Consider the following 142,935-nt stretch of genomic DNA (forward strand, 5'->3'; position numbering starts at 1 on the left):
GGTTTACAGGTGTTCATGCTTCTTACAACGATCCCCTGGAGAGCTGAATGACAGTGGAACAACGCTGCTGGCAGTTAGTCTGCTCAAGAGTATGCTTTACTGAAAACAATTACTTTAAGATAACACATTTTTCTACCACTTTCTGATTTATGTGTACCCCCAGCTAATAGCTACCCAAGGGTGTTGCATATGGGAACTGAGTGAATTGACGTGCCGTCACATGTTTTCTTATCTAGCACAGGGTCCCAAATTAGACATTTTTACCCTTCAGGGGAAAACAAATCAAGTTAATACATATTTTGAAATATGTTACTGTTGAAAGCTGTCAATTGTGGACAATTTTGTCTGGGGTAAAATTCTTGTCCAGCTGAAAATTGTCTATATTAGTTATATCCATTATTTATTATTTCATTTTATTAAAATTTGAAGAGCTAATTTAAGGGATAGTAAGGGATGATGCAATGGCATCATTTTGGGACAATTTATGGGAAATGTTTTGTCCAGGTCTCAAGAATCACCGTTTTGACTTGGCTTTTTATTCAGGATCATTATACAGATTTACCATGTTTTCTTTTCTTTTTTGATTAATCAGGATTTTTCAAGTCTTTACCTTCAGTTTCAGACCTATCTAAGGGAATGAACAAAACAAACAGTACCTTCTGTTAGAAATAGAAACTTTAACTAGGCCTACTTAGATTTGTATAAGCAAATGTAAGATTCCCAGCAGCCCAGTGAGAAAAATATAGTTCAAATCCCATCTTAGGTCTATTGTTTAATTTTGTAAAAGAAATTGCAGCTGAAATTGGCCGCCGATAAATGTTTCTGTCCTATGGGAAAAATGGACCAAGATTTACAGTGGACCCACAAATATTGGCACCCTTGGTAAATATTAGCAAAACTGACTGATTTTTGTTGTTGCTATTTCTCCTCTTCGTTGTTCATTCAAAATATTCACAAAAATGTAACCTTTTATTAAAGTCTTAAAATAAAACAAATATTTTTTTTCCACTGAAATATTCCACAATTATTGGAACCCTTAAATTCTAATGAGTAAAATTAGCCTATAACTTAAAGGGGGGGTGAAATGCTATTTCATGCATACTGAGTTTTTTACACTGTTAAAGAGTTGGATTCCCATGCTAAACATGGACAAAGTTTCAAAAATTAAAATGTATGTTTGAAGGAGTATTTCTGTGCCAAAAATGCTCCTTCCGGTTTGTCACAAGTTTCGGAAAGTTTTTTTCGAGTATGGGTCTGTGTGACGTCAGCTGGGGCGTAATTTCCTTATATGGGTCCTAAGGGCACTTCTCCCGGAACAGCGCGGGCGCGCGCGCAACCGTAGATCAGAGAGAGAAGAGAGCGAAAGCAGTGTCACCAAAGAAGTGTGTTTTTGGTTGCCAGGGCAAGACAACCCTGCACAGATTCCCAAAGAACCCAGCATTAAGGGACCAGTGGATGTAGTTGGTTTTTTCAGAGCATCAACGGAGTTGTGCAAGACTGTTTGTTCCCTGCATTTCGACGATGATTGTTTTATAAACAAAGCCCAGATCGACGGATTTGCAGATTGTCTAATGCTTAAGGATCGAGCAGTCACAATGATAAAGGTTCGCGGTCGTGCGTTGGAACCGGGCGGTGAGTAAAACTGCTTCAAATGTCTCTGTGTGTTGTTAGCTCGGCGCGTCAGCACAGCTTTAGCTCCGCCCACACGGCCCGCCTCCAGCCGCTCGTTTTTTTCCGGAAAGACTCGGTACAGCCTATCTTTCTTTTATAAATATAATAAAACTAAAGACTTTTTGGAGATTTGAAGGATGCAATACTACTATATAGGTACTCAAGATTAACATGAGATTGACTGAAAATGAGTGTTTCACCCCCCCTTTAAAGGTATACTTCACCGATTAGCATTAAGCTTTGTATCAGTAGAAACCCGGTAGTATTTTCGAATGACCGTGCTTCCCTCCCTCATGTCCCCCTGAGACGAGAGATTTCTGTATTGTGTGTCTGGAAAAAACCCCTCAGATGACTAATTTTTTTTAATTTTGTGTCATCTGAGGCTTTTTTGGCCAGAGACTACAGCCAGTAGTAGGAGCTAGTTCCACATGTTTTCAAACGGCCCATAGGGGGTGGGATCTCACGATAAAACAGCGTCTTTTCAGTTTCGAGTCAACTAGTAGTCTAGTTGGATCATTTCTTCCGATACTGGCCTCTGTAACTGGTAGGCGTGGCTTGGGAGTGGCCAGAGGGCCATTCTGGGAGTTGTTGTCTTTCATCCACATGAGCCAAAAATACATTTTCTGGCTTTTCTCAGTCTAGAAGGCACCAACTTCTAAAAAAAAATTCACATTTCTACTACATAAATGAGCAAATTTAAATACACATTCATCTTTCCAGCGCTGAAATATCCCTTTAAGTATATTCCCATTCATGTGGTATGTTTTTAAGTTCACCTTAGTATTTGGTTTGAGTCGTCAAACAAACTAAAGCTCAAAGTTGGAGAATTGCAGTTGCTAGTATTGGGGTGAGAGACTCTTCAAAACTATGATCAGACCTTATAACCACAACTTGTTTGGGAAGGTTGCAATAAAAAAAGCATTTGGTGATAAACAGCAAGCTCATGCACCTACAGTACAGGTTGCCAGGTGTTACTGTTTTTTTTTTAATTTTTTTTTTTAAAGATCAGATCAGACCAAAATAAAGCTTTTTGGAAAAACACCAGAGCATCGTCAGGGCATAAATTGTTTGCAGTGAAATAATGTATGTTTTTCCCATATATGTCTGTGTCAAATGTTTACTGTGTATGAAAATATGTATGTCTATATGTGCCATATATATGTCTATATGTGCCGTGAATATGTACGATGAAAAGCGTTTCTGGAAATGTGAAAAAGAATTTCCCTAAAGGGACAATAAATACTACATACTACTATCGTCATCATTCTGACGTTGGCATCGTCAGAAACATAGCCATGTAGAAAAGTACCTTGTCCACATTGTGCAGTATTGTGGTGGATCTTTAATGCTGTGGGGATCATTTTCTTCCAAAGACCCTGGACAGCTTGTTAGGAGAGACAGTATCATAAACTCCAAGTACCAGGAGATTTTAAAACAACAACTGACTGACCCTGTCAGGAAGCTTAAACTGGGTTGAATCTTGCATGACAATGATCCAAAGCACATCTCAAAATTAACAGAATGAAGATTTTGCCATGGACATAGCAGTCCCTGATGCAAACCCCATTAAAAAACCTGTGGGATGAGTTGAAGATCATCTTCATCAACCTTATATGCATTATAGGAGAAGATCCAGAACTGTCATCTTGGCAAAGAAAGGTTGCACCAAAAAAATCAAAAAAAGTATATTACTAGGATATTGGCTGTTTATTAGTACTTCTAGAGCACATATTAATGCCTTATTCTGCATAACCATATTCTACATCCCTTAATCCTACCCAATACCTAAGGTTAACAACTACCTTACTAACTATTTATAAGCAGTAATTAGGAGTTTATTGAGGCAAAAGTCGTAGTTAGTGAGAATTAGACCCTAGTGTGACCAAAGTTTCATTTTAAATCCACTTGACTGAAATGTAAGGGATCACATTAGGGGCATGACGCATCTATGGTTGAGCAATTTTAAAAGCATGCTAACAGCATCTCTTTATACACTGTTCTGTCCCTTCCACAAAGACTAGAAGACATTTTTAAAAATAGATTCTCATTTTGTTTTCTGCATTTTTCTATTAGTCAGCATTGCTCATTTCACTTGAACTCACAGCCTGTGCTTCTTCCCATGTCCTCTCATTTTGCTGCCCTTATTTGACCTCAGACATCCAGAACATCACGTAGGTAGGAGCACTGCGTTAACCTGAGAACATCTCAATGAAAGCATTATCAGTGGGGTAATGCTTCTGTCTACCACTGGAAGGCAGTTTTGAACAATTATTTCAACCCTTTTTTTCTCAGTTGCATTTAAAAGCACAAAAATCAGGACATCTGCTCTGTTTAGTCATCTTATCATCTCCCCTTGGCTGCCCTTATGTAATTCATAAGCAAATGTCAAGTATCCTTTAAAATATGTGGAAATGCTTTAATATCGTCTTTCCTGTGGACATCTGCAAATGTTTTGAACAGGTCGGTGACATCTGGCTAGTGTATATATTTGGTTAAATAATGTGTGAAGTGTAGTGTGACTCACCTTGACTCACATGTGCTTGTTCTTCCAAGAATGCATAAACATTTAACTGTTAACATAATGGATACCTTCGATTACAGAGATGCAACAACAATTGTGCCCTAACCAGGCGTGACGCAAGTAATTTGTGAATCTAAATGAAAATGAAAATGCAGCACTGCATGACACAAACATGGGCAATCAGAAAATGTCTGATGTTTAAGCTGCTTTCACGGCATGTAAAAGAACCCGCGACTACGTGCAGGTGCACGAGGCTCGAGCTGTCACAAAAGTAGAAAGATAAATAAAAGTCTTTTTTTTAAAAACTTAGGCACTATTAAAACATCAACATCTACTACAATACTTTGTAATTATATATTTAATGTTTAGATCTTTCTTACAAAGGATTCAATGTTGTGAAGAAAAAATACGTTATATGGAGTGGGATTTTGGACCAATGAGATTTCACTATGGGCGGGGCCATACAGCAGGTCTGCACAGGGATTGGCTGTATGCTGTGAAGGTACGATGGTTGGTGGAAAGGGAGGAGAGGAGAGTGGTTGTTCATCTGAGAGGAGAGTGGTTGTTTTTATGAACATAGTTAAATCAGAGAATGTCTAATAGGAAGAGAATTGGCACTCTCTGCTTACTTCCGGTTTCTGGACTGGCTGCAGTAACACGTCTCTGTCCATGCGGGGGCGCTCGCAGGCGAGTGCAGAATGAATGGAGGTCTATGGCGAAATACCCCTCAAAATCCACTTTTCTCAGGATATAATTTTTTGTCTAGTAATTTGAATGTTGTATTCGAAAGGAGATGCAAAGAAATTACACATTGTTGGGTGTTAGATTTTTTAGAGTCACTTTGCTTTAAAAAGTTTTTTAAAATGTCAATGACGTCATACACATAGTACGACCAGAGATACTGCTTTACGGCAATCCTTCAATCACTCTGGTGCGTTCGCACTCTGCACTTTCTATTCTCTTGAGGCATCGACAACACAGCTGACACAGGTAAATACACGTGCTAGAAGAGGTTTTGTTTTGTTTGTTTCTGGTCCCGCTTCGGATGCCACGATCAAGCGGTATCTCTGGTCGTAATCAGTCCTTCACTGACCAATCAGCGTTCATTAGCAGAATGCTAGCATGTTATGAGCAACAACAACTCAACCTGTAAGAAATCGAAAGGACATAAGTACTCGTTCATTCAGCTTTCGACCTATAACCCATGTTGAACTTGCAAAACCTATAATAAAATCTGAGATTTTTCAACGGCAATCGGGTGAAAGATGTACATTTAGCCGTCTAGCCCCATAGACTCCCATTCAGTCTGCACTCGCTCGCGATCACCTCCAGTGGAATTCTAATGGAACCGCAACCAAGATCGATACAACGGGGCTAATAGGGAGTGCCAAGGCTCTCCGTAGACGGGCTCTGGTTAAATCAATAATTGAATTATAACAATAATACAGAGCAGCTACCTTCTTTATTAAACGCAGCCATAGAAACCAAGTGGCCTATACAATATCCTCTTGTTCATCGCTCTGATTTATTAAGTTCAAGCATTTAAATAGCAGAATTAATTAACTTATCGTGTCACACCCAGTTAGGAGACAGTGTGAGGATTTAATGTTCCCCTGTAGTCAATAATTGTATCCCTTAAAACTCATCTTTGATCACCAAAATGACATATTTAAAAAAAAATTCCTTGAAAAAAAGGCTTCAAACGGGGGGGGTAAGACTTTCCCTCTCTGCCGTGCGTGCGCGCGCTATCGGTTGGTTTGGAGCACAGTCTCTGTCTCGCATGCGTGCTCGCTCTAGATTGTGGGAGATTTTTAAATCATTTGCGCCATAACTAGTGGTCCATCCAGTAGTTAAGAGCCTGAATTGTTTATAGTAATTCTGAAATTTAGTGCACATGAGTGAAAAAAAATACAGCACAGAAGAATGTCGATTTTTGCGTGAGATTTCTTTGTTGAGCGTGAGAGCGTGAGATTGAGGCTGAATGCGTGACTGTCACGCGAGATGCGTGAGAGTTGGCAACCCTGGGTTTGTCTTAAAGCATATTAAAAACACCACATAGACATATAAACATAAACAAACTTTAAAAGCTTGATTTTCACCACATGGAGACTTCCAAACAGATTATGCATGATAAATAATATAGTGAGAAAGATTTTTTTCTAAATGATCAAATTACTAGAAACATCCATCAAGGGCAAAAGTCACAGTTTGAATCACTCTGTTTTATTCCAAACATGTGTCTATATATTTAACGAAAGAGGGTAACACAGCCCTCCTACATAACCCCACAGTTTTATTGGAATATTAATAACAATATAATCTGAATCATTTGCCTCATTTTCTTAATTGTGGGTGTGATTCTTCAAGCACTGGTATAGAAATCTTTGAAAATGAATGAGAAATAAAAAAAGAATCAGCTTTGAATAAAAAAAAATTACGATTACATTTCCATCTCTCTTTGACACACACACACACGCACGCACGCACATTCATGAAGCACCAACATACGAATGCTATAGCGCTGCAGATTCTAAACAGGGCTGCTATGTTTACACTTTGGATTTAAATGGATATTGGCATCTCACAAGCACCCAGACAGGAACTTCTAGTGCACTTCAACAAACCATTCATGACAGAGGCTCATTTAGTTCTATAATGAAAAACATCATTAATTATCCTCTCACATAATCAGATAAATGCCCCTTCAGGTTCACAAAGGGGTTTTTGTCTCGTCTTGATGTTGTTGTCCTTGTTCCGGGGGTGAGAAGTATTTCTCTGTGTACTTACGAGTTGCAAATATTGATGGACAGCTTGTTAAAATCAACATGAAATCAAAACTGATCCTATTTAGTTTCCTAACACACATTCTTGGTCTTATTGTGAACGATTCACCAGTGCACGTTACTCGAAAGAAGAAAATGCTTGAATATTATAATGTTTCACAAAAATGTAACTTTCTCACTTCTGAAAAGACTTTTCTGTTTGGCTGACAGCATCTGTGCATGCTATTAGTTAATGTTAACTAATAGACAAACTGGCATTATTGTAGACTACTGTATTAGGTACAATAATGCAGCCTTTCTAAAATCTTGCCAATAGGTAACACAGTAATTTAATCCCGGTTTATGTTAATACAATAAAAGTTATGGCAAAAATATTAAATAACAATAGATTTGAAAAGGCAATGTTACCACCGGGATTTGCTGAGATGGTCTCAAGGCTGAACGCGATCTTCACATTCCACTGACATTCATGTCTGGAACGCTCACTTTGCGCGATCCGATCAATTCCTAATGAACAAAGTCCCACTCTACATTTTCATTCTTGAATATCCTGTTTTATCTGGAAATGTATTACATTTTTTAAGCAAACTGGGTTTTTTAAAATTCCGTTTCATGTTGATTTGAACCTTTAACAGCTGGTGTTTTCATTAAATAAGACAGAAGATGAGAGATTGAAACCAGGAGAGTAATCTTAGAGGTTAAAGAACCATAAAACTTCCCCTCAAAACTTACAAAAATCTATATACTTTGTCCTCAGAGTAATTAACAAGAGGAAAAAAAAAGTATTTAAAAAAAAAAGGGATTAAAAGAATGAAACCAAAGAAAAAGCTAGAAAGGAAAACAACCAAGTGACATTCAGGAATAAAAAATGAATTGTAACCCTTCCCCCTTGTTTAAAGAAAGAAAGAAAAAGAAAAGAATTTGCACCAAAGTCCTTTCAGTTCAACGTGCACACATTTTAGGTACAGACTCTCACAGGAGTGTATACAGTCCCCCAACACAAATCATGGAGAAGATTCGTACTTCTATGCAAAACTGATAGTTGTCCTTATAGTTTCCTTCCGTGTTTCCCTTCATGACATGTTGCATAGCATACTTCCACGGGATATGCATTACATAGTCTCAACAGCGTGCCAAACCTCCCTGGCTCTCCGAGTGCCACTGAATGACGTGGTGTTAAACCAGACACCTGGACAGGAAGCGGTTGGCTGAATCATCTTTCTCTCACTCAGTGTCCATTCATGTAATTTTGCATCCAAAAATGGCCTTTATTTGCAGTATCCCAGAGGTCACTTTGACTGGAGGTGTGGACAGAGTTGTTCAATCTGTCCTCCAGCACTCATTTACATTAATTCATTGTCCAGATGAAAGGTCCTCAGTCCTGCTTGCAGAGGAGATCAGTGGAGGTGGTTTTAGTGGGCGGGATTGGTCTCGGGGGGGGTGTGGGTTTGGCCCTGCGTGGGCTGCCTGACCCCCCACCCTCACTGTCGGTGTTTGTATTGGAGGTGGAGGAGGGCGGTGGTGGTGGCAAACGCGGGAGAGATGATGTGGCGGAGGCCAGTGGCGAGATGCGCGAACAAGAGGACGTGGAGCGAAGGCTCTGGATCCGCCGGCACTCCTGGCACACCCGTACGTGTGTGCAGCCGCGGGGCGCCGCTGCGGGGAGCAGAGCCGGTGTGCTGCTCGGGACACTGGCACTGAGAGGGTCCTCCAGCAGTCGCTGAGGGCCCGGGCCCATTTCCGCAGCGCCCACGCCGGGTCCTGGTCCTGCTGCAGCACCGGTTAACGGCCCCGTCCCACTGTAGAGTTTGCCGTTGCTAAGACGCATCTCCCGCACAAGGCGTACGGGCCGGGGAACTCCTAAAGGGAGACGGGCTGGGTGCCGAAGAACGCCCTGGGACGAGAGGGGACGGCGGCGCCGTGAACGAGAGTTCTTTTTACAGGAGATAACGTTCCTGAATTCAGTCATCATTTCCTGACATACTGACACCTTAGTGAGGAGGAAGAGTGAAAAGAGAGTCAGGAAGGAAATATACAAAAACGTAAAAAAAGAAAAAAGAAAAGACTAAATGAAATGACGGGAGACAATTTTCAAAAAAGAACAATTTTCTCATTTACCTAAAGTGGGCATCACTATTATTACATATCGTATTGAGAGTTAGGGCAGTGGTTCTCAACCTCAAAGCAATTCCTCCCATTGTCCACAAAATTATTTGAAGGCCCCATTTTTTTCTAATGGAGATTTTTCTCATTTTAATAATTTTAAGTCATCTTGAAGCCCCTTTGGAAATTTGCTGAGGCCTCATAGTGGGCCCCGCCCCCCTGGTTGAGAACCACTGAGTTACTGTGCGTTCACACCGCCGGCGGCGAGAGCGTCAAAGTGGCCGGAAGCCATTCATTTTCAATGAGAGCCGGCGGCGACCTCCGGCGAGGGCGGCGCGGCGCGTCTTGGACGGCGAGAAGAGTTGAAATCAAGTCAACTTTATGGTAATAAGCTATGACGCGGTTCGGCAGCAACCAGCGGCAACCAATCGGAATGTAGAAGTCCTCCGCCTGAGAGGATACAAGAGAACACAATCCTGTAAACTTTGGTTCCGACCGCATTAGTTCCTAAGCAAAATGGAGGAAAAATTCATAATTAATGTTGCGGGTTTCCCGTCATTGTACGACTTGTCATCCATAGTGTTGTCAGTTTGATTAGAAAAAGCCGCACAACACTATTTATAGGCAACATTTTCGCGCTAGAACTTCTTTGAACTAAAAACGCTTGTTTTTTCAGCGGGAATGCAATTCATTTGCTCAAAATAATAATGATTTTGACCAATTGCAGCTACGGTTTTTGCGGCCCCTTTAAATAAAGTTTTTTTTTTAAAATCACGTATTCTAATCTAATCTACGTCAGAGCGTCCCCGAATCTTTCTACGGCGTCGGTGGCAGGGCGGCGAGAGCGAATTTTGCCGCTCTCGCCGGCGGCGGTGTGAACGTACAGTTAGGGGTTTCTCTCACAGGTGGACTAATAAATAAGTGTAAAAAAAAAAAAAAAAATCCCATAAATTGAAATATATGCATTCGGAAGATGATTTTATTGAAAGCGATGGAAATGCATTTTATATATATATATATATATATATGATATCAGTAAATGTGCTCATAGGGAAACATAACCCATGACCTTGGCGTTACTAGTGACATGCTTTGCCACTTGACCAACAGAAATATCCTGCATTGAATAAAAGTAAGTTTTTACTTTTTCATTTGTCTAAAATAAAAATAATATAATATGTTTTCAAATATTGTGAAACTCAAAGACTGTGATTCACTATTATGCTGGTAAGTGTTGCATGGGCAAGCATTTTCTTCAAAAAAAAAAAACTTCTAAAAATATTACATTTTCCATTAAATTAAATGAACATGCTAAAATGGTCTACGGTAGCATTCATTCAAACTCAAGCAACCTGTCCCTAAATTTACATACATGAATCTGCCAGATATTTATCCAAAGCAAATTGCACACACTGCATCCAAGGTAGATATTTTTTAAGATGCTTTTCCTGGGAATCGAACCAATGACCTTGTTTTTTGCTAGCACTATGCTCACCGTTTGAGCTACGATAAATAGAAATCTATAAAACAGTTACATTACGAACACAGACGGCGTGACTGGTTGGCGTTGTGACCTACTCGTGCATGCCTGTGGTTTCGGGCAGGGCAGTACCCAGTACGGGAGTGAGGGCGTACCTCATCTGTCTCGGCAGACCGGCGCGTGGACCACACAAACTCCATAATGGCTACAAAAACAGCTATTATGAGCCCACATATCAGCACCACGAATATCCCGCCGATATTCTCCATACCAAGACCTGGAGGAAAAACATGGCAATGTGAGCAACACACAGAACTGTCCTTCTACAAACACACTGTGGATCTGATTAGAGATCTGCATTCCCGTAGGATTCCAGAGGGATCCTATTAAACTATATTTCTGAGATGTAGGTGGGTGTGGGCGTATTCCTAAGAGTTATCAGCGGAAAGAATGAAGACTGGGACTGAACTGATTTGTTTTAATGAATTGGTTAAAAAAAATGCAGTGGTCCTTTTCTCAAGTTTAATTTGAGCAATGGAAGTAACATCTGTATTCTGTGGTTTGAGATTTATGTTTTTTTTAATGATATTAGGAAGAATAAACTGCATTATGACACCTACAGAAAAAAATAATAATAATCTGGTAATGGAGCCTAAATTGAGTCAGGAGCCATTGGGAGTATAACAAAACAGGAGAAATATCTTCTTAATTATATACATTTCATTGTTTAATTTTTGTATGATAATCAATTTTTGTTCTGTGTTGGGTGACCATTAAATTTTAATGGTCACCCAACACAGAACAAAAATGTATAATCTTGAAGCAAAAACAGTTTAGAACAAACAGGAACTGACCAGGAAGATCACAAAAACACTCAGATTATTTTGAAGCTCATATTATTTGACATTTTCTTGTAGACCTGTAAATAACCATGAGAGACTGTAAATGTCACTATCTGGTAAAAATACAAGCTTTGCAATCCACACTAGAAAAATTACACTCATAGGCACACGTGTGTACATGCCTCCGCAACAAATTACATGCCTCAGCTACCATTTTCCCTCCGTTCCCCCTGGGCCAGTGTGAGTCTACAACACATAGAATGCAAATATCACCAGACCACATAAATAAACAGTCACAGTGTTGGCAGAACTGTGAAGCTGTCATTTGAAACTGACGGATGAAGTACATCCTATATAGCCTGGTCCTACCAGACTCTCGTACATTTCATTTGTACTGAGAGTCTGACCACTCCCCATTGACAAGCGTTAACTTCCTTAAAGGCGGGTACTCTGTTGAAGTTTAAAACTATTGGATCTGCCCAGAGCCACTCTGGATCTGCCATAACCAATCGCTAACGTTTTGTCGTGACGTAACCCTACAACTCAAACTAGCGCACGACCTCAACGTCATCGTTCTCAGCCACTCCCTCTGTTCGCTGATTGGACCGGTAAAAATTTGGCCGGAGAAAACCCACGAATATACCACAAACCCAGACGGAGTACTGAAGGAAAATGAAAATTGAGCGGAAGTACGTAGGAGGGCGGAGGCAGGCTACATCCTATTTGCAATATTACAACAATATAAAGAACGACAGGAAATCAAATATCCACACTGCCAATGTTTGTGTGATTTGAGTAAAAAAATATATTTTTCAAATTTAACACAAACAGGTGTTTGTTGAAGAGCAAAACAAAGTAAGGCCTACCATCTACATTCAGGATTCCCACCCTTTTATGACCAATAAATTTCCATGATTTATATCAATGTTTATGTTTATAAAACTAATTTTTACACTCATTTGACACCACACTCACAAAAAGTAATTTATAGACAAATAAATACTTTAGAAATTAGAAAACAAATTATATATTGACTTTATATATAGAAATTTGGATTCGTGCATTCATATATATCTATCCCTGATCCAAAAATACATCTAGTGGTATTCTTAGACATAACATATGATATAATTGAATCTCTTTTTGTAGGTTAAAAGGATAAGACAAATACATACATTTTTTGTCCCTGTGAGAATATCTCAATAAATACACACACACATACTTGAGATTATAAACATCCAGGGTTGTACCAGACCCTATATATTAAAGTGCCAGTACTGTCGGCATCAAGTCGTACAGTAACAGAACAGTACATTATGGTGAAGTGCTAATGAGTATAATCTTCACTCACCTTTGGCTCGATGGTCTTCTTCTTTAAGACACTTTCCCCCCTCCCACCAACGACGCTTTAGGATTTCTAATCTGTTGTTTTCTTGGAGCTGCAGCACACCTAACGTGATCTCATCTCTGAATGGTGAACCTGCAAGAGAGAGAGTGAAATTAGCTAGTTTAGCTAATTGGCCAACTAGACTCCCAGGGATACCAGCTGACAAGTGTTCAAAACAATCTACTGTAAAACCTTGGCAATGCTGGGAAACTAGATAACTACTGTACCTTAAGATAACAGTTACAGAAGTGAACACAGGCTATGGCTAGCAATGCTACAGGCATGTTAAGACCAGCAATGCTACACAGTAAACAATTTTTGGCCTTTTAGACAGTTCTACTGACAGGGACAGTGATAGGAAATGACCCAAACTAGTGTTGCCCTCATTAGCACTATGGTTCAATGTGCCAAAACACATACGCTAACTGCTAAGACATCACTCTGAAAGTCTTAAGTCAACTGATGTTGTGCAAATGAGTTACATTAGCTAATGTGTCAGAATGAAAATGAATGTTATGATAGGTTAATTCCAAATTATTTGACTTGTTAGAATAACATCATCCTTCATTAGACATTACTGTATCACAGCTAATCATGTCCCGCTAATAACAATGTGACGTGAAAGGATGTGTTCATCAAATTAATAGATGTTAATTTGAATTAGACACTGCAGATCTGCACTGGAATGGATCAGCTGTCACCGAATGTTATTTTATTATTAATTCAAAGGCTGTGAAAGCGAAGTATCATACAGGAGCATGTTTTTGCACCTCAGTATAAGCACAAATATTTTGTATGTATATAGTGTGTCAATATCACTTATATCAAGCCCTGGATTTAGAGTACATTTATTTTCTGTCATGTAGACTAAGAAATATGCAACCTTTTAAAAACCTGGATTTCTAACCAACCTAGAAAAAAAGTGCCTGTGGCCATATTTCTACAAATTGATAGTACGTTGCTTCTTGCATGTTTCATTCACGGTTTTATTAGCAAAATGACCTGATTGAACATCACTATTGAACCTGACTATTTACCACAAACATACAAATACATTAAAGATGAAAAGATATTCAAAAACATTTTACTACTGTAACGTGATGTACTTTTTGACTGAAATAGAATATTTATAGAATTACATATTCTGATGAATCATGCACACAAGAAAAGAACTGTGTGTGAACTTTACGAGGTTTTATTTGTTAACAATGCATTAGTTATCTTGAACTAAGAATGAACTAACGTTATTTATATTTTTCAACTTTATTTAATATAAACTAATATGAATTAAATGTGCAGTAACTAAGGGATTTCTGAGAAACGCTGTTGAATGTGGATTGGACCGAGCACCAAAACACACTTGTAGCCAATCAGCAGTAAGGGGCGTGTCCACTCACGTGGGGGGAGGTGCCTGTGTTGCATAGCGTGTTCTTAAATATGGGGGTGGAGCAATCAAGATAGGGGTGTGTTTGTTTGGGTGATTTCAAATACCAATAGCGTTTCTCAGAAATCGCTTACTGCACCTTTAAGTGAACAATATTTTCGAAAATGATTTTATGCTAGATCAATAAATGCTTATTGATGTTACAGAAAGAAGAAAAGTAATTAACTTATAGTTGCTCAAATCAAAGGTCATTCCATGTTTTACAGTCTAAGGGCCGGGAGTCTGGACACACCAAGCCGATGGGTGGCTGTCGGCCAACGTCGGGCAGTCGGTAAGCATCGGTCAGGCTAGTTTTTGAAGCGTGTGCAATTCTACACAAAGTAGGCACTTATAAATGTACCTACACCTTTATCTTTTTTGGAGCATTCCAAAACGCAAAAAACAACATGACCGTATGTAGCTTAATCAATATAAGTGAAGATAAACTCATCAGCATGATTCATATTCAGAATGGAAAGCAAATGCTGCTTTGTTTATTTACATTGCTAGTTAACGTTCCCTTTTTTGAATGACGAATATAGACTATTGTCATCTGCTGTTGTAGACAGTTATTATCTCTCATACATGCGCAGAACATTCATGTTTAGCCATAGGCTGTAGTTTTTGTGATGTTCAAATGCAACTTTTTTGTCCAGTCAAAGTCGACGTGAGCCTACTAGTTCTTTGATGTTGGTTTGGTGTGTACCGGCCTTAACCCAGTCTAAGGACGCTGTGATGACATCATCTGCACTCCAGGTAGCTATGGAAGCAGATGGAGGGTGTCCATGGTGACCAACCTCTTCATGAATGAGTGGATGAGAGGATTTTATCACTTGGCACCAGAACTTTGGAAGGCGACCTGAAGAGATGTGTTAGAACTGGGAGGAGGGAATGAATGTTTGAACTCCTGGAAGACATTCTATGACCTGGAGATAGACTTTGAAGACGGATGCTGCTCCTGCAGGTTCTAATTTCAAATCTAGTTACGGGTTCATGCGATTATGATTAATGGTGATCCTTTGGAGGACAGTTTAGCCTAGTGGTCATGAGGTTGTGGGACTGATCTTCCTGGAGGACAAAAGATCAAAAACAGCAAGCAGCACTGGTAATTTCCTCACCGCATCGAAGTTACCCACCTATGTTTGTGAGTATTCATAAGCATCCCGCCTTCATATGTCCTCTCTCTTATTTTCATAATCGTATCAGCTAAAACAAGACTATACTCATTCCTTCTTAAATTTTTGGAGCCATCATATCTTTTTCAGGGACCAAAAATGAAAGGCTTTAATTATTCTTCATGCATCATGGGAGTCTACAGCAGCCCATAATGGCACACAGATTGGGCATGTTCTTAATATCCAATCTGCCCCTCAAACCCTCTAGCGCCACCAACCGCTTTCAGTAGGAATTTTTTTACTGATTTTTTCAGTAGGAATTTTTTTACTGATTTTTTTCAGTAAAAAAAAATCGATGAGAAACTAATCAATATTACAAAAATAAAACCTGCAAATATTACAAAATGTGACAGTAAAAAGTGTATAAATCACTTGTTTTTCTAAAGTAACACTGTCCAACAGTCTCTCTTGCCTCCTGTGTCCATTGAGTTTTAACAGACCCCCTAAAGCATGCAGTGGTTTTGATGGGGGTTAACTGAGAATGAATGGGGAAAAGTCACGTGAGAGGAGGCAATGTCTCCATCACACTATTATTGGATATGATTGGTTCGTGTGATAAATCCCACCTCTTGTTTCCGTGCATGTTCGCGAATAGGTCTGAATGAACAAAATGTTAAATAGAACAGCTGAATATTTTTTTGATGTAATGTTTATTTAACTAGAAATGTGTGATAACATTAAGTGTAACTGGGACATGAATTTATTCATTTTATATATATATATAAAAAACGGAGAGGACTTTGCCTCCACATTTCAGAACACCACTGTACGCTGATTTTGAGCTAGTTTTGGACCAAATGATTTGGACAGTGTTGTTGTTAACTTAAACTATTAAAAAATTGTATTCTTTAATTGAAATAAAACTGAAACAAAAAATTAAATATAAATATTAGAATATAAATATACTGAATAAAAAAATAATAAATTAAAGCTAAATTTAATAAATATATATGAGAGGATATATATATATAAAGACAAAAGCACATGACAAAATTACTAAGAACTCACTGAATTTAAAGTCAAATTGCTATAATATAAATAATACTAAAATAACAGGACATGTCATTCCCATGTATTTTATTGCTTCCAATGGTTTCAATTCCTGTCCCATTAGATTTACACATTTTTTAATCCTCCTTCAGGTTTCACCAAATCCTTCCCAAATTTCATCAGAAATCTCACAGACCATGTCAGTAAAGAGCTATTAAAAGGTTTCTGATATACTACACTGTTCAAGAGTAACACATCAAAGACACTAAACAGGAAGTAAGGTCATATCTTTGCAATTCTTTGAGATATTGACATGAAACTTGCTACATATTGTTGCCAAGAGCATTTGGTGACCGTTTAACTTAGTCAAGACTTCATAAAATAGAACTTTTTAGATTTTTTATTTAATAATGTTTATTTTTTAGATTTGCTACTTAGACAAAGTTTAGACAGCTTCAAAAGAATGTTGAAAAATATAAAAGAACTATTAGCTTGCTTAGAAGTCTTTGGGAATTGGAGTAGTAGGCATACTGTGTGAAATCACCACATGACGCCAATAACACTTTTACGACCTATTTCACTTTCACAGCTGGATGTAAGCTTCTTAAATCTTGACTTGACAAGCCCCTTTACACTCAAGTCCAGAAAACCCTGCTACAATATTCCAGTGAATACAGTGGCTCAGTGGTGGTCATTATCTCACCCAGCCCAATCCTTTAGCTATGATTAAGATCCCATGTTTTCTTTTTTCCTTCCTTCCTCATTGTAACACCCATTAGTGAGTATTAAAGCCCTCAAAGCAAAACACATATGCCATAAATTGTTTCTTTTCCCTCCCTCATATCTCTGTCTGTCAATGAATAATTGCTGGAAATGCCAAATGTCAAAGACAAAGTCAGAAATGCTATTTATCAAGCTTTGCGGAAAGTGCCAAGCCATCTATCCAGGAGAAAAATTAGATAGAAATGTGCAATATCAGAGCGTGAAGAGATGCTATCATTGTGACATCTTGTCTGTCTGATGTTCTGTGAGCAATCATCATGTTTATTTCTGACAGAACTAAAATGTTTTTTATTTTACTTTTGGATTTTTTTTTTTATTCATATATGGATAATGGAGAGAACAAAAAAAAAGAAGTATACTTTCTGCTATTTTACGCCACTCACTTGAGCAACATGTCAGAGTTTGGGTGCTAAAAGTCACATCTCACACAGAACTAAAACAGAAATTTTGCATAATAAATAAACAAATAAATGCTAATGTATATTATTTGTATATTTACTAGGCATATTTATTGCCAAAGAAATAAATAAATACTGTTTGTTATAAAGCGCGTAATTTCTGTGCCACAAGTGTGTTTCTACAGAGCCACATTGATTATACTCTTGTGAAGAAACAAAAAAAACTATTTTAATTGTCTTTGCACATTAAACTGGGATGCTGTCACTAACGATTATTTTGGTAATCAAGTAATCAGTCGATTATTTTGACAATTGATCGAGTAATCTTTTTTGATTCAAATGTTTGATTATGGTTGGAGCTAAACTCTACTGGACAGCGGCCCTCCAGGACCGACGTTCCCCATCCCTGAAATGAAGTATCAAAAGCAAGTAATCATTTGGTTTTATTGAACAACACTGTTAAAATACAATGTAATATACATAATATAAACTTAAGCAACTTATGTACATTATACTGTATGTATTGGTTTCAAAAGCAGCCAATCAATTGAGACTACCCTACTCTCGGTTATTGAAGCTGGCAAGAGCAGCTTCCAAATCATCAGTACTCATCTTGCTGGATCTGTTTGCTGCTTTTGACACAGTTAACCACCAGTTCCTCCATTTAACCTTCATGACGAAGGGCATCTCAAAAACCACACTCCAATGGTTCAAATCTTACCTCTCAGGTATGTCCTTCAGGGTGTCTTGGAGGGGTGAGGTGTCTAAGTTGCAACATCTAGCTAGCTACTGGGGTGCCTCAGGGCTCAGCGCTTGGACCACTTCTCTTCTCCATATACATATCATCACTAGGATCATGTGCCATTCAGAAACATGGTTTTTCCTATCACAGCTATGTTGATGACACACAACACTACCTCTCAGCCAGATGTTCCGACAGTAGCTGCTTGCATCTCAGCCTGCCTGACAGACAGACATTTCTTGCTGGATGAAGGACCACCACCGTCAACTAAACATTGCAAAGACTGAACTGCTTATGGTCTTAGCCAAACCAACACTTTGCCACAACTTCTCTATTCAGCTAGGTTTGTCAACCATAATTCCATCCAGGACAGCCAGGAACCTTTGAGTTGTGACTGATGATCAGTTAAACTTCCCAGAACACATTGCTAGAAGTGCCCAGTCCTGCAGATTTGGCTTATACAACATTACAAGATCAGGCCCTTCCTATTGGAGCATGCTAAACAACTCCTTGTCCAAGCTCTTGTTCTAACCAGACTGGACTATTATAATGCTGTCTTGGCAGGTGTTCCAGCATGCACTGTCAAACCTCTGCAACTGATTCAGAATGCTGCATCAAGAGTGGTCTTTAACAAGCCGAAGAGAGCGCACGTCACATCTCTCAACTTGCACTGGTTGCCAAATGCTACTCGCATCAAATTCAACGCACTGATGTTTGCCAACAGAGCAACCACTGGCTCTGCAGCCCTATACCCTATACTACTTCAGACTTGCTGTAGCATGAAACGCTAAGCGTTTCAGACTTTGTGCGTTCCCAATTGCACATTATTGGAAAACCAAGACAAACAGCACATGCAGAGACTGAGTTCGTGTGGAGCAGCATTTACTGTGAACGGAGACGCACTGAGACGGAAGAAACTTATAACCTGCATGCATGTAAAAAATTAAAGTGATACGCTTCCCCCTGAAATAACTGAATCGCATCACATGTGGAAGCCTGTTGCCACCTCAGAGTAAAAATTAAAGCAAGCAATTGTTTGTGAGATGAAGTTCAAAATAAGAAATAAAGTCACAGTGTGAAAAAGGCAAAAATTATTAAACTTTTCCCTAGTTTGCTGCTTGTACCACTTAAAGCTAACGTCTGGCTTTCTTCAGATATTGTATTATAGACCTCCTAGACACTCAAAAGTATTTCTAGTCTACTTACAGTGAGGACAATAAGTATTTGAACACCCTGCTATTTTGCAAGTTCTCCCACTTAGAAATCATGGAGGGGTCTGAAATTGTCATCGTAGGTGCATGTCCACTGTGAGAGACATAATCTAAAAAAAAAATCCAGAAATCACAATGTATGATTTTTTAACTATTTATTTGTATGATACAGCTGCAAATAAGTATTTGAACACCTGAGAAAATCAATGTTAATATTTGGTACAGTAGCCTTTGTTTGCAATTACAGAGGTCAAACGTTTCCTGTAGTTTTTCACCAGGTTTGCACACACTGCAGGAGGGATTTTGGCCCACTCCTCCACACAGATCTTCTCTAGATCAGTCAGGTTTCTGGGCTGTCGCTGAGAAACACGGAGTTTGAGCTCCCTCCAAAGATTCTCTATTGGGTTTAGGTCTGGAGACTGGCTAGGCCACGCCAGAACCTTGATATGCTTCTTACAGAGCCACTCCTTGGTTATCCTGGCTGTGTGCTTAGGGTCATTGTCATGTTGGAAGACCCAGCCTCGACCCATCTTCAATGCTCTAACTGAGGGAAGGAGGTTGTTCCCCAAAATCTCGCAATACATGGCCCCGGTCATCCTCTCCTTAATACAGTGCAGTCGCTCTGTCCCATGTGCAGAAAAACACCCCCAAAGCATGATGATACCACCCCCATGCTTCACAGTAGGGATGGTGTTCTTGGGATGGTACTCATCATTCTTCTTCCTCCAAACACGTTTAGTGGAATTATGACCAAAAAGTTCTATTTTGGTCTCATCTGACCACATGACTTTCTCCCATGACTCCTCTGGATCATCCAAATGGTCATTGGCAAACTTAAGACGGGCCTTGACATGTGCTGGTTTAAGCAGGGGAACCTTCCGTGCCATGCATGATTTCAAACCATGACGTCTTAGTGTATTACCAACAGTAACCTTGGAAACGGTGGTCCCAGCTCTTTTCAGGTCATTGACCAGCTCCTCCCGTGTAGTTCTGGGCTGATTTCTCACCTTTCTTAGGATCATTGAGACCCCACGAGGTGAGATCTTGCATGGAGCCCCAGTCCGAGGGAGATTGACAGTCATGTTTAGCTTCTTCCATTTTCTAATGATTGCTCCAACAGTGGACCTTTTTTCACCAAGCTGCTTGGCAATTTCCCCGTAGCCCTTTCCAGCCTTGTAGAGGTGTACAATTTTGTCTCTAGTGTCTTTGGACAGCTCTTTGGTCTTGGCCATGTTAGTAGTTGGATTCTTACTGATTGTATGGGGTGGACAGGTGTCTTTATGCAGCTAACGACCTCAAACAAGTGCATCTAATTTAGGATAATAAATGGAGTGGAGGTGGACATTTTAAAGGCAGACTAACAGGTCTTTGAGGGTCAGAATTCTAGCTGATAGACAGGTGTTCAAATACTTATTTGCAGCTGTATCATACAAATAAATAGTTAAAAAATCATATATTGTGATTTCTGGATTTTTTTTTTTAGATTATGTCTCTCACAGTGGACATGCACCTACGATGACAATTTCAGACCCCTCCATGATTTCCAAGTGGGAGAACTTGCAAAATAGCAGGGTGTTCAAATACTTATTTTCCTCACTGTATATAACAAGATTAAAATCAGACTTTGGTTTCTCATAAACCTTTATATCCCATCTGAAGCCTTTCTCTCTCTTTCTCTTTATTTCTCTGACACTTCCACTTCCGCCCTACTCACCCAGAGGCATGCCGATGCCGTAGCCCTTGGTGTCCAACAGGCCTCCTATCTGTGTGAGGTTGCAGTTGAGGCGTCGGTAGTACTCGTTCATAGTGCTCTCCAGAAGAAAGGCGTATTTGGAGTTTAAAACCCGTGCTATGCCCTCCTCCGTGCTCTTCACGAACACACTGGGCTGCTTGGAGTACATGTAATTCCACATGCGCTGGTACGTCTGATAGCGCGAGTTCTGAGAGCGAGAGTGCAGAGTGGGTTTGTCATCACAGATGAAAGTCATTGGAAAAGAGAGAGAGAGAGAAAAGAGAGGTGAAACAGACATAGTATTGAAAGGCGGAGAAAAATCAAAGACGAAATTATAATTTGCGGTGACATGAGGACAGGTGAATGAATAAAGAGACATTTTATTGGCAGACACTGAGAGTGAACTAGATTAAGGTAACATATTGAAAGAAAGTGAAAATGTAAGGGAAAGAAAGATGGATAATACATTATTAATGTAATAGGGGAAGTGAACTTGGCCTCCAGTGTGAATATAAATGTAGCTGTGAATCACTAAGCCAACTGCTTGCTTCCATAAACAGGACATGATGCATTATAACATCACTAAACCACATGCACAAACTAGTCGATTAGCTCTACTGCTACTTAAAGCATTGGATCCATTTCGACTAATTGTGTATCACATGATTTCGGCTCCACTTGTTTTGTTTTTTCATCCTGTATTTTAAATTAGGTGTAAGGTGTAAACACCACACTAGTTGACTACATTTCTGAGCAAATAGCCATAATGAGTAGTCAAGAAAGTTCCATATTGTGAACGGATCTATCTACAAGCAAATCCAGAAGGCATGATTTAAATAGAGCTACATTGAAAGTATTATACAATTAGTAAAAATTATATAATTATAAAAATATAAATATATATACACTCACTGGCCACTTTATTGGGTACACCTTGCAAGTACCAGGTTGGACCTCCTTTTGCCTTCAGAACGGACTTAATTCTTCATGGCATAGATTCAACAAGGTGCTAGAAACATTCCTCAGATGTTTTGGTTTATATTGACATGACAGCACTTCTGCCTAAATGCATTTGTTTCTGTCATGTAATTGGATAAGATAACAAGCAGTTAACAAGCAGATGAACAGGTGTACCTAATAAAGTGGCCATTGAGAGTAACTACTGCTCAAAAGTTTTGGGTCAGTGAGACTTCTTTTTTAAAGAAGTTAATACTGGAGGCATTAAATTGATTAAAAGTGTCAGTAAAGGCATTTACAATGTTACAAAATATTTATATATCAAATAAATGCTGTTCTTCTGAATTTTCGAATAATTAATGAATCCTGAGAAATATCGATCACGGTTTCCAAAAAAAAAAAAAAAAAAAAAAAAAAAGCAGCAGCACAATTGTTTTTTTAACATTGATAATAAGAAATGTTACTTGATCATTAAATCAGCATATTAGAATGATTTCTGAAGGACCGTGTGACTATGAAGATTGGAGTAATAATGCTGAACATTCAGCTTTGCCATCACAGGAATAAATTACATTTGAAAAGTTATTTTAAGCATAAGAGACTTCTTTCAAAACCATTAAAACACCTTGCTGACCCAAAACTTTTGAACAGTGCTGTATAAATATTGTCAGTATTATTAAAAAATATATATTAATACTAATTAATACCTACACTGTACATGCAAAAGGTGGGTCTTGTATAAAACTTTGTGAATGAAGGGCATTTCAATTTATGGAATCTGAAGCTTTCTGTGAAGTTCTGCCAGCACAGATAACGCGTGGGCCTGGATATGAGTCAATAGTCCAGTCACCGCCATAAACAGGAAGTGATGCATTATGACATCACATGTACACACATGGAAGGCCAGTGAAACAAATCCAACACACAAATTTCACACAAACACGTTTGCACAAACAAGGACCCACGTACCATGAAGAAGGTCATAGTACTTCCTCCTTGAATAGTCCCGTACTGGATGTTCGTCTGATCTGCCAAGTCATCAGCAGATTCGATTGGCACCTCCATCCTCTGGACCGTCAGAAAAGCTGCAAGGTTTGCCGTGTAGGAGGAAATGATGATCAGCGTAAATGCCCACCTGTCCCGTACACACAGGAACACACCGTTTTTTCCACCAGAAATATAAATGCACGTATATTAGAGACAGATTTTTACATTAGACACAGGTGTTTGCACATACGCTTACATACAAACATCACTCAATGAAATATTGAAAGACACCCACAGCTGCAATGTCAACCAGATGAACCTGGTTTAATCAAATGCAAAATAGCAAGCTAAAAAAAAGACCAATGAATAGTGTTTGCAAACTCTGTGGAATTATCTGCAATGTGAATGAATTAAGACATGATGACAGATTCGCAACTCAATGTTAACACATTAACCATTTAACTAACACTCTTATTCATGCCAGATGTTCTTCTAACCAACGTGATCACTGTAGAAAAAACGAGTTGGTAAACTGGTTCAAACAATGTTCAGGAATGCTGTTAACCAGCTCAACCAGTTCCCCACCAGAGCCAATGTGGTCTACTAGCTCTGGGGCCTCATTTATAACCGTTGCGTACGCATAAAACAGGCCCTGAAAGAGGCGTACGCCACTTCCGACGCATAAGTTGTGATTTATAAAAACAAACTTGACGGGAAAATTTGCGCACCTGCACGCAAACTCTGACCCATGCGTACGAACATTTTGGAGATGGAGCAGTTTGGCGACACCGATGGTGAGCTGGAGTTAAATGTCTTTTTGGTCACTTTTAGACAGAAAATCTAAACAAAATTAAACATCTACAGAAAGATAATACAAATATAATTTCACTCACCAAGCCTGTCACTTGAAGCAAATATCCATGCCTTCTTAAATGTCCGCGCCAGCGAGCGCGTTGGCCATTTAGTGAAACTGACGCAGTTAAATAAATAAAATAATGATTTAAACTATGTTTTACTTCTGATATAAACATTTAGATTAAATATGCCATTCAAATTAATGGAGTTAAACACTTAAACATGAAATCATTACTGAAAAGTTACATTTTTTTATATTCAATCAATAGAAATATTTGTTGTGGATGCGATGCTTTTGAACACTTTTCCTGTGGCGTGCTGTGTTTTAATGTTTTAACCACAGAGATAATTGCTTATCATGATAATACAAGATTGTCTGAGAAAATAGTTTCGTGCAAATAATGCCCAAGGTCTATCCGTTTCCATTAAAAATAGAAATCAATTAAAAATACAATTTGGCCAGTGGGAAAGAGTGAGAAAAACTTTCTCTGAAATGTATTTTACACTATTTGATTTATGTATTAAAAAACAAGGCAAGAATAGGCAACTACTTGATTTTTATTAATGTAATGTGTCTTGTACCGTTAAACATTATCACGTGGATGAAAAAATATATGCAAATGATATGCAGATGAGGATCTGCATAGTAAAACTAGGCGTTGTAAGCTCCATATATGGTTATTTCGGGGAGGAGACACATGTGCGCACAATCTTCCGCTGACTGGGATTTATAAAGTGAATTCTGCGCAAGTTCTGGCGTACGAACGGTTTTATAAGTCTGAATATTTTTTTGCGTACGCCATTTTTGGCTTTCGGGCGCACGTACACTTTTAGTAAGGATCCTACGCACAGTTTTATAAATGAGACCCCTGGTCAGGATGGTCTGCCAGGTTGACCTCAGCACTACTAATTGGTAGTCCAGTTGGTCAAACACCTAACTAGCTTCAACCAGGTAAAAAACAAGCCATGTTCTTGTACACAAATAATCAACATAATATTCCAAAGAAAAAAAAAGAAGTAGTATTTATGCTCTGTTGAATCTGAAATCAGAAATCCATCACATTATGAAAGAACACTACTGTTCAAAAGTTTGGGGTGGGTAAGTTTCATTTTTATTTTATTTTATTGATTTATTTAAATATGCGCAACAAGGCTGCATTATGAGATAATATTACTGTTTTCTATTTTAAAATATTTTAGAATGTCCTTTATTCCTGTGATGGCAAAGCTGAATTTTCAGCAACATTACTCCAGTCTTCAGGGTCACATTACCCTTCAGAAATCATTCTAGTATACTGATTTATTATTATCAATGCTGAAAAAAGTTGTTTCGTTTAATATTTTTGTGGAAACCACAATATTTTTTTTTAGGATACTTTTATAATTCAAAAGAACAGCATTTATTTGAAATAGAAATCTTCTGTAACATTATAAATGTCTTTACTGTCATTTTTGATCAATTTAATGTGTCTCTAGCTGAATAAAAGTATTGATTAAAAAAAATAAAAAACTCTTACTGACCCCAACCTTTTGAACAGTAGTTTGCATGTTTGTATGATATGCATTTTTAGTAGGAAGTTTGAGAGCCCTTCCAAAACACATGGATTGTGCTCTTCGTCGCAGTAAATTAATGCTCAGATGAAAGGAAACTTCTCAATTCCTCAGAGAAAGAGCTTTCATGAGACTGGTGAAGCATTTAAAACTTTTCTAAAGAGACTGGCCTCCAAAAATGCACAAACAGGCAGATTAGTTACTTGTTATTTAGTAAAAGCTCTTTATCAAAAATTAAAGTGCACCAATTGCAGACACGCGTCCCCCAGAGCATCACAGAGTTTAGCGTTGTGCTGAGGGACGCAGTGGAGATAGACGGGAGCTCTCTGATTTCTGGGTCACCCCTGTGTGGGATTAAAGTTGCATCTATTGTGTTTATTCACACCACAGATGTTTAAACATTTGGCTTCCACTGCATGCACATATCAAATCATTTCAACTCCGTTGTTTGTCTTCCTGAAAGTGGTTGTTCAACTTAAATGACCTCAACAGCAAGGCGCAAGACTGAAATTGAAGAGATGGAACACAAGACAGCTTGACTTGATATAGCAAAATGAACAGAGGTGGGAGACTAATCTGGAAATACACTACAAAAGAGCGAAGCGCACAATACATGTCTGCACACAAAACAAACACCCCCATACAAACTTCAATACACTTTACGCTTTCAATAAGTGAGAAAAGACACACTCTTAATGGTCTCTTCACACAGAGAACAGATTTTCAGTGCATGTTAAATTGAAATAACGCTTCCCCTTGTGTGAAAATCTGCCCAACAGAAAATGTTTACACCAAAGTAGGTCATTTTTTTGGCTTACTTGGCCACAAAAAACAAGACCTACCAACAAATGACTCTCTCGAGTGATTATTCACTTCACATGAAATCTTGAAAAATTTAAATTCTTTCAACCATTTCAGTTATGTTTAAACATGCCCTGGAATAAAAAGATGATCTTGATGTTGATTGACCTTCAAGTAGATTTTGGTAATATGCTAGTGTGGATTTTTGTACTTGCTCACACCACCAAGTTAGGCAACAGTCAATGAAAATACGAATATTTATATAAATGAAACGAAATGAAAATTTAAATATGAATAGATATGAAAATAAAAAGAACTGGTTTATTTGTCCCTCTTCTCATTTTCATCATGAAATTTAGGCTTTTTGGGGGGGGAAATGTTTCTCAAAAACGTTTGGTGCAATGGTAATATTGGTGACAGTGATTCTTTGTCATAAAAAAAAAAAAAATTATACAGAAACTTAAACTGGAAATACGTTTTAGGTTCATTGGCAAAAGTGCAGTATAATTAACTCTTTTTATGCATTTATTATAAGAGAAAAAGAGAAGTTATTAAGTCTGGGTTGGGACAAAAGCACAAAATAGACAAATTCTGGAAAATCTAACCATTTAACAATCATATTCTAACACTAGAAAAAGTAATTAAAGAGAAACAATACAAAGTTTAAAGCTATTATAATCTATGCTTTAAAAATAGGATTGCATTAAAAAAATCTTTAAAATCCGCATTGGGTACAGAAAAGTTCCACAAACTAAAGATTTGTTTAAACAAATATATATATATATATCTTGAACATAGTAGTTCACAAGGCAACATTTCTCATTTTAGTTATTTTAGGTTTAGGTTTTTCATCTAATATTTATAGTTTATTTCATTTCAGCTTTATTTCAATTCCCAAATACAGTTAATAATATAGTGTTAGTTTTAGTGAACAATAACAACACTGTCACACAAGTACCGTAAGCTTTCGGGTCATGTGTGCAGAACCAGCTTGTGTCTTTAATACTCACAGATGCACATTCACACTTACTGCATGGTCTCTTACACCTCAAAGGAAGTGTGAAACATCCCCACACTTACCAAACACCACTGACACAGCGTGTGGACAGGGCCCGGGGCATGATCTCTGAGCCCTGCTGCATGAAACCACCAATCGGAAACCACAGGCTGTTCCCTAGTGTGTACTGATTCTCCAGGAGGTCCTTGCGATCCCGCCAGCACGGGAAGGGGTTGTACCACTCATATGGACTCAGCCTGATGGAGGTAGAGAAACAAACAAACAATGAAACCGGGAAAGACTACTGTTACCTCAAGAAGAACGCTGGACTGTGAATATAATGATATTCAAAATAGATCTGTGTGTATTGAGTGGCAGTGTGGCACCTGGCAGCCAGGAAGAGTACACAGCTAACGGCCAGATAGGCTAAAAGCATAAAGAGCCAGACAGCTGGCGAAAACGGATCCAAGAAGGAGAAATAACCTGGCTTCCTGCCCTGTAGAAAGCACATAAACAATACAAACAATGCTTTCACCACTCCTACAGAATCTCAAAACAGCTGAAAGCTTTTCCAGATACAATTGCTGTTTGTTATTGTTTGGTTTAGTGCACCTTTTCATATGCAGAGATTTGCTAAAAGTTTGTTATTGATATGGACAAAACATTATACACAATTTTTCATTTATGCATTATGCATCAGACAGGTGCTTTCATCCAAAGCAACTTACAATGCATTAAACATATGCATTTGATCAATTCATGTCTTCTAAGGGATCCGACGCCCTTACACTTTTGCATCATGCTTTGATGTTTAAGCTACAAGAATGCAAGATTTTCATGCAAGATTGTTAAATGTGACATAAATCCACCAAAACAAAAGCGCTGCCTGTTGCTAACTCAGACAAGCGTTACATAATGTCCCATTGGAATGTCTTACCCTGAATCTGCCTATTATAAGCGTTTATATTTTAGACCTGTCTAGATGTTTTTTACGAGAAATTGCGTACATGCGTCACTCGCCCGTGTGTGTCATGTCATATCCGTAAATAGAGAAAAGTTGCTCCGGCTACGGTATGGTGTGGAAGTGGCAGAGGTCAGTGTCACAACAAGCGAGAACGGTTGACATAGAGCTGTTAAATCCCCAACCTCCGGGGAATCACCCGTTTTAAACATACGTCGAACATAAGACAGTCAGCTGACAAAAAGAGAACGTGACAGAGCTCGTAATAAAACAAGAATCAACATTGGCTTGGCTTTTCGGAGATGGCGAGAACTGAGGGATTTGAAACGTTGTAAAAGCAACACGGAGATGGTGTTTTTATTACTCAACAGGTGAGTGAGGTATTTTATTGAACAGATAAATTGCCATATGTAGCTCTCAGACAGAGTTCATTGTAAAGCATTATCTATTGTGAAGGGTCATATCATTAAGGTTGTTGTAGTGCTGTGCTGGAAATTATTTTAAAGCAAGCATCGCGTCTATTAATGGGTAAAGCTACAGTAACGTCTTCAGCTAGTCAGCTTGAAATCCTTTTCATCTAAACTGGTTATATCTCTTAATACTAGTAGTGAATGTTTTTTGAGCAGTTGGATAACCATATTAATCTGCACAGTGACGCAGAGCCGAAGCACAACCAAAACAATGTTCTTCCGCAAAATGCATGCAGTTTTTAACCGCTAGAGGGACAAAAGTTACATAGTGTACCTTTAATAATAATAACTGATGAAAAAGAATAATAATAACAAATATACATTAATAATAATAAATATTTAAAATACTAATAATATATTAGTAATATAACAACAATAATTAATAATTATCTTTACTATTATACATATTTTTGAAAGGTTTTGTGAGATTCACACAAGAATATTACAAAGTCAATGATAGTAACAAAATCATTTCTGATATGTAGTATACAATGTAGTATACAATCTCAATTCAGCATATTATAAATGCGTCTTACTATGTGGACGCGGTACAGGATACTGATTCCAAGGTTCATGAAAGGTTTGGAGAAATCTATGACCTTTTCCCTCTCTGATGTGATTGTAAATCCAGCCACTGCCAGATCTGCTTTCTGTAACAAACAGAGAGAAAGAGAAAGAATTAGCAATACAAGTTTGATATTGTACTCAATACTGATGCAACATTTTCATTAACCAAAATTACATTCAAGAGGTATTTGTCACCCATGATTTCCAATAACAGGGAGTTTATTGAGATAATGTACAACAGCAAATACAGTGTAGATGATCTCAAACAGACATTTCTTTAACACAAAGATAAGTTTGTAGTGCCCTTCTCATGGATTAGCTTATAGAAAAAACCTTTAAAAGAAATGGTAAAATCAGGCATACATGTACTTCCTCTATAATTTGAAACAAATTAAATTCAGCCAAGTTCAGTCACTGCTGAAATTTGTGAAGACCTAATGCACAAAAAAACAAAAAACAAAACCTATAATCGTCCTGATGGACTTCTGGTATAGCTTCAGGTTTCAATAACATACTGTAACTTTTACAGTATGTGAGTTTCACTGACAGATACTAACTACCAACCCCCTCGGTTGTGGTGATAATTCAGTGATGTTTCTAAGTGCTCATTAGCATACCGCTGTGTCAGTTGTACAGTGTTTGACTCGCAGCGTTTGTGCTCCACATGTGTTCCCCTGCTAAACATTGACCTTGGTTTCAAGAAGCACTCGAGAAGAAAAGCGTTTGGCATTATCTGGCACTGACACTGGCATGTTTTTATTTATAAATCTATCCTGGGTCTTCTTCCTTCATATCTTTATACCTATATCTGTAAAAAGTATGTTTGTAGTTATAGCCTACGATCCCAGGAATTATTCTTACTGTCTGTTCCAGTGGTACGTACTGAATTGGGGAAAAGGGCATTTAAATTGGCTGCTCCCTCTGCCTGCAAAGTACGTTGAAACTTAGAGAGCTAAGTAGTTTTAAACGATTTGCAGAATGAAACATCGGGCTGTAGACTAGACTAGTTATGTAATGATATTGAAATTGGATTGGATTTGCTTGTGTGTGTATATGTGTATGTATTGATGGATGTTATCTGTTAAACTGAAACGAGCTGTGTCTGTCAGTCTTGGCCAGGACACTCTTGTACTTAATCTCAATGTGGTTCTTTTCCTGGTAAAATAAAGATTATAATAATAATAATAATAATAATAATAATAATAATAATAAATTATCTGTGGTTCACTTATAAAGACAAGGAGTGGCAGTGGAAAGAAAAAGGATATTTAGCACAAGGAGAATCAGCACAGAATTGAAAAAGGAAAGTCAAGGCTGGACAGCTGGATGGATGAATGGACAGATAATAAAGGGATGTAAGTGCACTGGGTTGATGGAAGAATTTGATATGAGTGTCCTTGGGTAAAAGCAAAGAGATTTATTTATTACGGGGATGGAGAGAGATAGAAAAACAGGGCTAAAGAGTGGAAAACAGAAAGAGAGAGGGGGAGAAATAGAGTGATGGTCCTTGAGAGAAGAAACAGATACTTGCAGGGGAAGGGGTGATGAGGAATGGTTAAGAACAGAGAGTTGGTAAAGAGAAGGCTTCCAGCGAGGACACGGGGAATATTGTGCCCTTGTGAGATGAAGGGAACGAGGGATACGGAATGAAAAATGAGAGAGAGAATATAAAAGCACAAGAGTGAAAGTTCCTGAGGAAGGAAATGAGCGATAATGAATTAAAAACCTCGGTGTGGCATTATTTTGGCCTTTCCATATTCCTTCCTCCTCGAGGGAGGAGGGGGTGACAGTGCTAGGGAGTAACTATTGTAACAGCAGTGACAAACTTAACTACATTTCTCAGTAGTGCGACAGCTCATATATATACACAAAATAATTTATCCAAAAAATAATTATTGGACTAGTTGCTTATTTATAGAAACTTTAATATTTTAAAGTTTTATTAGTAATTTTTATTGCAAATTGTTATAGTTTTATTAATAGTATTTGTTGTAAATTGAAAATTTTCTTAAAAAGAAATCACTCCCTTATAGGGGTCATGAAATGAGAACTCAAATTTGCCTTGATCTTTTGACATATAGGAGGTCTTTGTACCATTAAAACATTCTGCAGGTTTCATAGCTTAAAACTTCCTCCTCATTATAAACAAAGCATTTATTTAATCAAGCTCCAAAAACGGCTTATTAGTATCATAATTGTGGGATCTGTGATGTCACACAGGCAAATACATTTGCATATGACTGCCTCCAGAGCAAGACATCGATGAATAATTACACATCATCGCACCATAGGCCGCGCCCACTGCCATTCACTCGCTTAAAGGCTGACATTTGCCGTAACTAGATGTGAGCGTAGCGTCAAAAGTAAATAGAGCCCATTTGTGGCAAGCAGGGCGAGTGGCGTGATTGATGAGCGACGACAGTGAAGGATGAGAGAGGACCAGGCCTGGACTATTTATGTTACGTTTTGTGTTTATTTACATATTAAAGTGTTAAACGTTCGCAGGTTCCCGCCTCCTTCTTTCCTTATCAACATACCTTGGTACACCATTATAATCACTTACGCTGTCTACACTTTCAATCTGGCTTCCGTTCATGTCACAGTACAGAGACTGCTCTTCTACGCATAGTTAATGACCTCCTCCTGTCTGCTGACTCTGGTTCACTTAACATTCTCATCCTCCTTGACCTTAGTGCTGCTTTTGATACCATCAACCACAATGTTCTAATCGCCCGTCTGTCTGCTATTGGTGTTTCTGGCACAGCACTCACTTGGTTTCAGTCTTACCTCTCCAACAGAAAGCAATTTGTAACACTGGGTCCACATCAGTCTTCCAAGTCCCCTGTCACTCGTGGTGTTCCCCAGGGTTCTGTACTTGGGCCACTACTCTTTCTCATATACATCCTCCCTATTGGGCAGATCATACGCAGCCACGGTCTTAACTTCCACTGTTATGCAGATGACATCCAACTCTATCTTACCACTCCCTCTCCCTCTGACCCACCACCATGCTCCCTCACTGACTGCCTTTCTGACTTAAAATTATGGATGCAAAACAATTTTCTCAAACTCAACACAGATAAAACCGAAATTCTCCTGATTGGCCCTAAAAGCATTCTCTCCAAATCTCCAAGCTTCACTCTCAACATTGATGGTTCACCTGTTCACTCTACCCCTGTTGTTAAAAACCTTGGCATTTTGCTTGACTCCTCCCTTAGCTTTGATCCTCATATCAAATCACTCACTAAGACTGCCTTCTTTCACCTCCGCAACATTGCTCGCCTCCAACCCTTCCTCTCTGTTAGTGATGCTCAGATTTTGGTTAACTCCTTTATTATGTCCCGTCTAGACTACTGCAACTCACTTTTCCTTGGTCTCCCTGCTAAATCACTTCAAAGGCTACAATATATTCAAAACTCAGCAGCCAGGCTCCTCACACATACCAGACGATCAGCACATATCACCCCTATTCTCCACCAACTCCACTGGCTACCGGTTCTGTCCCGGATCAAATACAAAGTGTTACTACTCACCTTCAAAGCACTCCACAACCTTGCTCCCCCCTACATCCGTGACCTCCTGATCCCTTACACTCCTTCCCGCTCACTCAGATCCTCTGACCAAAATCTCTTGGCTATCCCCCGCTCCAGACTCTCCACCCTGGGTGGCAGGTCCTTCAGTGCCTTGGCCCCCAAACTCTGGAACCGCCTCCCACAACCTCTTCGTGACTGTCCTTCTCTTCCCTTCTTTAAAGCACATCTCAAGACCTTTTTGTTTAACGATCACTTCTCCACACCTAACTCATAGCTTCATACAGATAACTTGTCTTGTTGTATTGTTTTGGTTGTTGTTGTTGTGTTTCCTTGCCTTCCTACTATGTAAAGCGACCTTGGGTTTGAGAAAGGCGCTATATAAAATAAACTTATTATTATTTTATTATTACACTGGATACAGTATACAGATGCGAATTCAGTTTCTGACGTACTCCACGCGCTTGAGTCTGTCGACAACAGGACAAATGGAAGAGTGAAAGAACGTATCTGTACAGACTCAAGAATCCTAGCGTTGGATACAAGTGGATTTTATTTTGTAAACAAGGCACAGTGTAATGGAGAGTTTGCAAAGAAACCTTTGTTGTGAGATGAAGCAGCCAACTGTATTGCATCCAAAACTGTAAGTAAATTATTTCATAATGCATTGTCTGTAAATTATGGTTTTATATAGATAATGTTTTCAAAATGTGCAATCGCAAGTGGGCGTTGATACTTTTTCCTATGCAATGACGTTAGCCAATCATAACGGTGGCCTTTTACTGACAAGCCTTAAAGGAGCCGCCCCTTAAAAACTGATCTTTTTTGACAGAGGGTCAGAATGAAGGTTGAAAAAAAACTTCAAACTTCATATAGATATACACATATATATATGTGTGTGTGTTTGCAAAAAACCTTTATAAACATTATAAGTGAACCTCAAGGAACATATCAAAATAATACATATATAAAAAAAATCCATGTAATGCCCCCATAAAAAAACGTTGATATTGACCAAAAAAGCTTTAATGTAATTAGCTACATTTTATTAAAAGATAACAGTCAACCTTTGTCAACCTGAACGATTTAAAAATCACAAGTAGCTTGTCAAGCAAAGTAATTTCCCTAACACTAGGGGTGATCAATAGCAGTTCATTCTTCTTAAAAAACCCAAGTGTACCCCAGATATCTCTCAATCTGCTTAATTACTCCCTAATTGATTACTGAGAGATAGCTTTGTAAACCACATTCAAAGGGTGTCGTCAAACGCTGGTGTCAAGGAAGAGCTGAATTGTGGGTCCATGGAGAGAAAGATGTGTGTGCATACACAGTTTACATAAACAATACGCCAACATGTGACAACTGTGCACTGGCTTCAGCGGCTGTAATGGTATAGTGTCACAGAATAATTAGACACAGAAGGAACTGATTAGTATACGTGTGTGTGTTCAAAAGGACTTTGCCGAGACCTGCCACACTGGGGTTAATAGAATGACATTACCGTTCTTATTACTGCCGCCATAATTTTTACCATTAGTGTGAAAAGCACTAATATCTGTAATCGTTACTCTAATGGAAACATCAGCTGGCAACAGTCCAGTGTTGAAATCCTGCTAGCTGCATACAAACATGCGAACATATAAAAGGCTCTAACAAATTTTTATAAAAAGCTCATTTTCAAAGACAATGCTTTAGAAGATTTAAAATCAATTATCAGATGTACAAAAGTATTAAATGTTATATTGAACATTATGTTTTAATAATGTTTGGAGGTTATTTCAAATGTTTTTATGAATAAACATACAATTACACTACTGTAAAAGCCCAATTGTTTCATTGAGGTTCAATGCGACTAGAAAGCGTCTCTGAATTTACACAACGTATCCACAGAGCTTAATTATGAACGTGTGTGCAGGCATGCATACCCTGTTGATTAATTCCCCCACCATGCCAGTCCATGACCCATTAGGTTCTGGAGCTCCATACAGGCCGTCATCCACCAGCTTGATCCGGAACGAAAACTTCAGTATGTCTGCCAGCTCCCGTAGCATATCCACACAGAATCCCTCATACTGATCGTTACCATGGAAATCCTGGTAGTTTGCCTTGCGCATCACGTATGGATTCTCCTATAAAACAGGATGAAGGTAACATTTAACGCTGTAATATTCCACTCTAAATTTCCATACAGTGAAGCACCATAAACTCAATGAAAGTCAATAGCCTTACAGTGGAAGTGGCATTTTGATTGGTGTTAAGCCATGAAATGGCAGTAAAATCCAGTGAAACGGTGATTCCTTGGCCTTGACATGTGAAAGTACTTTTTGGCTGCAGCTTCTTGGTTTAAATGCATTATATCTTTTGAATGTATTATATCAGTAAAATGTGGCCTGTGGATAGCAAACCTATTTTATTCTTTTTGCAAGCACATGATGCAAATAAGATGGTTAATAATGAAGGGATGACTTGTGGTTGTTTTGAATTATTATTTTTTTTAACAGAAAAAATACAAGCAGTAAGCTATTTTAAACCCAATATAGTCAGATACATTTTTATATCATAAGGAATTGCTTAAATGTGTTTGTTGCCTGGAAGCAGCATTGTATGAAATTGGAATGAATAATGATGCAGTGAATATGGATGCAAACAATGAAGGTGCTATCTAAAATATTGCAACTAGTATATATTTTTTTATACACTATACTTTCATAATGGGACAGAGTAAACAGGACATTCAATTAAAAAAAAAAAAAAAAAAAAAAAAAAAAAAAATGTAGCACTGTTCTTTATGTTATCCATCTAAAATTGACTGAATAGTGAGAAATAGGCATTCTATACCAGAATGGAACCAGACCGAAAGCTGGTGTAGAAATCTGGGTAAAATCATCCTATAGCGTGAGCTAGAACAATGTGCACTGATGTTTTTTTCACAGTAAGAGCAGGAAAGTGCATTAAGAAAATAAAAAAAATCAATTTTGATTTAATGTTGACTTTAAAATTACATTCATAATTGCATTCAACAGAGGAATGTAGGCAAAAATGAGTCTAAGTCTGAATCAATTTACATTTTGAGATTGTCAAATTGGAATCTACAAAGCTCTTCTTACAATTACAAACTCAATAAAACAACATTATTATACTGTATAAGCTCTGTATAAGCTTTGTGTAAGCAAGCAAGGCGTCAGAATTCCCTCATATTTTCTCTACTTTAAATCTTACAAATATTTGTAGCGTCCATAATAACATTCAAGACGCATTGGGTTTGGAGAGGTGCTGTTTGAACAATGTGTTTATTGTTTTTGATTATGCAAGACAGATAACAGAGAAACACATTTCCATTTCGTCGCGGTTATTTCCCACCCCAACAAGGGAACTTCACTCTCTTCTCCCATATAGAAATACACAAAAGTCTCATACAAGAGACAATCAAAATGCAAAACAAATATTGCAAGGCACCCAAAAACCAAATATACATTACTGTACTTTACACATAAAAGTTAAATTTTCCAGCAAAACAAAACGAAACAAAAAAACGAACAAACACTATACATAGTTACACCTCCAGTAGTAAATGACCAATATTATTGTTGTTAATGTAGTAATTAAACGGTTTCCATATTTCTTCATATACATCCATTTTGTTTTTAATAAAATATGTTATTTTTTCCATGGCCATATACTGTGCTATGGCATTAATCCAAGTTCCAATAATTGGTGGATCAGGTCTTTTCCAGCTAAGAGCTATCATTCTTTTAGCTTGTAATATAGCATAATCTATACATTTACGCTGCTGAGGATTTAGTTTAAGGTTCTTTGGATATAAATGTAGCAAAATCATTTTTGCATCTAGAGGAATATTCAAGGGTAAAATTATCTTTGTAATATTAATCACTTCCACCCAAAAGTCTCTAATAATGTTGCATTCCCAAACACAATGCACAAATGAACCCTGAGCCTCTCTGCATTTAAAGCATGTATCAGGAATATTTTTATTAAACCTATTTAGTTTGACAGGAGTTATGTGTCTGCATCAACCAGTTATATTGAAGTAGTTTTAAGCTAATGCTACCTAACTGTTTCTGAGAGTTTTTACAGACTTGTCTCCATTCATCCTCAGATATATCCTCATTCAATCCCATCTTCCATAATTCAAGTTTCGGGGTTGTTGATTCAGTAGACCCTGATACAAGCCAGTTGTAAAAAACTGATATTAATCCTTTATTATTGCATTTCTTATTAATTAATTCCTCCAAAGAAGAAAGTACTGGCAAGTTTAATGATTGGTTCTGCATAGAAAGAACAAAACTCCTTATCTGTAAGTATTTAAAGAAATGTTTTCTTGGAATATTGTACTTAGTAGATATCTGCTCAAACGACATCAACGTTCCCTCCTCAAAAAGATCACTAATTTTGCTTAATCCCTTTTCAACCCACAACCGGAATCCTGAGTCCTTCGTGCCTGGTTTGAATAATGTGTTGCCCCAAATGGGACTATACTGGGATAAAGAGTCAGCTATTTTCATGTACTCTCTAACTTCATACAATACTCTAATCATATTACAAACTATGGGGTTGCGTGGTGACTGTTTTCAGTTGTTTAAACTTATCTGAATATATATATATATACACAAGTTTAAAGGCAACGCAAAACCACATGACTCCATATCCACCCAGGATGGTTTATTTCCAGAGGAAAAATAGCAGCTAAATAGTACCAGTACAGGTTGGAGAGGTGCTGTTTGAAAAGACTTTTGCAACCTTTGAATCTGCAATGCTTGTACCAGTGAGTGTCAAATCTGTAAAAGCCCTATAATTCACATTATCTCTTACATTCTGGTCTGAAATGCTCAAAAAAAAAATTATTCACATGCTGCCAAAGCCACAAAGCCCTACGCATCATGGAGTCATAACTGGAGAAGTTCTTACCAGTATTGTGGTGACTGTGAGTGTCTTATTGGCTAACGTCTCAGATGCGTTGATGTCTAAAGACGTGGAGTTCATAGCCAACGTGTTATTGGAGTACCAGACACCAATCTGCACATGAAAAGTAAAAAAGTTTTTAGAAGTTGCTTTACTACAAATATTTTGCACAGTTAGAACTACCTGCATGAACAAATCTGTGTTAAATGAACTAAATAATATAAAATCATCTGTGATCCATTTGAAAACATGTTTGATCTCGCAAGGGGGAAACAGGCAGGAATAAACAAGTTCAGTGAATAAGACGAGGGGATGAAGGAGAGATAAAAGAGCATGAAGCGAGGGATCAATACTATGATCAATAAGAGAGGAGTGAAGTGGTGATTACTCCAGCTACCACCCATTCATTAGACCTCACAACCTCTCTCGTGATTCCGGATAAAATCTGGAGTTCTTGAGAGTGTGTTTGTGTGTGAGTGTGCATTACCTCTTTGTGACCCCCCTTGAATTTCTCAAGAATACGCAGCGTATAATTGGTCCTCTGGCCTTTGCTGTTAAACTCCACGCGGCCTGTTAGGCCATCGTACTCTACCTAAAATGAAAAAGAGAGAGGGAGAATTTAAACAAGGGTAACAAACAAGAATGACGAATAGCATTAATTTTGACCTACAATATTAAGGTAGAAATTATAGCACAGGCGGAGAAAAACATAGAGACAGCCAGAGGACAAGTGAGAGGAAAACTTTGAGATGATTAAGAAAGTTAAGGTGAAGTGTCATTTCTGCTCCACCGGCATCACCAATTGCAATTGCAAAAATAATGACTGTTTATATTATTATTGGCAAGTGAGGTAAACACTTGGAGTTATGGAGACAAACCGAAAACGGAGGACGAGAGGAGGTGTGGAGATGGTGCCAAATGGAGTGGTGAAATGATGGAGTGATGGGCAAACTGCAAAACAGATGGAGGGACACAATGAATGAAAGACCGCACTTGTGCCTAGACAACACAAACACAGTCTAGGATCTCACAGTTTATAATAGCTGCATTAAAATGATAAAATACAAACAGGCCTTCAGACAGGTTGTGATAAACAATGGACATCTGGTGTTAAGGGCACAGTTATAATTGCTCTGAAACTAACGGCAGTTGTAAAATTACTATGGCTGAGTATAATCATAACAGAGGACGTAAAAGTCATACGGCATTGGTCACCTGATGGCCGTCGATGGAGGGGACAATCAGGACTATTGTCCCAGTCACTGTGACAAAGGCGGCACATTACTCAAGTACTCAAGCTACTTGTGAAAAAAAAGAGACATTTATTTGAAAATTGACATTTATTTGTGGTATAAATTAAATGACGTTTTGGAGTTTCCTATAAATAAATAAAAAGTCCAGGGGCCTGTGAATTGAGTCAAATAACACCATATTTATTTAAAAAGAAAAATGTATTATAATAATTTTATTTGCATTTTGTCTTATCTAGCATTTTAACATTTTTTTTTATAATTCTTTCCTTAATTTATTTATTACTATTTTATTTATTTATTTCATATATATTATTATATATAAATTTAGATTTTTACATTTAATTTGGTTCATTTACTGTTATTGCTGTTTTCTGCATAGTTTCACAGTGCTAAAACAGTGGTAAATGTTTCTTGATGGTGTTAAATGATGCACAACGATACTCAATGCGCAATAATGCATTAGTCAAGGTTTAAATTTATTGCGGAGTAAATTTAAAAAGCATCCATCATAAACTCTCTGTGTCTTGTATATCGACGCCAAGGGGAAAGATTACAGAGATATTTTTCCTTGGATTAACATGCACTGATGAATTCTGCGCAACGAGACCAGAACGTATTTTGAGAAAGTAGATGTGCTCAATTTTAATTTCATGTTGACTTTAACAGAGCCTATAAAAGCCAATAAGCAGTTGCATGCAGAATCCCATCAAAATCAACCAGATTAAAACAGGCTTCTACAGCTCATCAGAGAAGACAGTAACAACAGCCGTAAAGACTTATCACTACAGTCATCAAATGCATAAAAAAATGGCTGCCAACAGGGTGACAAGTACCATGCGCAGGTAGTTCATGAGACTGGTGCCGTGCTGCCAGATGAGTGAGGAAGTGCAACTCAGAGGCTTCACTCCGATCTCCTGACTGCGGTTCAGCTCTCGCACTGCTCCGACCACCACATGAACTGCATCGAACATCAGCGCAGATGACAACTGTAGGTGGAGAGAGAACATGAATGAAACGAGACGAGAGATATGCCGAAGCCAAGACAGAAAGATGGTGGAGAAAGAAGAAGAAAAAGAGAATAAAGCAATGTAGAATTGAGAAAGACAGCAAATGAGGTCATTAGGGGGACAAGGAGACTTCACGTCTGTTAGGGGGCCCTACAGCAACTGTCTTCCTCCTAAATTATGTTGTGTGGCGCACATCCTATTTGGACACATTTGAAAAAACCTTCTGGCAGAAATAACATCTCATTATTCCATTGAGTTAGTATTTCTACAGTTTACGGGGTTTTTTTCTTTTTCCATTTAAGCAAATCTCAGTAATGCAGTGGAATGTCAATCAAATGATTGAAATAGGCTCTTGGAATCTAAAAAGTATTTTTAGATGCTAACACAACCAAATAGATCACTGTTACTGATATCTCCTGACATATGTGGTTTTAATTGTTTGATTTAAAATAAGTTAACGAAATAATAACCTCTCACACTTAAAGTAACACAACAAGTAAGTCTGCACTCTTTACCCGGATAGTTTGAATTGACCCTGAGTAATATTTGTGAGTTGTAACGTTTCTCATGTATTGGTAATGGCATGAAAGTATTGTAAGCTCACCGCTGGACCAGGATAGGGACTGAGGTCACAACCTTCCCTCCATGACAGGTTTAGACTTCTAATGAACTCCAGGTAAAACGGATGACTGCTGTTCAACATGGAGAAGCCAACGATATTTGATTGATCATCTACCACGTCATCCAACCTCAACAGAGGGAAATCCTGAAAGAGAGCGATCGAAAGAGAGCTATTTACTTAAAAAGTACCGTGGGCATACAATATTGTGGTTTTGGCGCTAAGAAATACTTTAATCACTTAAATTACCATCAAGGAAAAAAGCCAATTCTTGATATTTAACTGAACACCACTGCACTGAGAGTACACGCGAAAGCCTTTTGATGCGCATGCGCGTATTCTTTTCCCTCATTATTGAAAACAGCCGCGATGTACTTACGGTTCCGCGAAACAAGTGAGTGTTAAACAGTTAAAACATACAAAATACTTTTTTTCACACAGTATTTGGTAAAAACTGTATTTTCTGTCGAACAGTTAAAAAGTACTGCGAGGCTCGCCCAGTTTGGCCGCTGTACCGTGAGCTAAGGTAAGTTTGACAGAATGCACTCCTGTCTAGCACCTTGTCAGAACTGCTTTAACGGCATACATATTTAAAATTGACAATTTTACGAATAAAAAGGGGTGTGTATATTATTTAAAAGTATTATTAATATAGTAAAGGTACTGTAATATTTAAGAATATAGTTTTTTATTTATTTACTGACGTTCAGAGTCATATTCAGTACTGGTGAAAGAACGAAATCATTTAATATTAACCATTTATGGATTCAGACTATTAAAACTGCAACACATTAAATCTAGGTAAGTAGTTAGAGGTCTTAAAAATAAAATGTAAATAGGTGTTTGATTTATGTATAATGGCATGATCACTGCATTTTCCCAGGGTTTTGTTTTATCTTGGTTTATAATGATGTAGTGTGATCATAGACCGTAAAAAAATATGACGTAGTGTCCGTGACGTCACCCATAGGTTTCTAAAGAGCATTTTTGAAGCATAAAGTGGGCGGGGCCAGCCGTCGCCATCTTGTCACTCCTGGATAAGAAAATGGGCAAAGAGGCAGGGCGTGGGTGGAGCTGAGGGGCCTTGTTGCTGAAACCACACCCGCCTAGTGCGACAAGATCTAGAGCAATGGTTCTCAATTCCAGTCCTCGGGACCCCTTGCTCTGCATATTTTGTATGTCTCTCTTATCTGACACACTCAGTTCAGTTCATGGAGTCTCTCCTAATGAGCTGATGATCTGGTTCAGGTGTGTTAAATAAGGGAGACATACAAAATGTGCAGGGCAGCGGGTCCCGAGGACTGGAATTGAGAACCACTGATCTAAACGGTCTCCATTGACTTTGCATTGCGAGAGGCTGCCTCCTTGTCATTTATGACTTACAACAAAAGACAGAAAAATGCCTAAAAGCTGCTGTGTGACAAGGTGTACAGCAAACAAGCTAAATAACCCAGAAATACATTTTTATAAGCTTCCGAACCGTAAAAGCCAGCCTTTAAGGAGACAAAAGTGGACACAGGCAATAAGAAGTGAAGCATCAGCAGGAAGAATGGGTATTAAATTGTGGGATCCTGACACTCAGTATGTCTACGTGTGCAGTAAACATTTTGTCACTGGTAAGTCAAATATCCAAATGTCAGTTTTATGTATTATATTTATGTAAGCTAAGCTGTAGCATTTTTTACAATATTATGTCGCGTTCCAGTGGGCGTAGTTCTCAGAGTAGTTCGAGAACTAGTTGCGCTCTGTCTCAATTGATCCACTTTTATGTCCTGAAACAACCGTTTTTTGGGGTCGACAGCTTATAAAAATGTATTTCTGGGTTATTTAGCTTGTTTGCTGTACACCTTGTCACATAGCAGCTTTTAGACATTGTTTTGTTTTTTGTTATAAGTCATAAATGACAAGGAGGCAGCCTCTCGCAATGCAAAGTCAATGGAGACCGTTGGATTGTTTCCCCCCCCGGTGTGGGCGTGGCCTAAATACGCTCTGTCTCTATTGGGAGATATATAGAATTGACCCTCTATTGGAGCCTGTCACTAGCGGCCAGTTGATGAATTGCAGTTTAATTCACTTCCGTGTTGACTTCACAAGAGAGACTTGATGGTTGCCGCTCGAGTGTGACCTCTACTATATAGTGGCCTACACCATATAACATTTCAATTCTATGAGATTGCAAACTTAAAGATAGGTTTAATACATTTTAAGTGAAATCAAACCACGTTATTTAACAGCAGTAATTGAATTACTGATGAACTCACTTGACAGTTTTGAAAATATTCTAGAAATGACAAAAAGGGATGCAAGAGTGACATTCAACATAATAATGAAACCATTTTTACAGTATAAAACTATATTACAATGGAGGCACCATACATAACATCACACGTTTAGTGATTTGGTAAATGTGTGCTTCACTCAAATGCAATTTTTTACATATTATTCAGAAAAGGTCTACATTTTTTTTTTTTTTTTTTTTTTGATAGCTACATTTGCTTGGCCAGTTTTTTGCAAATAAATGCTGCTCCCTACGGGTTTGGTAAAACCCTCATCCATAAATAAATAGTAATTTACTGAAGGCAATATTCAACCCAGCTAGAATTCCACTCGACATAAGTGGTGCCCATTGGGAACGTTCAAGGAAAATATTAAAAATGGGCTCAAATTGTTTTAGAAAAGGCTTTTTTTTTGCTGTCCTTGAGTATCATGGCTTTCACCTTGTCTGCCAAATCAGTCAGTCCTTGTGCTTTCTCACCTACAGGCAAGTGGATAATCCCAAGAGGTACAGTATGTTTGTCAATGGTACAGTCAACAAAGACTTTTTCTATAGCTGTGTAGAAGCAGTGGAAAAGCTCTTGGTGGATCCATCAATTGGTTTTAGATTATTTATCACAAAACATTTGCTTTCTATAGCTGAAGGAGGATCTAACTCCGCCTCAGGTTTTCATAAAAAGCTTCTTATATGTCTGCATATATTGATTCCCAAGACTCTTAAACCTTCTGAATTCCAGGTGCATTTCAAGTGAAGCCGTAGAATGTTCTTATGTCATTGACTCCTTCAGCAGCATTACATCCTTTTGATTTCTCTTGAGGATGCTCCTAGTACAGTTTATAAATGGAGGTATGACAGATACCATGACTGTTTTTGAAGGGCTTGATAATGGCAAGTGTCTTTCATCTTTAGTTTGCTCTCAATTAGATTGCCGACAATGTGAATCTGACAAGATGATGACCTTATTCAAGACGCAGACTTAATTTTAGAGACTGCTACTGAAAGCCATCACTCAACAGCCACCAATGAATCTAGCAAACAACTGCAATATTGCCTTGTGGTTGTCTGCATTTTTCCCTGAACTTGGGGAAAAGCTTGCCAAAGTCAGATTAATAAAAGGCTAAGCTTAAACTTGAATGTTCAAATTAGCTGTTTCATAAGGAGAAGAAAAAAAGACTGAATTTAATTTAATTACACTTTAAGATCTACCACTATAAGATATGTACATCAAAAATTATTTATGATGCAATGACAACACTTAAAAATGGTGCATTACTAAATTAAAAAAATCACACAAAAATGTAATTCAACTCATCTTCTTTCACACTCCTAATCATGTATCTTTAGACCTTTTTCAGTTGGCATGCTCTTAGCAAAATTGCTGCCTTACTGCAGAATGAGCTCTGGCTTCCTCCCAAATACAAAAATAAATAAAAATTTCATAAAAAATGCATGTTAAGAAATGTAATCTCTAAACGTTTTACATATCAAATATTTGCCATTTACTGAGGCCATGTTTGGACAGTCTCAAAACTTATCTTCCACGATTCAATTTGCCTCTCAAGGTCAAATGATTTAGCCCTCCTCACTTTCCCCCAGTTTCACAGACAAGGCTTAGGCCTAGTCCCAGACTAAAATGCATGTTTGAGCTGTTTTAACTGAAAGCAACTTGCACTGACATATCTTAACATATGTCAGTGCCATTGTTTGGTCTCAAGATGCACATGAGTATGTTTTTTTTTTTTTCTAAGGCACGTTTATAAAAGCTACTTAAATGCCCTAATTGAACTAAGGCCTAATCCTGGCTTAATCTAAGCCCTGTCTGTGAAACCAGGCCTTTAACTTGTAACAGTGGTATTAAAATCCTAAGCTCACAACAGAAGCATATGCGACCTCAAAACAAGGACATAATCCACCTCATCCACAATGATAATGATAAACGGCATTGATGCGCTGTGCATCTGTGATGAGCTGGTTAATGGCCAGCCCTGCCAACGCTGTTAGTGGAAGAAAGTGGGTTAAGGGGAGAAAGGGTAGTGTGTCATTTTTCAAAGTGAAAAAAGGGGGTTGTTTACCATTGTGGTGAGAATATACTTGTAGAAGGCTGATGTCATGCCTAATTCTGAGGCCTAGAGAAAGGGAGAAACAGCAAGAGATATGTTGTATGTCAGAAATCTAATTATAATCATAATTCATTCTACATTTGCACAGTTGAGTCATGTCAAGTTTTTATCTCTGTCTGTCTGTTTCAGTTGTGTTGAATACAATAGTCTGAAAATGTGAATTGAAGTCCCATTTAAACCTAGAATCCCATATAAACTAAGCATAAGTATTAAAAAAAATGTATACAAATAATTGATCTTGTTTAAAAAAGGTAAAATTCTCAATAAAACACCATATCAGCTAGTTTGGCATAATCTTACATTAGAACTATTTAACAGTAAATAAAAGTAAATGGAACACCATTGTTCTGAATATTATAATTCATTTGGGGAATCATGTGAGTCAAGTCAAATTGCTGAAGTGTCAAGGTGGTGTAACCACCATTCAAGGAGTCATTTTGTTAATATTAAAAAGACCATGTGACAGGAAATTATATCATAGAGACGGACACCCGGTGAAACTAACTGCTGCATGCAAATGTTATTAACTCTCTTTAAAATGTGAGATAATGTGACAATTTTAGAGTATGGTCAGGTATTCTTAAGTATAGCCTATGTCAAATGGTATGACCCCGGGAATACATTGATAATTTCATTATATTATAAAAATGATTATTAACTTTAAAAATTACATTTTAAATATTACCACCAAGGCCACATGATTACATAGGTGTCCATGATAATGCCTGTCAAATTTGATTTTAAACTGAAATGTCAAATGGTGTAACCGGTTACACCTATTGACTCTTATTACAAGCCTTTCTTTTAGGGGCCAATTTAGTCAAATATCACTTGTTTATGATGCTGATTAAAAATGTAATATAAACTAGCCTACTATTTGGAACTCTTTTCAAATGTTCAATGTAACCAATGTAACCTCGTTGGTTCTTGCGGAAGCTCAAACCTGCTGCGTAACACGAGAATGAACCTCATTGGTTCTCGCTGAAGCTCAAATGTGCTGCGTAACACGAGAATGAACCTCATTGGTTCTCGCTGAAGCTCAAATGTGCTGCGTAACACGAGAATGAACCTCATTGGTTCTTGTGGAAGCTCAAACGTGCTGCATAACACGAGAATGAACCTCATTGGTTCTCGCTGAAGCTCAAACGTGCTGCGTAACACGACAATGAACCTCATTGGTTCTTGCTGAAGCTCAAACGTGCTGCGTAACACGAGAATGAACTTAAATAACTTTTTTTTTTTTCTTCAGCATTGACAAAAATAAGATCACCTCTGCTGAACTTGTTGACTGTCATGCTTGATTTTTAGTCACAATTTCTTCAACAAACAATGGCCTTTGACTCTAGAAGCAACATGGTCAGGTGGTGTAACTGGTTTTTGTCAATTGGCGTAACCAGTATTTTTCGTAAAAATATAATTAAATACAGGAAAATTAATGTGGAATAAAATTTAATAATCTAGTTTAGTGTAATAACATGGTTTTTAGCAATTTTTACATAATTTGTCAAAGATCATTTAGAAAACAGAGGTGTTTTCAGCATATGTTCTGCCAAATATTGCAAAAACACATTAAAAATTACATTTAGAGATAACTAATAAAATCTATTTTCGTGTGATATATTAAAATGAAGTATTTATTTCTATATGTACACTTACATGCCATATAGTTGGATAAAATATTTAATATTTCTCATTCTTTGGCAGTTACAGTACACCATTTGACACATTCAGGTACATTCAGTCTTAACTTTCGTAAAAAATGGTGCAAATGTAATTTTTAATTACATAAAATCAACATAAATACACTATGCACATTTTAACATACCTGATGCATGCTTTTAAAACAAGTTTTTCGAATTTCTCATCTTGACAAACCTTATTTGTCACTGACCCAAATATGAAATTGATTTTTTCAATGCAACTCATCAAATTGTATTTAAAAAAAGTACCGGAAAAAATAAAATATTCTTAAATCAGAAAAAAGTCAAATGCATTAGTGGCCACAGATTTATGGACCCCTAAATAAGCACACATACCTTCTTTAATATTAGTATAGACACTGATGCATTAGCATCAATGATAATAGTTGCAACTTTGTCATCACGGATTTCCTTCAGCAGGGGGGTGGGGTCCAAGTTTTCATCAAGCATTCTGACTGAGAGTGTTTCCCGGGATATGAGGAAGTGACGCACAAGCTCCTCCAATCGCAGCAGGCCTGAGGGTATAGCATAAAACCCCAAAAATACTTTATACTACTCCTTTGTATAAGCATTTTATGAAAACATTCTCAATATATATTCACAATATATAACAATACATATATTTGTGAAAAATGAGTAAAGCTCTAAAGTAAATATTATAATTCTTTGTATATCAGAATGGCCGTTCAGCATAAATGTCACGTCGACACATTAAAATAAATGTCATGTAACCATCTAAAACCTTTTAACAACTTTCATAAACTGTCAGTTGCAGTAAACCTTACCTTTATTTCCACCCCGCTCCTCCATATTAAAGTCAGTGACTATCGAATTAAGTGACTTTGAGAGCCAATAAAGTTAATTCTGTATGTACATAAATTTGTGCTCTAAGCCACCACAAAATCTATATGGTGAATTCATTGATTTTGGACTGCAGTCAACAAGATGCACAGCTAACGATAACAGCAGGGTGAAGTGATGAAAGGGTGCTTTCTCACAAAAACAAACAAAAATTACCCCACCACTGTGTGGTGGTATCCATGCTCTCTCAAACATCCACATTAGTAAGAAACCAATGTGTAGATGAGCACATCCATGCATGCTAATGCGCACAGAGAACTCAAACGTGCCTGCACAAACACAACTGCCTGCATCTTAAACAGACAAACACTCTCTTACACTTGAACATGAGCACAGGCTGCAGTAATTATATGGATAAGCGCAGATATGCAAACAGCAGGAAACAGTGGTGCATAAAACTGTAGCACCATTACCCAGACCATACCAATCAAGTGAGAGCTGCTCGCATCAGCAAGTCACGAGAGATCAACTTGCAGTCAGCATTGTAACAGCTCATATACGTTTCACTCTAGTGCACCAACTACTACTCATTAAGCTTAGTCAATAAAGTAACAAATACAATTAATATTGCTTCTTGTTTGTCTGCATGATTACACAATCCTCAATGCGACATCCCTCAAATCAGAGTGAATATGGACAGCACTACTCATGCGAAAAACATTGGTGCAGTATTTTTTATATATCAGTGATAGTCACCTGACATCACCTGAAAGCCAGGTGTGCTTTTTTAATTGAGAAAAAAGTGAAGTGCCTCCAATTGTGCCTATATTAACAGTTAAACGTATTAAATAAGGTAAAATCGGATACAACGGGGCTAAAGGCACACCCTAAGAATAATTTGCTCGTCACTACTCCCATAGTGTATGAATGCAGAAATGCAGTTTAAAGCCCCACTGTAGTCAATAACTTTATCCCTTAAAACCCATCTTTGATCACCAAAAATGACACATTCAAAAAAAAATCCAGTTATTTTTTTTTTATTCATTGACGTGATTGGTTACAAGGTAGTTTGTGATGTAAGAAACGCCAGCAATTTCAAACCGTCTTTTTTTCACTGCAGTTTTAAAGAGAATATACTCTGCAATGGTGTTGACTTGTTAATTTTCACATGGTTTGTCCTAAAGCATATTCAAAACACCACATAGACATATAAACAACATTTAAAAGCTTGATTTTCACCACAGGGGTCGTCAACAATCTTATAAATGTATGAGGTGCCAAGCTGGGCCTATTATTACCCCACACAAAAGGCACAAAGTATTGTTACAAATACTTTAGGTAAAATAATATGTTTTGCATAATGTCTAAGTTAATACTTGTTCAAAACAATCACTTTAGCAAGTTTGTACTATTTTCGGTTTATTTTGATAAATAAAATAATTCACTTTTGTTCAATAAATCTATTGTCATTAAAATGTTCATTTTAAAAATACAGAGACAAAGTTATTTAGTAAAGATTCTGAAAGAATTAAATGAGATTCCACAATAATTTAATAAAACTTTACAGTAGTAACAAATAAGTATGACATTTTAATATATGATATGATTAATAATATATTTTTCAATAAGATGGTCTCATTATAAATATGGGGATTATTTCTAAGGTGGACACCCCATTTTATATATGATATTTACTATCTGAATCTAACCATGTCATGTCAACAACTGGAAAAGTCAGCCAGCTATTTCTTATCATGTTAGCCTAATTATTGTACCTTTAGCCTAGGGGTGGGCGATCTTCCCAAAATGTCATACAATGATCTTATAACAAACAATCACGATCTATGATCTGAATCGCAATCTTTCCAATTATGAGATATACTATAGAGAATATCCAGACTGGAACAAGCCTATGGACTTTGGAATACTGTGGAACGCATTTAACAATCAGTTGTCAAAATAGTCATTAAACCCTGTTAAACTTTAAGACACTGCATAGTCTTCACTGTATGAATTAAATTTACATTGATTCTTATTATAACTACTAAAAACTACAAAAGTTATTCAGTCACGAGCAGTAAGTGATTTTGTCTTTCTCTTTTTGTTTAACATTAGTAACACTGACTGCAGCTTTAAGACCGAATGCATGGATCTAATATAATGGCACGCATCCGATTTCTTTCACAACTGTTTATTCGCTGAAAACATAACTGACTGTAAATACTCACCATTTTGACAAATGTTTGTGTATGTTTGACCATTTAGGCGTGCCTCTGAAACCCCAAGTATTCTTTGCTCGTCCGTCTTCCGCTCTATCTCGCAGCTCACACAGAAAGAGTGTGGGGATCAGTCTCTTTCGCAGTTTAATGCGGTTTAATAAATCTTTTTAATATAAAGCCTGTCTGCAAATGACTGCATTTTACGGCATTCACGTTACGTGGTTTGACTGATTTGGACATTACGTTTCGGCTATTAAGGAGGGGCGAAAGCACACCCCTTTAAAGGAAAGGAATGGCATGCAGCACAATGATCATTTTATCTTGTTATCATGTTTTCATAATCGTTGGAAGCCAAATTGAAAGTGAAACTAAAATTTGATTCATCGCACATCCCTACTGCAGTTGAATTGTTTTTCAAATGCGTCACAACGCATGAAAGACACATGATAGAAACGCATGAAATAATTTGGCCAGTCAGCACAGCCATCTAGTAGGTAGTCATTGCTGTATTTAAACATTATTACGAGGACATAAAAGATCACGATCTCTATGATTCGCTTTAAAAGTTGAACGTGGACGAAAATCGTCAGATCGCCCACCCCTACTTCAGCCCCAACAGCAGGTACGCGTTTTACCCCAAATACCATACTTTCACATATTCTTCCGTTTTTGAAAAAACTGCTTTAATTACTTTGAACAAAACTAAAAATCATTAACAAGTCCCTTGTCTCAAAATATAGACATTAATTTTATCGATTCTCATTTGCTACATAAATCTACAACATTTTAAAAAAAACATTAAATGTTAGATCAAATTAGCGCAGAATCAGCTTTGCGTTGGTCGGCGATCTCGTCAAGGATCAGCCAAATTTCCACGTGTATCATCAAAAATGTGGTTGTTTAGAAAACTGCTGAGGTGATTTTTTTTTTTGCCATCTGGTAAAGAGAATAAAGTAAAATGCTCCTTTTACCCCTGTGCGCCTTTAGCCCCGTTGGACCATACAGTCTGATAATGTTACTTTGGCCTTTATGCTACTTTTATTTGTTGGGACAGTGGGATATAGAACGAGATATGTGATCAGGAAATATAAATTGTTCATTTTAAAATATTAAATCCAGATTTGAACTTGCACTACTGTATGAAGAAATGCATGTGTGCTAACTGCTAGGCCACACGACAACATTTTTACTGAATATAATGTCATTATCATCATCATGCAGAAAAAATGTATCCATAAGAATAAAGCTAATGAAAGGTTTAATCTTATAAAAATATGTAATTTGCTGAAGCAGTGGCATTGGCGTTAATAACATAATATAATAGGCACCAAGCCTAAGGATAATGCACTTATGTAAAAAATAAAATGAATTGCATTGTGAATCGGCTACTGTGAAATGAATTGGAAAAAGTGCTGTGGACAATGAACAATTCAGCTTGATCTATAACAGCTGAATGAAAGAATGGGCAGTTCATAGTTGATGGTGCCAACACTTTCCCTGCAGACTTACATTCTGCTTTGGCACAGATCAGGCTGGCCGTCGGGTAACTGAAAGAGTGCAGAATGGCACCGATGGCCAAGCTTAAGTCCTCGTTGCTAGGATACAGCGTCACTGAGGCAAAGCGCAGATATGGCAAGCGTGGAGTCTCCTCTGGACCGATCTTGATGTGAGGGATCTGGGAGGAACAGACAAAAATAAAGACAATTTAGAAGGATAGATTGTGTGATTGACCCACACAGGTTTTTCATTGGCTGATGCCAATATCTAAAGCAGCGGTTTTCAATCTTGCTCCTGGGTACCCACAGCACTGCACATTTTTTATGTCTACCTTATTTATCGCACCTGATTCAAATCATTAGCTCGTTAGAAAGGAGCTCCATGAGGTAAAGGTGTATTCATGCCTTGTTGTCGGAATTACCGTAATTATGAGATTCCCACTTGTAAAAAGTGTTCACGTCCTCGTAGAACTCATAATTGCAACTTTTCTGAGCGCTCCGACTAGTACCTTGTGACCGTTGTACCACCTGACCGCTGCAGATTTATTCTGCCATTGGTAGTGTTGCTATAGAAACGCATAATTCTGAGGACGAGTAGCTCAGAGTTGAAAGTCACGTCACAGGTTTTTAATTACGGTAATTACGACATGCCGTGAATGCAGCATAAACTGAGCATGTCAGATAAGAGAGACATATAAAATGTGCAGAACTTAAGATTAATAATAATAATAACACATGAATCTTGCGCACCGAATAAGCATATTAGAACGATTTCTGAAGGTAGTAATGACTGAGTAATGGCTGCTGAAAATTCTACTTTGCATGAAATTACATTTTAAAATCTAATAAAATAGAAAACAGGTATTTTAAATGGTCATATTTTCGATCAGATTAATGCAGCTTTGTTGAGCAAGAGACAGTTTTCAAAAACATAAAAAAAAATGACAGACCCCAAACTTTTGAACGATAATGGCGAGATGTGTATATATACTACCATATATACTTTTTTTTTTTTTTTTTAAAGTAAACAATTATAATGTTACAAATGATTATTTCTATGGCAATTCACTTTCAGCAATGAGAGTATGGTTGTGCGCTATTCAGAATTAAACTGAATGCCTTGTAAATTCCAATTCAGTTCCAACATTTAAATTGAGGTAGCAGACAGAATGTTGAAGTGCAAAATTAACTTTATTTTTTAAACTTTCTAAAGTCTTGACAGTTTAAAAAGTTTTAAAGCCTTGAAGTGTTTATTGGCCTTACAGACAGAGTGATAGAACGACAGATAAACTATTGGATGATTGTCTCCTTTTTCTTTAAAGCGCTATCTAAAAAGCCAGCATTGTTTCATTTATTTTTTATTTAGTAATTTCCAGGTTTAAATTATATTGAAAATCTGGAATTGAAAATGCAGACCACACTGTATATAAATATAATACAATTTAATGATAGTGAATTAGGTGTACACAAAATGACTGAAATGAAAAGCACGTTCATTTTATGCAGTATTAAATTGTTAATTGGCTGAGTGGGCACCAAAACGGCCAGATATCGGCCAATTAATCATCCTGGCTGATATATCATTCTCTCTAACCGTAAGGAAGGAAGAAGACAGAGAAAATATGGGAAATTAGGTCAGAGGGAGAGATGCTTTTCAAGCAGCAAAGCAAAGGCACACAGGAAATAATGGCCTGTGGCTGAGGAGCAGTGTAAATTTATCATCTCAGGAAATGCTCTCACAGACACATACGCAAATGCACTTCCTTTCATTCTCACCTCTTTTTCCCCACATATATGACTGACAGTGGATCCAGAAGCAGGACTAGAGGCAGGACCAATGACAGAGACCACTCCCTTTGGCAAGATCTGACACACTTGGAGGGGTAAAGATATATTATTAGAAAGAGACAGATAAATAGAGCTACCATGAGAGAGCTAGAGAGCAGGGTGATAGAGCAAGACAGTGACTGAATGAGAGAGGGACAGGGTTGAGAGAGAGAGACAGACATTGCAATGAGCAGAGAAAAAGCCAACATCTTGGATGCCGTCCAGTTCTGTGTCCTGTTCCTAGATGATATATCAAATTAGGAGTCAATGCAAAGCTCTTTTTGATTAATTACATCAATAAGCACAACACAGATTTATGCTCTGCCTACAGGAGATTGCTGCTCTAATTCTACAGAAGAACGAGTAGAAGAGAGAGAGAGAGAGAGCACAGGGTGTATATTTAGATGAAAAGATTTTTTTCTTGCTTGCTTTTGAACTTGCATTGAAATGTTCAGGGCACTGTGCATGTGTGACAAGGGTATGTAATTCATTTTGCGACAAATTAAAATCTTTTATCCTCCTGTTATATTCACATGCGGTGAGTATGTGTTATCAGTCCATTTCAGTCCAATGGTTAAAGTGAACCTTTTATTTTCCTTTTAATTCTTGGTCTTATTGTGCACAATTCAGCAGTGCACATTATTCTAAAGAGAAAAAAACGTCTTTCATCAACTTTCTCCACTGAAAATATTGTTAACCAGCAGTCAAATGACTTAAAAAATATGAAAGATTTTTTTTTTTTTTTTTATAAGTACTACTTGCCATAAGTTAATTAAATGTTGGTTAACAATAATGGTATAATGTAATATATAAATACATTAAAAAAAGAAATCACTCAAACTTGACCTTTAACTTTTCAATTCATTTCTAATGAAGATAAAAAAAAAGATTAAAGAAAGAAAGAAAATTAGACTACTGTTCTTGGTAATTCAGCACTAAATCTTGCCAGCACTCAAAAAATAACTCTTTGAATGAACATAAAAAAATCATGGAAAGGATTTCCACATTATTAACTTGCTTTATTTCAGCATTATGCAATTCTGTTATTCCAATTTAATGTACTTACGTTGGGTCAACTTAATTTATTAAGGTTGATTCAACTTATTTACTATGGTTGGACACAGCTTAATTTAATAGTGTCAGCCCAACTAATTTGCAATGTTTTGGACCAACTAATTTACTTAATTTGCATTCAACTTATGTGTTTGTTATTCTCATTCATCCATTAATATTTCATTTATTTTAGTGACACATAATTAAATTGATAGACTATAGCTAGTTATTTGCTAGCAGTAGCACATATTAGCAGCTTAAATGCTAAGATTTACATGCTCCTTCAACCAAAGCAGTTAAAAGTAACCAAATCAGTCCACAGCCAAACAAAATGCTCCACACTTCTCCACAATGGTAACCCACTGTAATTTAAATGGTTCTAATAATTCCAATGTAATTGAACATTAAACACAATTACACATCAAGTCTTCCCCTTTTCTCATTTTCTCAAAAAAACATAAAATAACACTTCATTTTAACATTTATTCTCTCTTAATTCAACCATATGCAAAGCATGCTGGGAACTAACAAGCACTGCCCAGTTTCAGTTAATGCAACACAAATCATTCATGTAATCCAACACAAACGGATTAAGTAAACTTAAATTTTACATATTAAGCAGATTGAACACAATCAAATTAAGTTAGGGCAAAATGGCAGTTGGCGTCGCACTATACTGCCACCCTCTGGATGTAAGCATTTTTTTACTTAACATAAATGGTTTGTGTTTAAACAACACGTTAGGATTTTGTACTGTTAAGCTGAGACATAATTATGTGGACCTTAATAGAAAAAAAACATTTCAAGTCAACAAACACAATTATTATAAGTAAACTAAATATAAATATATTATGTGAAGTGCACAACCTTCCTAGTTATTTTTTTTTTAGTGAATAGTTAATTTAATTTGATAATAGAACTACACGATTAATCGTTGAAAGATCGCAATCTCTATTCAGACATCCACGCGAGAGAGCAGTTGTTATGTATAGGTATGAAACAGCATCACAAACAGTCTTTTCATCTACACAGTATCAGTACTTATGTTACAATACTGTAATTCAAATTATCACCGAAGTACTGGGATAAAAGTTTATAGTTTGGATATAAACACTAATGTCTGCAGTAGTGCAATAGAGTAAATCAAATTTTAAAAGTAACTTGACGCTTCAAATAAATATGGTATCAATTAAAGCATTACACCAGTAGGTGGTGACAAGTGATTATTAAAAAAATTGTGTTATTTGTCATTGAATTATTAATTTGAGAGATTTGTTCAAAAACACTGATTCATCCAGTAATGAAACAAGTGAAGTCGTTATGAGTGAGTCATTGAATCATTCATTCATTCAGACCGATTTACAAAAAGTTCTAACAATTAAATCTAATCTAAGATTTCAGCAATTTAACATGGGTGAGAAAACATGATCTCCGTAAAAAAAAAAAAAAAAGTGTGATTGTCAATTTATCCAGAATTGTGCAGCTCTATCTGATAATATAGGCCTAAATGACAATACATTTGAAAAATATATAATCTCAGGTGATTTTTCATAATCAAATTCTTATAAAAACATGCCCGACCCTATCATTTGTTCTTGTTGATTTTTCATTCAAGATGTTGAAGTTTTAGTCAAAATACTTTACATTACAGAAGTAAACATGTGACTACCAGTGTGTGTGTGTGTGTGTAGACTCACTTGTGTCTGTAGTCTCGTATTGAGAGTCTCTCTGCAGCTCAAAGATGTCGACCTCCACGCGGGCTCGTGACGAACCCTCCATCGCACTGTTGATGTTCTCTCGGGCCAGAGCCAATGCCAACCGCTCTCCATGTCCACATGCTGACTGATCATCTAAAATAGCAGCTGAAGAGGAACAAAAAAAAAACCCTCTGTGTTTTGTTTTCTGCTCTGGAATTTAATTGACATTTTGATGTTGAGGATTGAAGTTTCATTTGTTATTGCAAGAAGATGGAGTTACTCATCTAGATTGAACAGAAACAAGCTTGCAACGAATGTCGCATGTTGTGATGTTAACTGATTAGACTGTGCTATTGAGCGCATTTCATTTGGAGGCTTTCCAGAGATTAATTGATGCTTTATTGTTCGCAATAATCAAGATGAACATGCTGATGCTTGAAGCAATCAGTCACATGCTGTGAAGTAACAGCCTAGTACAAGCGACTTTGAAAAAGCCTCCTGCTTGAATCCGATAATATTGCTTAATTTCGCCTGAACTCTGCTCTAAAGTCAGTGGTTCAATCTAATGGTTTAATTTTAGTTTTTATAAATCGACCAAAAAAGCAAAACATATTTGAGATTATTGCTTCACACTCTCTCTTCTGTATAACAGGTGTTTAGTTAAAAAAGATTAAGCCTAGTAGGAGGTCAGTACAGCACAGAAGATGTATTTAAACACTGAATCAAGAACAAGCTTTGTAGTCACTATCAATGTGGGCTTCACGTTGATGCTTGCTGCCTCCATTACAAGTAAAGCATTTGGGTTATCTGGAGACTGTAACAGTGCAGCCGATTTGCTCATTCCAATTAAAAAAAGTTTATTTTTTCACAAAGCCTCTGTAGATAAAGCTGGAAGAACTGAGGCAGAATTAGAACTCTTGATGGGTAGAAAGTGGACTAGGTTAGTAGCGTAGGCCAGCAGCACAATTACCTCTGACACTAAGTACTAACATTTCCTCACACTGTTTGTGCTACAGACATGGATGATACCTCTAATTATGTTACTTTTTGAGGAGATTTCCTCAGCGATGTAATATTTGTACTGCCTTGGTGCATGATAAAACAGGCCAGTCTTTTGACTTGGACCATAAGCAATCACCAACACCCTAGTACCCGGGAGATAATGTGAAGATGCGCTTTTGTGTGTCGTCTAACAGGAAGTGGTCCATGGCCTCTCACCCATCCTGACAGCTGCGAGAGCGGGTGCCTGGCTGTGAGAGGACGGGGCCATGGTCAGCAGCAGCAACAGCAGGAGGAGGAAGAGGAGGTGAATCGACAGCAGCAGCGCTGGCAGAGCCGGCATCTTCCACTGCTCCTCATGGAGAAAGGTCGTCTGGCTGCCTGCACCGCCACCTAGAGGACAGGTACAAAATTACACATGAGAACTTTGTTTTTGTAGTATGTACAGTATGTCCATTTCTTTATGTATGCGTTAAATACTCGGATGACCTATATTATCCAAAATGTGCAGTGTACATTTTACACAAAAATGGATAAAAAACCCTGAAATAACAACAAAGATAACTAGATGCTAGAATTTTAATTAAACATGCAACATTTTAACATTATTCAATGTAAAAATGCAACATAATGAGGTCATGTGAAAACAATGCAAGGTACTGGTTTTAAAAAGTTTAGCATTAAATAATGCATACTATTTTTTTTTTTTGAGAGAGAGATAAAAGTATTTCATATACAGTATATAATGCACAATGTGCAGTACGCTGCATGCTATTATTCTATTCCAAACATAGCCCTTGATTCAGTTTAACTTCGCTGTTGTCCACACCACTCTGTCCATGTGTTGCATCATCCACTTAAGCTATTAAAGGGTTCAGCGTTGAACATTGTGGTTCGCAAGCAGCACAAACATGCCACTTTTATACATAATATGCCTGTTTTTTCCCAATGCTCTTCACTAACACACACACACACACACACACACACACACACACGAGCACAGGCATATATTCCCATACACACATTGAGAAAGAAGATACCCACATGCATAAGATGTTTTTTTTGTCCCAGTGGTGTAATATGAGCCAAGATGCTTTAGCTATAATGTGATGTGATAAAATATTCAGGACCATTGCAAAAGTGTATGTTGCTGTTTATCAGCACCTGAAAACATATTTGCATCAATTGCAGTGACTTACTGAGGTTGTGTTGTTAACTGGCAAACGAAAACCAACATTTTAAAGCTATAATGGATGATTCAGAATGGTCATTTTTTTGACACATAAAATAGAAACATTGATTCACATAGTAATTCTGGGATATTATATACTGTAGTTTACTAAACAATAACATGAGCTTATGGGTGGTTTTCCAAAACTTTTCAGGCAAGGAGGAAAGTTTAGACTCATGCAAGCATACAAATGAACCGACGTTTCAAATTAAATGTGTTCATGTCACTATAGGGCTGAACAGGACTGATATAAGCCTGAATTATTGCCGCTATAGCACATGAATAGCATAACGTGTGATGGGTTACTTCACATGTGCAACTCGCAGATAAAGCAATCCCAGAAGAGGTGATTGTGTGGAAAAATGGGCATGTACACAAATGGAACAATAAATGAATTACCAGGGGAATCAAAAATGTACAAAAATAGACCATGACAGAAATTTTACTACCCAGTCTGTCAAAATGACGTATAATGATTATTTGTAGCGCAACCTCTGGACATGCCGCATGCGGCAATATAAAACAATTCACCACAAGAAAACCCACAACATAATACAGAGAAGCAGAGAGAATTGAATGCAGCCAGAAGAAACAGACTCAGAAATGGCTTTGGGAGACAAAGAAGAGAGCGAGAAAGATTGAACGCTTGACGAATGCAGCATAATAGAGCTGAAAAGACTCCGGTCTGTTGTGTGTGTGTGCATGGGCCGCACAAAACAGAGACACAAGTCAAGCTAAAGATCAAGAGCCTCATCCCTAAAGCCGCCGTCAATCCTGGACTGCCTGTGTTTGAGTTTGTCAACAGCTTGATTTGTATTGGCCTTCCCCAGCTCTGTGAAGTAAATGTTTATCTTTCCTGCCAATAAGGCCCTTTGAATGCATTCAAATTGAAGTCTGAATGGAACCAAAATGAAGTGAGCGAACCAAAAAGGGAGGAGAGGACAGAAGAAAGACAGCTGGGATGAGATGGCATGCGAGAGAAAACAGAAATAGCATGGAGGGAAAGATGAAAGTAAACTGAGAGAGATGGTGAGAGGGGAGAGAGTAGAAAGAAAAAGAAAGTATTAACACACACAAGTAAACACCACATAAGGTGACAGCATGCTGAATGGGCAGAAATTCAAGCTTGGCTGTTTCAGTTATTTAACTGTTAGCTTTCCTGTACGCCAGCATTGAATTTAACAGTCAATGTAACCGCCTGCAGGCTTGCTTAATCAATGGACTTCTGCTTTCTCTCTCTAATAACAATATATAATGCGTTTAACACATCCTATGACTGATGCATGAGCATTCACAACCGGTTAACCTTTACAGGTCTCTCTGTGGCCTGGGTTCCAGAAGTCGTTTTCCTTTTTCTTTTTTTTAAAAATTATCACACAAGCTGTTGTACAGAATATCAATACAGCTGTGTATGCAGGACTTTAAACATAGTTTAAACATCCGTTTAGAAGCACATTAAAAAGCACTTAACCCTAATTTCAACTATACAATGGCATTTAATTACATAATGGTATATGCGTGTATATTAACTAACCTGTAAAAACACAGCCCCGTTCACATTTCCATGGTAGTAGCAGCGTCTGTGATTGGTAGATCTCATTATAGCATTTTTTGTAGTGTAGACATAAGCTTCAATTCTGCCATTAAACACGCTTGCTATTAAAGCATTTATCATTTTTTAATAACCTTATAGCTCATATTAAATCTCCATGTCATTTGAATTACATTTTTACTTCAGTAACCCATCTGGTACAGTGCGCGAATGCCTAGAAACAAATCCCGTTCTTAAATGGGTGTGTGACAGCATAAGCTATTCCATACATCTATATTATTGACCTTAAAGAAAGTCGCTTTAGTGCCGCCTCTAGATGCTTTTTTGAAAATTAAGTAGAATGAAAGGCTCTGACCTTGCTGAGCTTTTGATCGAAGGCAAAGATAGCACTTAAGACCATGCTTTTAAGGCTTTTGGGAGTCTTAAGTACCAAGAGACTCAAACAAAATAAAACTACAAACATTGTCAGGTATTGAAGAAGACTAAACCACAGAAAATATTCAAGCCAGACACTGCTCCCATGCTGTCAAATCCAGTATCCTAATTCTCACATTACACCGCAAACGCTGTCCTGCGGTTTCATTCGGATTTACTTTGGAATAGCCACTCTAAGCCAACTGGCTATGATCCTTCTCCACAGGCTGTTAGAAGAAGAAGATGGAAAAAAAAAGGTAAAACAGTGTTCCTAATATGCCTGTCACTCTGGCATAATGCGTCTCTGTGTTTGGGACATTAGTGCGGCTCATCCTGTGAGGTTGAGGCAAATAAAAAGGTTTGTTTGCCTCAGAGGCAGCTGTGGCATGGCATCTCTGCTGCCTCAGATACTATAATGAAGGGATAATCCTCTCATTTAGCCACAGACGGGATATATTTTGCTGTTTTTGTGATGGGTGAGGTGTGTGTATGTGTATAACAGTGCATTACACAGCAGCAGAATAAACATTAAAACACTATCAGGATGAAGGGGTAACTGGGATGAACAGCTTGGGATGCTTGGACGCGTGACAGAAAAAGAGAAACTCACAGCGTCATCTGAACAGAGGGTGGATGGCGTGTAGGGGTGAGGTAAAAAAAAGTCTGATGCTGCATTCACACCGAACGCGAATTTAGCGTCTGGAGTAATTTCCACGTTAAGTCAATGTAAAGACGCGTTGAAGCGCATCTGGAGGTCCTGCGGCGCGATAGACGCGGTTTCGCCTCATTTGCGCGAAAGAGGCGTATTGAGCGTCTGCCGCGATACATGTGAGTGATTTTATTTGGTGCTTTTTGTGCATTGTGCAAAATCTGAACTTTGGCGTCTGTTCGCGCCTAGTTAACCAATCAGGGGCCTGCTTTTCAGTTTATAATGTTATTTTATATGTTTGGCCTCAATAAATTATTTTGTAATATGCCTAAATTCCTGGTGTGGCTCTTATGCACCACAAAGCATATCTTTTATCACATAAAAACTTGATTTCAATGGATGAGACAGATTCATTTTGTATTGAATGCTATTTATTCATAGATTATATTAAACATTATTATTCTAATGTAAAGACTAGCCTAGCTTAATGCACCGTTAATGTCAACATTTACTAGTACATTATTAAAATCAAATGTACTTGTTAACATTAGTTAACAGCTGGATTAAAACATTTCTTATTGTTATCAGTTGTTTAAAACAATTGCACAGCTTAATATTTTTGTGGAAACCATGATACTTTTTTTTATACAATATGCTGATTTGGTCTTAATGCAAAGATTTTAGTGAAAATTAAATAAATAGAGCATCTGATCAAGAAGAGACATCACGAAAAAAATAGGAATAAGTCAAAGAATAAGTTTGTCAGTGACCTCAACAGGTAGATTTAGACCCTGCTCATGTTTCAGTGAGTCTTATTTAGTCAGTGCCTCAGGCTTGTGCTCGTGACCATCATCTCTGGTTGTGAAAGGAGGCATCATCTGTCCCAACTCAAAACGATAGTGAGTTCACCGTACTACTTCACTCTCAACCACTGTTTCTCTCCAGACCTTTTCCTTGTCACCTTCACAAATTGTCGGCCCAAGGCTACTCGTGCCATGCACTTTCCTGCAAACAAACCCCCTCCAGATGCTTTGCCTATTATGAGGGAAGCTAAAAATAAACACTGGGCGCATGCAGCTAACTAACTGTCCTCTGTTGCAGAGACTGGCCGTTTTTATCTTGTATTATCTTAATTCTACAGATGAGCTCTGGCCTTTTAACTAGAAGCAAGACGTGAAGCAGATCGGCTTCTAAACTGCATCCAAATTGTGCCCTACCTACTGCGGCAGAGCTCTGACAAATTAAAAAATGTAATGGCATTTCAAAACTAAATGCATCTTCAACAGCAAACCCATAAAATAATAAGGTGCAAGCAAGCACTGGTATTTTCAACTCAATTTATCCTAGATAAATATATAACCTACAGAATAGAGGAAGGAACAGAGGTGAAAATAAAGCAATGAGTGCATTTAAATGTACAATAAAATGCTGATAACTGTTTATTATTGTGCATGATAAGAATGCTCAAAATAATGTAATGTGCAATCAAGGTCCCTTTAAAATAAGTCGGTTCACTCGGCGGCCATATTATTTAATAAATAAAAAGACTTATTTTAAAAACATTACAATTTCTTACATTAAAGTACAGCACCAGTTTCTACTAGAAATCTATTTGTGACTGTTTGTCAAATTTGTGCATCAGTTAACATATTTCATAAATCCAGAATAAAATCTAGTATTGTAAATTGTGCTTCTTAAATTCAATTCAAGTTTAACTATAGCCGCTATATTAAGCATTACAATTTCTCCCATTTATATGTGTACAGTTAGACCATCTCTGCCATGTTTCTATTGAAACCACTAGTAAATACCTATAAAATGACTTTTTCCAATCAAGAGACACAAACAATGTGATCTAAAATGAAACCATGTTCTCTCAAAACACATAAATCACCTCTAAACTGCTCCAAAAATTCATGAAGCCTAAGTAAAACAAAATTTCGTACATAATTTCCACCATTATTTAGTAATGTTTTTCACGTCCCCACACCTCATAAGTGAATCTCAAAATCAAAATAGTCATATGGTGCTATTTTAAAAGGTAATAGAATAGGTTAACATACTTTAATGTGAAATTTTATTTTTTTCACATACTGTACATTGTTGCAGCTCCACTATTCCCAGTCTGTCTGAAACATGCTGATTTCTACAAAGTCCCTCCCTCCAAAAAGCTCAGAGTGCTCTGATTGGTCAGCTGACCCAGTGCATTGTGATGTAAAGAAATGTACAGAAAATGCGGAAGAATAGGGTGAGCAGGAGGGCAAGAGGAACATTTCACAAGAGTATTCAAGGATTTGTGGAGACAAAGAACAGACATCATGAGGCACTTGAGGCCATGATGCTGTGTTCAACGTTGTTGTTGTCATACCATTTTATGGGCTGCTCAACATTAAATATTTACATTCAGAGGCAATTAGTGGTTCTGGGAACGACAACCACCGGGGTGCCAAGGACATCCTTTTCTTTTAATTAACTTTCCCTCAGCAAAATAATGGGATGTTTCAACCCCACTATCATAAATGATGACATGATTAGACAATGTAGCTCATCTCTGATAGTGCTGAAAGCATTTATGGATAGCATTAAAGCATGTCCAACTTGTTATTTTGCTCCTTTATTTCTAGAAAGTGTTCCTCCAGCGAGCTTCTCCACCCAAACAATTAATAATCCCTAAGGTGGATAGATGATTAAAAATTCGTAGTGGGAGCCCCCATTTCAAGTTTTTAAAAGAGCAGCCTCTCTCATTTGAGCAAAGTCATGAGGATGCTGATGAGACTAAATTTAGCAGAGGAGACAAGAAAGAAAAGCATTCAACCTCCCACCTAGCAATAATGTCCTGCCTTTGCTTCCTGTGAGGATTCAATTTGCCAAAACAGTCAAATATTGCTGCAAAATGTCAGCTGCGCATTTAATCATTGTTGCTGCAATTATGAAACACAAATGTCCTTTAAAGTCAAGCTTTGGTGCACAAATCATCCGTAAAATACAAAATAGATAAAGATTGTTTCCCTTTCTCTTCCCGTTATTGAAACAGGCAATTTTTACAACTGCAATCGACTCTGCTTGCAATTAATGTTGTTGAACCTGAAGTTAGGCAAATATATGACCATTAACAGAGTGAGACAGTACATTAATCGGGAGAGAAAACAGATAAAATGTAATTACGTTCATGAATTTGGCAGACACTTTTATCCAAATTGACTTACACTGCACTCAAACCATGCATTTTATCGGTTCCCCGCGAATTGAACCCAAGGCATTGGTGTTGCTAGCCACATGCTTTGTTTTAGAAAGGAGCGCACAAATACTGCGTGGTGGGGGGGTAAAATAAGCACATATAATATCTACATTACATTAATAGTATAGTTCAGCGGGAAAAAGAAAAAGAAAAAAAAAGTTTTTGTTTACTCACACCCATGTCATATTTTCTTTCTTCTGTGGGACACAAAAGGTTTTTGTCCATACAATGAAAGTCAATGGGGTCCAAAACAACAATGCGAGTAAATGAAGACAGAATTTTATTTTTGGATGAACTATCCCTTTAATAATAAATAATAATAATCATAATCATCAATAATTTATCAGATCTGGAGATTTTTGTTTATTTAAATTGTTGTGTGTGTTGGTGGGAAATCAATCAATGGGTTTTATGTTGCAGCAGGATGTGTTATAAACACCCCCTCCATATCAACTCTTTAAAGTATGGCTTACAGCCACACCACATGGCCGATCTCGTGTGATGGCTCATCTTCCTGAAGTCGATAGAAGCAGATGGTAATGATAGCGCGATACAGAAGCACTAACTCTTAGCAGTCACACTGCCAAGACTTCAGGTGTAGGATTCAAGATTACGACGGCTACAGTAGATAAGCGATATGATTGTGGATTACACATGTATCAGCGGGTCCCAGGTAACAAAGCCGGATTCCAAACATAAAGCCAGATTACAAAACATAAAGCCGAGGTGGCGACATTAAGCCTGATTACGAGCTAGGGGAAAGAAATAAATACATTTCCAAGAGGTGGTTTCATTGCAAGCTCTGTGAAATCTACCTAAAACTTTTATCATTTTTGTTAGGGGTGGAAAGCAGTGGATTTGGTAAATTCATAATTTGAACACTTCTACTATCTTCATCCTGGTACTGTACTTTGGTTGAGTAATACCATTGCATCTGCCTGTGGAAGTGAAGGACACACTCATGCTTGAAAAACTCCATCGATTGACCATTGACCAATAACGTTGATATGCTACTGTTACATTCAGGGCATTTCCTGACATCAAGGAAAAGAAATTGTTTCAGTAAGAGGGGTTTCAATTCATACTAATATTCTTACTCGCATGTTTGGATAATCCTCCCCGGACCTTTTAGCAAAAACTCCAAAGGGCAGTAGGGCACCTGCTAAGCTTAGGTGACTCAGCTGTAAAACCTCTGGAACAGATGGCGTTCTTTTTTCCTTTTCAGGTTACTTCAGGATTTTTCCCCTTCTAAATATTGGTAACTGTTCAGAGTTTTAAGCAGTAAAATCTTATTAAAGCGGCATGTTATCATAGTCAATGATCTGTGAGACTAGCCTTAAACATTGCTGTACTCAAACTGTAAGTATACAGAGAGACCACGGTAGTATTTCAGTAGTATCTTTTTTTATCTTTACAAACTTGTCAACTCATATTTTCTGCTTCTATGCTCTTGTCTGCTCTCATTCAAATCACTGGAATTTAATATCTTTATGCAGGGCCGGATCTGGCCTGCTCTGATTGTTGAGAGGATGCTCTTCTCGTTTTCTGTCATCGTTAGGAACCTCACTGTGTTCTCCTTGCTGTTTCCTGTGAATTCTCCTCTGTCCTCTAAACTAACTTAAAGAGAAATTAAAAGCACTACATTTTCAAAAGAACATATTTAAAATCAACAACATAAAAGAAACGTCCCTTTTTTCAGTATACTGTATTTTAAAGAGAAGTAGGCAAAATCCAAATAAGCTTTACAGATCTTTATTGGAAAGGGTTTAAACAATGTTTTTCATGCTTGTTCAATGAACCATAAGCAATTATTGCATCTGTGGAACAGTCCTGAAGACTAAAGCTCCGTCTGAAATCGCGCACCTATGTAAGTATGTACTACATTTGAATTCGATTCTGATGTTTTTCTATGTAGTATGAATGTAATCCGGACGTACTACATTAGCCATGTTGTAATTGTCATGTGACCGACCAGCGTCAGTTACGCCCTTCACCTCCATTTACAAATCCTCTCCCATGGGCTCATGGGATAGTAAAATGTCTATAGTATGTGCACGTCAGAATCTCGCCGGAAGTAGTAGGTCATCCGGGGACTTTTCACCTACTGTTTTTCGAATACTATGAATTTGGACATACTACTCTGTTGGTGTCTGTTTTTCAAATACTATATAGTAGAGAAGTATTCGATTTCGGACGCAGCGTAACCGTTTACAGACGGTGGACAATTAAAGTCACAGTTCCAATAACTTATCACATTAAAGAAACCTTTCAACTGACTCTGAAAAACAGGAAAAAGATGCCCAGAAAAATATGTCCATGATCACCTGTGGGAACATGCCATAGTCCTGCTGCAGGGAGGCATGAGGACTGCAGATGTGGACAGAGCAATAAACTGCGATGGCTGTTATGTAAGACGCCCAAGGACAGCTGATCGCCTTGCAGCGCCAAACCACGGGTAACCATATGTAACCAAGACGTGCGAGAAATTGCAAGTGCCTTGTAAGAACAGTGGAGTAACATCTCACAGCAAGATCTGCAAATCTGCTGCAGTCCATGAAGACCAGATGCACTGTAGAACATATAGCAGCTGGTGAAATTACTTTTGATATTGACCCCCGCTCTGTTCAGGGACTCTGATTATTCCACTTCTATTTGTAAAATATCTGTAAAGTTTGATCACTTTATGTCTCAGTTGTTGAACCTTTGTATGTTCACACATATTTACACGTTAAGAAATGTGTGTGTGTGTATACATACACACACCCACTACCGTTCAAAAGTAAAAAAAAAAAAAACTCTTAAAGCTCTTTAAAAAGATTTTAATACTTTTATTTGGTACTATATACATTTATTTTAAATTCAGATTGAATGCATTTAATGATAGATAGATAGATAGATAGATAGATAGATAGATAGATAGATAGATAGATAGATAGATAGATAGATAGATAGATAGATAGATAGATACGGAAAAAAGGAACCACCCATCTGTAAAGCTCTGTCATCCACTCAGTAATGAGCAGAATAATAATTTGAACATTGCACCTAAAGTATGCTTTAAAACGTCAATGCTGCAAGCATGTGAGGGGAAATTTGTGGTGGCATAGCCCACCCTAGCACCTTGCTAAATCCATCCCTGTTGTGATTTACATCTGTACAGACTCTTTTGGACCAAAACTCCTGCCAGACTGATTAACATCAGCCTCTCAATCCTCTCACCTGTGCCGTTCCCCAGTTGTCTCCTGTCTCTCTGTCTCTTAGAATGGTGTTAAAGGTGTGAAAAGGGGGAGGGGGAGGCAGTGACAGGAGGAGGTCACACAGGCCAGCCGAGACACTGTCGATACGGTTTCCTACCGCTTCTTGGGAGCAGGTGGTGTTGAGATCCGATGTTGCCTGCTGATAACTTTTGCCTTAGTGAGCCGCCTGTGTCTGTGTGCCTTATGTCACTCACCTCTTTGAACTGGCTACAGTTTAAAATCTTAATGCTAAACAAACCCTCTGGTTAGTATTTAGATTTGCTTGTTGTGCTATTGGATTGAGTTTTCAGTGTCTGCCTTTTCAAAAACTGAACATTTTCAAGTGCATATCAGCGGTAGGTGTTCTAAATAAATAATGCATTGAAGATTGGAGCATTTTGTGCGTCTTACTCTGATTTTCTGAGCACTGCACCAATAAGCACTAAACTGCCAGGCAATCAGTGCAGTTCTTTTGAAAATTGTCTGCACTGTATCTAGCTCTGTCCTGCACAGCTATTTTCACTTGTCACTTTGACAGTGGCGCTGACAAGCTTCTATACGCCTGGAGTCAAACCCTTCTCCCTATCATACCATACTTATCTAAATGTTTTTTGCTCTTCAGAAAATCGCTTTGCGTGTACTCCAGAGGCAAAGCTGTATAATTGACTATGCCTTTATTACTCTCTGCTGTGATGAAGGCTTTGTAGCTAATTGCAAATTATAAAACGGACCGTTTCGATTCTAAAATCTGATTTGATGAGCCCAGTTGAAGCCGTCATACAGTCAATCAACTGAACACATCAGTTTCATAGAATAATGTTTGATTGGAAACTTTCTGTAGATAGCATAATAAACTATATTAGCGGAAGAATTGTTTATTGTTGTGATTATCATTAATAATACGTTCAATTATTCATTGAACATCTGTGTCTTTCAACATATTGCTGTTGCCTCCATCATGTCTAACAGCACATACACACACACCCCCACCCCCAGGCCCATTTTATTGGGTTCACCTTGCTACCAGGTTGGACCCCCTTTTGCCCTCAGAACTGAATTCTTTGTGGCATAGTTTCTGGAAGGTGCTGGAAACATTCCTCTTTTCATTTTGGTACATTTTGGCATGAGCATCACACAGTTGCTGCAGATTTGTCGGATGCGAATCTTCCGTACCACCACATCCTAAAGCTGCTCTATTGGATTGAGATCTGGTGACTGTGGAGGCCATTTGAGTATAGTGAACTCATTGTCATGTTCAAGAAACCAGTTTGAGATTATCTGATCTTTATGACATGGCGCATTATCCTGCTGGAAGTAGCCATCCTAATATGGATACACTGTGGTCATAAATATGGATTGACATGGTCAGCAACAATAATTATAGGCTGTGGCATTAAAATGATGCTCAATTGGTACTAAGGGGCCCAAAGTGATCTGAACCGTTGATACAAGGCAGGATGGATCCATGCTTTTATGTTGTTTACATCTAATTCTGACCTACCATCTGAATGTCGCAGCTGAAATCGAGATCATACGTTTTTTTTTAACAATTTGCATTAAAGCTACAATGTAAATTTTTTTTTCGCTGCTAGGGGTCGCTAACCTCTTACAATAACAAAGGTGTAGATTGATGACGCAGTGAATAAGCGGAATCATGGAACTTGTCGCCATGCCGATGGATCTGATAATGTTTATGGGAAATAACGTGTATGGATGAGTGAATACATTCATGTTTTTTAACATGACTGTGGTATGAAAGAGGTCGCGATTGCTAATGAGAGACAGATATCAGCGCCACACGCGAGTCTCGCGGATATTAAAGGAATGAGGACATTTCATTCTACCTAACTACCCCCAAGTGCTGAATTAATACTCAAACTGGTCAGTTTATGTAACAAATTAAAATTGTGAGGTAACGCAGCGCTGTTTCACTTGGTCTACACTATCATACTAAACTGCATTTGAGTGTGCTGAAAGTTATAATGTTATTCTATGTGTTAGTTTGTTGGCTGTATGAGACTAGCAGTAAGCTAGATCAACACTAGAATAACATACTGATCATATTCTAACATTTCATCATGTTGAGCTATATAACACTGATTCGTTTTATGTACATTTGCTCACCTGTCTAATAAAGTACATGCAAGAGCGGTGTCTCTGTCAGGTCGAAATTAGTTGCGGACGTGGAGCTCTTGGCATCTCGAAAATGCCACGCCGATATTATTGATCCTCGTTTTATTTCTCCTTTTGTCCCAAAGTCTGCCATGGTCCATAATGTTTGAACGAAACAACAACAGTGTGCCACTAGACGTAACACAGTTGTCCACGTCTGTCGCCAATGGTTACTATGGCAGTCTAAGTGGAAACCAGGGAAAACACGGATATTACGTCATTGACAGGCGACAAGTGACACTTTAAAATTGTGAATTTCTATAAATTTACAAATTCTTGGAAACGTTTAGGATAATGTAAGCACACAATTGAAATAAATATATAACACTGTGCAAGTGGTTTTTGGATATTTTGATACAATCTTACATATTGTACCTTTAAGGAGTAGTTGATCAGGTGTACCTAATAAAGTGGCCAGTGAGTGAGATAGACAGATAGATAGATAGACAGATAGATAGATAGATAGATAGATAGATAGATAGATAGATAGATAGATACGCTAAAAACATGCATACATATAATTTTAAATATTTTTATTCATTTAATGTTTTCATTAATTTAAAATTAATTAATTCAATACCAAAAACTAGTGGTTAAAAAATGGTCAAGTTTAAAATGGACAAACTATTGCCATCTTTTTTGGAACAGCCTTCGCACAGTATTAAGCCTTAAAATGCTGCTTACCAACAAAACAGTAGCTCATTCGATTTTTAAACCGAGTAAATAACTGACTTTTTCATGCTAACTCGCAGTCATCCTGTCTCCAGTAGCAACGAGTGGTGCCGCTCCTGATATACACCAGTGTTCCTAATTGCCTGTTACGTTTGACCATTAGAGGAATAAGAAAGAGACAGTCGACAACTTTGAGCAACCACCTGCACGTGCCTTCAGCAAAGAGGTTAAATAGGGTTAATATACTGATCAATGCATGTGTCCCTGAGGCTTTTACTCTAAATGTCAGATGCTAGCACTAAAGATGTGGCATAAAACATCTCTTCTAACATGCACTAACACACACCAGGGAGAACGAATTTTTGTTATTATTATCTCAACACTACACTTGTAGCATGAATTTTATGAAGATGATATTTCAACAGCTAAAGCAAAACCTGCATTAAAAATGCGTAGCAGAAAAAAAATACTGAAAGTTTCAAAATGCTGCAGTGGCAGCACAAAGCATCAAATTCATTTTAACCTGTGATGCTGGCGATAAATTTCAGTAAAGCTGAAGCTTTTTTTTTGCTATGCTTAGTCTGCACAGAAAGATGAGGTCAGTTCAGACATCTATAGTACCAGATGGGGTTTTGATACATTCAGGTCTGCTCAGAATCATTACAGTCAACATGAAATCAAAACTGACCTTATTGACTTTATTAATACGTTTTACTGGGTTGCAAATAAAATGGGTTGCGAATGCAGCTGCATGTTGACTTTAAAGATAACATTATCACTTACCAGAGACATTTTTCACTGAACTAATTTATGCTAATTTGATCCTCCTGGCTGACACAAATGACCCCAAGATGTTTTATGTCTTAAAATAGGGCTACTAAACTCAGTCCTGTAAGGGCAAAGGGTTCTGCATATTATTCATTCCTCCCATGCAGCACAACATTTGATCTGACTAATTAGCTAATGCCTTAAGCCAAGGAGGCAAATGACTCATACAGCACACTGCTTAGTCAGAACAAGTGATACAGATGTATGGCCAACCTGGTTCAGTCTTTACAATAGACATGCATCAGATTTACTGCCTAAGTAAGTCTTTGATGTGACAGTGAATCTCTTCTAAAGCTTAAAGACAATGTTGCTATTTTAAATGACCTTGAATCAATCCTTTTTGCCTTGAATTTTAGGTTGCAATAGAGATTTGTGAGAAAATGTAAATATGTATGTTTATGCAAACAATTTAGCTGCATAATGTATCTAAAAGTATTCAGGACAATTTAAGTAAAAAAATAAAATAAAATTCTAAACATACTAAAAGATAAGTATATATATCCAATAACAAATTTTAAACACCTTTGTTCTTAGGGGGATTTTACACTGGTAGTTTAATTCGAAACAGGGCACAGCTTGCATGGAAATTTGTTCATGTTAAAGCTGTCATGCGGACCCAGGAGTGCATCGTGGTACTGAACCCGAGAAGGTGGTCTGAGCTCGGTTGCAATGGAACTGTTTTGCACGAATGTGAAAGCATCTCTGACTCGGGTCCGAACTTGTTCAGTTAGTAAAGTAATGTGCACGTGTGCTTTAGATGATGATGACGTTATTAGTTCATCAAAGCACATGACCGTAGATGACCGTAGTGATGATTTACCTTGGATGTAAGCGAGTGTGAGCGTGCAATGTAATCCTGCATAGTGTGTGCAATTTTATTGGCAAATAAAAGGCTCACAATCAGCGTCTCCTCAAAAAGGTCCTTCAGCAGAAAACCACCTTCATGCAACGCACATACGGTAGACACAAGGGTAACACTTTATTTTACAGTGTCCTTGTTACATATGTTACATGTACTTACCATAGTAATAACAGTAAATTATGCATAATTACATGCAACTAACCCTCAACCAAATCCTAATCCTACCCTAACCCTATAGTAAGTACATGTAGTTGCTTAATATTACTCAGTACTTAAATATATAATTACACAGTAACAATGACACCTTAAAATAAAGTGTAACCGACACAAGTGTCATTCACTCTGCTGCACATAATGGCACCAAATTAATAACACAATGAATCGACCCATGTTTGTGATGACGGAACAATCACAATCGGATTCAGACCGCAGCAAACATTCCCAGTAGGAAAACCCCCATAATTTCAAACAATATAACTGGTTTTATCATTTAAAATAAAACTAGTTTAGCTTCAAAATGTATTTATTTATTTTCTTTTTAAATAAATGCCTTTTATTTTGATATTGTTTTGATATGTTTAATTACATTCTTCTTTTAAAAAAATAATATTTAACATTTTATATTTTTATTTAAAAAAAAAAAAGTTTAGCCTTGTGTATTGAATAATATTAATGCAAGGTATGCTTCTGTCTTTTTATCATCTCACATAAAGCCCTTTGTTGACTACAAAGTTATAATGAAGAAGATCATTACGCGGAATGAGTACATCAGAACTATGCTGTTTTATTACTCTTGAGTGAGAGCATATTGCCTCATTGCGATTTTGTACGTGAGCCACAACCATTTTTTCCTTTACAAAATCGCCAGATATCCCTGAGAAAAAAAAAAAAAAAAAGAAATAGAGGGAGGATGGGGAGCTCAAACTACTACTTTACAGTTTAGGTAGGTTATGTTCCTTGAATAAGAAGAATGATTAAATCCTGCTGAATGATAATGTAGAGATGGGCTGTGTAGTTTGATCGTGGCTTGTGGCGTCTGGTTGCAAAGTGCAAAGACTGAAACAGTGTCTTGAATTTGATTACTGTAGCTGTTGTGGAGATTTCAGCAATGGTGCACAATAAAGGTATAGCAAAGAGCCATCATATTAGATTGTAGAACATAGTGAGTGAATACTGACAGTGGCCTTCAACATCCTCAATGCAGTGATTTCTATCTTGAGGGGTTAATCATGACTGATCATAGGTCAGACTTTTGCTGCAAGATTATGCAAGCGGATGGATGAAAGCAAAAAAAGAAAAACCTTCTGACTGAGAACTTTTTTTTAGGCTATCTTGTATCTTGAATTTGGGGAGCATTTTCATGGCATTTTTGCCCCAAGCCCATTAATTTCTGACCTGATCTCATACATACAGTGGCCTCTCTGCAATCCAATTGATAGAAATCTGTTGTAGCGATGGAAACTTTAATCTCTGCATTCAGAACTTGCAGTGAAATATCTCGTGGACTGGTGTCTTGAAGGGCCAGTGACTGAGCATCCATTATTAGACTTACTGCCATGATGTAATTAGTTTTGCTGTCCATCAGTCAGACATATGATGCACAAACTGTCAGGTCACTTCAATCCATTTAAACACTGACATTGGTTAAACAAAAGGCCACTCTAGTCCTTTTAATCAATTCTAAATGAAATATCAGGACAGAATTAAAAGAATCCCAATCCTCTTGTCACGTTACAAACTCATGCAACGCAATTTGTTGAAAACACAACAAAGCCCTTTTTTTGGTTTCAATACAAATCCTTTAGATAGTATTTCAGTGATTACAGTAAGGCACAATAAAAGTACATGTGGATATAATAAAATATTTAAAACTCAGTTTTAACAATATAGTTAACACAAACATCATAAGTGACTTAAACATGACAGATTGACTTACTAACCTTACTGACTGTCTGTGTAGCATTATATCCAATCATTCAAGTTGGTTGTCATGACTCTTTAAATATTTAAATTGTAAATCTATTTCACAATATTACTGCATTTATAAAACACTTTCCTACATTCTCAGTCTTTTATGTGATTTTTCTCCCATATTGTGGTCCTAATCGGTATTTGGACACTTAACACTGAAAAAAAAGGGGGGGAGGGTCTATAAAAGTCTATATTGAGTCTATAAAACATGTCAAAATTCCACGAAGCACAACAAGCGTATCGGTGAGAAAAACACTTGTTTAAACAGCATTCACACCGGGACATTTGAATGCACATCACATTTTTGACAGTATCAATACTGCTTGCAATCATAATGCAATGGACCCTTTAAATAAAAGGGTTATTGAGCCGTTGTTTACACTGGCATATACAATAAAAGAGCCTGCACTGCGACAGGAAATAAAAATGAACACCAACTTTTGCTACCTTACAGAACACTAAAGGTGGACTTGCACTCAGGAGTAGCATTATCTCCGAGTTAAAATTAATTTTGTTAACATCATGTACAGTTCATGTCTGATACCGCGCCCGTCATGTGTACATTAAGATTCAAGAGGAAAGATTATGATAGGATAGTCCCGTTTCAAGAAATAAAACATCACATGTAATTAATATAATTAATAATTAATCCTATTTTATAGCCACTTACAATTTACATTGAAAGTGTTTATTACAAATACATTTCTAAATGCTATATAGGAAAGTTTGTGTTGAATTTACAATCCTGTGAAAACCCCTACTTCCCGCGCCCCTGCTCATTATCTTACTTTCATGTGAGGATCTGGCCTCCGTGCTGCGTCTACTGTTCTGGCAGGATCCATATTACGCACCTCTGAACAAACAGGGAGGGGGTCCTTGGGAGATGTCCCCAGGGACGGTCTTTGCCAGGATGCGTATATGTGTGGATGGAGGTTTGTGAGAAGTGCTGAATCACAGACACACAGCAGTAGAGGCGTCAGACGGCTCACTGATATTCTGTGTTGAACACATGCGCACACATACACGTGCACAAATACATGGCTGCAAAAATATACTCCCATGTGACACCTTTTGTCAAATCATGCATAAAGTAGGACACTTCTGTAGTACAAACCTGCATTGGCTGATGACCAACCTCTGTCTCTCTCTTTCTCTAACTCACTTTAATACACTTACCCAGGCAGAGCAGCCAGAGAACAGTGCATTTAAAAAGCAAATGGATCAATAAGGACACCCAAACATGGATCTTACTCAAACACATGGATCCACACCACAACACCTCTGCTAATCCGAGTGTTGCAACAAAGCCTTGATCTCCAAGAATATATGGCCGTATTTCAAAACCAAGTGAGCTGCTCCCTGACAGTATTTTTGGGCATCTTAGGCACGTTTGAATGTTCACATATGCCGTCTAGGTTTGTAACTCACTTCAAATACAACCTATATGTGACAGAAATTCCTAGATCACAAAAGACAGATGGTACACACATTTGGTCCCATTTAATTGATCAAAAGTGAGCACAAGAGACTTCATACAAAAACTTTCTTCCTTCTGTCAAACACAACAAGAGATGGTGGCACAGGTAACACATACCAAACTAAAAATAAATAAATAAAAAACCTTAGAAGTACAACATATTCCAAGTTTTCTAAAGTCATGAAGGCTTTGTGTGACAAACAGACTCTGAAAATCTCTCCTGTAGCAAATCTTAGTTGGAGGTTTACATATTCATACTGACATGTTGTGACTGATGACATTAAACCTTGCACAACGCATACTAATTGACTATATTTAAATGCACACAAAAGATTTTTTTCTGAAAATAGAGACTAAAATTTTGGTCTGTTCCACAGACAAAGGTATATTATAGCTTCGTAAGTCTAGGAATATAGTGCAAAAGTTTGGACGACATGAGAGTAAATAAATGACATTTTTTGTATGATTTCTGTAGCATCACTACTTAGTCAATGAAAATAAGAAGGTATAGTTGTTATGTGTTCGAAATCGCCCCTATACCCTCATTCACTATTCCCTACATTACTCCACTAAAATAGTCCACTTGAAGGAGTGAATGAAAAAGAGTGAGTGAACACTGAGTGCGCCAGAAGGGCTGCCGCTTTTGCATAGTTTGTTTTGCCGTTTAATAATAATTATTTGAAACTTAGCAAACTGGCAGCAGTAGTAAGATGAAAAGATTTTCCTTGTACTCTGTCATGGAAACTAGCATGTATATATACCTTTTAAACAATTTATTAATTAACTAAAAGGGAATGTATAACTGTATGATATTACGCTGTACCCACATTGGACCAGCGGTTTGGAAAATGGAAAAATGGATGATTCAGCTGCGGGCGCCATCTTCTGGCGGGACGCGGGAATTCATTTGGCGCGACCGTCACAGTGCATTATGGGTCTTCGCTAACCATTGAGCGTACATCGGTTTTACACTTATTGCGGTGCATTGTGGGTTTGAATGAGTGCACTCGATAACGTCCACTATGGTTTTGGACACCACTACAAATGGCTGTCCCCTCAAATAGTACACTATTTAAGGGTATAGGGGGCAATTTCGGACACAGCCAGTGTGTGCGTGTGTTTTCCAACAGCCACATCTTTGAATTCAGACTGTAGTGATGTAGATGATGGCCATTTATAGCTTTGGTCTTTAGGGTTAGGGACATTATTCAACAGGTTTGCTTAAAAACACACAATCACACACACTGAGCAGAGAGGTCAAAATGTACCAAAGTACGTTGGATACACACACACACACACACACACACACACACACACACACACACACACACACACACACACACACACACACACACACACACACACACACACACACACACTAAAAACGCATTTGCCACAACCCAGCTGCACCCTTCCCTCTCTCTCTCTCACACACACACACACACACACACACACACACACACACACACACACACACAGCTGCCAAGCCCTGACACCAATCTCATCTCTCTAGCTTCTGGTCTGCTGTTGCCACGGCAGCAGTCACAGAGAGAGAGAGAGAGAGAGAGAGAGAGAGAGAGAGAGGAAAAAAGAGGGAACAGAATGCAGCGAAGGGGACAAAAGATTATTAAGATGCAAGTAAATGGGTGAACGAGTGAAAAATTTGTGAATGTTGCAGTAATTAAAGAGTGAATGAATATCAGTCATGACTAAAAAAGTGAATCGACATCAAAGATAGAATACAGTAAGTAAATTAATATCTGTATAAATAAATTAACAACTAAATGAATAATGGAATAATAAAATGAAAAGGTAAATAAATATGAGCAAGCAAATAAAAAAAGAGTAAATGAATGAAGAAGAGTGGATAAGTAAAAAAAAAATGGAAATGAATGAGCGAAATATAGCAATAAAACAAAAAGAGTGATTAAGTACAGTATGATGGCAAATGAGGGATTCCATAAATTGCGTGAAAGTGGATTTCTGAAGAATATTGAAGAGTCACTAAATAACTGAAAAGTGAAAACATGTGAAAATGAGTGAATAAAACAGTGGTTAATTAATATATAACAGTGGTTAAGTAATATGTACGTGTGTGTGTGTGTGTGTGTATGTATATATATATATTATGTACAGTGAGGAAAATAAGTATTTGAACACCCTGCTATTTTGCAAGTTCTCCCACTTAGAAATCATGGAGGGGTCTGAAATTGTCATCGTAGGTGCATGTCCACTGTGAGAGACATAATCTAAAAAAAAAAATCCAGAAATCACAATATATGATTTTTTAACTATTTATTTGTATGATACAGCTGCAAATAAGTATTTGAACACCTGTCTATCAGCTAGAATTCTGACCCTCAAAAGACCTGTTAGTCTGCCTTTAAAATGTCCACCTCCACTCCATTTATTATCCTAAATTAGATGCACCTGTTTGAGGTCGTTAGCTGCATAAAGACACCTGTCCACCCCATAAAATCAGTAAGAATCCAACTACTAACATGGCCAAGACCAAAGAGCTGTCCAAAGACACTAGAGACAAAATTGTACACCTCCACAAGGCTGGAAAGGGCTACGGGGAAATTGCCAAGCAGCTTGGTGAAAAAAGGTCCACTGTTGGAGCAATCATTAGAAAATGGAAGAAGCTAAACATGACTGTCAATCTCCCTCGGACTGGGGCTCCATGCAAGATCTCACCTCGTGGGGTCTCAATGATCCTAAGAAAGGTGAGAAATCAGCCCAGAACTACACGGGAGGAGCTGGTCAATGACCTGAAAAGAGCTGGGACCACCGTTTCCAAGGTTACTGTTGGTAATACACTAAGACGTCATGGTTTGAAATCATGCATGGCACGGAAGGTTTCCCCTGCTTAAACCAGCACATGTCAAGGCCCGTCTTAAGTTTGCCAGTGACCATTTGGATGATCCAGAGGAGACATGGGAGAAAGTCATGTGGTCAGATGAGACCAAAATAGAACTTTTTGGTCATAATTCCACTAAACGTGTTTGGAGGAAGAAGAATGATGAGTACCATCCCAAGAACACCATCCCTACTGTGAAGCATGGGGGTGGTAGCATCATGCTTTGGGGGTGTTTTTCTGCACATGGGACAGGGCGACTGCACTGTATTAAGGAGAGGATGAACTGGGCCATGTATTGCGAGATTTTGGGGAACAACCTCCTTCCCTCAGTTAGAGCATTGAAGATGGGTCGAGGCTGGGTCTTCCAACATGACATTGACCCGAAGCACACAGCCAGGATAACCAAGGAGTGGCTCTGTAAGAAGCATATCAAGGTTCTGGCGTGGCCTAGCCAGTCTACAGACCTAAACCCAATAGAGAATCTTTGGAGGGAGCTCAAACTCCGTGTTTCTCAGCGACAGCCCAGAAACCTGACTGATCTAGAGAAGATCTGTGTGGAGGAGTGGGCCAAAATCCCTCCTGCAGTGTGTGCAAACCTGGTGAAAAACTACAGGAAACGTTTGACCTCTGTAATTGCAAACAAAGGCTACTGTACCAAATATTAACATTGATTTTCTCAGGTGTTCAAATACTTATTTGCAGCTGTATCATACAAATAAATAGTTAAAAAATCATACATTATGATTTGTGGATTTTTTTTTTTTTTTTTAGATTGTTTCTCACAGTGGACATGCACCTACGATGACAATTTCAGACCCCTCCATGATTTCTAAGTGGGAGAACTTGCAAAATAGCAGGGTGTTCAAATACTTATTTTCCTCACTGTATGTATATATATTTATGTATTATGTATGTATGTGTATATATGATTAAAAGTGAATACAGAAATGTCAGTAAATGGATATAAAAAGAGAAATATGAAACAAATGAATCACTGAATTCGTGACTGACAGCTAACAGCAGTGTGATTTTTTTTTTTTAATAAGCCTCCGCAAATGTGTTTATATGTGAGTGTATGTTTTTAAAAATACCCTCAGTCTGGTGGAGCACTCTCTTTCTTAAACGCATCAGTCAGTAGACAGCGTTTCAAAGCGTGACATTTTTGTAAGGACAATCGATCGTACACATGACGCCCTTTTATTTTTCTTCTCCTTGCCATTGGGGGTCAAATATTTCCAATGTTTTCCTTTGACTGCAGCAAAAGAGAAGCAGCCTGTTACTACACACATTAATCAAAAGAAACCACGTTGTTTAGCACAACTTGTATGTTTGCACTTTACTGCTATGTCCTTTCAAGCTGAAGTTCCTGGCCTTCTCTCTGTGCGCATCTTTCATTTCCTTTCCAATTTGGCTGTTATGTGCAACATCTACATGATACAAGCACAACAAACAAGCATTAGCAATGCAAGCAAACAATTCTTGGGAATCCAAATACGCTTGCTCATTACTGTAAATTAGACCTGATGTGTGCTCTGTGCATCCACTGTCAGAAGAAAAAGCCAATGGGAATGCGACAACACAATATTGTTCAAATATGGTCTTTTTAGTAAACATTACGACATAGGTAGCACAAAAGTACGTCATCCATGTGACCAGCTGTGTTGACACGCTTTCAGAAGTACATATTTTTTGTTCTTATTTACAAGTTTGCCCCGTCTGCTCTCCCAGAATTGTTCCATTTGGTTACTTTATCATAGTTTACTCTCATTGATTTCCTTCTTTCACATCCATTTATGTGGCTTCTCTTTTATTTTTATTTCTGTCCCCAAAGGGTTCAGAGTTAATCCCTCTCTTCTGTTCTCTCACCCTCCCTCAGTCTCATTTCTCATCTCTCTCTCTCTCTCTCTCTCTCTGTTGATCATTAAGATAACCGATTTAGCTTGTCTCTCACTTATAATAGATATCTCCAGAACAACAAGCTGCATGCCACCACTGTCAAAAACAAACATGTTTTAGACCTGTGTGCACACAATACAGTACACACACACACACACACACACAAACACTTGATGCCAGTCTGCCAACAAATCTCTGAAAAAAGATCTGCTCACAGCTATTGAGTCTGTCAATCATTTGTGTGGAACAAACCCCAAGCTGTTCCTGCTGGTAAAGACTGGGACGATGTCCACAAAAATGTTATTTGGTCTTTATGAGAGAGAAAAAAAAATTATATTCATCACACTTTAACTTTTTGGCCAGATAGGGTCTTAAAACTTTAGAAACATATTACACACATTACTTTTTAACAGTAGTGCAAGCATCACTAATACTATTTCTTGAACTTGGTTTTAGGGATTGTAAAACAAAACACACAAAAAAAACTCAAGTATTAAATTGCTACACTGAGAAATCAGAATTAGTTTCCACTTAGTGAATTATAAAACAGGCGACAATCTGTACTGAGCCACATCTGGTCACCAGAATATCTTAGAGACTTGAGGGTAGACTCTTTCAACGTGTGCCAGTAAACAGCCACCAAGCATCCACCTAAAAACACCCCAGTAACCAGCCGGGACATTGTAACATCCAAATAAAAACACCCAGAACACCCTAACAATCTCCTAAAACACCCTAGAAACCAGCAAGAATATCCTAAGAACCAAATAACTTGCATAGAACATGCATAGCCACTCCCTGGTTACCATTCACTTGGCAAGCACCACTCATGTTTTCAGAAATTTTGAAAATCCAGTTAATTCATATTATCACTGTAATACAAATGCAAAGGTGATGACAGACACAATTCTGCAGCCTCTAAAAACTGCTTTGCCATGTGCAAATCCTAAGATCAGATCTCAGGCTTTAGAGTATTCATAATGTTCGCCTCGTCTTGAAATTGAGTCTCAGTGTGGCTTGTCATGTCACAACCAATTAATCTGGTAAAATTGCCATGAGGAATCTAGCTCACAAAATAAAGTGACAGAAGGAGAAAAACTATCTACGGACAACCGGTCATATCCTGCGTCTTCACTCTCAGGGCTTTTTATCTTGACAGCATTTTGAAACATTTGAACATTGTGAGATCTGAACTTTGCTTCGAAACAACAGCTGTTTTTTGGTCTGCAGGCCACAGCAGATTATATTGGAAATTGGATATTGTACACAGCATGTAAAGAAATAATTCAAAAACAGTGTGTGACAGACAGTATTGTGCAGTTAATGAATTCTTGCCACAGTGGATGCTATATAGTCTCAAACAATTCTCTCTGTTGGTTCCCGCAACTAGTTCAGTTTTGTCCTATAGATAGGCTATACAAATGCAACAAGAATAACAATATTCCTATAACATGTTTATGTTGCTGAGGGTGTTGCATAGTGATAGATCTGTTTGGTAGAGTGTTCATAGATGTGCTTTATCATAAACAAAACATATATACACACTATAATATGTAAGTTATATATAACTTGTATGTTGCCATAAGGACAATTTTTCCATAATCTTTCTTTATAATATCATTTCCTCCACTTCTGAAGCTAATTTTTTACTCGACAATGTAACCACAGTCGTGTGGGCGTGGAAAAATAATTACATTAACCAATTATAGACCACTTTACCAAATCCAATCAGTTCTGATAATAAAATGAAATGTCGGCTTACATTATTTCATGGTAAAAATTCTTTTTACATTCACCTTAAAATGTCACAATATGTAGTTAAATGCATTGCAAATGACATTTTTATTTTCTCTTTAAGAGATCTGCAATGTCTAAAAGCAAGTAAGAGGAGAACAATGACTGACATCTGACGCCCCCGCAGTATTAAAAGCAGACTTATGAGCTGATCGCCTTGCACAAAACTTAATTATGATTGAAGAGCATTTTTTTAGGCCCTGAATGAAAAATGTTGCCTCAAATGTGACATTATTTCAGCTCTACCTCTTTTATAGTCAAATTAATGCATGTATAGTACATGAGTAACAGATGTGTCAAACACCATGAGCACAAATGTGATGATCAGGCCTCCGGTATTCTCACAGTCCATTTCTGCTGGTGTGAGGAGACGTTAGTGAGCTTTGGCACTCTTTTAGGGTGTTTTCACACTTGGCATGTTTGGTTCGATTAAAACAAACCTTGGTGCGATTACTCTGTTAGTGTGGTTCATTTGAATAAGTGTGAACGCTGCCATACAAACCCTGGTGTGCATCAAACAAGCAGACCGAGACCGCTGAAAAGATAGGTCTCAGTCCGCTACCAAACAAACTCTATAAATATGAACGCAACACGGACCAAAGACATGTAAACAAACCAAAAACAGGACATGATGTCACAAGATGTCACAACCCTAAAAAGGTCAGAATGCTCATGCATACCCATTTTGCCTTGTCATAATCGAGATGTTGCCCATCACAGTTCGGTACAGGCATCAGAACCACGTCTCCTTGTAACAGAACTTCATTTGTGTTTGTGACAGAGGGATTCCTGTCACAGTTTTGACTCATTTTATAAGCTCTTCACGAGCCACATCATATGTAGGCTACGCACATACAACCAGCACATTTAGCCCAGCACACAGCATTGTTTTGGATGTTCGGTAAGTCCAGTCACGAAATGTACATTATAAAAGCCGACCAATCAGGTTGTGAACATATCCCTATGCGCTAACCAGACCAGGACTAAAGTTTTTTGTTTGTTTGTTTGTTTGTTTTTTTTGGTCCAAACCAAGCGAACCAAACTACACACCCTAAATGTGATAAAAGTCTGGATTAAGAATAATATAGGATCGCAATAAATAAAGGGTATCCCATAGCTAGATCTCAGCTTTGCCCCTCACATTGATCCAATCAACCTTAACAGAAGCGGAACATTGTAAATCACTATTCTTTCAGGAAGAAGAAAAAAATAACAACAGAGAATCTTCACTTTAGAGAAACTAAACTCGAGACACTTGATCCCCAGCATTCGAGGTGAGGTCAGAGTTTCATTATAGAAGATATTAGTGATGGTGGGGATGCGACTTGACTCTGCTCTTGGCTGTGCAATGAACCACTCAACTCATCAGAGTTTGTAAAGACCACTAAAAGCTCCTCCACTGAACAGAATCAATGCAGAACGGCCACTACACATGTTCATTGATCTGAACATCACATGGCTGATTTGAGCTCATGTGAGGCAGATGAGATGATCTCATGTGAGGCAGATGAGAAAGATCTGATCTCCATCGACTAAAGTCTGATGATTAGCCGTTAGCTCTCATCAGCCTAGCTTGCAGACAATGATTAATTGATTAAAAGGCATTTTAAATACGCATGCTTGATTTCTTAAATCTTTCCTTACCTTTTCCAACCTCAAGTTTTTTTTAAGTTGCCAGCCACCATCAGAATTTTGATCATTTTCACAAAAGAATTAACAAAGAATTAAAACATTAACAAAGATTAATGAATGCTGTATACATGGAGTTCATTATTAGTAAAGTAAGGGATAATGTAGAGCGAGGCGGTTGTTATAGTGAATACAACCCCGACAGGCTGATCAGGACCCAGACGCGGAGGGGTCTTGAATCAGCCTGAAGGGGTTGTATTCGCTATAACAACCGCCTCGCTCTAGATTATACCGCTTATTACATGGCTACCTACCACATGGCTACAACAACCGCATGGCTATACCTACATGGCTATAACAACCGCCTCGCTCTACATTATCCCGCTTATTACATGGCTACCTACCAAATAAATCAATAATTTGACACAAAATATTCATTTAAAAAGGAGTTTATTGATTTAAAAACGATTGCATTGCTTCCGCTAAAGAAAATAGTCCGTTCTGTCTCTACGGTTAGAATCCTGCATCCATAGCAACGCTCTGTTTTTCATGGCAACGGTGTGTTATACTTAGCAGCGGTCTGTTATCAAGAAATAACAGACCGCATTCTACATTAGACTTCAACCAAGCCATGTAATAATGTTAACTAATGTAGTTAACTAATGTTAACTAACGAACCTTATTGTAAAGTGTTACCCTTTAATTCTAGCAAATTTAATTCTAGATTCTTGCATTCTTTTTTATCAACACTTGAATGTGAGTAAGTGTCATAAAAAAGCAACATTTTGAACAAAAAGCTGGAAAAAAAATAAAAATTTTGTCAAAGACTACATCCGGATTGGATTCAGAAAGATGATCAAAACATAGTTGGAGTAGATTGAGTCCATCAACACCCCCAAAGCTTCACAGTCCTATACCTCGTCCTGGGACAACATTTAATTCGGTAACAATAGACAGTTTTGATGTATATGCCGTTTTATATTTGATGATCGCGTTAGCTTGCATATTCATCAGCAGAAACAAGCAATAGCAGATGTAAGCAGTGTTTTGATCCATAGATTCTGTGCTCTTTCAGAAGATGTGTAATAGTGTTCCCTACCATATAAAACATGGAAAGCCGGAAAATTCCGTCAATGGGAAAGAGTTAAAAACAAGATAAAACTTCATGCGCAATATTTTTGTGGAAATTTATACATTTTTGTTTTCAAGATTCTTTAATGAATAGAAAGTTAGATGCAATTCAACACAACTTTTACTTGCAAAGTAGTATGCAATTTGTACTGAAGTTAAAATATCAGAGAAAAGGTGAACAGAGTTTGTGACAAAAGACACTGCACTGCCATAAAATGACCTCTGATCAATGACGTTTGGTTGATGCAAAGCATTAAAATAGTTTGATCTTGGTGTGTGCTGCTAATAGTCATGCACGACAAAGCGGTAGGATTTTTGTGTACAGGCTTGGAAAGCATTGCCTCTATCGGTGCTCACTGAAAATGAACTGGAAACAGTGTAAAATGGCCTTAACTGACTGACTTTGACTAGGCTTAACAGAATAGTAATTGGGAGAGTCTTCTCATTGACTTTTTTTCATACTGAAATCAAGAAATACAGCAATTTTAATACCAAATCTAGTTTTAGCCCCAAAACCACTGATGTATACAACCTCCACAAGCACTTCAACCCTCTATTTGTGTCCCTGGTTTGAGCTGCTTCTACGCCAAAAGCAAACATGGCTCATGTTTATGTATGAGACCCCAACATTGAGCACATCAAAGAACAGTCCAGCCGCACAAAAAAATTCTCAAGATGTCCTCCCTGTGCCTGTTACGTACAAACAAGTCTGAAACCCACTGAGCCAACTGGCCATGTCTCTTTACACGGTCTCTGCCACCCACACTAGTAAATGCGCTTTAAAACTGTCAAAAATGTTGCAGACAACAGCACATAAGTAAAATACTGTACAACACTAGTAGAGTAAAACTACGGAAGCTATAAAATTTCTTGTGGGTGTAGCCTGAACTGCCCGTTGAGACGTACCTTTGTACCAACTGATCTAGGCAATGTTTACATTATCTATTCAACATTACGATTTCACTCTTGTGCGTTTACACAGCCTCTTCAAAAGAATTTCATTGGGTTATTTCACACTTATGTACTATATAGAAAGAACTCGAATAAACTTAAATTCAACCCAAAAATCATTACACAGAACACAACCTAAAAATGTGCACAACTTTTTACAACGAATATTGCATTATTATATTTAGCAAACCACACCATGCCTGCCAAACTATCACAGATGCTCTGGCCAGATCCGCGGCCATGTAACAGTTTGTAAATTTGCTTCAAAATAAATTTTAGCCCACATTAATGATATAACCAAGAAATAAATTAAGCATTTTATCACCCTGCAAAGCAACACTGGATTTTCTTCCAGATCTATTCGTCAGGCTCATAATGTAATGTCATTTTAAACGGCCTAATATCATTGTGCAAGGAATCACACCACAAAACAAACGCTGAGAAATATGATTGATATTGAGAGACCGGTTATACTTTTAGCTAAGCCCAAAGGTAAGAAGTGAATAGAGTGAAGGGAATATAAAACTAACACTGAGCAAGTATGAAATGTCAGTGGCTCATTAGAGGTAAACATCATCATTAACCAAATCAATTACCTTGGCAAATAAGCTAACCGTGTAGCACATTAATGTAAAGGGCTTGTTTACGCATGCTAAACTGTTGCATTACTTCGTCTTAATTTACATTGCTGTGTAAAACGTTTGCAAATGTTAATGTATTAAATTGTTTATGCATATTAACCACATGCTATCTTGTGCAACTAAAGTTTTATGCTTGTTTACCAAAGCCTGATGTCAACTGTCAGTGACCTGGTAATTTAATGTGATCTGAAAATTAAGAAGAACATTTAGTTCCTTTTACAAATGGTACTGATTCAGTGTAAGCTTAAACACATAGAAAAATACTAGCCCTCTAGTGCTCTAACATTTATGGATTGGAATTGTAAACATTTTGATTTCTTTAACCCTCTGGGGTCTGGAGTGTTTTCTGGGCCCTGACATTTGTGCTTATTTCCTTTACATATTACATTTTCATGGCTAAAGTCTGACTGTATTCACCACAAACTCTGCTGCATTAATATGTGCCGCAGCATGTATGTACAAGTTTGTAGTTTTGTTCATTAATGCTGTTCTTTTGAATGTTCTATTGAATATATCTACAGAAATATTACGCAGCTGTGTTTTCAACATAATAATAAGATGTTTTTTGATCAGCAAATCAGCATATTAGAATGATTTCTGAAGGATCACGTGACATGAAGACTGGAGTAATGATGCTGAAAATTTCAGCTTTGACACTTCAGGAATAAATTACATTTTAAATTATATTAAAATAGAAAACTATTAACTTTTTTTAAACCGTAATAATGTTTTATAAAATTGCTGTTATTTAATAAAATAAATGCAGTCTTGGTGAGTATGAGACATTTAAAAATCTTACCAACACCAAACTTTTGAACAGTAGTGAATTAATTCTTTGTCAGCAAAATTATAGAAAAAGACTGTTGTACAATTATGACACTGATTTAAGCTATAAAAACATTGTTGAACAAAGATATCATATTTAAAGAGATTTCATGGTGTACCATTTCTACACAGCAGACAGACCTTTTTAGGTCTTTCAGAGCTCTTAAAGAGCATGATTACATGAAAAAACTGTCAGTGTACTGACATTTTGATTTCACATTGGAGTTTTTTTTTTCTTGTCTATGTAATCATACTTACCATAATATCTTTCTAAAGTACCATTGTTGTTGTACAGTAGATAGTCTATAAAGTTAAGAGAGGAGACACTTAAAGTCCCCTGCTGAAGGCTGCCCTTTTTCCCTGACCTGAGAACAGTCTCTCTGGTATTCAATCATGCCTTCCTTAAGTCTGAAGCAAAGCTAAATCTGCGCCCAGGCCTGTGCTTCTACTTATTTTCCAACTCATACCTCAAGCTGACAGCGGATCGATGCGTTTTGATTGGGTGCCATCATGGCTCCGCCAGGCCCCGGCTTAAAGAGGTCTGCGGCCACTGGGAAATTTGCTTGGTACTGAGCATCCTTGGAATAACCTCCCCAGATTAGAGCTGTGTGCCGCGGGCTGTCAGAGCAAGCTCTACTTTATGAGTCTAAAGCTAGAGATGAGAAAATATGAAACAAAAGATTAACTAGCAAACCCTGTTATGTTTTTCAAATTGTACAAATACACACGGGAAACCTAAGGTGGCTGAGACGGAGGAAGAGATGGGGCCCCAAGGACTACCATCCAGGAGGACTCGGGTCTGAATCCCTCATCTTCAGGTCTGCGTCCCAAATTACTCTGGTGTCGCTAGGGAGAAGTTAATCCCTTTATATCTGTATGTCTGTGCTAACAGCAGGCACTTTCAATATATCTGTGCGTAAAAGGCCTTCTAATGGATGCCACCTATAGAAATGGGTTTATAATGAAGAGTAGCTTATATTATGTAATGTATGCAGAAGGTTAATTAAAATAATGTAAGCCTTATTTCACAAAGACGTAATATGGAAAAAGTGCAAATATTTAAGTGCACACAGTTTACTTTATGATGATCAAAGACCAGCAATATTGTGTGTGTCTCCCACCGAAGGCATTCATTTACTCTTGAAAATTGCTGATAGATGTGAAATGACCCATTATGATGTTTTATAATGAGGTTCTTTACTCTGTGGTGGAGCGATGATGATATTGTCCACCGAACATGCTTAGGCGGGTGGAATTGTATATGTATAGCAGACTAATACCCTAACAGTTTAATAATAGGATTTGATTCCCTGCAGGTTTTAACAGCAAATTATTTCCATTAGGTAGTTTATAGGCCAATTGTTTAGATTGTATGCTAAACTTCATTTCACAGGAGTGTATGCGCAACCAAACATCAATGCAGAAACTCATTTACCTGAAGGATGCTGTTAATATCCAATGTAGTGGATAAAAAGAATTATGAAAGCATGATTTAAGCCGGCAAAGCATCTTTTTTTTTGCTCTGATATTTAAATCTTTATATTTAAAGAAATTATCTTTATATTTATTAAGAAATATATATTTCTTAGTTCTGACAGCAGCGGTGCTTCAATTAGCATGATGACTGTATGGTTTTTAGCTGTGCATAGTAAAACTTTCTCAAAAACGCCATGCACATTCAGACAGACATAATTTTTGGAGCACCCTGCCATAAGCATTGCATCTCTATGATGGTGTGACAAGTTGAGAATAGTCAAACTTTTCAAACTGCCTCTAGAGACCCCAGCATATTTTTCCATTTGGTTGCAGTCCTAAGAAAATATGTTCAGACTAAAACCAGCCTAATTACACAGGCTTCCATAATACCAATTAGCCACATTAGTCATTCAGGCAACCTACAACTATTCAATTGTTGAAAATATAAAGTTTTGCACGTCGCTATCTTAGATCCTCCACCAATTTGTGATCTTTGCATTATAAAAATATCTAATTATCTTGGAATAGTGGCATACTCCTATAATGGCAGTTTAACAAGTTGATCCATATGCTAAACGTTCTTTGACACCACATGCTTTTATGCTTTACGCTCTTCTTTGTTTTCTTAGCCCCATATTACCCTCAACCAGCTGAAGCAAAGATTTGTCTCTTTAGGTTCTTTGATCTAAAACTTAAGCCTCTGGGTAGGTGGGGATGGTCTCCTTGCTCGTGTATACATTAGACAGCACATATTGATTTTTGTGCTGCTCATCCCAAAAGGCCTCTATTTTCCTTCCCCCATCTGCTTTCCACACATGGAGATGAATTGTGCTCCAAGGCTGGTTTTGATGAACCTGTGATTGGCTGTCCTTAGCCTTGGGATCTGCGGGTGTAATTAAAGCCAGGAGTCATCCCGCCTCACAGTGAATGAGATGGCCCCTAGTGCCTGTCCTGTAGAAACATGTACATTCACCGGACCAAAAACTGCCAAGAACAAGATTCATGCTAGCTCTGAGCTATTTGAGGAAAAGTGAAGGCTCGGATAGCGGTAGAGATTCATGGTCCTAAATATAGAAATGAAGATCAAGACCTGACAAGGTCAGGAGAAAATCTATAGAAGTGCCTTTTTTAAAATCAATAACAGTTTTTAATCTATCAGTTGTAAGCAACTGAGATTAGACCAGTTGACTTTGGGCAACTGGTAACTCAACCTGCAGGGGAACTAGGCGGAAGGTATAAAAGATGTACGCTAATAAGAGGATGTACTGAGAAAGAGGCAAGGTCAGCTCACACTAAGATTTATTAAAAGCCCTTCAGTATCTGAGGGTCTCCTGAATCATCTGAACAAGAATGAACATCTCACTTCAGAAAAGTTCTTCATGCTTGCGTCAAATGCTACATAAGGCTTTGGCAGCATATGAAAACTATTGCTTTATGCTATAAACACCGCATCAACAAGGCAACATCTTGAACAAGGCAAGTAAAAAGAAGAGTGCAGTATATCATGACAAGAAATTCATTGCCATTAATAGGACAGAATAGCATAATTTGAATTACTGTATGTAATGTAAACTACCAATAAATAAGAATTCCTCTCATATTCTCTTTGGTAATTACTCAGTGGTGAAAGTCTGGAATAAAGCATATATTTTTGTTATACAGTATGTAGTTCCAGCAGAGCAGGATTCATTTTTAATAATGTACTTTGATATCTAGCAAAACACTTTTGTATTCCTACAGTCAATATGTGGTTTTCATATCTAATTTCAATATCTACATACAAGTAAAAAGTTTTTTAAAAGTACAAGTTTTTTATTACACTCAAACAGCAATTTAAAGCTGCTGATATATTTTTAAACTACACTCTTACTACACACATACTGTGTATATATAGCCTATATAAAAAATCTATTTAAAGTTATGAAAATTTCTATAGTTTTAAAATATTTCGGCAGTGATAAATGCAGCTGTTTGAGTGAGACTCAACACCTTTTCCCTGTTTGAACCCTGATTTTTTTCCACGGACAAGTTTTGACAACTGATTGATATCATTATTTCTACTGTCACTAGATAGTAAGCTGCTTTTCAAATACAGGTACTGAACAAGAAAAATATAACAGTGGTGCACACAAGTACTGCATTTATTAAATGTACTTCTGAATAAACACCCTTTGAAGCATATACTGTATGTTATTTTCTAAATGTAATGGTCTGAAAAAACTAGTACTGACTGAATTTTTCTGTTATATTATAATCACTGTTGTAACAAATCCAGGAGGTGCAGGCAAAGCTTATTAAAGCAGGGCTTTAGTATTTGGACAGCATTGTTTCATACGGTGTCTGTGTGCTCTCCCTCTCATTCATACAAACGCAAGGGGACCCAGCCCTGACTACAGTGATGGATTAGCTCTCAAACACTAGTCCTCCCTCTTTCTCTCCCTTTCATCTCTCTGTGGCACAGCCTGTGACCACAGCAAGAATATGTGTATTTCTGACCCCTGAATTCTATGGACTGGAAGAAAAAAACAGATGGAGAAAGAGACTTGAAGAATAGAAGGAATGGTGGCTGCAAAGGCAAATGGAGATGGGAGAGGACAGGCTGCAGAGAAAAATGTTTTTGCTCAATTAAACACTGTTGACTAAGCTATGCTTTTCCAACAATACCAGAATACCTGACCAAAGAGCCCCACAAAGCTACAGATGACAGATTTATTCGTCCAGTGTCAATTGTTGGTAGCTGTTTGTATGTCAGGGTTTAAATTTTTTATAATTCTGATTTCCACTCCTGGTGAAAATAATAATAATAATTTAAAAAAATATATATATATTGAATATTTTTTTAACTTTTTGTAAATATTTATTAATTATTTTGTATGCATGTTGTGAAGTTGTCCCTGAAGTGCACGCGTTCCACGTCATCATTTTTGGCCAAGTGGTCATACCATGCTTGCACTCATTATTCCCAGACTATAATTCAATAAATCCTTATGTGGGAAGTATTAGCTGTATTATTAGATGTTATTTTGTGGTTTTTAGTGAAAATTGCCAGATGGAAGGAGCTGTCCTTTGCAACCAAGGAAGATATTGGTAAAATGGCTAAATCTTGTCAATCGATTTTGGATGTTGCTCATGTGCAGGATGTGAATGGTCACAGTGTCCACAGAATTATTTCAAAGCACTGTGAGACCACTACCATGCAAAATGTAAAGTGCTGTGGCTGGTCTAGGAAGACTACGTGAACATTTTGACAGAAGGTTGAAAATCATTAGGATTTAATGATTTAAAGCCAAAGAAAATAAGTAGAGTTGGGGTACTCGGACTCGAGTACAAATTTTAGCTGACTTGTCAAAGATTCAGATGCATTTTTACTTGGACTTGACTCAGACTCTGAGACTTGAAAAACATTTGTGCAACCGAGTCCAGGGCTGTCCCTGGATTCAGTGAAATATGCTCCAGACAGTTGATGTAATTGCCACTGGCCCGATCGGGTCAGTACTGCATTGTTATGAAAGTCTTCTTCCATTATTTGCATGTTTTTAAGTCTTGCCAGTTTATACAATCAATTCGGTACTTGAAAGCTTCTCAGTCTACATGCAAATGCCGAATTAAATTCTCTTTCGCGTCTTATTGTGCGTCTACACACTCAAATACACGAATATTCACATTAACACGGTCGGTTATGTCTTAAGTGAACCTAAGCAGTTGGAAGAAAATCATATGTGTCAGTATATTTGATCCGTGTATCAGGTCTTAGTGACAGTAGCTTAATAAACCTGCTGCTGTCTGTGTGTCATTAACGTTAATCAAACAACAAAAGACAAAAAGATCACACTGCTCTTGACTGAATAACTTTAGTTCTGTCATGACAACTCTCGGGAGATTGTATGGTATTAGAGATTGGCATGGTAATGGATATGGATATGGTTAATGTATTTGGTCTTGGCGGAATAGATCTGCTACAGCAGCAGAGCAAATACAGAGACTAGCTACTGCCAATACATTCACAGAGCAAGACAGACATGCTGCTGCAAATGTAACATACATGATATATGGCCAAGACATATGTACTGTTTGTTTTTTTTTCTTCTTTTTTTTTCAATGGAACAGCATGTTTTACTATCTATGTACACCTTGGCTACCTTGCCGATTGGCTTAGCACCAGTGACTTAAGGGTATGTGCGCCTTGGCTACCTTGCCGATCGGCTTAACGCTAGAAATGCATACTATGTGTTCTCGTGAACAATAGATATAACATTTCAAGCTGATAGAGATAGGAACCCAGCAACCACCTGAGCAAGTATCATCAATTAAGTCATTTGATAATTACATAACCCTTATACTCTTATTTGATAAATAAAAAGCCATTAGGAGCGATAATGAATGACAGTGTGCTCTGATGCTCCATTAACATGTTAAGCATAGCTAATGAAACATTACCCTTGAAATAAAATAACTTTTTTTTTTGTTGCTAAAATGTAATCCCATTGAATGTGAATGCTTATTTTACTTTAACTTCATCCATAGCTTAGACAGCATATAGTCACAAGATACAAACAATAGACCATTTCTGCTGCATAGACACAACTGCATAACACTCCAACTTACACTTAGTAAGTTCCTCCACAAGTCTATAAACATGATGCTTTAACTGTATTGATTGTTCTTTTAGCGTGACTCGAACACAGGAGCATCTGAATCAACCTCACACATTTAGCATAGCTAATGAAAACATTGCTCTTGGAAATAAAAGGATGCGTCATTAAAGTTATACCGCTAAATATGGTAAACGCAGTTTAAATCGCAAATGCTTATATCACTTTAACTGTTTTTATATCCCTGCTAACAGCATATAAAGCAGCAATGACATACAATAGACCAATGCTGCTGTATGCAGTAAACACTGCTGCTTATATGCTTCAGTGATTCACTCGTGCACTGTTGACATGACGCTATTTAAAAACATTTAGCGCGCTGCGCTTTCTGAAAGCATTTCTGAAAGCGCGCTGCATACTGCTATCAGCTGATGGACGCTGATGCAATAGCAACCAATCAGCTGTGCCATGTACTGTAGATAATGATGTGATCACTACGAAATGAGTCAGACTTATCAGCCTGCACCATCTAGAGTTTCATGCCAGAACTAGGCATTTACTTTAACCACTGTATATTTATTGCATACAGTTAAGATTATGATGAGATTTTTTTTTTACATTTATTACTTTATTAAATGTCTGTAGTATATTTCTGTAGTAGCCTGTACTATTTAGATTAATTCATTTATTTGTTCTTTTGCTTGTAATTAATAATTAGACTGTTTACTTGCCTCAGCCTGCAGTAAGCTTGAGAACCTTTTACTTACATTAGTTTAGTATTAGTTTTATTAGTCTTAGTTTTTGTTGTTTAAAACTGTTGCAGTTTAAAGGGGTGGTTGATTATGATTTCACTTTCCTAACTTTAGTTGGTTTGTAATGTTGCTGTTTGAGCCTAAACAACATCTGCAAAGTTACGAAGCTCAAAGTTCAAAGCAAAGGGAGATATTTTCTTTTAAAGAAATTGCTTTTTAAGGACTATAACAAACGGCTGGTAGGGACTACAAAAGCTTCCTCCCGGTTTAGTGGCATCACTAACCCTAAAATTTACATAAACCCCACCCCCAGGAACGCGATTCATAGATTATCATGACAGAATATGCTAATCAATGACTAGAAGATAACTACACATAAGCTACATAAATTAAACTAACCATTCAGAAATGTTGTCTACATGTCACTTCTTCTTGAGTCTCTCCATCATAGAGCATCACAGTCCCGCCCACAGCCGGTGCCGGAAGTAAGAATTCAATACAATTTCTCCATTGACAGTTGGGGTATAAGCCATAAAAACGTAACCATACATGGTAGACTTAAAACCAGCTACGGCTGTACTAAGCGATTGTATATGCTCATATAAACGCCAAAAGTTCATGGGGCACTAGCCTTGTTTTGAGATAAATTCCTTTTATTCGCGATGTCTTGGATAAGTACTTCATTACCCACAATCCTGAACAATCCCGTGTAACTGTCTGTTAAAGTGTAAGTTGCAAGTTAACCACCACAGCCAATTAATGTGTAAATTAAAGTGCTCTATATGTATATATTTAATTATTTCTTTCTTAAATTATTTATTTCTTAAAATGCGTTAAAATAACATTTATTGGGGTTTCTTCAAAGGTAGCGTGTTTTTTCAGTAACTGGTGATGACGTCATAAGAGGAACTCACAACAACCCATACTCTGCTAGATTCTTACTGTATTATGGCTATTTGGAGAACGACTGAGGATGTGGGAAACCACATAATAAGAGTTATTAATGCTTGGTGTGAGGAGAATGAGTGGAGGGTTGGCCAGGTGTCCTGGTGAGTAGCTACGTTATAGCTAGTCTAGGCTAGCCTGGTGCAAACTTAACCCGGATAATATAAGGGAACAAGCCAGTCTTTTCAAAAGTTTGCCGTCATGTAGAATTAGCAAGGAGGGACAACGACTTAAGACATTATTTACTTAAATGGTGTCAGTCCAAATCAGAGCTGTAGAGATGCACACACTGCACAGGCACCAATCGCTAGTCTCATCGACGCCTCAAACGTCATGTAATACCCTTCCTCAATCCACGCTATTTCTCACGATTTAATTAGCGATGTTTATTGTCAGAAAAGAAAAAGAGAGATTGGGCTATGCCACCCAATTGAATCAGCCGTGGAGAGTATGTGCTGCCGTGAGGTGAACGTGGAACAGCTCGACCTGCGACCGGCTGATCTGACGTGCCTGAACACCCGGTGCCTGAACCCGCTTGTTTTGCGAATAGCTTATTCTCATTTCAGGCAGGATCACGGTCCCCTTGAAGTCAGCACACACGAGTATGTTTACAGTTGAGTTATTTTATCCATAATTTTTTTATCAAATAAAACATACAACCAACTTTTCTGTAGTTACTGTATGTAAGGCGTCTATAGCTATGACTATGCCGGTAACTCTACTAGTGAGTTCCTCTTATGACGTCACGCCCCATCTAGTGGAAGGGAGCGGGAGCGGTTAAAACCACTGTTAAAAGTGCCAACTTTTCATATTATATTCAGCATTTTGGTATAAAAAACAATGGTGGCCGGTTCTTATCTTTATGTTTAATAAACACATTGCATTATCTTCGTGAAAAATTTAACCTGCAATTTACACTTTAAACCCCGCGAAGGTCTGTGAAGACTGAAGATCATTTAATAAATAAAAATATATTAAAAAAAACCTGTGTTGCGTTTTTGCACGGTAGACTTATCAGTGCAATCATGATCTCTTGGCTGCCATGATGACTTTTTTCAAGGAGGAAAACAAAAGTGTTCAAATTGTGAAAACCACTTCAAATCAGGTCATGTATTTGAGTGTAACGTTAGCGTGTCCGAGGGTCAGTTTGTGGGTTTTGTAAGGGCCAGCATGAGGGACAAGACCTACAAAGTTGTGGTGAGTTTTGCAGGGAGGTTGGTAACGTTAGTTAGCATTATCGTTCACGTTATCTAGGCTACTGTAGCCTTCATATGGTATGAGTCATATCTAGCATTTTATGATGCCACTGTCAAAACAGTATTTAGCCTAGGCATACATGCATTTACTGAACATTTGTGTTATAATTCATGGCAAGTTAATAAACTGAATATGATGGTGGTCCAAGAGCGGTCCATGCATCAGACTGGTGGCGTGGTGCACTTTCTGGTTTGCTGACCATCACGTTTTAATTTTCACTTGTTGTGGATATTAAGACAATACATTAAATGTTATTAAAATTAAGGATGAACTATAACTTCATGAATAAAATGAGCATGGACCACAAGTGGGAAATTGTTGGAGTATTTGTCTGAAATACTGAAACTGATGAGCAGAACGCCGCGGACCGCCAGATCTGCACCCGTGAGCCGTGGTCCACCAGCCTTGCTATCCGACTCCCAGCCAGTCTTTTCATTTTCCTCCCACCCTCGCAGACGGTTGGTCTAAGAGCGTGACCCGGCTACCAGCAGTTTCATAAACACGTCCACACACAACACAACATGCTAGACATTACAAATAATTGTATAGTTATCGTTAACCGCTTTCACACACACACACACATTATAAAATACACAATGATAAATATAAGATTCAATACACAATAACTATATAAAACACTTTTATTTACACGATTACTACTGAAAGAACTGCTATTAACTGCACATTCACTACGATAAATGACCGCACTGGAGGAAAAAGTTTGCGTGGCCGTCGTCAGACTTGGAAGTCGCTCAAAAGGCAGGCTCTTTCGCGGTTGTGGCTTCAGTCGACTTCAGTGAGGCGCGGTGGTTTATGGGATGAGTAGTTCCTTCGCTCGGAAATGAATTATGTACACAGTCTTGTACCTTTGACTTTTTTTGGATTTTCTCTTCGTTTTTTCACTCGAAATGATATGTTGTATGCTTATGAGTTCAGCCGTAGCTGGTTATCCTCAGACATGCTCTAAAACTCTTTAGATACGGATTTTCCAAAACGTCAATGGGAGAAATGAATGGGAAATTTACTTCCGGCACCTAAACGCTCTCGGGCTGTGGGCGGGACTGTGATGCTCTATTGTCTGACTCCGGTTTGAACATAAAAGGCTAAAAGTTTTTGAAATTTTCAGTGCATGTCTGTGTGAGGTATCAAATCTGCTAAGCACACAAGCTGTTGAAGCTCCGCCCTCTGTGCCGGGAGCAACAACTCATTTGCATTTAAAGAGACACACACAAAAACGGTGCGTTTTTGCTCACCCTCAAAAATTAACAATTTTAACATGCTATATAAAAATATCCGTGGGGTATTTTGAGCTAAAACTTCACATACACCCTCTGGGGACATCAAAGACTTATTTTACATCTTGTGAAAAGGGCATTATACCACCCCTTAAAAAAAAAACAAACATGGTTGTAGCTTTTAGTTTCAAATAAACAATGTTTTTTAGATCTTTGACATGGGTCAAAAACAATAACCCACTTATACTGTGTGAGAAAATTGCATTTATAGGCTTTTTTTTTATTAAATAATTGGCTTTTATATTGCCCCGTACTAAAGCAAATTTAATAAAACATTATATGGGAATATTTAATTTGTATTAAGTTACTTTTCTACCCACTAGTATAAAATGAAACATAATTAACTAAATTAAATTCAGATCTGTTAAGCACTTTTCACAATGAATATAATTCCAAAGCAACATGTTTAAATTATAGTCATTTAGAACTGTAATGCGGTCAACAGACCTGGAACTTCTTCAGCCATGCAGTAGACTTGGAAAAATAATAAATCTAGTAAATCTAATAAATCTATAGTAAACCACTTTTTTATTAGGACTACAACACTAATGGACAAACAAAATAGATATAATATACTTGTTCTCCATGCTACTAAATTACCAAACCTAGTGAAGTATAGATAATAGATAATTCTTATTCTTTCTTATTCTAAGTCTTTCACCTTATCTGTCAACCAACCATGTACCAAAATGCATTGCTAGAAAGTTATTGTTGGCAGAACAGCAGAGATTCCAAATCTGTATGTTATGATCTATATTGCGATCTGTATGTGTTGCAGTATCTTTTAGCACGAAGAGTTCTCTGCAAGAGTTCTCTGGAATGAATAAGCAAAATATGAACCTGCAATTCACAAGCAATATAACTTGGACCTGCTATGATCAAGAGTGCAACAGATGTTGACCAGTATGGCAGCAGCTGACCTGTGCAGTGCCAGGACTACAGATAGGAACACATGGCATTTTGGGAAAGGGCCCAATCTAACTGAGACCAGCAATACCTTTAGCAACCACACACTTTCAACAGGAGGCAGCCAACAGGTGTCATTCCACAGAACGCAAATGAGATTAAAGACATTTACAAAGCTGGACATTTACAAAACTACATTGCCTTTAGGAACAAAACTGCCCTTTTAAGTTATTAAAAACAACATGTGTGGTAAATGAATCACTCAAGCCCTGGCCTAAAACGGATTCTTCGAAAGGTACACCTCCACTATTGTTATTCATATTTTAAATTCAATTGTCATTTGAGATGTACATCCTCTTTGAACGGTGGCCCACCACACAAAACCCCCATTTTTGTCCAGATTGCTGTCCTGTCAGCATCACGTTTCATCTCCCCAAAGCTTATTACCAACCAGGCAACAAGTCATGGTCAGCCCATAGTAAACCAAAAAATCTTCTAGTCATTCTCATGCCCAGCTAACAGCTTTGAAACAATTAACCGGACAGGATGTTCCAACCTAATGTTTCACAAGCACTTTTTTGTATCCCATTCCAATTAACTTTAAATAAAAGTGTATTTTTCCCCTCCATCTCCCCCGAGCAGAATATCAATATAGCTTTTCAATTATTGGCCAGGCCCAAGTGAGGTCCAGACACTGATTGAGCAAGTGATGGAAAAAAGGCTGAGAGAAGAGACTGAGACCACAGCTGTTCAATCTGGGGGGCAAAGCAGAAAAAAAAACAAAAAACAACACAATCATCTCTCGTCGCAACAGCATTGTCAATCACATTTATTACGCATGAATAGCTATCGTCACAGCTTACTCCATGAACCTCTCCATTGAACAAAAACTTCATGCTGAAGACACATCTATTAGTGCAGTTTTGACTGGCAGAGAATAATTATGCCACTCTACTGTGCTTGTTTTATAAAGAGACATGCCACAAAATGATTTTTATCTTCCATTGAGCGCATCTACATCAATTTGCATTCATTAGCGCACAACCTCCGGAAACTAATCATGGTCTTGTGTCACCCTATAGCCTACAAGGTACATGTGCACGAGAACATTACGCTTGTGACACCTGCTACATATGTGCCTCTACAAACACACTGTATCTGCAGCAGAACATATATTTGTCCATTACGGAAAACAAGCTGTGCACTATGCCCAGCAAAGAAGCCTGTGCCATTAACCTTGACTTATTTTTTCGTTAGCGTAGCGTACACATTCAAGTCAAACACCCACCCAGACATACACACATAAACAGATGATAGATAAGCTACACAGGGGATTGAACACCATATGGAGCCAAAGTCAAATATACACACACGCACACATGACTGCACACACTAGCACAGACAGGAGGAGAGAGCGCGATCTACTCACAGAATGAAGCAGACGACACCGGGAGCTAATATCAAAGGATTGGCACGGATACAAGCTGGCTGCGTCCCGTCGGGAATGCTGACAGATTCCGGGGGAAAAAAGGAAGGAATATTCGAGGACACGTCTGAAACTGGACGGGAAAGGGGGTGGTGGTGGAGGAGAGGGAAGGGGGAAAGCAGATCTCACGCTTTTTAAGATCGGAGGTTAGGCTTCAGAAGATTTCCGTCTCTTGTTCTCGTTGCCTGGCTCTCCTTGTGGAATCTTGTGCCAAACACTATCAGGTTCCTGATTTTGACTTTAGATACAACAGCATTTTGTCTGGGGTAAACAGGAGTACAGAAGAAAAATCAGTTGGGAAAGCAAATAAAAAAAAATTCCAGCAGAGATGAAATAACTCAATTCCCTCCTATGCTCTCCCAGAGGCATGGAGAGGGGGATAAAAATGGAGATGGAGTGGCAAGATAAATACCCAAAACTGCAAAAATGAGAAGGCAACAGAACATTCTGTTTCAGCTAGGGAAAAAAGCTTCTCCCTCCTTTCCCCCCCACCCCCCACACCTTATCTCAGTCACAGCAATGTGATACGATCTCCCTTATAGACGTAAGGGTCATCTGGGAAAAAAAAGAACAAAAAAATCTAATTTTCGTGATGAAAAGACGACGAAAATGGAAAAAGAAGCTTAACTTATCAAAAGGTTGGAGTTAACGACGATCTGTGGCATCTGGCCCCCTCCCTCCCCTTTTTGCTTTCTTTGGTCTTGTTCTCCTTCTGTCTTTCAATTTACCTGAATCTGAATAGTGAAATAAAAGCCATTTAATAAAATATCCTTTGTTTGCCCCAGATTGCTGGTGAACAGCCTTCTCAATCCAATTTCTTCTTATTAGTTTTTTCTTTTTCTAGACCTACACAGTAAAACTATTGAATGCCAGTCTAAAAGTTGAGATCTGACTGAGGTCTAGCACAAAACAATCCCAAAATCCGTTTTCCCTTCTCAGAACTGGACAAACAGGGGAAAAAAAGAAAACCGCACAGATCGGTGGAAGGTCGCCGTCAGAGCCGGCCTCCAATCTGATCCTGAGTGGTGGGGTTCTTGAACTTATCTCCCAGAAAAACCACTTGAACCTCTAGTTCTCCATTTTCAGCTGCCTGCCAGGCAGGAAGTTCAATTATCTCCCATTGAATGGTATCGCTTAGGATCCTCTCTGTGCGATATGAAATCAAAGGATCTTGGTGTGATTGGATGACACTTATTCCTTTGGCCCCTCAGGGTTCCGTTCCGACTTAAAGCGCTGGATGGTTTTGTAGTAGTAAACGTCAAGTGATTTAAAAAAAATCCTAATCAAGAATTTGTTCTTTCTTTTCGGTCCTACTTCCTCAGCCGACTTTTTAACACCAGATATCCTTAAATCTCTGCGATCCTGTCACTGCGCTTTTGCTGGCAGGAAAGTAGGTGCATTCTGAGAGCGTCTGGGGATATTTGGAAGAAGAACTTGCTGTCAGCAGGCAGGAGCGTTAAGACGCGTCAAGGGTGGAGAAATTGGCCTTTACAGCGCAGGAAACAACCTGGAGCCGGAGGAACAGACAATTAGGAACATATAATTAAAATAGGAAAAGACATAATGATGTAATGCCAGGGACGTAGAGTGGGGCGGAATGGTCTTTTTCCATTACTTACTCATTTTATGAGTGCAACCACACACCTCTTACTCTGTGGTGTCCTTGCATCGACATTCTCCCTCCCTATACCTTTCCCAAGTCCTTTCCTTATATTTTCACAATTTTTTTTGTGTTCTTCTCTCACTAACATTTCAACATAATCTTATCCTACATATGCAAGCTTCAAGCTCAGTTTTTACTATATAAAAAGTAATTACAGCCAATTGTCCTTCAGATAAAGTGAGAAGCCAATGCTACTGCTTTGAGCAGAGAACAATCGCTGTGACTATATTTTCAGTGAAGTGAAGTGGTGTTACGAGGGACCGTATGTAAAATGTTCTGTGATAAATATTAGTGAAACACTGGCTCCTTGTATGCTTGAACGTTACGTAAGCCTGTTAGCCGTAGCTGGAATAAAGAGAGAGGGGAAACTGGTCAAGTGGCTGCCATGTTTCTAAATCTGTCAATCTACCAATCTACTGTGCTTTTAAACATGAACACTCACAAGCTGATGCTTTTTACATCATGGCATGAGAATCGAGTGCTTAACGCTGTAAACACATTAATCAATTAAAATACATTATGGTTTGACTCTCTAGTCAAATTTGATTTGTTTTTACTCATTTAAACAAATATAATTTGTATTGGGTTAGGTATGTACAGGCCACAATTTTTGGTTTGTTTGGCTAATATAAAGGATTGCTTTTACAATTATTTTGAGAAAGATGTATTTTTAATCTTGATGTTAGGATCTGTTTTTCTGGTTTCGGTGTGACAGTTGTGCTAATATGTTTTACAAAAGGAAACAATTGAAATTTGACTCTCTAGGGGAAAACACTGTCTTTTCAAATGCATGTCAGAGCATTTGTCCTTGAAAAACATGCCATGTAACAGGTAAATCAAGGCACTTTTTAGGATTATCCGATCATGCATGGAGCCAAACCAATCAGTTTTTGCCTACTCAAAGGCCTATTAACCATTTTAAAAGATGTCATGTTAAATCAATAGGTCTGAGCCCTAGCAGACATCAAACTCTGTACCTTCGGCACACATATTAACAAAGACTTCAGCAAAGGGCACAGAGATCACATTCTGTACTTTTCTCTGTGTGATCTAAACGAGTCAGAGCATCGTGCCAAGAAACCAAGCGGAGGTGAGAGGTTGAAAACGAGATTCGTTTTTCTCTTGCACTTCTCGCATGTGGTACAGTGAAACATAATTCGGTCTGCTTTGTCATCCTCTATTCCTGCCCCTCTCTGTCTGAGATAGCGGCTCAGAAAAGGATTCACAACTCTGAAGATTTCCCTGATAAATCCAACGCTTTGCATCATCTCAGTTACACAGAGGTAGAGACAACAATGGTATTTCACTCTGATATCACACAACTCTATTTCACGGTAATTTATGAATCGCGTCACGCAGGCGATAAGGCGGCTTCTGATATATATCGCCTTTCTCAACGTCGCTGCTTTATATTTTTGCTATCTTTTGTACTTTCACAATTGTTTAGGAAAGGTTGAGCTTATATCTGTATTGTCAAGAGGAGGGAGATCCTCATATTATTGTAGACTAGCAACTGAGGGAATTTTATTGCTCAGTGGTTGCTCTTTCATCGCTCATGAGTTTTAATGGAGGTCTCCGATAACTTGGAGAAATAAAAATAGAGACAAATGAGAATAATTGGCATACAGTAAGAATATACAGCTATTCAATTAATATGGATAGCATAACTAGAATTTGATGAGAAATATTTGATTTCATACTGATTCAGAATATGACATCTCTTGTGAAACTCTAGAGACGATGTGAGGTTCCTTAGGTCGTTTCCTCAGGAGAAAAATCTGAAAATCCCTGAGAAGTCTCTAATTGGTCTCCATTTAGTCTCTTCGCTGTCTAGGAGAAACAATTGAGATATTAAAGAGATCTCGTGATTTTCTTTGCTACAAGTGTGTACACCATAAAATAATAGCTGCTTTACCCAAAATTAGTGTTTTATATATGTGGTCGTATGCTTCCCCTTCCTCTCAGGTGCTTAAGTTAAATAACCTTCACACACACACACACTTAGAGGCAGTGGTAGCATAGCCAGAAAAAGCACAGCATCGTGGATAAACTGTCACAATCATCATCAATCTGGATGCTCCCTGCCTCACCAATGAAATACAAGCAGAGTTCACCGGCAGACGCATATACTGCCGAGACGATATCCGAGTACTGCGTGTGTGTTTGTGTGAAGCATGTGTGAAGGATGTGTTTGACCTGAGCGCATTGGTTTAGGTTGAGTGCTCCTGTGACACAGACAGTTGTTAATGGCTGTTGAGGGATGGGCAGATGGGGACCGATGAGAGTGGAGGGGGGACCGTGACAGATGAGAGAAAGAATGAAAGAGAGAAAGAAAGAGTAGGAGGAGATGATGAAAGGGGATAAAATGGCTAATGGACAACAGAAAAGGGGGGATTTTGAAAAAAGAGGGATGAGGAAAATTATTGCGGTCAACTGAGAGTGCATCATGCAAAAAAAGGAGGGATGAAGAACAGACGAGAAAAGCAAGACACACTCACCCATGGCTCTTTTTCTTCAGTTGAGGCGGTGAAAGTCTACTGCACTGGCAGAGAGAGAAAGAGACAAACCTCAAAAGAATGCCAAAAGGACTGAAATTATGAATGTGTGAAAAAAAAAAAAGCGAAAACGAAGAAGATCAGACGAAAATATCAAATGAGCTCAAGTGTCCGAGTAGCTCCCCGCATCAGTCCTGGTCATGTGCATAAATGCAAAATGACTTGCTAATGGGAGTCTTAGAGAATTACACATGCAGCTATAAATCAACATGTCAGCACGCATGCACACTCTCTCACACACACACACACACACACACACACACACATGCACGCAGCGGCATGAGCAGGCTCCACAGGCGCTACCTCAGAGAACGCTAGGCTCTCCCCTCCTCCTCGGTTCCCCCTGTTCTGCCTCTCTCTTTCTCAGCCTCTTCTGCGGTTTCTGTTTATTCACCACAGATCATTTCCCAAGAGAATGCAATGGTGGGTTTCTCTTCATTTTCTGCGTCCTTGCCATCCTCGCGTTTCACGGCCCCCTGTTCCAGTCCGGCAGAATTGAGCTTGCTGTAATTTCTGGCAGCTGGGCTAATGTGTAAACTGCATTCGTGCCCTCTCGTTCTCTCTCTCGTTCTCTCTCTCTCTCTCTCTCTCTCTCTCTCTCTCTCTCTCTCTCTCTCTCTCTCTCTCTCTCTCTCTCTCTCTCTCTCTCTCTCTCTCTGTGTGTCTCTTCGGCACTGCCTCTAATCCAATCAGAAGCACATCTTTCTCTCTCTCCCAATCTCTCTAACTCATATATGTTTAATCTCACTCCCACAAATACTGTAAATAAACATCAAAATGTACATTTATCACAGTCACACTGATCTCCTGAGCTTTATCCTCCATCAAAACACACTTGACAAGGATAATTCCCACATTTAGTACTGTACAATTCTTTCTGAAAACGATAAATTAGGAAACTTAAGTTACTATACTAAAGTATAGACTATATTTTAACATTTCAGGAAGCTGGTAAATTTGTTGAACACCATTTAAATATTTACAGCACATATGGCAATAAAAATAAACTGACATATAACTGACTCTTGTCCAAACAATGTCCTTCCTAACAAGATTCATGTCTCTCAAGATCATGTCTATCACTTTTTACTCGCATAATAATGTCACCATTACTGCTCGAAGTCTGTTCAAAAGTCTACAGTGATGATCCTTCAGAAATCATTTTAATATGCTGATTTGGTGCTTAGAAACATCTCTAATTATCAATGTAAACAGTTTTGCTGCTTAATATTTTTGTGAAAACTGATCAAGATTATTTAATGAATAAAAAGTTCAGAAGAACAGTAGGCCTATTTATTTAAAGGGATAGTTCACCCAAAAATGTAAATACTGTCATTAATTACTCACCCTCATGTCGTTCCAGACCCGTAAGACTTTTGTTCATCTTTGGAGCAGAAAAGATTATCTTTTTGATAAAATCTGAGATTTCTGTCACTCCATTGACAGCTACACAACTGACACTTTGACACTTCAAAAAGTTCACAAAGCGTCATCTGCACACCACACCGGTCTCGAGTCTCACGGAGGAGCTCCATAAGGTTAAAAGTTGGAGTGACAACAGTGAAGGATGAGAGAGGACCAGGCCTGGACTTTAAATTGGGTTTTGTTTATGTTTGTGCGGCAGTTGTCCGTGAGGCCCTGCAACTATCATTTTTTGTTGTTTGTTTATTTTATGATTAAAGTTTAGAGAACAAAATTCATTGGTTCTGGCTGAAGCTCAAACTGCTGCGTAACACACAATAATGAACCTCATTGGTTCTTGCACTTCAAGCGAACTTGAGCTTCCATTTACCACAAATGATGTGTGAGTAGTTGATTAATGTTTATATGTGAATAAAAGCCTTAATTCAATCTGTTCATCATATAAAGCGATCATGTCTCTTTGGACTTTTGGACTAAAACACTCAATTCATATGGATTAATTTTATGAATTCTATGAACTTTTTGAAGCGTTTAAGTGGTAGTTGCGTAGCTGTCAATGAAGGGACAGAAAACTCTCAGATCTTATAAAAAGATAATTTTCAATGAAAGTCCTACATGTTTGGAACAACATGAGGGTGAGTAAATAATAATGTTTAGATGGACTATCCCTTTAAGATGGAAACCTATTGTTACATTAATTAAAAGTGACCGTTAAGACCTTTATAATTGAATGCATCCTTGCTGAATAAAAAATATCAAATTATGTTTAGCTTGACGTTGCAAAAAAAACGTATTCAGGATGATACAAGATATTATATTATCAGGTACATATTCTCAATCACTCTGTTGAGGTTTATTTTGTGATTAAAAACCACTATCCCTTAATTACATTGTGTATTTTTAGCCTCAAGCCGAGGACCTTTTCAATATAACTTCACAAACCACAACAAACTAGACATGATGTCATGCTTTAGGGATTCTGTTTTTAATAAACAATAATCACAAATAATAATACAATCTCCTACCCACACAACTGCATGAGGTATGGATGGAAGTCAATGGAGCTCAAAGTCTAGTGTAACCATGGCTTTACCCTAAAAAATCACATCAGTCACACTCAGTGACTGGAAGACATCATTAATGGATGCATACACATACACATACATGAATGCTAGAGCATTAAGCCATGAGACACTGTGCGTTACGGATGAGGAGTCTGTGAGTCACAACATGTATGTTTTAGCGGGTTGAAGCAACATTCATATAGAAGTCAGTTACTATTCAGTTTGCATTTACATTTACATTTATTCATTTAGCAGACGCTTTTGTTCAAAGCGACTTACAAATTGGGACTAAATTAAGCGAGTCATCGTGAAGAGGCAAAAACAACGCAAGAAGTGCTCAAAATACGAAGTCCAGGCATTATTCAGAGTAGCATAAGCCCGATAAGCGAGAATTTACAGGAAAAGGAAAATTATTTTTTTTTTTTATTAGGTTAAGTGCTCACAGAAGTTTTCAGCTCTTTTTTGAATGTTGTCAGGGATTCTGCATTCCGGATGTGGGTGGGGAGATCATTCCACCAGCATGGAACTGTGAATGAGAATGTTCTGGAAAGCGATTTTTTGGCTCTCTGTGATGGAACCACGAGACGTCGCTCGTTGGCCGATCGTAAGCTTCTGGTAGGGATGTAGGCTCGTAGGAGTGAGTGAAAGTAGGAGGGAGCTGAGCCTGTGACAGATCTGTAAGCAAGCGTCAATGCCTTGAACTTGATGCGAGCAGAGAGAGGTAGCCAGTGCAGTGAGATGAACAAAGGAGTGACGTGGGCCCTCTTGGGCTCGTTGAAGACAAGACAAGCTGCAGCATTCTGAATCATTTGTAGAGGTTTAGTTGCACATGATGGAAGTCCAGCCAGAAGAGCATTGCAGTAGTCAAGCCTAGTAATGACCAGGGGTCTCATTTATAAAGCGTGCGTACGCACAAAACGGGGCTGGAAACGTAGGTACGCCAGTTCCCACGCAAAGGTTGTGATCTATAAAAAACAAACTTGACGGGAGAATGTGCGCACCTTTAAGCAAACTTTGAGCCGTGCGTACGCACATTCTGGAGACAAAGGGAATTGGCGACACCGATGGTGAGCTGGAGTTAAGTGTCTTTTTGGTCACTTTTAGACAGAAAATCTAAAGAAAATTAAACATATACAGAAAGATAATACAAATATAATTTTACTCACCAAGCCTGTCACTTGAAGCAAATATCCATTCCTTCTTAAATGTCCGCGCCAGCGAGCGCGTTGGGCCGTTTAGTGAAACTGACGCAAATAACAGTTTAAATAAATAAAATAATGATTTAAACTATGTTTTACTTCTGATATAAACATTTAGATTAAATATGCCATTCAAATTAATGGAGTTAAACACTTAAGCATGAAATCATTAGGCCTACTGAGAAGTTACAACATTTTTTTATATTCAAATTCAATCAATATAGAAATATTTGTTGTGGATGCGAAGTTTTTGAACACTTTTCCTGTGGCGTGCTGTGTTTTAATGTTTTAACCACAGAGATAATTGCTTATCATGATAATACAAGATTGTCTGAGAAAATAGTTTCGTGCAAATAATGCCCAAGGCCTAACTGTTTCCATTAAAAATAGAAATCAATTAAAAATACAATTTGGCCAGTGGAAAAGATTGAGAAAAACTTTCTCTGAAATGTATTTTACACTATTTGATTTATGTATTCAAAAACAAGGCAAGGATAGGCAACTACTTGATTTTTATTAATGTAATGTGTCTTGTATCGTTAAACGTTATCACGTGGATGAATAATCATATGCAAATGATATGCAGATGAGCATCTGCATAGTAAAACTAGGCGTTGTAAGCTCCATATATGGTTATTTCGGGGAGGAGACGCATGTGCGCACAATCTTCCACTGACTGGGATTTATAAAGTGAATTCTGCGCAGGTTCTGGCGTACGAACGGTTTTATAAGTCTGAATATTTTTTTGCGTACGCCATTTTTGGCTTTCGGGCGCACGTACACTTTTAGTAAGGTTCCTACGCACAGTTTTATAAATGAGGCCCCAGGGCCTGGACGAGAAGTTGTGTTGCATGCTCAGTTAGGAAAGGCCTGATCTTCCTTGTATGTAAATCGCATGTAAATCGGCTATTAAACAAAGCTTTGAATTTGGCTCATCAAATTTGTTTTGTACATATATATAAAATGTTATATAATATATGATATAAAATGTAATATAATAAAAACATGTAAAAAAATAAATTCTGTATATATATTTTATTTAAAAAATGTTATGTTATTTTTTATTATTTAATCAGTTCATTAATATTAAATTAGTTAATTTAATATTTAGTGTGCACTGGCAGACATTTCCCAAACATTAAAATTAGACTCTCTAATAAATATTTTATTCAAAAATTAAAATTGTCATCATTTACTTCTTTATGGTGCTTTTGTTATACAAAAATGAGCAGTGTGAACATTTTTCAAAATGTCTTATTTTTGTGCTGCACAGGAAAAAAACAAAAAACACAACAGTGTGCAATGACATCAGGGAGAGAAAATAATAAGATGATGATGATAATAAAAAGTAGTATTAAGAAAATTATAATACATTTCAACATTAGGTGTACTGCCCCTTTAATATTTTTGGGCTCATTTTAAAACGCATAACTTATCTCATGTTTGAACATAAGGTAGAGGCTTTAAACTCATCACTGCAGGAGTCTCTTATGTATCGTCTCATTCAATCACATGCATTTTCTCTCTCACTCTTCCTTCAGCTCAGAGTGACGCCCTGTAGGGAATTGGTTATTGTGAGTCCCTTGTCTGTCTCATTTCCCCTCTCTTTCTGTAACATACACACCCACACAAGTTCCTCTGGCGCACACAATCAAACATACTCTCGATGGCATTCAGAAAAGACACCGAACGCACCACAAACAGATGCAAAGCAGTGTTTTGATTGGACGACGTACCTGATTTATTATCATTAGCATGAGCCATCCATTCTGTTCTAGTAGAGTCAGCTCTCGCTGTGGGAATGCTGGGACATTGGTCCGCACGGGTGACAGCAGGAAATGAGATCTCGCAGCAGGAACTTATTGATGTATGTAATGCATGGTTGTGTTTTCACCTGAGATTAAAGCAGCAGAAAGCAGGGAGGGAACATGGAGCACAGAAAAACCAAAATGCCAAAAGGGCCATTGAGATGAAAGGCTAACTGCCTTCACAAACTATTATTGACCCCTAAATATTACATTAGAAAGGTTAGTGCCCTTCTGGTGATTTGTACTACAGTACCTGTATCAAGTGAGCAACCGTTTTCTATGGAATAATCTCTCATATAAATCAGCAATAGATTTACTATTAATCAAGGAGAATGACAGGCATAGAACATGGAACAAAATACCCTAAAACAATCAGGAGTTAACAACATGGCACACAAGATAACTGTGAGATGTACTTTATATGCATTTATTTAATTGTATCCACTTTATTCCTGACGACCTTACTGCGTTTTGAATTATGGGTGGCACTTCCGGTTTGGGGAACTTCCATTAAAAAAGGCTGAAACGAATCATTTCAAATCATACGGTTGCCCTACAAATAAAGCTGATCCATCAGTTTGACTGGATGAGCTGTCAATTTTCCTTCATGATTTATTTTCAGACATCATGAGAATAACGTTATACTTGGTATTTTAACGTGACGTTATAACAAGAATATCTATGGCAAGTGCTCTTTTCTGTCGCTGCTTTCTTTTCCTCGTGATTATTTTCTTTTTTCCCTTTGCAATCCGCTGTAAAATTATGAAAAAGGATAACATATACTGTACATTTGTGGTCTGTTCTCCTGAATTTAATTTACGATAAATTCCATTAATAATTCACTGGAATGCACAAAGAATCTCTCGTTATTCTCATCAAATCCTCACGTCTCTTTTCAGGTTTGGTTTCACTGGTAAATGCAATTTATAATCTGTCAAAATGACAGAAATCACTTTGAAATGGTATCACGTAATGCTGAAGTTAATGAACATTTTTGATTAACGCAACGTAAGTTACATAATACATATATGTTTCTACAGTGATATTCAACCTGTCCGTTATTGCTGTGGAAAGACTCGCGCTTTTGGGGTTATTTGGTCTGTTGAAATACCTTGTTGATGCTTTTACACTTTAAAAATATCCTTTTAATGTTCGATGGTTGAAGGGTGAGTAGATTAATGTCATCTCATTGTGACACTATTTTAACGTATTGCGTTCATAGAGCAAGCCTTTTCACTGATTGTTTACAGCTTAACGGAAGTTACACCCATAATTCGTGCAAAGCGTCATGGGGCGTAGGAATAAAGGTGGATATATTTTTTAATTATATTGGAGACGTTTGCATCTACATGGCAAGCAAACTCAGTAATCTTGGTCCGCTTAGCGTTCAGATTGGCATTTTTATCACCGAACCTAAAGGTATTGGTCGGCTTTTATTATGTACATTTTGTGACTGGACTTACTGAACATCCAAAACAATGCTGTATGCTGGGCTAAATGTGCTGGTTGTATGTGCGTAGCCTACATGATGGTATTTTGACCAGCTGAGAACTCGTGTATGAGCTTATAAAATGTGTAAAGAAGTCAAAACAGTAGACAGGAATCCCTCTGTCACACACACAAATGAAGATCTGTTACAAGGAGACGCGGTTCTGAAGCCTGTACCGAACTGTGATGGGCAATATCTAGACTATGATGAGAAAAAACTGATATGCTTGAGCATTCTGTCCTTTTTAGGGTCTAATTTTCCTGTTTTTGGTTCGTTTACATGTCTTTGGCCCCGAGTTGCGTTCATATTTCATTCGAAACACACCAGAGTTCGTTTGGTAGCGGACTGAGACCCATCTTTTCAGTGGTCTCTGTCCGCTTGTTTGATGCACACCAGGGTTTGTATGGCAGCGTTCACACTTATTTAAATGAACCGCACTAACAGAGTAATCGCACCAGGGTTTGTTTTAATCGAACCAAACATGCCAAGTGTGAACACACCATAAGTGTAGTGTTGTCCTTTAGTATATTAGCACTTTATTAATACATTATAAAAGCGTAGTCTATAAATGTATACATTTTAATTTTTACATTTTTCATTTTATCTAATATAAAAAAAGGCCAGTTTTCACCTATTATTATCATCATCATCAACAACTAAACACGTTTTCAGTCTGTTTTTTCTTTCTTAAAATAGCCAAATCTTTTGTAAATACCTTGTCAGTTCCTCTACAGAAATCAATTAGAAACTGGTAACAGTGAACATCCCCAGAAAACGACAAAAGGTTTCCTGACCCTTCCTTACATTTCTGCTAGCTCTGCTATTAGATGCGCATTACACAGTTTAATACGTTTTAATTGAATTTATGACTTTTTAAATAAATGCAAAATCATTCACATGACTGAAAAAACAAGACCATAATTCAAAACTTAGCAAGGATTTTAAAATTCATAGACACGCACAACTGCCTGCTGCATTAACACCTTAGTCTCTTTAGTGCAGATCAGGGAAATGCAGGAATCAGATTGAAGTATAAAGTCATTTATAGGGTCATGTGTTGACAGTAGACTTTGCATAAATATCATACAGGGGTATGTATATCTAGGGGCCTGATAGTTATACAAAGAAAAGGAAAGATGAAACAAGGAGACCAATCAAACTCCAAAAAGCCCCTTTAAACAGCATGCCAATACTGTCAAATACACAGAGATATGAATGTGATGCCCTCAAACCAGCCTCTGATAGACTGCTTGATTGGTGCTGTCATTTTCATTCATTTTAACATCACAACAAAAGAAACAAAAAAGTAAATAAATGTGGACACTTAGGTCACCCATCATCAGCTGTGTTTGTTAACACAAAAGCAAGATCGACTGCAAATTACCATCAAAGAAGTAATGTCATTTACTGTCATTTAAAATGTCATTTAGCAAACACTTACACAAAGAGCCTTGATTTAGGTTTGTGTTTATAAAAACGCAATCTTAGTGGCATTTGCATGTCCTAGTTACCCTGGAAATCCAGAGATCTCGCGAGAGCACAAGTTGAATTTGCTCAGCGAGTTTACTCTGGTGTCGAGTAATGATGCTCATTAAATATGCCCTTGTATCCGAGCTGCACCAATCACATCGGGTTATCTGATATAGGTGGGCCAGAGGCGAGCTAAACAGATGACGACAGCGCTGTGACGTCGAAGTCATTAGTAAACATTGCAAGATGGCTATGGATAAACACCAGTTGTTTGAAACGGCTTTGGCCTCTACAATGAACGAGTTAGACCTGGCTTTTTATCTAAAAGAGGAACAGAAGACAGCGCTCGAATCGTTCCTTTGCAAGAAGGGCGTTTTTGCTGTTTTGCCGACCGGATACGGCAAGAGTCTAATCTACCAGTTAGCTCCGCTGGTAGGTAAACAAATGGGGCTTGTTGTGATTGGTCGTAGTGTTATTCAATTGCGTGCAGCGAGATTTTCAAATGCATGCTTGGTGCCGCCCCTCGAGCTGGGCGATTTTTATTAGTCGATGCCAGACCATTAATCTTTCAGATTTAGGTCTGGATTTCCAGGCTATGTCCTTGTAACATCTACTGATGATTTGCTTTAAAGACGTGCAAAATAGCACATCCAGATTTATTTGAAAACAATTACAAAACATGCAACAAAATACACAACTTTAAGACGGAAAACAAATCTACTGATAATTTGTCCATTCACTGATCTGTCATTCTATATAGATCAGTGTGTCCATCTATGTCAGTCTTTTAAGAATTGTTTAACTTCTCTGATTCTGCATCTCTCATACACACCTCACCCGTTTTTATATAATAAATCTATATTGTCGTTAAGATTTTTTTTTTAAAGAAATTATACTGCAGCAAGGATGCATAAAATTGATCAAAAGTGACAGTAAAAGAATAGTAATAATGGGCCTGTTTACATGGTCACTTCATGCATTCTTACTGCACAACATATTTTAAACATGTTTTATGTTTGTCTTTTATGCTAGTCATTTTTCTACATGGCATGTAAAAAAATTAATTTTATGTTAAATCACTTTTGTTTCAGGGATGGGGAAATGCAGAAACTTGTTTCACTATACATTTAAATATCCTGATTAGGAGTGTCACAATATTGATGATAACCCCAAGAAAAGAAATACTGATCGGGTATGATAATATAATAAATTATCATACCCGATAAATATATATATCATATAATTATATAAATAATCAAGCACCAGTAGCTATTGGCACTCCAACTGTCACATCCATAGAAGGAGACAAGGCCGATGTAAACAAATAACAAGTTTATTGAGTGCAGAGTGAGCGATGCAGGAATACTCGAGTGCGATGACTGATAAGGTGAACACTTAGCTGACTGTGAACAATGTCTTTGTAGAATGATGATAAACACGATGACGAAGGAACACAGGACACTGGACGATGGACGAAGGAAACCAAGGGACAACAGGGAAGTATCTTCAGGTCGGGATTCAGGTAAGGTGAGTCTGTAGCATCGAGAGATGAGACCAGACACTGAGGTGCGGGAAACTGTGACTGAAGTAGTGAGTGCAATCAAGACGTGCAGGTGCCGGTGATCAGAAATCAGGTGACTGTGATCTGGTGTAATGATCAGGTGCAGTGGGCGGGAGTGATGACGTAGATGGCTCCGTGACAGTACCCCCTCCTTCACGGTCGGCTCCAGACGACCGGAAACTGCGACAACGGGGATGACCACGACCTCTGGGCGCAGGACGAGTGGGATGATCTTGATGGGAGGGGTCAAGTATGTCATCACGGGCTACCCAGGAACGCTCTTCTGGGCCATACCCCACCCAGTCGACTAGGTACTCCAGTCGATTGCCCCGTCATCGCGAGTTGATGATGGATTGGACACTGTAGATGAGTTCTTCTTCCGCGACTTCAGGAATAGGAGAAACGTCAGGTTCACCGGGTTCTGTGTGGGGAGGAGACAAGGGTTCAGAATAGGGTTTTAACAATGAAACGTGAAAGGATGGAGAAATACGGTACTGTGCAGGTAGGTTGAGCCGGTAGGTGACGTCGTTGAGCTGGTAAATGGATCTATGTAGCAGGGACTATGTAGCTTACGACAGGGCAGGCGAAGACGGATATCTCGGGTAGACAACCATACCTTTTGTCCAGGTTGGTACTGGGGTGTCTCTGATCTTCTGGCGTTGGCTTGTGTGGTGCCCGTTGTAGATGGATGTGAGCTGAGTCCCACACCCTCTCGCTCTGCTCGAACCAGTGGTTAACAGCTGGAATCTCTGATGGTTCACCGGACCAGGGAAACAGGGCAGGCTGATATGAAATGGCGTGAGTCCGGTGGTTGACTGGCGGAGAGAATTCTGGGCATATTCCGCCCAGGGAAGGAACCGGTTCCAGCTGTTCTGGTTCTGGTGGCAGTATGACCTCAAGTACCTCCTGATCTCTTGGATCTTGCGCTCACAGTCTGGCCGTTGGTCTGAGGATGATAACCAGAGGATAAACTTTCCAGACACGGGAGATAAACTGAGGACCTCGGTCGGATACAATATCCTCAGGGAGACCGAAATGACGGAAGACGTTTTGGAAGAGTGCTTCGGCTGCTTCGAAGGCTGTGGGTAATCCTCTGAGAGGGATTAGCTTGCAGGCTTTAGAGAATCTGTCGACAATGACGAAGATGCAGGTATTGGACTCTGAGGGTGGAAGGTCAGTCATAAAGTAAATTCCCAGATGGGACCACGGACGATGAGGGATGGGTAATGGAACCAGTTTGCCAGCGGGCAGTCGACGGGGAGTGTTGGTGATGGCACAGACTGAGTAACCCTTGAGATATCGGGAGATATCTTTGGCCATAGAGGGCCACCAGTAGCGTTGACTGAGGAGCGAGAGGGTTCGCTGGCTACCTGGGTGTCCAGAGCCCGGAGAGGTGTGAGCTGAGTCCAGAAGGGGCAGACGGCAAGATGTAGGTACGTAGATGCACCCTTCTGGACCTCCCGGCGGAGCAGGTTCTGCTTGAGTAGCAATTCTGCTTGAGGATGGGACTGACGATCATGGCTGGAGAGAGGATGGTCTCAGGATTGGTAGGTTCTGGATCAGGTTGATGGAGATGTGAAAGAGCATCAGCTTTGGAATTCTTATATCCAGGTTGGTAAGTAACTAGGAAGTCGAACCTCGTGAAGAAGAGGGACCATCTGGTTTGGCATGGATTGAGATTTGAACTATTAAAAAAAAAAACGCTTCAGTGCGCCGACGCCGTTACCTCTGGAACCTTGCATAGGGCCCTTTTCTGAAAAGGGCACTTATCTAACGTAAGTTACTAGCAAATAGATTTTGATATTTTTAGGTCAAACCGTTCTTGTCTGCCAGTCATATAATGCAGGTCTATGGTCACGGTCTCAAAGAGCAGCCATCCACAGAGTCCAAATTAAAACAATTCCCCATCGTAAGTACACATTGATGGCCTAAGACACGAAATGAGCGGTTTGTGTGAGAAAACGAACAGTATTTATATCGTTTTTACCTCTTATAACACAGCGACGTCCAAGTGATCTGAGGGCGCCCGCGCTTCCTGCTGTGTGACGTGTGCGCAGACTGGTGCATAGATAGACATATAGATTTCGCCTTGGCTACGGCAGTTCATGAACGAATGCCGTAGCCAAGGCGAAATCTAGTGTATATATCTATGCACCAGTGTAGATAACAGAGTGTCGTTCTTCTGTTGGTGCTGACGTTACATGCTTCTTGCACTGCTGTTTTGATGCGTGAGATCATCGATGTGATTATGACACTGCACCTGCGCGAATCCACAAACTAATTGAAGTTCAGAGACTACTTGGGTAGAACTTGGACAGGGCCAGGGCACACAGGCCACTGTGGCCGTACGATGATTTTTTTTTCACGGGGCATGAAGGCCAAAGTGTAGGGCAACGGCGGCCATGGCCGCGTGGCCGCGGTATAATTCCCACCCTGCCTGGAACGCCCGGTACTCTGGAGGAATCTCCATCTTCTTGTCAGACTCTGGACTCTCGATGGTAGTGGAATTGACGGCAATAGACGAAGTGGTAGAACTGGAATGAAAGGAAGGACGAGGAACCTTGATCACAGGGGTTAAAGAGGTCTGATGGCAGGAGGTACCCCACTGGAGAATCTCACAAGTAATCCAGTTTATCCGAGGTTCGTGTTGGAGCATCCACGGGTGTAGGATGATGTCTGCGGTGGATCCTTCCAACACCAAAAATGAGATCTCCTCGGAATGCAGGCAGCCGATGCGGAGCGTCATGGTGGGGGAGAAGTGACATATGCGACCACGACCCAGCGGCTTACCCAGGATGGTGTGAATCTCTAGGTTCTGGGGACAGCGTTTTCTTTTGACATTGAGCCTTTGATGGAGGTTGTGGGAGATGAAGTTGCTCGCTGAACCGGAATCGATGAGAGCTTGTGCTGGAACAGTTGAACGGGACGTTACAAGGTAGACAGTGGTACGGGTCAGATGCAATTTTGGGAGAAAGTTGGATGGTACTCACAGCTGGGCGTGAAGGTCGAACTGGGCAGTTAGAGATGACATGTCCTTCTTCCCCACAGTACAAGCACAAATGATTAACCCATCTTCTTTGACGCTCCGCTGGTGTTAGTCGGTGAGTATCTACCTGCATTCGTTCTGGTGTTGGAAGGGTGGCAGATGGTACTAGAGACGGAGGATGCAAAGCAGGTTGGAATGATGGACAAGCAGAAAGTCGTTGGGAAACTCGGATTGATTTCTGGATGAAGTTCTCTAACCCCATGTTATCATCGTGTATAACCATCAGTGAACGAATCTCAGGATCTAGACCTTGGCGATAGGCTGTGAGGAGAGCCGCTTCATTCCATCCGCTTGCCACGGCGAGTGTGCGGAATTGCAGGGCATAGGATCTCACCGATCGTGTACCTTGTTGAAGGTTAAAGAGCTGATCATGGATGTTTAGAGAGGACATGGTTTGACCGAAGACTTCCTTGAAATGCCGAAGAAATGCTGATAACGACTTGGTCACGGGAACTTCCGCTTGCCACAGCGCCTAAGCCCACTGAATAGCTTGACCGGAGAGAAGTGAGATTACGAGCGCAATACCCGCTCAATCGGTGGTATACAGATGGGGTTGCATCTCGAAGTGTAGATTGCACTGAAGGATAAACCCGCTGCAATCCTCCGCCTCGCTGCAGTATGTTGCTGGTCAGGCCATGGGACTGGCAGAGGCAGCAGGTGAAGAAGTGGTGGGTGGTGGAGGAAGTGATTGACGAACTGTGTTCACCAACTCAAGGAAGGGATCCGTGACATCAGTGCTCGTGCTCTGCATTGTGATGGTCTGGTCTTCTGTCACATCCATAGAAGGAGACAAGGCAGATGTAAACAAATAAGTTTATTGAGTGCAGAGTGAGCGATGCAGGAATACTCGAGTGCGATGACTGATAAGGTGAACACTTAACTGACTGTGAACAATGTCTTTGTAGAATGATGATAAACACGATGACGAAGGAACACAGGACACTGGACGATGGACGAAGGAAACCAAGGGACAACAGGGAAGTATCTTCAGGTCGGGATTCAGGTAAGGTGAGTCTGTAGCATCAAGAGACGAGACCAGACACTGAGGTGCAGGAGATTGTGACTGAAGTAGTGAGTGCAATCAAGACGTGCAGGTGCCAGTGATCAGAAATCAGGTGACTGTGATCTGGTGTAATGATCGGGTGCAGTGGGCGGGAGTGATGACGTAGATGGCTCCGTGACACCAACATACATGGAGAATGTGGCGATTTTGTACCTTAATGCTGGCTTCCACCCATCATTAAACAGAAAAATAAGACGACAATGCAGTGAGTAGCTACTACTGCTGCACAAAATCATGTCAAAGGGGATGACAGACGAAAGTGAAACAATTTACCAGCATCTGAAAAAAGCTAGCTCGCCAGTGTGGGAGTTTTTTTGGTTTTCATAAAAAAAAAAAAAAAAAAAAAAAAGGGTGGTTAGACACCCCAGTCTGCAGGAGCAACAGTACTTTTTTTCTGCTTTTGTACAGTTATGGTTACAGTTATGGTCTCAATCCACCTCCCTACACTTGTATTTTCAGTGTCATTTATTGGCTAAAAAAGTTAAGCAAGTTAAAGATGATGCATAGCTGATAGCATTTTATTTATTTATTTATTTTGCATTTCAATAGCTATCACAATGTTGTTATTGTGAATTTTTCTGCCTGTGATAATCTGATAATGCAACAGCCCTACTCCGATTATTACACCTTTAATTGGATGGTTTATGAAAATGTGATTAATTTGGAGCAAGAACTTTGGCATGTGATTGTGCATTAACAAATTAGCCTACTTCTCTTGTTCACATAATTATTTTGAATGCAAATCATTCATATATTTCCCAAGGGTTCAGCTATTCTCCTAACATGGGGCAAGTTGACTCACTGGACCACTTTCTACAACTTTCTAAATAGATATTAGGAGTTAGTTTTAGTTAATGTCCCATTTCTTCAAGACTAGAGAAGAACTTGAAAAGTGGCACAGCTTACCACACTCCTCCTCCATGCCAAAAAAGAAAAGTAATCCAGGTTAAATGAAACGTTATCAAGCTCACCACTATCTGCCTTCTATATATGCCAGCTGGACTGAAAGAGAAGACGACAGAGAGAGAGACTCATTCTGTTCTCCTAGAGTTGACTGTGTGGTCCCTCTGTTCATAGAAAGAGAGACAGATTGCCATTCCATCCCACAACACGACCTCATCCATGGAATAGTGATTAGCCAATCAGCATTCCGGTCACATGAGCTCCACTATCAATGAGTGAGTGAGACAGAGCGAGAGATAGTGAGCCATGCAGAGAGAGAGACAAGGTGGAAAAGGGTGGGCTGAAGGTTCGATGGAAAGAGGGAGGGAAGAGCAGGAGGAGGAGAGGGGAAGGGAAGCTTGGGAATGTTGATGCAAAATACTGACAAATGCGGAGATGAAGCATTAAGCATGACTGATGAAGATGTATGGCGAGCGCACATGCGTGCACACACTCCATCACAGATAATGCCACACACTGCAGGACGCCTGTGAGGCTTCACACATGTAAATTCATGCACATTCACCGTGTTGACTCATACGGACTCTCAGACGGCAGGAGGGCGAGCAGAGCAGGGCACAGACCGACAGGTTGACACGCATGTGCAGGTGTGTGTGTGTGTGTGTGTGTGTTAGAAAGAGGTGGACCACATGGGAGAAAAGTAAAGAAAAGAAAACGATATAAAGAGATTACTGAGGTCTTGTTCTCAGGAGGAAAAGTCTGAGAAGCAGCAAACGACTCTCCATTTGCTCTCCATTGCTCTCTGGTATGGGTTGAAACTATTGAAGGTATTAAAGAGATTAATTTTTATTTCCTATGGGGAGGTTAGAGACAAAAAGAGGGATAAAATGAGACAACAGAGAAAAAAAGAGAATATGGTGAAAGAAAGATTAGAGATGAAAAAGAGACGAAGTGAGAAAAAAAGTCAGATTAAAGAATGAGCGCGAAAAGGGAGATGAGATGAAAAGAGACAACAGAGAGACAAAAAGTTGAATAAAAAAGAAAGATCGGGATTGGATGGCATTAGAAAGAGATGCAATGAAAAATGAGAAAAGAGAATGACGAGATGAAGAAGAGATCACAGAGAGCAAAAATGGAATGAAAAGGATTAGACGAAAGACAACAAAAATGAAAGTAAAGGGGGAACAAGAAAGAATGAGGTGACAAATACAACAGAGAGAAAAGATATGGCATGAAAAAGAAGAGATGAAAGAAAAAGAGGGATGAGTTGATGAAAAGAAGAGATGAAAGAATGGAATGAGGTGAAAAATTCAACAGAAAAGAGGGATGAGATGAAGAGACAACAGAGAAAGAGATGATGAAAGGGGGATGTGATGAAGAAAAGAGATGGGATTGAACAAGAAAGAATGAGGTGACAGATGGCATGAAAAAGAAGAGATGCAAGAAAAAGAGGGATGAGTTGAAGAGACAACAGAGAAAAAGATGACGAAAGAGGGATGAGATGAAAAGGAAGAATGGACAGCAGAAGAAAGGGAGGGATGAGAGAAGGGAATGATGTTTCACAGAGGGTGTGTGCAGTGGGGATCCATCATTTGCTGTATATGTGGAACATGCAGTGATCAATGTGATGATACGAATCAGAGGGAGGAAAAATGATCAGAGAGAGACTGAACTCACTGCAGCTCTTCCAAACACACAACACCAGAGGCTCACTGCGATTAATGAAGCGTGCAAACCGACACCGTACAAAGGTTCAGTGCGGTTCAGACTTAATGTAACGGTGAAATCTACATGGGCTTGTGTGCAAAATTTTCTCAATGACTTTTGAAAGGGTGAATCGAAACAAGAGCAGCCCAATGTGAGCTTTGCCAAAGCATGTGGTCATCTTCAAGGTGAGCATAATCACCATCTGGACAACCATCTGCAATTATGCAATGTCTTTCACTTCAAAAGCACGCAGTGATTTGTGGGACGGTGTGGGGGAAGGTGAGTCTCCAGCTCATAATTTAATACCGTACCACTTTGGACATATGGAATATGTGCAACAAGCATAGTGGGGATTACATCCTTCAATATGGTCTACCACATGTTCCCATTATCCGTCCATGAGACATGATTTGCCCAGCAAATTCAAGCTCATTCTTTTTTATTTTTTTTATTCTTAATTACACCTATAATGAAAGCACATAAAAATTATAAAAAATATAATTAGATAATGGTTAGTTCAAGTCCACCAATCTGTACCGTGCTACCATGTTTTTTGGACATATATCATGGTATTACCCTCTGATAAATCACTATTCCATGGTACTGTCACAGTACTTTTTTGGTAATTAGTGGAATAATTTATTGTAATAATTCTAAATTAATAATTATTCTTATTATTAATAATAACAAATAATACAAAATGTTAACAAATAATAAAAAATGACAAACCAAGTAAGATTCCACACTCAAAGGTCACTACAGGCAATTTCCACTGTTGAATTGCGGCAAATGCAATTCAACATGAAAAAACATGGGTTGCACACAATGTTTCACCATTATAAACACTAACTGAAATCTTCCTTGTCTTCAAATAAACAGTCACAAAATCTCCAGTCAATTTAAAATCCATCCGCTCAACAGGATGCCTGTCTCACACGGTGTGAAATTGAGGTTTCAACACAAATGATAAGGTGTGCACATCAACATAACTTAGATAGTATTTCTTCTCTCAGCATAATGTGAATAATACATCAGATAGAAGCAATCAAACGCTCAATGCAGGGCTTAGCAGCACGAAGGGCAAAATTTAAGATGGAAGCCATTAAGCAGAAGTGCATTTTCCAGAGCTTTTAGGACTCTTTATGAGTTTGTCTGTTAGCCTTGTGCCCCAGGCAGAGACTTGATTAGCTTTGCCATTGGTTTGTTTCTCACTTCTCTTTCTTGCTTCTTGATGTTTGTCTACGGTGATCACATTTTTAATGCCGCAACACTTTTCACTGTCACTGATGAAATAGCCCACCACTGTTAACCTTTAATGGCATATGAAGGCTTATTTTGTGCATAGCTGATTTTTGCATTTAGGTGAAGTAGTGGAAAGCATTCTCTCACCAGAAGCAGTACTGCACAAAGGAAGTAGCCATTTCTGAGGCAAAAAAAAAAGTCTTGGAAATAATTGCACTCCTGTCATTCAAGACTCCCACGCGCTGTCCACATAGAAGGTCACTACATCTAACCTGACACTTGAACTGTAGTCCATGTACCACATGACACCTCTGCCCTCCAGGGCTGTATGAGGTTAAGTGCCCTGTCTCTCCTGTTAACCTTCAACTTCTCCACACCACTGTCAGAAATTAACCTTTTTATTTAAGGAATAGTTAGCAAAAAATAAAATCCTGTCATTTACTCACCCTCATGTCGTTCCAAACCCACAAGACTTTTTTTAATCAGTGGAACAAAAAAGGAAGATTTTTTGTATAATGTGTTTCCAGTTACAATTAATTAGAAATGTATATATTAAAAGTGGCATTTAAACATCATAACAATATGTAAAGTGGACTAAATGAAGTCCTGCATGGTTAACCCCAGTCGTGGTTAACCCCAGTGTCGGGAAAGTTACTTTTAAAAGCAATGCGTTACAATATTGCGTTACTCCCACTGATCTATATAGAGATCTGGATTGCTCATGACATCATAAAAAGTGAAGCCACCGTGCCGCCATATTGGTATTCCTTAGTAGGCTCACTCGCTCTATTGAAGTATTAGGAAATTATATGATTTTATTAAGAAAACATTGCCTAACGAGTCAGTTTTTATATTCGAAGTCTCCCTGTACATGCTTACAACACAAACGTCCTAAACATGTAAATGGTTATTTGTTTAAAGTCTCAAATTTCCCCTGCTTATTAAAAAGTTACGTTCATATTCATTACAGTAGTGAACATTAGCTCGGCGGACGGACGATACACTTCAGCATATGTATTACAAATGTCAAAGTGCACATTCTGAAATTGGAATAAAGATTTATGCTTATGTATTTATGTTGTGTTGTAGTATTGTTTTTATTCATACAGTAGGCTATCTGCAAATGTTTCAACAATGATTTTGTTAACAACATGTATTTCGAAGCAGTTAATGATTTAAACGATGATTAAATTAATAATTAATTCAACAACATATAGCCTACAAAACACTTAACTCATATGGAAACTGTAATGCTAGTAAAAGGCCATAGAATTTGCACTGTCTTTAAGAGTCTGAAAGAGATGTTGCTCAATCAGGAAATAAAATATGCGCATCATAACTTATTCAGACAAATAATGCTGACTGCTTGATTTCCAAGATGATGCATGGTAAACTTTGAAACTTAATATATTAACAGGCTTATAGTAATATTTATTGTATAGGCTATTCGAATCATTTTCTGCAACTAAACAGATATATGTTTCCATTTAATATTTTCTCCATAATTATGTAGGCTACATAAATAAATATATTTTTGTGTTAGGTCAGTTACCTGTGTCGGAAGTGTGCAGTAGACACACCCACATTAATGGTTTCAATATATGACTTATCCTCTCCAAAAAGACCATGAACATTACAGATAACATTTAAGAAGTACCAATTAATTTACATACATAGATTGTAAAACTAATCCTGAGAGGCTGCAAATCGGGTGATTTTAGGTCAGTGTTTTGGCTGAAAGTCAATGATGCCCATCTCTGTCGGTGGGGATTAGTAAGATGGCCGCTCGAACACTTCCTGGTGGCAATTTAGAACGCAATGAGCAATCCAGTCATTTATATAGATCAGTGGTTACTCCCTAAAAAGTAACTAATGCGTTACATTACTTTTTCTCACCTTGGCTGGGCTTGCTTGTTTGTTTTTTCAAAAAAATATCTATTTTTGGAAAATGTAAAGGCCCTTTCTCATTCTGGATTGTAGAAGAACAGGAGAAGTTCAACACTCTTACTTCAGCAATAAAAACAAAACAAAACAACAACAAAAATAACCAAACGTGATACTCATGTTCCCAATTCTGAACCTGCTCCTCACCTACTTCACCCAAGCAAAGGTTATCACAATGCCCCAGGCACCTCAGACATTTGCAAACAGACACACAAGGCTCAAGAAATGATGAATTATCGTGAAATGGGCATTAAAACGCACCCTCACATCGAGTCAGCGATTTGCTAGAATCAGCTTTCCGTGAGAACATGCGCTGCTGAGGAGTTAGCACCTAATATAATGTTGCTCTTGATAAATGCTGATATTAGCAAAGGGTGACTGCCTACCCCTCTTCCCTGAGGACAGATCTCAGACCAGTTTCAAGAGTATCATTTTGCAAGTGTAATTTGGCTGGATGTCCATAATGTTAGGATAATACTATTTGCCTGCAAAGTGGAGGCAGCAATAAATGTCGAAGGACCCTTTGGGCATCATGATAGTGTCATTGCGTGCATGGAAACCCACATGCTGCTTTTTTTCTACCCCTTTCGCCCTCCCACCTTTTCTTTCCCTGCATTGCAGACCCAGGCCTAAGTGGTGGAGGCAGGCCTGAGCCAGTATCACGACACTGTGAGGTCAGTGTGCTGGGCATTAGGAAGAGGACAATGCTGGAAGACTGACACCATTAGAGTTTGGCCGGCATTCCCGGGCAGCTGCCAACTGTCCACATCCATTGTCTTGGCCATCCCATAATACTAATCCCACCACACATATCTATAGTGGTTCTACTAAGCATTGGTTCAGAGACGGGGGCATATCAGCAATTTGCAAAGTGGGAAGGGAATATTAAGAACTTCTAAGCCTGGAACTTGAATATTAATTATGTGATGTAACGTTTACCCAATAGTCCTACTGATATTCTAAGGATGCTTAAAGCAGGATGCTACTTGCATGTTTGTTCTGTTATTTTTCTGAAGATTATATTTAACTGTTTTATTAAATTAGTAAAAATGCATTTAAAGTGTTGATGGCAAAGATAATCTGAATCTTGGAATGTTATTCTGCTGTAGTAATACACTAGCGTGTTTTTTTGTGTTTTTTTAAGAAATTCAGTTAGGGCTAGGGATTCTGAATGATAGTTTTTAAGTGGATTTAAGGATATTTTAAAGGATTTGGTCTTGGATTTACTTAATTGTAATTGGTTTGAGTGATTTGTGTATATTTTTGTATGTGTAAATTAATGTATTTATAATTTATTTTTTAAATAAGCGTGCTGCCTGTGTTGGGCCAGGACCCTTTTGTAAAAGAGGTCCTTTTTTATTTATAAAGGGTGTCTGTGTCTGTCTCTGTGTGTCTGTGTGTGTATATTTGGCGGCAGGCTTCGCTCAGGAGTGTTCAGACTGTCCACAAGAAAACCTTGCTGAGGAACCTTGAATCCCCCGAAGCCTAAGGCAATTAACCAGAAATGTATAAGCAACAGTTACATAACTCCACAAGGAAGCAATACAAGTACTCTAATGAGTTTGGACAAGATTGACCAACAATAAGCTGGATAGAAATATATCTCCATGGACAAGCAACTAAACAATTTTGCGCCTGCATAAGGAGGAGTTGGGGATGGAGTAAGCACGTCTGTGATGATGAACTAGTATGTCTTGCTTACTTGGTAGTGGGAGGAGTTACGGATCATCTGAGCATCAGCTGGTGGCTGGCTGTCACGCCGTCGTCTGCCTGAATTACGCTTGAGCTCCATTCAGTCGCTCAAACTATATTTAATACTTTCATTCAGCAAGGGGATGCATTAAATTGATCCAAATTGAAAGTAAATCCTGTAAAAAAAAATTATGTTGGTAATCATGGTTTACACAAAACAATTGAGCAGCACAATTGTTTTCAACATTGATAATAATAAGAAATGCGATAAACGATTAAGTAATACTCGCAACATACCCACCAGTTGAGAACGACTACTTTAGACCTTCCAACACACAGCACAAGCACCAGCATCTGGTGTTTTGTGTTTGACTAGGTTGGACATTGACTGGAAGGCCAGGTGCAACTGGAGGGGTTTCTTTCCATTGTGTGGGCATGAATGTTCTGCCAGCCAGTGACAGCACATGCTACATGCAGAAGGCCAGAAGGTTTGCACTTCCGCAAGTGAATATTCTGCTGGAAATGCTTCCCACACTAACCACTGAAGCAGATGAAGAAAGAAATGGAAGATGAAAGCAAAAGCAGCACTGTCAAAATACAGTAAGTGTGAATTGCAAATAGAAATTTGCATAGAAACAATATTGGAAAGCAAACTTTAGAAATGCAGATTTACAGTCATATGTGAAGTTTAAACTCTTCTCTGACAGTGTTGTTGCCCTGAATGTTTCCCCTGAATGGTTGTAAAGCCACAAGCTACTCACAGTAAACTACTGCAAAGCTTTTGAAAAAAAGGGAAGCAAATAGCTACATTCTCTTAAGCGCGCGATAATGTTTTAAATAAAAAACTATCAGATGATATAATTTATAATTTAATCAGTTTTCTGGGACACAAACAATTAAGGTTTTACAGCGAATTAACAATTAGAGTGACAGCACTATATACAGATGCTGAAATAGATTATTTGAATAGAAAATTGATCTAGTTCAAATAAATTAAGATAACTAGAATATACCCTAATATATTCATTTAACTGAATACAGTAATGAACAGTAGTATATAATTTAGTATTTTGTAAATTATATAACAAAATACACTAGCATTTGTCATTTTTAGCCATATAGCGTTTTGTCGAGCTACCGCACTACTTAGATTATCTTCACACTACTAAAAAATATAGTTACATTAGTTAAGTCCTCAACACTATTGAATGAGGAAGTATTGTACAGTAATGGCAGTGGTATGGATGTGGCTTTGCACATTCGTTCATGCCAATGGTTGTGGAGGATGATGGGTCGTGGTGAGTAGGTGCTGCTGAAGGGCAGATTTTGAAGCAATGCGTTGTGTGCACGGCATACGCAACACACAGAATAGAGGTTTCAGCCTGGAGTGAGAGAGCCAGTGAAGGTCAAGCTCCTTTTTGAGTCACACAGCGATGACCACATATAGGTCAAAATGCGACCTTACTATTCAGCAAGCACCACCAGCCCCCCATCCCATTGCCAAGATGGTTGAGTTTTTATCCTGCTATGGCCTTGCTTTTCATGGCTGACCTTCATTGAATGCTCGGGAAACAGAAATAAAGGCTTTTAAATAAAAGATTCTGTTTCAAATGACAGCTATAAAGACTTAACACAGTGTCCTAACCAGAAACGATGCGATAAATAATTTGTCTGTCCACACTAGACGCGACGCGACTGCGAGATGCGTAAAAATCAATCAAAACCCACAGCCAATCAGAACAGCGTGTGGGCGGAGTCTCGCGGGAACTGCACAGCACCACAGAGTAATCTTGACGGCAATCACAATAAAATGGATAAGTAACTTGAGTTACTAAAACACTTTTTGTCAAATAATACACTTGTTTGTTCACAGTTTGAACGTTGTTGTTTCCATTTGTTTAATTTCAAGATCTGAGGTGAATTATCCATTGTTGCTTTTACAGTTACAAAGTTGGGAGCACTAAATGATATTCAAAGTCACATTACACGCTTTTAACATTAAATAAAGCACATAAACAGTAGGCTGCCTGAGATTATCGTTGTTCCAGCGCAACGTCGCAGAAAAATAGAAACCGTTTCTAAAATAGAATCGTCGTGTGTCGCCGTCGCGGCTGGTTAGGACAAAAACTCTGATTAACATGGAAAAGATACCTTTTGTAGCGTGTAGTTAGGACACAGTGTAACTCTTTCATTGCCACTGCCCATTTTTTTCTGTAATTTATGTATTCTCGGCTTCAGACGTCACGCTTACGGACCACTGGCTCAACGTCTGCGTCGGACGCGCTATTAGCATCTTCAGAAAGAGTACAGAATCAAAAAAACAAAAACGAGTGATAGAAGCATTGCAAGTTGTAGTCTTTCATTGTAGTCAGTCAAGTGTTGATTTAAAAAAAAAAAGGCATGAAGCTAGATTGGATATCTGAATATGTGAAGCTGATATAGGCTATTGCATGTTCAGATATTCTGGTGGACATGAAAATTGTGTGAAAAAATTATCAAAAATGCAGGCAGTGGCTGGCAACTTAAAAAAAGAAAGAAAAAAAAACGCCAGGAGGGAAAGAGTTTAAAACAATTCAATAGTTTTGAAGCGTATCAGAAGACACAAACAGAGAACCAAGACTAAAATAACCATAAAAAACTATTTTGTATAAATACAATTTTAATAATTGTAAAAGGCCGTTCACACTAAGAACAATAACTATACAGTTCTGATAATCATTCTAATTCTATGAAAATAGGGAAGTCCAAATCACAACTGAAATAACACAAAGGAACGATATTGTTGGAATCACTCTCAGAAAGATTTTTATGACCATGGGTCACGTCGGAAGAGGGTCGGTGCAGCGTCGGTTGTGACACGAAAGTCCAATTTGGGAGTGTCAGTCTCTGCTGCAGAACCTGTAGGTGAACTCTGAGGCAGGTTGGATAGTTTGGCTCCTGGCCTTCCTCCATAGATGCTTTGCCTCAGACTGCTGATTAAACGTCTCCTTGAAGTTGGAGAGGGATTTCAGCAAAGCCCGTCTCCACTGAAGTCTGTCTGCGGCGGTAGTCGATTCCGAGGGCCTTGAGATCTCTTTTGCAAACGTCTTTGCACCTCAGGTGGGGTCTGCCTGTTGGTCGCGTTCCTTGTGACAGCACACCATACAGGAGATGCGCCCATCGTCTATTCGGACAACATGACCCAGCAATCTCTGCTTGAGAAGGGTAAACCTGGAAGAGATCCCTGCTCTCTCAACGACTGTTCAGTTGAGGATCTTGTCCTGTCAGGTAATGCCCAGGATGTGACGGAGGTATTGCAAGTGGAAGGCGTTTACACTCTAAAAAAATAATTCTGTGGCTTAGTAAATATTACAGTAATATTTAACTTTATTAACTTAATAAAATCTCTGAATATCGTTTACTTGATTGTTTGAGTTAAACATACCAAAATAATTGACTAAAAATCCAACAGTTAATTTTATCTAAAATTTACAGTTATATTTAGGTTTTTTTCACTAAAAGAATTTAGACTAAGAAGTATTTGACTAACCAATTATTTATTTATAATACACTTAATATATTTGTGAAATTTCTAGCAAAATATTTGAGAATGGAGAATTAAACTGATCTGTTTCAAAAATCAAAAATATTACTTAATTCAAATCAATATTATTAATATATTTAACACACTCTTAAAATTGAGTAAGTTTACTCAATTAAAACAATTCACCCCTCCTGTTTGAATTCTCTCCAGTCCAGAACAGTTCTCTCTTCTCAGCGTCGCAGAATTGGTGCATTTTCTCTGTGAAATTCAGGTTTGTGTATGTTTTATTTTATCTATAAAATCATTACTGTGCCTTAAATCATTTTATTTAATGCAAAACAACATACAGAGGCGTAATGTGACACCTAAACGAGAGTCGCGCCTGTCTTTTCGCGTGATTGAAACGCCTTGCATAAAACACACGACTTTATTCCTAATGATAATGAATAGAATTAATTTGGATGATAAAATGTTCTCAGAACTGTGCACTGTTTGTTTATTGGCAGGTTATGGAGTCAGTCGCTCGCAGTATCTTTCGGCTAAGAGTGAAACGCAGGACGGGGGTCTGAAGTTAGAAGTTCACCCGCAGAGCACGAGTCCGTCTCCGGCTCGAGAACCAGCGCTGATCCGGTGGAAATTGGATAACAGACTGGTTGATTACACTTGAATTAGGCTACCTGAATGTTTAAATGTTTCATTTGTACTTCTAAATGAGTTTAAATGTAGGCAATATTGTATACATGTAAAACAGTGTAAAATATGCAGTATTGCTGTAACCTACTCATTGACAATAAAGGCCAATGTCTATACTGGTGGTTGTATGGAATACTATTTTACAAAGAGGAAATGAAAAAAGTTAATATTACTCATAAATTAAAACAGTTAATATTACTCTCAAATATTGTTTTTTAACTGTTTAAATGTTAAATTATTTCTACTACATTTTATTTGTTAATGTACCAGATGCAGTTACTCAGATTTACTTAATTTTTTTACTTGCATTTACTCAATTCATACAGTATATTTAATTGATTTCACAGCTTTAAAATTGTAAAAAAAAATTGTGTAAAAATGTTTCACCAAAAAAATTGAGTAAATAATAGTTACACTTTTTAGAGTGTTAGTCTACTTTCTTGTCGTCCCAGGTTCATCCCAGGTTCATATCCGTGGATGAGCCCTGCCTGCAAGCGGCAAGCTTTTTAGGCAGTCGTGGCCTAATGGTTAGAGAGTCAGACTGGTAACCCGAAGGTTGTGGGTTCTATTCTCAATACAAGCAGGAAATGACTGCAGTGCCCTTGAGCAATGCACCTAACCCCCAATCGCTCTCCGGGCGCTACAGCAAAATGGCTGCTTTGGCGTGTATGTCACTACCTTGCAGTGTGTGTGTTCACTACTCACTGCTCCTAATGTGTGTGCACTAACTTGGATGGGTTAAATGCAGAGGACAAATTCCTCTGCATGCTAGTGTGGGTTGCCACAGTTGGCCTTCACGTCACTTTCACTTGTCGAGCATGGAGGGTCTATGGACTTTGGTGTCCTCTGTCAGATTGGTCTCTCTTCATCAATCTGGAGATAGTAATAATAGTACTAATAATAGTAACTTGACAACATCCTTGACACCCTACACAAAAGTTTCTTAACAGTAAGAAAGCAGGATAGAGATGATGTAGCAGCAGCTAACAGGACGAGCGGGAGAGGCAGTGGAGCGGTTTCCAGGAGCCATCATGTGCTTTGGCAGTGGGTAGTGTGACGAGTGTTGCTGCGGGCCACAGGACGACTGGATGTGTTACGCTCCACTACATCTCTTCATCTCTCCCTCTGCCTCTGCTGCTGTGTGTTCATCGGTTTTGGATGAGCAGGACAAGGAGATCTGAGTTTATTAACACAATTCTGCCATAAGAAGCCAAGGTGCAAATGTGGACAAAAGCAGCTCAGTGTAAATGTAAAGTTGATGTGACGAATACACAAAAGACAGATAAAAGAAGTGAGAGAGAATCTTTATGAACATGTGCATGGAGGTGGAAAGAAGGGGCTCAGAAATAAACATACACGTGATGCAACAGCAGCAATAAAATAATTGAGTTTGGCTCACCGGCGCGTGCACACACACACACACACAATCAGATATAAACTTACAACACAGCATGTGTGCTGTATCCCACATGAATAAAAACAAATAAACAAAAATACATTCACAGGAAGTGAATCATCTCCTCAGCCTCCAGGTGAAGCTTTTTTAATCCACAGATGGAGTATTTCACCCATTTTGTAGTCATTTATTCACTTTTCTTCTGCACCACACAAAAGGAGACATCAGTATCAAAGAATGTTTTCCATGCAATTACAATGAATAGTCACTGAAGCTTTTAGATCACAAAATCACCTTAAAATTATTAGAAAAAAAAGTCTGTACCTTTAAAATGTTATTCATTATTCTCTGACAATTTCTGTTCACTGTAATTGCATGAGAACAAGCACGGAATTCATCTTCAAAATGTTTACTTTTGTGGTCCCACTGTAGAAATAAAATCATACAACATTTTCATTTGTGGGGGGAGCTATCACTTTAAGGTATATGACTCATTACTAAAACATCAGGCCAAACTATTTTTTAATTCTCTTTCAATCTCACCCTCACACTAACATGCTCCTCCTGACCTTGACGTAAGAGGGAGTGAAGCAGTAGATGCTTGTAGCAAGGGAAAGATTGATCACAGACCGAACTAGAATGAACAATGGAGTATAGCTCACCAAACCCATGCATCTTTTGTAGATATGTTAAAATTGCATTAGAAGCTCTTTAAATCCCTTAAGGCCGAGTGAACGAGAGCAAAGCGACCATAGAAACATACCAACAGAGAGGACATCACTTAAATTTGCACTGTGCACAGCGTGTCAATAGTAATTTTCAGTGCACTACATGTAATGCTTGAAGCTAAAGTAAATAATTAAATCTTTTTGCAAACTCTTGCATCAGCACAACAAAGATGTGGTTTCTGCCATAGCTATTATTCTGCCACAGCCATCTTAGGAAAAGCTGCAAAAGGACTTTTACAGTCTAATTCAGCAGCTTTGACTAGGAAAATAATACGTCTGACTTGTTTAATAGCTAATCACAAGTTCATTACGGCTCTCTCATTTAATGTGACTAAAGTAATTGACTATAAACCAGTTAGGATTATTTCTCATTGAGCAGCCTGACCGATCCTCCGGCTTGCCATTATTTCAGAGACACGGGCTCTATTACACCACTCATCTTTTTTCTTCTCTTATTGCCCTTCAAAACACATCCGCTAGAGGACACGGTGTCAGTGACACGTGCACACCCAGCGTCGGGCCGCAGTATTGCACTGGTGCAATCAGAAACCCCCTGCTATCAGAGTTAATGAGTCGTTTTGCTTGCGCTATTACTTCCGCTTGCACACCCTAATTTATGGGCGCTTGCCTGGCCTGTTGCAGTCTTGTCTGCATGGCCAGCCTGGTTCAACTAGCCCTGCCAATGTTTATCTGCAGCGGCCAACTGAGTGTGTATGAGTGGAAGTTTGTGTGGGTGGCTGAAGGAGATGCATTGTGGGATGAGCAGCAAGTTTAAACTCGATTAGACCTCAAATCTGTCGCAGGTTATTAGTGCCGTGTAACTAGGCCAAAGGAGGTGTGAGTCATGCTGGTCGAGTGATAAACTGCATTTGTGTACCGTGTTGGTAACCAAAAGGTTGCAAACCCTGCAAGCTATGAGCTATTAGAAATGTGGTCTTGAGCAAAACTCCTAAAAGGAGAGTTCAACCAAAAATGGTCATATTATCATCGTTTATACTCAACCTTGTGTTGTTCCAAAACTGTTTGAGTTTCTTGCTTCCATGGAATGCAAAGGAGTTGATGGCTGTAAAACTCCAAATATATATATATAGCACAATTAAAATGGTCCATAAAACTCTTGAACAATTAATTTTTTTAGAAAATGTTCATTTTAATACTTTTTAAAGCATGAAGAAATCAAGACGAACATGATGAAAAAAGAACAATGTCCTTATAAATAAGAACTTGTGACTTTTGATATTTGACTACACTGTTCAAAAGTTTGGGGTCAGTAAGGTTTATTTTATTAATACTTCTAGCAAGGATGCATCAAAAGTTACAGTAGAGACAATACAATGTTACAAGAGATTTCTATTTCAAATAAATGCTTTCTATTCATCAAAGAATCCTTTAAAAAAATGATCCTGGTTTCCACAAAAATATTAAGCAGCACAACTGTTCAACATTGATAATAAATGTTTCTCGAGTAGCAAATCATATTAGAATGATTTCTGAAGGATCATGTGACACTGAAGACTGGAGTAATGATGCTGACAATTCAGCTTTGCATCGCATAAATTACATCTATAAATATATTAAAATATCAATTTGATCAAACAAATGCAACCTTGATAGACACTTTTAAAAGACACAGACCCAAAACTTTTGAACGGCAGTGTACACTTAAAAGTAAATACTTTTGCATGCTTAAAAGAAGCACTTAAAAGTACTGCAATGCTTTTTTAAAATCAAGTACATGATTTTTGCACATTGTTCACCACTGCGTATACTGCAAGCATCTGCTCAAATGACTGCATAATGTTTGTGTCACAGCAACTATAATCATTAGCAATGGCATTATCATTAGTATAATTTATAATGTGACTGACACAAGACCATTATTGACTGACCTCCATACATGTGAAATGACACTCAAAGCCATCACTCTGTAAGCAGTTCTGCCAACAAATGAGCTCTCTGCGGCCTGTGAATAAGGCTGCTGTCATATTGTTATGAAGTGACCTTAATCATAATCTCTTATTTCACTCCGTCATTAGTTAAATTACTGCTGCCATGGCAACTAAATGTTGAGTGGACACTTACTTTTGGGCCAGTGTTGTTCCTTCTGTCCACTCCTGTATTTCCTCCACAATCCTTTGCATCTGTGCCTGACTGGGTGAAGTGTGCTTGTTGCATATGGCAGTGATGATCTCAAATGACTTCTAGCACAGCTCGTAGCGTTGCATGAAAACCTGTCGGCATGTTGACCTTGAAGCATGACCAGATGAAGAGATGGCTGTAGGCTGGAACAGATACTGTAAGGAAGCTTGAGGCAACACAAAGATGGAGGTCTTTACCTTTTCTGTGGGACCCTGAAACACTGGACTTCTGACAGCCTCTCTTCTGAGGAGTTCTAATATACCTGGAAAATGAGCATTCCCATTCATCACATTCATAACAATTGCTCGGTTGGCCGCTCCTTGCCACAGATAGTGAAAACTACAAGTCTATTTCACACAGTTAAAATATGGCCCTGATGAAATATCTGCTATTATAACTTTGTTACTGATTTACAGTACCGTTCAAAAAGTTTGGGGTCAGTAAGTTTGTTTGTTTTTTTGTAACGAAAATGTATATTTCATTCAAAAAGTACACATTAAATTGATAATTTGAAATATATATCAAATTAATATTTCAAATAAATCCTGTTCTTTGGAAATTTCTATTTATCAAAGAATCTTGAAAAAAATGCATCACAGTTTCCTCAAAAATATTAAGCAGCACAACTGTGTTCAGCATAACAGTAAACGTTTCTTGAGCATCAAATCAGCATATTAGAATGATTTCTTTAGGACAATGTGACACTGAAGACCAGAGTAATTTGCAATAATATTTCACATACAACAGTATTACTGTATTTTTTTTTTTTTATCAAATAAATGCAGCCTTGGTGAGCATGAGAGATGTATTCCGTTGTATTTTCTCAATACAGACCTACTTTTGAATAGTCATTAATAAAACATGCCTTTTGTCTGCATAATGGGGTAATTTTGGCATCTACCAGCAGGGACTAACTGCTGTTATTCATGCCTGTAATCCTGGCATGATGTGAATACGGTTTAAACATCAATCATGTTCTGATTGGCTGTGATTGTGTCACAGTATTTTCTCTGCTCTCTCCTACATCCTGCAATGGCTTTGTGAAGAACTGCAGCATGCTTGCTCTGACAGGCTTGGACAGAAACAAACAGAGCCTGCACTCCAGACACTGGTAACGGATGAGAGGATGTTGGAGATAAGCCGTGTGCCCTGTTTACACCTGGGATTAAAATCCACCTCGGGTGATCTGATCACAAGTGGTCAGGCGAGACAGATTTCTGTTTACACCTGATAGTAACATGCATCTCCAGCGTACGGTTTTCAACTACCTCCAAATGTGGTTTCACATTTCAGCACGGTTCAGCGATCGCACCTGTCATGCTGTCCACTTCTGATCAGATCACCCGAGACGGATCTTAATTCTACAGTCAGAGCTATACCTGCAACAAACAAATCAAAGACTTAGACAAGAATCTTAAGAAATGAACATTGATGAGTCACTTGAGTTATGAATAAAGGGGTCACACTTTATTATAACACAACATCTGAATAGTGACACGGTTTTGTCTGTTTATTGCCAAAATATATGGCTGGTAAAAGCAGCTTTAATTTACATTAATCAACTTAATTCAGTTTCTTTCAAAAAAAAAAGAAAAAAAAGTGCTTTGTCCACACCGTTCATTGGGAACTCCATTTAAAAATAAATAAATACATGCTAATAATCACTGGAAATTGCACTTTATGCTAAATTATGAGCATGCAGGCTAGCCCTTAATTAGAGGAAAATTCAGAAGGTTATTATGACAAGACAAAATGACAGCCAGAGTGTGTAAAGTGACGTGTAATCAGGGAATCGTGAGGAAAAATGCTCTTATTGCCCAGATCATGGCATAGGTGAAAAAAAGAACCTTACCAGTCACAATTACTTCTAAATGAAGTAAACCACTTTGCTATTCAATGCACATGAATATAAAGTAAGTTTGGTAAAACTAGCATGCTTGATATCCAGTTATTTTAAAGTACTCAAAGAAGCTAAGTTTGTTAGCCGTTAGCATTACCTGGAGAAGAACGAACCAACCTACAGTAAACACCTAAATGTGACTGTACCACAGTTCAATTTAATATTAATTTCCGTCATTTATGAGACAACGCTTCCCCGTAATTGAAGGAAATTTCCGGTTTTCTGTGTGTTTTCACGATAGGGAACGCTATCACACATCTTTTGAAAGAGTACAGATCTCTGGATCAAAAACACAGACGAAAGAAGCAGAAACAATCGATAGCATAAGCAAGCATATGTGATAACGCAAGCATCAACCTTATACAGCATAATAAATCAAAACTGCCTAATGTTACCGAATGAAATGTCCAGGATGAGATATAGGACTGTGCAAGCTTTGGAGGTTCTGAATCCAATCTGGATGTAGTCTTTGAAAAAAACGTGTTTTTCTCAGCTTTTTGCTCAATGTTGCTTTTTTATTAAACTTATCCACATTTATCCAAATGTTAAAAAAAAAATGCATGATGCTAGAATAAAAGGCTTTTTTGTTTAAAAGCAGAGGCTCTGTTCTTTCTTTTGATATATTGCATGTTCAGATATTCATATTCATAAAATAACAACAAAAACTCTGGTGGGGAAATGTGCCAACTTTAGTTAATATTTTGTTTTGTCATATCCATTAATTTTACTAAAACGCCATATAATTTAAGTCAATGAAAATATCATTTGATTAATAAACAATGAAATTTAATTGGCATGCAAAAAAAGTGTCCATTTGTTTGTCGCTGACAACTATTTTTGTTCCTATTTCACATTAATATTGCATACAGCTAATGAACAATTACTTTGCGGTGAAAATTACTTTGACAATAATCTTGTAAATTATGTAAATATTTTATGTAAATGTAAATAATAATGTTATTTATTAAATTGCTGTGACCACTATTTTGCAAATGCAATAAGCTTCTTGAGCCTGTGGTTTTATTACAGTGGTTTTATCATGGCTAAGATAATTTAGGCTAAACAATAATTCATAACAGCTTCTCGTGTCTTATAGTTGTTATTTAAAATCACTATTGTCAGAAGTATTGCAGTGGCTGAGCAGATGTTGTAGAGCCCTATTCGATGCTGTGTAACAGGAGTTACAGGTGAACTTCCTCCAGGGATCCAAACAGCTGTCGAAAGGGTGAGGAACGTGAACAGGGAGGAATTAGCCTACAATCCATCCCAACAGACCTGGAAAAAAACAGAAACGCAAACAATAAACCAAGTACAGTGAACATGAAAGTAATGTGGGAGAGAGATAATGAGAATGAATCAGAACAACAGACACATCCACATAACAGGATTGGTTTTATGAGTGCTAAATACCCGCTATCATGCCGCGCACACGTTCAGAGGATGAATGGCGGCTTAGTGACACGATCCAAACCTGCGGCGTGTCTGCGCACCCTTTGGAGTCTAGAGGTGTGAAAGGCCTCCTGTGAATTACATTGCCTTTCTTATTGGATTGTTTGTATTGACAGACACTGCACACAGATGGCCATTTCGCAACGCTCTGGCGTTGGACGTCGCTAGCCACCCCCGCAAGCATATGCACAGAAAAGACAATGATAAAAAATAAAAACAAAGAAATATGTTTGTTCTTCTGTCAGTCTCGCTTTGTGAATCCTTTCGTATTGAATGAACAGATCAAGTTAAGGCGATGATATCGTCCCGTACCATCGACCGTCGCGCAGAAAACACCAGCTTAAAATGAAAGGCCTCATGGTCACCGATAGGCTACAGGTGTAATTTCCGTAGTCAATGTGAATGAAATTAATGAACGATGTACAAAAGACAAACACCCCCAAGGGTATGAGAGATCTTAGATATGAGGGCTTTTGTTGATGTTTTTCCACTGTAATCCACAGCTCCGCATTCGAATCCCATATCAGTGAAATATATGTGACCCTGGACCACAAAACCAGTCACATGGGGCAATTTTTTTTAAAATTGATATTTATACATCATCTGAAAGCCGAATAAATAAGTTTTCCATTGATGTATGGTTTGTTAGGATATGACCATACTTGGCCGAGATACGGGTTTGAGGGTGCAAAAAAATCAAAACATTGAGAAAAATCGCCTTTTAAGTTGTCCATTTATGTTCGCGATTGTGCTGCATTCACTCACAAAAATAAATGTTTTATATATTTACGGTAGGAAATTTACAAAATATCTTCAGTGGAACATGATCTTTACTTAAAGGGGCTATATGCAACTTTTTCCCCAAAATAAACGTAACAATAGCCTTTTTATTTTACCATTTATGACTCAAACATCTCCTGATGAGCATACTGACACCTTGTCCGCTCACAGTGGGTGCACCTATAAGCCTGTATCCTATTTTTCCTATTTTCTGTCGGGTCGGATTTTTCCCGCGCTGTCTGCAGATGTGACGTCAAGCGCGCCCATGTTAAACGTTTCAGATCACTCTGCCACCACCGCTAGTCAGCAAGTAGCCTCCACTCGCAAGCAGTGCAATGGAGAAACTTACTCTTATCAGTGTAAGAGAACACTTATCTCAAACAATATATGTATTTGACTGTTCTTACCTCTGTAAACATAATGTTGACCTCCTTGCAGCAGATGACTTGTGAAGTGTGTACGTACGAGAGCGAGCAGAAAGGAAGAGCAGTTCTGTTTTTTGGCCACAGGTGTCAGTCGCGAGTTTAAATTTCAGAAAAACGCATATAGACCCTTTAATATCCTAATGATTTTTGGCATAAAATAAAAATCGATAATTTTGACCGATACAATGTATTGTTGGCTGTTGCTACAGATATACCCGTGCTACTTGTGACTGGTTTTGTGATCCAGGGTCACATATCCGAGACGCTGCTTTGTTGATTTAAACAACGATGGATTTATTTTTACTACCGGAGCATGTTCTTACAAATCGCCTGATAACCTATGATCCTTCTCTTTCTGCCATCAGCCTCTGTCGTCACTAGAGAATGAAAAAGAAAGTACATTTAATCTTGTGTCTCAACTTTTTTCCTGAAGTATGACTTTTTACCATTATTATTATTATTATTATTTTTACCTTTGTAACCATAGCATCCACCAAAAAAAACAGTGTTGTTATTAATTTAATTAAATCTCCACTACCATTGCCCATAGTTAGGATTAGGGATTTGAATTTTCACCTAATGACAAAAACACTTGAGCACATGAATGCAGGGCTCAATGTGTGCAGGTAAAATGTGTATCATAACCAAATGATGCAGTCTCAGTGTTATATCGGGTATTTCAATAACCTGTTTTTTACGGTAAGGTTTTATTATCAGGATAGTTTGAAGAGAATCTCAGTAAAACTTTATTTTAAGTTGATGTAGTTACATGTGTAGTAATAACAGTAAACTATGCAGAATTAAAATAAACTAACCCTAAATCAAACCTTAACTCTATAAGCACATGTAGTTAATATTACTCAGTAATTATTTAAGTAATTACAATGTAACTACACCACCTTAAAATTAAGTGTAACCAGAATCTTGAGCAAGTTAATTAACATGTTTCTGGCCTTGTATTGAAAGATGAACTTGATCCATATCTACAGACCTTAGGGAGGGCTTTGGCCAGTAAACAACCACTTAAACCAACCAGAACATCTTAGTAATACCCAGAATTCACATAAGCATCCATAATTTACCTTAGTAAAACAATGTAAAAATGTAGCCCTGGTGTTCTAGTTACTATGGATTTTTGGCAGAAAGTGTAGTTACCATGGCACTTTTTTTTTTCTTTTTTTTCATAATGCTTGATAAACCCCAAAGGTTGGTTGTTGCTTGGTAAACAAAATCATCAGAAAGAAGAGCACAAGACTGTGACTTCTTATCACTGAAGGCTTACAAAAGCTTGTATTCCAGCTACACTTTAAGCTTTTTTAACACTATTTTAAGCTTTGTGTATGCATAAGACCAGTGGTTCTCAACCAGAGGTGTGTTTCCCGTACAACAATGTAACTCGCTGAATTACTACCATAGTACGATTAATTGTTGAAGAAACTAACCAACTAGTCACGACTGTTTCCCAAAACCATAGTAACATGGTCGCACCTCTGTCGTTTTAACCACATTGGTTCAACAATGTAGGAGTGTCATTAAATAACGTCACGCGCAGGTAGAGTAATAACTTCTGCTAATTAATCTAATGGAGATCTCCGAGATTCTGCTGTAACAAACATGGAACCCATGGCTTCTGTTCCATGGAGCCTTTGAATTTTGTTTTAGACAACTTTGGAGTTTAAAAGGTTGAGAACCACTGTATTAGATGATTCAACAGTGATTCAACAACAAATGATCATGATCATTCAGGTCTTTTCTTGCAGACAGTCTGTTTGTTTTCACAAGAACCTAGTCATAAGAGAGAAGCAAATTAAAACACTTACAAGATGAACATTCATAGAAAGCATCATTTCTGACTGAAGAATTTTGATATCTCCATTATATCTGTCATTTCCAGCCTATTATTGTTCACTCAAAAAACATCAAACTGACATTTTTCACTGCAATGTCTTTATAATTTGCCTGATTTCGAATATACTGTTATAAACAACATTATCTTCAAGATATATTCATGCTATTCTTTTTCAAAGAAATGTTTGAAAGATATTCTCTGATGCGTACAATAACAGATGCATATCCATTTCTCTGTCTGGAGTTCAGTGGTTTGAGAATAAAATACTGATGGGCGAGAGCTACAAGATCAGCAACAATAAATTCATTCATCAAGAACAGATTGTCGAGGTGTGATCTGGGGTCACGATCAGAGCGTTACTCTGAATGAAAATGTGCAGAATTTAAAATGACAACCACGCATGGCATGTTTATTAGGAAGAGCCAAGAGTCCACGTGAACTACACCAAGAATGACTTAGCGAGGTGATGATGGTTAACTCATTCAACTCTGAACTCATGAATCAATGATTATGTATTTTTTTGTAGTTTAAGCAGCAGCCTTCTCAAACACTAAGGAGTGCTAATGTTAGATGAGACCAATTTGCATACTACTACAAAGTATGAAGAGTACATACTGCACTGATTTTGTACGTTTAACCTTTCGTATGTCATCTTCTAAATGTATCTAAATAAAAAACAAACAAACGCATTGGTGAATCGTGAGCAGCCTAAAATCGATGAGTTTTCTTGAGGTTTGATGTGCAACCTTTACAAAATGTTAAAAACTGTATTGTTTACTTTACATTTTCTGTCCTGTCATTTCTATAATATAATTTAAGGGGTAAGAGGTGTGGTAATGAAGCTGAAATTGTGGTCGCTGTAGATGAGGAGAGCAATTTAAAGATGTAATTTCAGTCTAGTTTTCTGCTTTATAGCCTTTCCTACATTTCGACAATCCACACAAAACATTTTGCTTGATTTAAGTCTCACTCTTACATGTGTCAATTTATTGATAGCTTTGCAAGTACAAATAGGCATGGTGATATGACAGAGATGGTACATTTTACCATCTATTCAGTGAATATGGCTGTGCAATCATAAACCTTACAAGCGAGTGCTTTTGCTCATATTTGAAATCTCTATTAAAATACAGAAAAGGCCAATAGAAGGGCAATGATAACAGACTGTAGAACAGACTGACTTGAAGTGATTTTGCTAAACAACAGCAATTGGTGTCAGCGGCAATGGTGACTGATAGGGCTGTGCTGAAGTTAATTTATTTACACCGTTGTTAATCTCATTAGTGTGTTTCTTTCCTTAGAGGTCTTTCATTAGGCTGCTGAAAGTTAATTAATGACTCACTCCCACACGGCTCGCAAAAGCCATTTTCTTACTTCTCTAAATAACAATTACAAAGGATCTCCTTTATTATGAATGAATGCTCTCAACAAAACACTTTCCACCTCACTTTCAACAAATGGCTCCTAATGCACCTTTAACAGGGTTGCTAACTCTGCGCAAATTCAGCATTACAGAATTTCTTCAATCAAGGATTAGGAATTTGAAACCTTTTTGCAAATGTTCAATTCCATCAAAGCTAAAATATAAGATTTTTTCCTAGACACCTGACTATTTTACTTTCAAAAGGCTCAGAATATTTTAAGTGGGAGGAAAAGTCATGCATTAGCATTGAACTTGGATTCAGTGCCAAAAGGAAACACGTTTCTAAGCTTTATAAATAGTCTCAGTTAAAAACACTATGTCCTGGTTTCATAGACAGGGCTTAGATTAAACCAGGAGAAGGCCTTAGTTAAATTAGGGACAGTTTTAAAGGGCAAGCAGGGAGTCAGATTGACAGGAGATCTGACCAATCATAATCCACCATCCACCATTTTTGTCCAACAAAGCAGTCAGGAAAGTTAGTAGATTAACGTCGGTGGATTTGACTATTTGAGAACATGGTATGGCGTGAGAGCGGCCATAGCAACAGTAACTAAAGGGGGCGGGTCTTTGCGAACTGTCAATCACTCCCCCTCATGTCGTTCCAGACCCGTAAGACTTTCATTCATCTTCGGAACCCAAATGAAGATCTTTGTGATGAAATCTGAGCGATTTCTGTCCCTCCTCTGACAGCTACGCAACTACAACTTCTTTGACGCTTCAAAATGTTCATAAAGAGATTGTAAAACTAATCCACATGAATTGATCGGTTTAGTCCAAATTCTCTGAATAGACACGATCGCTTTATGTGAGAAGAGGTGCATACCACACTAGATGTTTTTGCAGACACAAGGAATACTCACTGAACACTTAATACACTTCCCTGAATGTCAACATCTCTGCTCCGCACAAGCAATACACAAGTTATGCGAAGTATCAGATAAATCATCGGGTGACTCAAAGTGCATCAGTACCAGCAGTAATGACCTGACGGCTATGCACCGACCCATGAACACGGACAGAAAAGCCGATACTAATGCGAAAATGGGCTGTTTTCCCCAGGAAGGTGAAACTTTCCCTGGGTTTCTATTTAATTAAACTGACACCACTGAGACAAGCACCAGCGAGTCTATCTTTCTGAACAGATTACATAGAATTATTGGC

General features: G+C 38.2%; 1 protein-coding gene across 3 annotated transcripts; it reads right to left on the reverse strand.

The window, feature by feature from the left end:
* Positions 1-6,325: 6,325 nt before the first annotated feature.
* On the reverse strand, positions 6,326-100,474 carry LOC311093057 (glutamate receptor ionotropic, kainate 5). 3 transcript variants are annotated; one of them, XM_084130162.1, is made up of 20 exons: positions 99,585-100,473; positions 57,123-57,296; positions 55,905-56,069; positions 53,104-53,201; positions 51,341-51,506; positions 47,148-47,326; positions 45,064-45,117; positions 40,702-40,863; positions 39,924-40,076; positions 38,325-38,429; positions 37,844-37,951; positions 34,843-35,046; positions 29,357-29,470; positions 27,776-27,885; positions 27,473-27,646; positions 23,168-23,333; positions 21,224-21,449; positions 12,752-12,880; positions 10,714-10,835; positions 6,326-8,965 (listed from the first exon to the last, which is right to left on the reverse strand). In XM_084130162.1, exons 2-20 carry the CDS (start codon positions 57,244-57,246, stop codon positions 8,351-8,353), a joined length of 3,174 nt encoding a protein of 1,057 aa, XP_083986288.1. In that variant the 5' UTR covers positions 57,247-57,296; positions 99,585-100,473; the 3' UTR covers positions 6,326-8,350. The 3 variants fall into 3 exon arrangements, with proteins under 3 accessions (XP_083986288.1, XP_083986287.1, XP_083986289.1); XM_084130161.1 differs by having other exon boundaries at positions 10,657-10,835; XM_084130163.1 differs by lacking the exon at positions 10,714-10,835 and having other exon boundaries at positions 8,802-8,965; positions 99,585-100,474.
* Between the last annotated feature and the right edge of the window lie 42,461 nt (positions 100,475-142,935).

The sequence above is a fragment of the Abramis brama genome, assembly GCF_963993115.1.
Source record: "Abramis brama genome assembly, chromosome: 12".
NCBI lineage: Eukaryota > Metazoa > Chordata > Actinopteri > Cypriniformes > Leuciscidae > Abramis > Abramis brama.

Excerpts from the sequence above, each read along its gene's own strand:
- LOC311093057 (XM_084130161.1), bottom strand. The coding sequence starts at position 57,246 with ATGCCGGCTCTGCCAGCGCTGCTGCTGTCGATTCACCTCCTCTTCCTC. Across the intron at positions 53,202-55,904 it reads ATACGAGACTACAGACACAA|TGTGTCAGATCTTGCCAAAG; the intron begins GTGAGTCTACAC and ends TACCCCTCCAAG. Across the intron at positions 40,077-40,701 it reads GTCCCTATCCTGGTCCAGCG|TTGTCATCTGCGCTGATGTT; the intron begins GTGAGCTTACAA and ends CTCCACCTACAG.